Source organism: Archocentrus centrarchus, chromosome 16, assembly GCF_007364275.1.
Source record: "Archocentrus centrarchus isolate MPI-CPG fArcCen1 chromosome 16, fArcCen1, whole genome shotgun sequence".
In the NCBI taxonomy this organism is placed as follows: domain Eukaryota; kingdom Metazoa; phylum Chordata; class Actinopteri; order Cichliformes; family Cichlidae; genus Archocentrus; species Archocentrus centrarchus.
Window position 1 is genome coordinate 3,926,957 of NC_044361.1, and position 119,196 is coordinate 4,046,152.

The 119,196-nt window shown below is 41.6% G+C and overlaps 2 protein-coding genes across 3 annotated transcripts; both read right to left on the reverse strand.

Moving 5' to 3' along the window:
- Positions 1–965: 965 nt before the first annotated feature.
- On the reverse strand, positions 966–66,145 carry agmo (alkylglycerol monooxygenase). Of its 2 annotated transcripts, none has more exons than XM_030750374.1 (13): positions 65,742–66,145; positions 59,002–59,132; positions 58,174–58,325; positions 34,769–34,864; positions 31,570–31,580; positions 30,016–30,082; positions 29,722–29,787; positions 28,095–28,174; positions 27,554–27,688; positions 24,483–24,599; positions 20,505–20,587; positions 19,651–19,756; positions 966–1,866 (listed from the first exon to the last, which is right to left on the reverse strand). In XM_030750374.1, the coding sequence occupies exons 1-13, from the start codon at positions 65,847–65,849 to the stop codon at positions 1,786–1,788; spliced, it is 1,233 nt and encodes a 410-aa protein (XP_030606234.1). In that variant the 5' UTR covers positions 65,850–66,145; the 3' UTR covers positions 966–1,785. The 2 variants fall into 2 exon arrangements, with proteins under 2 accessions (XP_030606234.1, XP_030606232.1); XM_030750372.1 differs by lacking the exon at positions 31,570–31,580 and adding an exon at positions 36,116–36,219 and having other exon boundaries at positions 970–1,866.
- A 2,933-nt stretch (positions 66,146–69,078) lies between these two features.
- meox2a (mesenchyme homeobox 2a) lies at positions 69,079–79,287 on the reverse strand. The gene is made up of 3 exons (XM_030749171.1): positions 78,231–79,287; positions 74,103–74,275; positions 69,079–69,999 (listed from the first exon to the last, which is right to left on the reverse strand). The coding sequence occupies exons 1-3, from the start codon at positions 78,781–78,783 to the stop codon at positions 69,781–69,783; spliced, it is 945 nt and encodes a 314-aa protein (XP_030605031.1). The 5' UTR covers positions 78,784–79,287; the 3' UTR covers positions 69,079–69,780.
- Positions 79,288–119,196: the final 39,909 nt, after the last annotated feature.

Here is a 119,196-nt window from a genome sequence, read left to right on the forward strand (position 1 = left end):
ATCTTGCACCCTGCTGTTATGTGCAGGTTATTTGGAGATCCTTGAAGAGCAGGACTGTCCGGCCTTCGGTCAGTGATTCTGGGTGCATCTCATGCATTAGCAGCTGGTTCATTTGTGCTGCCAGGTCCTCATGGAGTGCAGTTAGCTTCTTTAGCCAGTAGGTGTGACTCATCAGGGCCTGGTGCTGTCCATCTCTTCATATTTGAGACTCTTTCTTGGATGTCTGCCACTGTGATGGTTACTGGATCCTGTTCAGGGCCATTGAGCAGTGTTGACGTGTTGCATCCTTCTCTCATATGGTCTTCCAGTATTGCTCTCCAGTCTTGGTGGGGCTGTTCTCATCGTTCCCCTGCCACTGAGAGTACACCTTGGATGGTTCAGTGGAGAATATATGTAGAGTCACAGGGTGCTGGGTTTGGGGTGAAACCCTCCATGCATGGTGAGGCACTTTCTTGTCTTGATGATTTAAATTTAAAATTTATTTACTGTACACAAGGAAATTACCATTTACATTTTATTTGGGTATCATTGTGCAAGCTGAAACTGTTCTGATACAAAGTTACTATAAGACAGTAACATGTCCCATAGGGCGTAGTTGATATTCACATAAAATATATTTTAAAAAATAAACCCTCATACTAACCCCAGTAGGGGGGGGTTACTGGGGTTAGGTTAATTGGCTAATCTAAATTGCCCATAGGTGTGAATGAGCGCGTGAATGTGAGTGTGAAAGGTTGTCTGTCACTCTGTGTTGGCCCTGCAACAGGCTGGCGACCTGTTCAGGGTGTACCCTGCCTCTCGCCCTGTGACAGCTGGGATAGGCTCCAGCCCCCCCGCGACCCTTAACAGGATGTGCGGAAGCGAATGGATGGATGAAACCCTCATACTATTGTGTTTCATGTTAAAGTCCATGATGTATTTGTATTTTCAAGCTTTAGATTCACCACTTAAAAAAAAGAAATTCTCAATAAGGTCATTGCTTCATTTGATCTAAGGCTTGTTTACCTTTGCTCAACCTCAGCTTTTCATAAATGTCTTAATGTCATAAATGCTGAACACAGGGGTCTCTCGAGAACAAGATGCTCAACTGAAAAGAAACCAATGACGAGCGATGACAGCACCATCTGCTGTGGACTGTTTGTCACTCCCACACAAGATCTGGAGGTTGGGAAGAAGAATTCATATGACTAATCTGGTGTTTCAAAACCAAGTTGAATCTGACAAGCTGCACACCCGTTAGAGCTTTCAGTCATTAAAACAGTCTTAGATAAGACAAAAAAAATTACGATGCTTTATTTAAACGAGCAAAGGAAAATGGCTGTGCAGTGTTGTGCAAAACTGGAATTCAAAAACAAAATTAACAGTCATTAATGAGAATGCATACAAAATAAGGTGTATGTAGCATATTGCATAATGGCTTGTGTGAACTAACAGAAATTAAGCATGTGAGTAATTCAAACTTCAGTGAGTTAGTTACTGCAGCACCACTTTGAAATCTTTAAAGAAAAGGAGAGATGACTTCACTGAACAGAAAGAATTAATCACCTTTTTTAACAAAAAACATATGGTGAGCACTTTGTGTTGGCTTTACACAAGAAAAACCAATAAGATGAACATTGAAGCAGCTTATAAAAATTAAAAAGTGATCAAACAGAGCTCAGATATACATACAGTCATGCACAGTGTTTAAAATGATTTTAAACCATCACGATAACATGGAAATTATTTCAGCAATGATGATCCCAAAAGTTTTCCATCCATCACTTAGTGTCATCTCGAACTGAGTCAGTCAGCCTTCCTCTTGATGCCGAGCAGTTGAGACACACTGTGCAGAGCCCAGAACAGCAGAGAGAGGGAGACAAAGGCCTGGACAAGTCCGACAGAGAGGGTTAGAATCAGAAGGCTCATGTTGATCTACTTTATTCAAAATGACGGCTACGACAGTTTATAAAGACTCTGAATCTGTTAGACTGGACGACTTTTACTCATGTAGCTGGGATCAGCTCCAATCCCCCAACCTGACAGAGGATAAAAGGGGTATATCTAGTGCATGGCTGGAGTCGTATATAATACATATACATATATAAGTTATATATATTCCAGATAAATTACAGTTTCCATTCCAGCACAAACAATTTTAAGAGGGAGTGACAATATATAAAGAGAATATGCACACTTCCTTGGAAGGAGTTGCTAAAGCATAGATTATCTAGATTATGGATACTTAAAATTAAATGTTTTCTTCACTTGGATTATCAGTTGTAGATAAGACGAAAAGTATTTTTGATATATCTTTAAATCTCGCAGTTTCAGTCTCCTACACTTATTATTATATGCTCACTGAAAGTACTATAAGCTATGTATTTGGTAACGCATTTTAATTTACAAAAAAAGATGAAGTGCAGCCTGCAAAAATGCCATGCTGTCACAAGATTAAAAAAAACAAATAAAATAAATAAATAAAGCCACTTGTATTATAACATGAAGTTACTGAAAGAAAACAGTGAGACACCTCAGATGCAACCCGTCTCAGGATGATGCAGAAAGTAGGCTTAGAGGTTAAGAAGGAGGGCCTGATGCTCTCACAGTGGGGTCATGAAGGTCACAGCCATAGGGGACCCTTGCTATTCAGAGAGAAGGAGGAGGGGGGGGGCTTTGCCCGAAACAGCCCTCGCCTCCACCCCTCGCTGCGTTCTGGCCCATAAACTGCATCCTACATTGCAACTCAAGCCAAAACCAGACCTTTGTCCGTCATAGCCAAAAAAGGCTGATAGGAAAAAAAGGCTAAATTGTATCGTGGGCAGGGCAGCTGTTCTCCTCAGAGACACAGAGAGAGGGAGAGGACGAACACCACAGACCCCTCACTACCTGCTCTGAGAACAGCCTCCCCGCTTCCTGCTGAATGAACCACTGGATGAAACAAAGGCAAAGAAGAGACGTACTGAGTGCGGTCAAAGATTCAAACCATATTCACAAACTCCACACTACATTTAATTGGCAGCTATAGTAGTTAGCCACCAGTTACATACAAAACACATGTGCTGACACACTTTTATAGACTAAACACTTTATAGAATATGAAGTAGATAAAAATTACCTGTAGCTTCAATATCTATCAAACATTAAAAGCAAACTTATGCATCAGTAATATCTTTATAAAGCTAACTTTCAGTTGAATTATTTACTCTGCAGAATTTTTAATGCTTAGTCATTTTATGTAAGAATCAAAATCTATTCATTATTACATGACTCAGAATATCACTAAAATTCTTATACATAATAACCATGAAAATATAAAAGTATTTATGAAGTTAAATATTTATAACTGAGCAACAGTTATTTCATATCTCCATACTTCTACTGCTAATATACAAGGAGAACAAGGGACAGTATAACCTTCAATTAGCACAGCTGATATCTGCATTTTACTGCCAACATTATTAAATTAACCTCATTAAAAATGTGCTAATCTTTCCACCTTAATTATAATAGCTGTGTTTGTAAACTCAAATAAGGGCAGGAAAACGTGCATAATACTGCAATGAAAAGGGCCTTAACAAAGGCTTGTTTTATTTAATGTGATCTGAGCAGACCTCCTGAGATATACAAACATGGAGCAACAGGACTTGCGTGGTGCTGTGTGGTGAGGTTAACCAATCAGGACCAAAAACTTTCTGGTAGGTTGCAAGAAAAATATTTTCTGATAAGAGCAGTTCAGCAAAGAAAGTAAATTTGCTGAAATAAATCTGCGCTGTAAAAGAACTGCTAAAGTGTTGTGTTAAAAAAATAAACCAGCACTAAATGAGAATACTGGGAATTTTATCAGTTGGATTTGGTGTATTTTTGAGGGTAGTGTAGAAGCATCCAATGTTAACCTTCACTAATCTGCCTCTGCAAATTACTGGATAGAAGCATTTTAAACTCCCAGAAGGAAAAAACAGATGGAAGTTTACAAAACAGGCAAAGCTGCATCGTGTCCGTCTCAGATGGATTGAGATCGAGAGCAGAGCGCAGGACTGGCAGAACCTCGCAAATCACATCTCACTCAAACTAAAGACCGAAGCATGACAGAGGTTTCTATCAAAGCCGCATGTCGAGGGCACCCATTTCCCCCCCGTTCCCATCTCTCTTTATTCGAGCCACTATGCTACATTTTAATGGAGTCTGAAGGAAATCCATGTGGGACAGATTACATAGTAGAAGGAAGCAGGTTTGATCATCTACAAATAAGCACTACGGCCAGACAGCACTGGCTCCCAAAGTAGACGTCTCAGCAGATCGACTCACACTCACTTAGTTTTGGACAGAAGGCACTTAGTTAAGGGCAGTGATTCAAGGAGCCACTGACATGTGGGCAGGCTTTGTCTTGTTTCTCTGTTTACCTTAATGCCAGTCTGCTCACACACGTTACTGCTGTACACCAAGTGTCTTACACAAAAGCACCTCAGTTACTTCAAGTTGCCAGTTTATTAGAAACCAAAAAATACAGTCTAGTCTAATACACTGTGTATCACAGTAGCAACGTTCCAAACTGTTTTTATAAGGATGTATTTTACAGGCTGGTGGAGATCAACTGTCCTGTTACACACTGACATTTATTTTTGTTTACCTAATTTATATCAGTGATAACAGGATAAATAACAAATGCATCTCTTTAAAGTGTAACTGCTTTCCTTGAAGAACAGTATTCATCCAGTGATGCCACTTTATCAGGCTGTACACCCGCCGACGTGCCTGTAGTTATTCTGCCCGATTCAGGCTTATGATCTCTAAAAAATGCCTCAAGAAAATTTAGTCAAATTAAGCGGTCAGTTTGCTTGGACTCAGGGATGAAATATTTTCCTGATGATTAGAATTTGGGGGTCACACGTTAAAGGTCGCGGTGACCTCACAAAACCTTTTTTTTTTTTTTTGGCCACAGCTTAAAAATTCATTAGCTAAAATGAGGATGAAGTGAAGAAATGATGCAAAAAGTCAAATTTGGAGTCAGAGACAAGGACATAGACTACAACATTAAATATATTTCTATATTACAAGATTACATATCAATTCCTTAATATTTAAAGCTATATAAAGACTACATGACTACATCTACATTTAATTGCAATTAAACAACCTCTAATAAAACACCACCTTTATTTAACCAGGTAAAATCTCATTGAGATTAAAATCTCTTTAGCTAGCTAATTAACTGTGTGTTTAAAAAAAATGGAGTTTTATTCTAAGTAAACAATAATTAGTACCTTTTATACACACATTTTTAGTTCTTCAGTCATAGTGAAAGTCACTGATGATTCAAGATTAGCCATTCCCACACAATTATCTCTATCTGGCCCTGAGAACCTCCCTCATCCAACTCCACATAGAGCTGGGTCATTCTGGATGCTGCTGACAGATATTAAGCATGAAGGAGACATTAGCCACCCCAGGGTGCGCCTTAGTGTCCTCTAACAATAACAGTAACAACCTTCCAGCCTTCAGCGGGTTAACATGGCAGAGTCTTTCTGTTCTCCAATGCAGCTGCACTCGTGATTGAAATGAAAACAAGGCAGAATGGCTGCTGTCAGACATGTGATATATGACCTGTAATGGGATGTTTCCAGAGCTCCCGCTCCATATGGCTGAGCAGAGTCCACCAGAACCGGACTGAACTGCATCGGAAAATAATTCTGAGCTTTTTGTTTGAAACTGCCTGCGTGGGTGTAGCGTGCTGAATCGGGACTTTGCTGAACCGGTGAAAATAAACTATTAAAAAAATGTATTTTTGTTAATAGTCCAAACAGTGTGTGAATAAAGATTTAAGCAGAATGCAAACTTTAGCTTCACTGCATTTTCCTCAGTTTGTCCTTATAAGAATTTGGCTGTTTTTAAGATTATACAGCAGCTCTGTTCTGTTTGGCATTATTCATTAGTCGATAGATCCACAGATACAGGTGTCCTCAGACCTCCGTCCAGGTGTAAGTTGATGGGTTCGTGCGGTATTAAAAAATCATTAAAATGAGTTTCCAGCTGACATGAACGCCAACTAAGGTCAAAAAAACATCTTGGAAAAATCAAAGAAAATGTTGCCACATTCTTGACTTCACACACAAAACACTGAAGGAGAAATTAAGTTTTGGGCATTTTGGCAGGAAAGATTTGATAAATGGTGTAAATTAATGTACTGCAGTTTTTACTTTTAGATTTTACACACACACACACACACACACACACACACACACACACACACACACACACACACACACACACACACACACACACACACACACACACACACACACACATCTGTTGATGACTGACTACATGCTGTAGGACGATACAAAACATCAGTAACCTGATCTTTCGAATTACATGATTTCATGGAGTAAGAATAACTGGGTGGAGGTTTATAAAATATGATTAGTACAACTAATTAAAATGCCAAACAAGTGTGCCTTCATCATTTTTCCTGTTTTCCTTTTTAACTCCTTGTTTCAGATCCACTTACTTCCAGTCACGTGTTTTGCACCAGTGTTTACATCCATTTTGTCATCTTTGTGTTATCTTCTGATTTTTTTTTTTTTAAGCCAAACCTTTTCTAACTGTAACCTCCTGGATCTACATTGTGCATTTGAGCCTCGTGTTACAGTTAGCATCTGCCACTACAACTGAAATAATGGTTATATTCAAAGTAGTAACAAATCAGAAATAGTTACACAATTACACAGGCTATGCTGCATTATAATTACTTTTACTTTTAATACCATTACATTTTTTCTAATAATATTTGCATAAATTTTATATGGCTTTAATGTGAAACAGTATTTTATAATTGTAGTACTGCATTTACTATGTACGTACTTGCACTGGATGATAGCTGAAGTTTGAAAACTATCAAGCAAATATGAATTTATCAAAAGTAAAATAATGCAAGTTAACTAATCTCCATTTGGACACACACATCATATACGTCCCACACAAGTACACCTGCACATATACAGATAAAACATGTGTACTAAGACACACACACACACACACACACACACACACACACACACACACACACACACACACACACACACACACACACACACACACACACACACACACACACACAGAGGACTTCCTGTCTGTTCATTATGAGCAGATATACAGTCTCTGTGCTCAGGCTGTTTGAGCAGACTCAGGAAGGATACGCTGAGCAGTTTAACGTCCCACCAGAGGACGAGTGTAGTGCCTACTCTGTAGCGCTGCCATGAGAAATATCGCCATTACACTCCCACGCACACACATAATACAGCCAGACAAAACACATGTGAAACAGTAGTGGCTGCACAGTGAAAGTGTAGCAAAACACAAAGTGGCCCGATGATATGCTAGTTTAGAGTGATACAGTTGTTTAGAAGTTTTTCACATCTGGTAGTTACAGTCATCTACCATGTGTCTCTTCCGAAGGTCACGTGTAGGGTCAGCTACAATTCATCCAGACCACTATGCCTCATTGAAAACATACGAGAAAGCCCAGAGGACACCAGCTTTCATATCTCTTCAGAGCACTTCAGAGTCCAGCAGCTTGGCACCACTTCAGCCTCAATAAGAGAAGAAAAGTCATCACCTCAGTATTAAGCGCAGTTCCCTGGGTGGCCAGATTGGCTGGTTAATTGCTGAACAGCACATCAGCCAGTGGGAATATAGAAGGCAGGGTATTTGGCAAAATTCCAGAAAAGGGAATGAAAGCAGAAACACAAAGTGTACAGAGCAGACAAGAGGTTATGCTCTTGCAAAATGAAGCCCCTGTTTGTATTTTCATGGAGCCAAGAGAAGATGCCAGAGTCCACTGTGAATTAGCTCAATGCATTCTTCTGAAAAGAAGTACTGATGAATGAGTCTCCAAGGGCCTCTAAGACATGTATCTTTACCCAGACTCCTTTAATCCACCCACTGATATTTATAAAAATTAAAAACAGTCTCTGGTGTACATTCCTACTGTGGCGTTTGATGCCAAGTGCATCTCTGCTGGCTTGAGCCAAGCAACTGGTCTGACTGCTCTACAAAGACCTACTGCCCAGTTTCTTTAACTATAGCAATCTGAAACACAATCAGATCTTCACTATAAAGAACAGCAGCAAAGATAACACTAAAGAATTTGGCAGCAACATGAATGAGAAGGCAGACAATGCTACCACGAGGCAGTCAGTGACCATCTCTGTGCGGATAATTTGTTCTTTCATAAGCAAAATAAGTCTGTCATCAGAGAACGAGTATTCGAGTGTTTGCAAGTGAAGTAACAGTCTCAGAGACAGCTTCAAGGTCAGGTAAGACTTGAGCTTTACAGAGCAGGATCTGTCCAACAAAAACTAAGAAGGGTTTATATGTATGTAAGTGATCCTATTATGGCCACTGACGAGGCTTTGAGAAAACATTAGATGGATCGCTCAGGTCCTGTGTCAGGTCTTTCCTGGATTTGTTCCCCATTTCTTAAGGACACGTCTTTCTGAAACTGTCCATCTGCTGCAGATAGTGGGATTTCTGTTTTTTTTTTTAAAGGCCCTGCCACTTCTTTTGTCCTCCATTTGTCCCGTTTCCTCAGCATTTCCAAGGACCCATTGCACACCATGCTGAGATATGCCAAGTTTTAATCTAAATAAGTCTTCAGGAATCACCTTGTTAGTGCAAAAACTGTCAAACTGATACTCAGCTAAAGAAATGGCAACAGATTGTGCTTTTGCAACAGGCGGCTAATAACAAAGTGCCTTATGATGCAACTTGAAATTGGTTCTTTGCTAAGTTGTCTGTTATGTGTAGACAACACCGATTCACCTTTGTATGCTTGAATGATTAGATCAGAGTTCAGTGCCCCCCCCCCCCCCCCCCCCCCCCCCCAAAAAAAAACAAAAAACAAACAAACAAACTAAAAACTAACAAAAAATAAATAAATTCCTCTGAAAATGGTCAGGTACAAGGACCGGACTATTTGCAATTTGTATACTTGTATATTGTCTTATAGTTTTTATACTTATTTGTTTTTTTCTGTAAGCACGAAGTACCGCAGCAATTTCCTAATGCTGTGAACCTGTTCACCCATATGGCAATAAAAACCTTCTGATTCTGATTCTGATTCTGATTCTGAACTGAGTGAAAAACTTCAGAAAACCTGATGAACTATTGTTCAAGAGCACTTAAAAAATATACAATAAAGTTTGAAAGTGTGGCTCCTTGGAAGCAAAATACAAAGAAATGAGAAGGTGGAACAAGACTTTCGCACAGTACTGCAGGTAAAGTGACAGGTAAGCCGCGGGGTTGTGGTTACTATAAACCACTTATCAACAAGAAGCTGCACACAGTCAGCATGCCTGTGCACTGCAATGTGTCACATTTTGAGTTGCCAAAGCCAGGTCCCTATGTCAATTATCCGACTGTAAAAATGCAGGTGCATGCTTGAATGTGCAGACCCCAACATGGGAAACATGTGGTGGACCCTAAAATGTGGAGTGAGGATTTGGCCTAAGTGGTAGAGTCGGGCTCAAAGTTTGAAAGCTCCACATGAAGCTCCAGGAAGAAAATACTCTGCGTTGTCAAACAGATCACAGACCTCCTTATTATACCTTGTTAAATGCCAATGTAGAAAATGTTGATTGCGCCATAGTTCATGTAGTTTGTTTTGTGACAGGACGGCAGAAAATGTGCTTATTGTGGTTATTTCTCCGATAGCAGCCACTCAAATTTTTACAGCCTCAGATTTGAAGACTTTCCAAACTTGGAACCCCCCACTGCTCCCAAATCCTGGCAGGAGGAGACATTTTCCAGCTCACTTCAGGCAAAATGCTGTAGCTTGAACTACTGAGGAAAAAAAGCATCACGAAGAATCACATTTTACTACAATATCAGACGTGTGATTGTTAGCCAGTAAGCCAACGAGCGTAGCCACGACAGAGAGATTAATAAACTGAGCGCTGAGTGATGAAAGCTTGCACTGTGATAAAGATAGCTAAATTAATATGCTAAGCCTTCATTCAGCATTATTGATACATTTTACAATATAAAACTTTAATTTATATTTGAACTTTAAACCTTTATAATTTGTAATGTTTTGAATTTGTGAGCAGAAGTCGTTGGAAACTGGCGTTAAGTTTCTCTGAAATCTGCCTTTTTTAAAACAGGCAGAAACCACAAATACACATCAGAAGAGCTTTTGTCAGCTTCAGTGAGGCTCACACGCTAGCTCGGAAGCTACATCACAAGCTGAATCACCCATGAATTAAAGCACAAATAGGAATACAAATTTAAAAGAAAGCCACTGCAGGCCACAAAACCTGATACCACACAAGCCAAACTAAATACTGCTAGAACTCTCCCAAAGGCCCACTTTCTGTTAGATTTCCATAACTTTACCTGGCAAGTGGTTTGACAACATAAACCAAGTGGTTACTCTTTGACGGGCATGATCCCCTGCACATTGAGTGATAATATTTCACACTGCGTATGCTCGACCACCCCGCTGTTTACTCCGACGGAACAGTCCTACCCAGCATTTCTCTTTCAAATCCCTCCATTTTCTCCCTGGGAGGAGATTTCCTTTCCTTTTCCATTCCTGCAAGCTCTCAGATGATGTCATGCTCGCCGAGTTTCCACAGCCCCAAACAAGCCTGTTAACCTCAGCACTGCCTCCTGCCACCGCACATTCCTGCTTTTAAGAAAGAAAGAAAAAAAAAAAAAGGCCGCTAACCCCTCGCACCTGAGTTTTGTCCAGTGGAAACGACACACTCTGATAACGGTGACCTCTCACCGTCTGCTGCCTTATCTGCTCACTCATGGCTCGGACGGCGGGAAAGACAGGGTGTGATTTGTAATTTTTAAAGACAAGTATGGCGATTTGTTGAAGATAAAGCCAGTGTGGGCTGAGGTGCAGCCTTTGTGTTTGACATGAACTTAAAAATATTGTTGTGACCTTTTCATTTGGCTGTGGAGCGTTTTATCTGCCCGTTTAGTCTGACAGAAAAAGGCTTCGGGAGGTCGGAAAACGGCGTCAGCACGGAGATGAAAAGACTGAAAACCTAAATAGCATTTTTTATATGTATACGTTTTGGAATCAAAGTGATTACACAGATTTAGCTTTGCTTCAAGTGTCAAACCGCATGAGCTAATAAACCACTTAAATTCTTTTATTACAAGGAAACATTTCAGTCACTGTAAAAGAAAAACAAAGTAGACTATGATAAAAAAAAATCTGGTTATTTTTGTATAATTATAGCTGGATGCCTTTTTAAAATTTCATATCTATAAAAGAAGAAAAAGGTTCCCCCCTCCCCCTTCGTGTGAAATTTAACCCTGCAAGCTACAACAGTCTCAGTGTCTGAGATACTCTCTGTTAGCCAAAGACAGGTGAATTTTTATGAGCTCTCCTATTAAATTGTTGTTAGCTGCATAATTACTCTGGAGTGTCTGTGATCTGCTCGGTGGGACGACACAGCATAAAACCATGTGTTACATCACTCCACGAGAGCCCCCCGACTATGCACACAGAAATACAGTACACGCATATATGCAGGGTGTATTTAAAAAAAAAAAAGATATAATAATGAGGTGAAACAGAGGACAAAAAATTTGAGACTCATTTGAGTTCCATGCATGATCTTGTCTTATTTAGTTGATCCTGTTAAAAACAACCAATCATTTCATTCAACTTATTTTCAATTATTTATTTTCAGTTACATCTCTTTACATGCAACAGTTTGCTGTGTTTATGACGTGTATGTATGTATGTATGTATGTATGGATGTATGGATGGATGGATGGATGGATGGAGTTGGTGTGACCAAAAAACCCAGACTATTGTGCTGTGAGCGCACATACAACGGCACACAACATGGATAAGGTTGTTTGTGGCCAATGTCCTAAGTCAGACATCTCAAGAACTTTGTACTGACAGTCGCACCTCGAGGGACAAATTCACAAAAACAAAAATAAAGTCACAGTAACCCGTCTGTTATAATCAATAGGATATTTTCCTCTAACCAAATTTATGCATCACCTGGGTCTGCTCAGGATTTTGTACATCGTTTATTCAGGAGTTTTCTTAAATAACTGTCACAGATTTATTACTAAACCTAAATGACTAACAAAAGTGTATAGCCACAACACAACGAGCTTTATTATTTAGATGTTCTTGTGTAGCTGTTTTACAGTTACCTGTTATGCATGTAAATCTAATAATTTAACCAACATTGACATATAAATGATTAATTAAACTCAGCATGTTTTGCATAATTACTGCAACCTTAAATGTTGACTGTAATTTAAACTCCTTCTCTCGTGTGTGTGTGTGTGTACCAGATAGTCAAAGTGTGTTTATTAGCTGCAAAATATCCAGTAAGCACATACCTTGTTAATGTTTTATTTAAATTACATGAATAAAAGGAAATTAAAACTACCACGACACACACACACAAATACAAATAAAAGCGACGCGCACAGAGAGCTAAAACCGCCACCAGCCCGGGTTCACACACACTGTTACCAGCTTCGCCTCGTCTGAAGCGGCGAGGCCTTCATGTGAGCCGCGCAGACGTGGGTTTGGGCGGGCGAGTGGGCGGCTGGGAGCAAGAGGCAGCCCTGGTTTACAGGTCAAGCCTGCAGCTTTACAAGGGAAATCTCCAGAGCCACTATAAATACCACTGTGAGCTTTAAGGGTGCAGTATATCACATCACTGGTTTTGAAGGACCACAAACCAACCTAGTTTTTTTTTTTCTTGGTACTTCCCCCTCCCGTTCTCTCAACTGTACAGTGAGCCTGAGGACAATTAAATGTGAATTTCCCCCTTTACATTTCGAGTGACTGTTAATTGATTGGCTCGACTTCAAAACAAGCCCCCCCCCCCCCCCCCCCCCCCCCCCCCCCCCCCCCCCCCCCCGTAACAAAGAGCTTGCCGTTCCCCTCACGCGTCAGACCCATATATCACTGAAGTACCTTAAAGTCTGGGGGTGGTTCAACCATACTCCCCTTTGCTGTAGTTCTGAACAAAGGGCACAAACATGTCAGGAACCATTTCAAGTAAATTGTGAGGCTTTTCAATGAGCCCCACCTGCAAGCAAGACATTTATTCAGCTCAAACTGATGCACTGTGACTTGAAATGAGGCCTAATGATTTGCTTAAGGAAACGGCCGCATAAAACTTACAGCCCTGTCAAAGTGACACAGCCGTGCAGCATGTGCAGCATAAATCACCATGTTTCTTTGCTCTCGAGGCGATTGGTTATGCGCTTCATTTTAGAAGAATTATTATTCATTCAGTTTTATTTCATTTTATGGTGAGAAAGAGAAAAAGGCTGGAAAGCCTTGGGTTGTCATTTGAACACCTGAGCAGCACAGATGTGCAGTCAGAGGACATAAAAGCAGCGATTGCAGATCTCACGTGCAAATCTCATCAGCCAGCGCTAGTTAGCAGCAGACGACGTTAATTGGTTCCAGAAGTGTTGCTCTCATTCACACTAGCTGAGACGGCAAGCAGTGAGCGGAGGCAGAAAGAGGGAGGAGGGAAAAAAAAAAAAAGGCTGTTGGGGCAAGGGAGGGCAAGTAATGAGAGGTCAGCCGCCTTACAGTTGAGCTGCCAGAGCCAGAAAGGCACGCCAATTTTATGGTCAATTGGGCGACGCATCTGGACTCATAGATCACAGGGCTGCGAGGCTGGACTTAGCACCCAGCTCACACACATTTCACACACACAAAACAGACCACACAACACACACAATTACAGGCAAACAGGCTACACACACATAAACCAGAAAAACATGACACACATACGCACTTAATACCAGCACTTCATATTTTCTCCTGACAATGATTTCATTAAGTCCGGATTTCTGTGTGCTATACTGTAAACCATTGTCATCTTATTAAGACATATAAAATATATTTGTATGTTTCCAGAATTTGCTATACTGGAATATAGCTGGAATTAGGCTTTCAGTATATCACCAGACTGTGATGCTAAATAAAATGAGTTTCAACATGCACACAGCTAGAAAACAGGATTTATTACCACAAGAGAAAGCAATTAGTAAGTAGCCCTAGATACACATGCTTATGCAATGATTCACTGTATACCCACTCTTAATTCTACGCCCTAATAGCTGACTAATTAGGTGTTGTTGGTTGGACTTTGTGTTTAGACAGTTTCAATGTTGCATATAATGTATTTTGGACAAAAACTGGTTCTCGTTTTCATGCTAAACTATACTTTGATGGAGGGGATTACAGACGCGGCCAAGCACTGTATCAAGCCAAATGAGTAAAGGATTTCCACCACATGCAATTATGGTACTTTAAAAAATTATATGAAATAGTTTTTGGAAATTATTCAGAAGGTCATCACATTGATATCTTGTGACTATCAAAATTACTGCTGGAAGGTACAGTATAAGATCGACTGGGTGCAGGACAGTTAAAAATCCTAAATACAGTAAAAGGTCACGTGATATGACTGAAAGCTCCAGAACAGCTACTAACCTGAGGTTAGTTTGTTTTGTCAACTGCTGTTTCCATGATCTTTGAACCTTGACTGTTGAGCCAAAAGAAACATAGTAGTACAAACAGCTACAATTTCCTGATGAATGAGCAAAATCAGACGGCGGATGAACAACATGCCATGTGATGAAAACCTCACACACACCAAAAAAACCTTAAGATTTTTAGCCAAATTTTCTCTGCCAACAGTGCTGCACGTTTAGCCACAAGGCCATCACATTTAGCTGATCTGGGCATTTGATTAATAAATCATACCTTTTGTTTTAACTGGTGACCACTGATATCCGCAGCTGAGGGAAAAAAAAAACTTCACTGTTTCTAATTAATGTTAGAGTTCGCCAAACTACAAAATTAAACTTGCATGTAAACATTTCATCAAGGACTGACAAACACCCATGTAAGTCATAATTTTTAGTCAAGGAGTTAGTAGCTAAGAGAAGAAGCTGTTAAAAATCCAACAGTGTCATAATTATATCACCAAAAGTATTCACAATAATGATATGACAATATCAATGGAAGATTTTTTTTTTTAATTATTGCACTGCTTCATTGATTAATAAACTAAATAAGAGTAAACACCATTGCCATGAATGTATGATCACCATAGTAGAAAAAGCAAAACATCCAGAAAGACTGGCATTCGTTGATAATTAATTCTAATAAAAGAAACGGCTAAAGAAAAAGATTTTAATGTGTCTTTAAAATATGCAGTATGCAATTTCTAAAGTTAAAACAGAGCAGAAACTGCAGTGACTCGACAAACCAGCCACAAACTACAGACATCCACGAATCAGGATGCACAGTAGCTCAATTTAACACAGCAGCTAGCGTTGCCTCAAAGACTTGGAAAGCAGGGAGAAGCACAAAGCGGCCGATAACAAATTGCTAATTAAATATGTAAGTACTCAAAACGTCACCAGTCTTCAGAATTTAATTAATGCCAACATAAATGCACCTGTGCGAGTGACTCAGTCTAACACAGCCGGTTTGTTGAGGTTGCCACAGCGACAGAAAAGTGTTTACCATTAGCAATAGCCAGCCATAAAATGTGCAGATAAGCTGAAACTGTAATGCTGTGCTTATTGAGATGGAAGAGAGTGGGTCTAACCATGGCTATACCGGATAGTGGGCTGGATTGTTTCTGGTGTTAAATGCACAGTTTTCACATGATCTCAAGTTTGTATTTTTAACCACCACAGTTATTACTGGGGTTAATTACCTGATTGTATTTTTTGCTTATGCACCAAATGACAGTTCAGAGTACCCAGCCTTCATGGAGTCACTGGTTGGGGTGCTCAAGGGTTCTCTGTCTGGTGACTGTTATCCTACTGGGAGACTTCAACGCTCACATGGGCAATGACATTTAGACCTGGGAAGACCGGCCTGCCTGATCTGGACCAAAGTAGTGTTCTGTTATTGGACTTCTGTGAAAATCACTGTCTGTAACAAATAGCATGTTCACCCCTAGTGACACAGAAAGCTCACCTGACACCCCCGCACTCACTACCGCCGCCACCCCCCTGACAGAGCAGAATGCACCTACCCAGGAGGGCTGGATGCAGGGGTCAGGCCCCAGGGTTACGCAATGCGGGCCAGCACAGCTCATGGAGGCAGAAGATGAAGGGAGAAGGAGAAGTTCCCACACATCCAAGCCCCAAACCAAGCCATGCAAGCTAAGGAGGGGAGGGGGAGGCACGGTGCTTAGACAAGGGGCTGGAAAGAAATGCCTTATATATGCCTACCTATTTCAGGCAACTATCCCAAAACCCCACAAAGATGAGCTGGCAGGATCCACTAGTCTCCACCCATACCCTGGTTGCACTGACCCCCAAATCCAGCAGCAAGTTCCTTAAAGCACCAAATGTTGTAGGGCTGTCCTGCTTGACGTCCCTGCAACACTGCGTGGAGATGTGGGACGTGCTTCTGGATTAGCAGACTAGGGTGGTGGTTCCCATCTTTAAGAAGGAGCACACCCTCTGGTTCCCCAATGATAGGGGGATCACACTCCTTAGCTTACCTGGGAAGGTCTACACCAGGGTACTGGAAAGGAGAGTTTGTCTATTAGTCAAACCTTGGACGCAGGAGGAACAATGCAGGTTTTGTCGTGGTTACAGAACGCTGGAGCAGCTCTTTATCCTCTCAAAGATATTCAAGAGCGTATGGGAGTTTGCCCATCCAGTTTTGTGGACTTACAGAAGGCATTTGACCACATCACTCGAGGTATCCTGTGGGAGGTGCTGTGGGAGCATGGCCCATTGTTACAGGGCATTCAGACCCTATACACCTGCAGCAAGAGCTTGGTCCACATGGCCGGCAATAAGTTGGAATCATTCCTGGTGGGTGTTGGACTCTGCCAGGGCTGCCCCTTGTCACTGATTCTGCTCATAATTTTTATGGATAAAATTTCTAGGTGGAACCAAGTAGTGAAGGGCTTCCACTTTGGTTACCTCAGAATCTCATCTCTGCTTTTTACAGATGATGTGGTCCTGTTGGCTTTATCAGGCGGTGGCCGTAAGCTCACACTGGAGCGGCTCGTAGCAAAGTGTGACGTGGCAAGATTGAGAATTAGCACCTCCAAGTCTGAGGCCATGGTCCTCGGGTAGCGTGCCTACTCTGGGTCAGGGATGAGTTGTTGTCCCAAGTGGAGGAGTTTAAGTATCCTGGGGTCTTGTTCACAAGGGGAGAGGGGAGCGGGAGATTGACAGAAAGATTTGGGGCATGGATGCAGTGGATGCACCTATGGTCACAAGCTTTGGATCGTGCCCAAAAGAACTAGATTGTGGATGCGAGGGGCACAAATGAGCTTTCTCTGAAGGGTGGCTGACCTCTCAATAGAGATAAGGTGAGGAGTTCAGTCATTTGTGCGGGGCTCAGTGACTGCTCCTCCACATTGAGCCAGTTGTGGTGGTTCGGGCATCCGATAAGGATGCCACTTGTGTGCCTCCTGGTTGAGGCATTTTAGCCATGTCCTACCAGGAGGAGGCCCCGGGGTAGACTCAGGGTACACTGGCGAATGTATATCTCTTGACTGGCCTGGGAATGCCTCAGTGTTCCCCTGGATAAACTGGCTGGGTAAGGGGAGGTCATGCCTTCTCTGTCTAGGCTGCTAACCCCACAACCCAGACCCAGATAAGCAGAAGAAAATAGATGGATGGGCAACTATTAACTGTAGTGGTACCTTATGAGATAGTGGCTCCATAGCATAGCGGTTTACAACTTTGCCTAGCAGGCAAAAGATCACTGGTTCAGTCCTGGGAGGAGACCAATCCCTTGGAGGCTGCGTCAGGAAGGGCATCCGGCATAACATCTGCCAAATCAAACATGAGGAGCTTCCTGCTGTGGTGGCCCCTAGTGAATAAGGGAGCAACTGAGAGTAGATCGGTCATGGAAACCCATGCCATGAAGCCCCTGGTGTACAGTTTTTGTGCTGATGTTAATTCCAGAGGAGGTTTGAAACTCTGCAGTCACTGAGTCAGCAAAGCGTTGGAGACTTTTACGCAGTATCCGACAAAATGTTTGTTCATAGTGTATACCATGGCTATCCTAGACAAGATAATGATAACAAAAAAGAAACAACTGTGCCAGAAATGTTAAATGAACAGTTCAACGCATCTATGTATGTTAAGATCTGTCTACTGTATTCCAAATCATTTGCCCTAGTCTTATTAACGGGTTGCACACATTGTACTCCCTTTTTTTTTCCCCATGGTGTCCAGCAAAAAAAAAACAAACAAAAAAAAAAAACACTCTTCTGCTTGCTTTTACAATGTCATCATCATGTTTTCTGTCTGTAGTATTGCAATTCATGTAAGTCCACATCTTTGACTTTGCATCAGCAGCTGTTTATGAACACATGCAGAAACTGAATTGGTTGTCTGAACTATACAGCTGTCAACACTTAAAGGCAAACTGCAGAAATCCATCAGTTTTACCAGTTTTTCAGAAGTGGAAAAGAAACATCATTTAAGAAGACATTTGTGTCGCCATGGGAACTACCCAGAATCCTCTTCAGCTGGGCAAAAAGAAAAATTTGGAAACACCAAAAGAGACAGCTTGGCTCCTTATTCCTGCTCTATTCCAGTGACTTAAAGCAACATTTGCTGCTATTAAGATAACTCACCAAAATCTTCAAAACTACCAGCAGGTGAGCTTTACTGCAGGCAATGGAGGAACTAAGTTTACCACAAAGTGTGTGTAAAAGATGGACATAATCACAATCACAATCCTTTGGTTTGTGTTCTTCAGTTCTGAAGCCTTGAGTTTAGTATTTTGGCCATTGCTAATTTGGCACTTTTAAACAGTACATGACCATGTCTGGATAGGAGGACTGAGTTGATCAGGAGGAGATTGGAGGTTTGAAGTCACACCAGGTGTTTAGGCTGCACGATTTTTTTTTTTTTTTAAATGACATGAGCACCATTCCTGTGTGTTGCTTCCTGCCCTCCTCATCTGCTCTGTGCATCTTTATGTGACTTTGGTAAAACAAACAGACAAACAAACAAACAAAAAATTACAAAATAAAATTTTAAAAAAGTACAACAGGTGCTGTTTTTAGCAAAGGTTCTAAAATGGACTGCAATGGGTTTAGCTGAACTACAACAAGTAGGGGTTACAGCATCATTGAGTATAACCATACATACACAAAACAAGTGAGCACTGCATGCCCACAGAAAGTTGTGCTTGACAATGTAACAAGGCTATAAATCTTACCTTGATTTATTTTCTATTTTGCTTTAAACTGTACAATAGTTTATATAATGCATATGGTGCAGTATTGGAAGATACTTTAAACTAGAAATAGAGATCACATAATCCTCAAAACAGAGTTCACTGGAGTATTTAATCAAGCAAGACTTTTCTCTACTTTTTAAAATATTTTTTAAACAATCAGCACAGCTGATAGCCAGCCCCCCGCGACCCTGAAAAGGGTAAACGGAAGAGAATGGTTGGATGGAATCAGCAGTATCAGAGCCTTCTGATACCTCTGATTACAGGTTTAAGGTATTTTTGCTTTTCAGGCGGGGGGGGGGGGGGGGGGGGGGGGGGGGGGGCAATTACAGTTCTTTTATATCCATGTACCTGAAAGTGGCAAGAATAAGTAGAACCAAAAAAAACAATCTCTCCACCTATGCTACAGTTGTACTTACCTCTGTAGGCACAGCCAGCGAAGGCACAAGGGGCTTCACACAGTTGTACCTCTGTAATGTCACCATGACGGCACAGCGAAACAGCTCCAGGACAGCTGAAGTTGGCCTGAACATAAGCAACAACCAATCAAGGTGGAATAATTGCATTTTAATGTGAACTAACTTCAATTTCCTGTGCTGATCAAATAGAGTTGATGAGGACAGTCATGGTCTATTTGGAGTACTGTGGTACTTGGGTCAAGTGAGTTTAATCTTACATTCACTCACAACTGAATGTGTGTATAGTTAGAATGTGTCTTTGTATTTTTTCAGTTGCCTTTAGTGAATTTCACAAGCTTAATATGCTGAGTTTTATTTGGGAACAATGAGGGGAAATAAAAAAAAAGATCCAACAAGCTAATGCAATGATCTTGGTTTAGTTACTGAGAAGACGGGTGCATATTTCCTTACTAAATAGCCCCACTGGAATATTAATATTGGCTGAACTAATCTTCAGACCTTCGACTCTGGGCTGGCAAAAGGTTTCTCTTCTCAGAGAGTCTGATTACTTTTAGAACCCAAAAGAGGTTGGACTAGGGAAAAAAAAAACTATAAACAGATAAAAACAACCAACCTGGTATTTCTACTTTAAAGTTTAATAGTCTACATAATACATTTTGTGACCCTTCAAATTCAGTCTTTGGGTGGCTGCCTCCTTAAGCTTGAGAACCAGTTCTAAAGCCAGACCAGTCCGCTCTCTTGCTTTTTCTCTAACCTTTATCTCCCAAGACAGTTTTTTCACTGTCGCCTCTAATTTTTAAATCCTCTAAATGCTTCTGTGAAAATGAATCCATAACCAAATGTCTGTACTGTACCTCTGGTCGATGAGGAAGCCTAGAGATGTGAGAGTGAGCAGAACATAGCCAGTCATACCCAGAATAGTTAACTGGGACAGCATCTAGGATTGAGATACATTTGCATACCATGAGAAATGCGGTCAGGAAAAAATACATTAGAATCAAACCCTTAAATCAATATCATGGCCGGTCAAGTTACGATCACAAGAGACCTTACTGGGAGAGCAGTCATAAACCGCAGAGCTGTAATGCCAACCAAAACATGTCTGACCTTCAGAATAAGTGTACTGGCACACACGATATGCTGCCTCTTACTTTACACTGACATGCCTAGTTTACATAGACGCTCTAATCATCCCAGATGGGTCTTGACAGAGGACTTCACCACAGTTGAAGAGACTGTAGTTTGAATCCCCTAAATGGAGCCAAAACAACCAACCTCGGAGCAGATATCCAATGCAGATTCTCATTGACCTTTCCAAGCTATTTGGAACATACACACAAACGGACTTGCATAAACACATAGAACGTGATGTACGGTCTAATCTGTGTTCTCTAACCTTTGGCCTTGGCTAAAGGCAGCAGTTGGAAAGCTACTGTCTCCTGAGGATGCTGTGGGCTGTCAGCTTAGGTTTATATTTCTCTGACACTCAATGCAGAGCCTTACAGCCAAATCTCACTTACTGCTCCCATACTGTGGATACCCAGAAGACCATCTCTAGCCAGCATTAAAAAAAAAAACAACCCATCAACAGGATGCAATAAAACTGTATTTCAATATGTTTATCCAAGCCGTAATCTGTATGTCCCCATAAGCACAATATTATCAGCAGCTTCTTACAGGAACACAGAGGAATGATAAAATTATACTTTCCATGAATTAAACAGGGGAATAATTTGAGTTTGGTTCATCTATGAAAGACTGAATGAAAGTCACTCCAGACTGTCAAAGTTTATTAAGGCATATTAATCACTGCAATGGAGTTCAAGGGCTATGGATACAGTTATTTTTGGTAAGAGGTGTAATGAGAGGAGAATTATTGTGGTATCTGAGGTTATGTGAACTTATCTGCATTTAATAACCCAAGGGGCTCAGCAGACCAGACGTGTTTGGTCACACAATCTTTTTGTTTGTTTGGTTGACTTTCTATCATGCAGGGGGCATGCAGCTGAGTCACTACACTCGAGAGGAATTCCTCCATAAATCCCTCAGTGTCATCCAGTCACATTTCATTTCCAGGACTTTTTAAAGCAATCCTTTTGTCGTGGTGATTTTTAACGTGATCAAGTAGAAACCTACAGCAAGAGGTCAGAAATTAACAGCTGGTGGCAGGGCTGCACTGTAAGCAATGGATGTGATTGTGTTATGTTGTCCCTTGAGACAAGGCAAATTAACTAATTACCCAGGCCATTATTTTAGCTGTGCGTGACGAAGGCTGGTGGAACAGAAAACATACCAGTGCCTCAGTTGTGAAATGTTATTTCAGTCAATTTAACAGGTAATAATTATTCAGATAAACATGTGATGATGTTATTCTGAACTATATTAGAGGAGAGTTTATCTAACCAACCCTTAAATGGGATGATAAAATAGCAGATGCCTGTTAGCAATGTAACAGCTCTACAGACTATATTGTTCAAAAATAACCATACACCTGAATAAACACCTCTAAAATAGTTTCAGCAATAAATTAATTAAATAAAAATTATCATTTCAGATTTTATAGATAGAACTGATCGCAGGTTTACTGTAGTAGATTCATAGACTGTATATAAACGATGGAAACAGCTACTGGGTCTGAAAAGTGACGTGAATGCAAAGTGCTGTAAACCTGTATTCTTTCTAATGGCCAGCAGGGGGTGATTCCTCTTGTAGCAAAAAGAGTTGTGTGGAAGTCTATCACTTCTTGGGACAACCTGTTTTTTTCTGATGTTTTCAATAAGACACAAATCTGACAATTGGCTCTATTAACACAACATGATGTAAATTATGGTAATGCTAGTAGAGTCAAAAGGAAAGAAACTAGGGTATGCCTTACTGTGTGATTCATTGGCCCTCATTGGCTCTCTTACAGTCAAAAAACACTGAGTTTAAGGCTTCGCAATAGTACTTCACATGGGACATGGTCTATGATTAGACTATATCAATTTTAGTTAAATCTATCCAATAAACTAGCAACAGTGCACTTATATACAGTAAATGGACTAAAGTACTGGGCCATGTACACATTACACCGACAAGAGCTGCTTAGCTATGGAAACCGATGCCATGAAGCTCCTGGTGCACGGCCTTTCTGCTGATGTTAATGCCAAAGGAGGTCTGGAACTCTGCAGTTATTAAATCAGCAGAGCGTTGGCGACTATTACAGGCTAGCAACCCCGCTCTGTAACTTTAGATGGTCTGCTGTTTCAAGGCTTACATTGCCAGGTGCTTGAATTTATACACCTGTAGCAATGGGATTGAAAACACCTTAATTCAAAGATTAAGAGGCGTGGCTCAATACTTTTGTCTATATAATGAATATTAATGTACTTATGGTAATTAGCATAGATTTCAAAAGCATGAATTAATGAATGAAAAACCTAGTTAATTTATTTTTTTAACACATGGACTCTTAGAAAAGAGATTATTTCACTCTTAGTCTGCGTATAGAAGTGATGAGGACAAACTAGCATTTTTTTAATGAAAAAAACCCCAAACCACCAGAAAGTGAGCAGTCAAAATGTTACTTACTGTGTCCAACATAATTTGTTATCATAGCATGTAACATATTTGGGCTTTTGTTGCTCTTTATTGCTTTCAGTTCAAATTCACTGCAAAGTACCAATGTCCAAATGTTGCACACAAAAACAGACACTTTAAGTGTGTGTGGGTTTGTGGGGGTGGGGATCTGATGGTCAATTTCCCTCACTGCCTTTAATAATAACTGTTTAAAATACCTACCTGTAAAGCATATACACTGGCTTGATGATGATGTAACTGAAGAGTAGCGTCACCTGTTTAAAATAGCCATGTTTTCATGGCTTCGAATTAATGCAAAGCCCATAAAATGTCCGGCAGCGTGTCTTCAATTGTCAAGCTAAATAAGCAGCTAGCGAACATGTGAGTATAAATACATAACAGTGACATGATTTATTGTTGGGCCAAGGACCTCACTTTGTTATTTTCTCTCCAAGTCCTGATTGCTGCATCCTGAAGGCTATTTGGTTTGGGAAATGGTTGACTCGACAATTAAGGCGTTTGTGTTCACTGCTGGACCACCAGCTGGTGTTTCACTTGCCAAGAGGGAGGGGATCCCTCGACAATGCAAAGGAGGTGTGTGTGTGTGTATGTGTGTGTGTGTGTGTGAGAGAGGTGACCACAACTGACAGAGCCCCACAGAGGTAGCGATCAGGAAAAAAAAGAAGACAGGGCATTTTATTTAGAGTTTGAAGAGGCTGGGTGTGACAGCACTTTCTGGCTAACCAAAACTGTGCCTGGGGGGAAAAGCTTTCCAAAGATAACTGCTGGGGAGGTTTTTCCTTTTTTTTTTTCCTGAAGAAGGAGGAAGGGGGTCTTTTGGCTTGTCGAGTGGAAAATAATAGACAAGGTTGCTCTAAAGGGGAATGCCGATCCGTCATTCTGTCATGATGTTAGACACAGCTAGTCTTTTTCTGCTGGCTAAGTAGAGGACTCTGCTCCACTATGGAGCAGCCACAACAAACTGCATAATTGGATGAATCAGTGTTGGCAAACAAACACGTAAAACTCGAGACAGTCTCAAATTAAGAACTCTGGACCACCTTGCCATACTTTGAGGGATTACGGTAGCCTAAACATATCAGTGCTTAGTCCAAACTATCCCTATATAACTATATAACTGACAAATTCAACCGAAAAAAAAGGAATCAAAAAATTTGTCTCTCCTTCAGAAGTACTATTAAGGCAGCGTGTGACCCTCGCAATTCAATTTAAGGAAAATCATTTACAGTTTGTCTAATATAACAAATACATACCATCTTGTTTTCGAACAAATCATGGTAAGTCCTCAGCACCAGCAGGAAATGCATGACCACATAAACTTGTAAGGCCAGCGACCAACTGGGATCATGAGGCACTTCCTTTCCGGTAACCTGCACATGGAAAAACAAACGTGTTTAATTCCCCGAACCCTGATATTTCTGAACAGATCCTCACACCAGCCAGCATGCCTTTAATACTAACTTTAACAGTTTCATGTCACACTGTGCTTTTTGATATTTAGTTCCCCAAATCCCTATAAATAACCTTTCCAAAAACATAATATTAAGTATTCTATTTCTGGCTTCAATGATAACTGAAGCCATAATCCAGTGAGATGAAGTACCCACTATCAACACTGTTTCAAATCTTCATCTGAAAATAATATCTTCACTAAGGTGGATTTTGTTAGTCATATTTTGTTGATTTCATATTTTTTTGTGTTCATACTAGCAACACTTGTTAAATATTCTCAGCCATCTGTGCTTCCTCACATACTCTGTGGTATTCACATAAAGGATATCACAATAACAGATCTCTGCTTCACAATTATTCTGACATTATCACAATGTTCTAAATAGAAATCAGCAAATATTTTTCGCTAAGCTACTTTAGCCTTCTCTTATGTTAACATTTATCGTGTTTTCTTTATTGGCAAATTAATTAGACTCTTAAATGTACATAGAGAGCTTCTAAGCATAACTGTGCAAAAGCATACAAAAAAATAACACAATTATGTGTGCATTATTGGCACTATCAGTTTATTTTATGTTTCAATATTAAAGTTTGTCAGTACAAGGGTATCGTGATTCCCCTTAATTACATGGAACCTAACTGGTGGAAAATGTGTCCTGTACCAGCAACTATACCAAAGTTTTTAGTATCATCATGTTCTGATTTCATTTAATTTCATCAGACATTATGCATACAGACACTCTACACTGTACACATGCAAAGATACATTCATCTCCAAACCAGCAATGCACCCCTGCTGAGAATCACTGCTCTAAACGACTGCATGCAGGTGCATTTATGCTCCCTAACATTTCTGTTCAGCTCGCCTTAGTGAAACTTTCTTTGAACAGGAACAAACATTGTTGGACTCAGACACTTAGCGCTCTCGTATGATGTGAGAATATAATCAAATTGTTTATTAGAGTGGTATAACGTTAGCTTATGACCAGCTGTTGTTTAGCCGACTCGTTGTCAGCTGTCTGGAGGCGGGAGGGTCGCACGTCTGATCTGCTGACAATAAGTAACTGTGACAATATTAGAAATAAATCAACATGTTTGTGCATGTTTTTGTGTGGTAAAGCCCTGACTTCAATTCAAGCCACATACATAAAATGTGATTAAGCAGAACAGCGATGTCCATCTCGGCCACTGCATTCAAGATGGCGGGGCAACATGGTGGCTTCCACCTGCTTCTATGTGTTTTTAATGGATTAATTCTATGTTTATGAGAAGATGTAATTACACACTAATAAATGTATATTTATAATTACAACTTTTTTTCTATTACATAAAAACAACAGCACTTTTAACAGCTGCACCTTGTATTAGTTTTCTTTAAAAAAAAAAATCAAGCCCATAGTTCTCAGTGTGCAAAGAGAAAAACACTTTAAGGGTACTGTGTCTGATGTACAACAGAACATAAGCTGAAACAAAACAATAAGCTGAAAGATTCCATCATCTCACATTATGTTAACAGACGGGACTGCAGAGAAAAGCTTGCAACAACCAAACTTTCTTCTCTAAATGCGCGTCACCGTTTGACATCATGTTCAGTGCGTGCATGCATCATTTCCAGCAAATCATCTGAATCACGCATTACAAAAGCATACTCTACCAGGAACAATACAAACAAAGAGTGAAGAATGCAAAAGCACTCAGTGGCTAACTCTGAGAGTACGCCAGGTTTATGACATGCTGAGGAGGGTGGGGGTTATACTGAAAAGACAAAAAGCAGCATTAATGCAGGAGGTGAATAAAGGATATGATAAACAGTGATGGAAAAGGCTAAACTTCAATGCAAATCACTGAAGATCTTGTGTAGCCAATGTGCTTTTCTTCAAAAGGACCTTTTCTCACTTTAGTTTCCTACAGTACAAGTGGAATTTCAGAACTGGTGAAAATTAGCTTGTTGTTTTCCATTTACATAGTTATCTGGGATTTATTGGGTGCAGTGGTTTCCCCTAAACACTGAGGAATATCTGAGTCCTTCTGTAAGAATTCCCTGAGTCATTTGACCTGTTTTTGTCTGCCCTTCTGTCCAAGACAATAAGTAATTAGCTCAGTGCGCTTTATGGGAATGAAATACAGAAATAAGTGGCCAATCATCGATGCCTGTTTTTCATTCAGGGGGTTTCCCAGGATTTTGAGGGACCAAACCATCATAAGTGGGTTCCCCCCCATAATCCCATCCCCTACCCTGTAGGTATTCGGGTCTGCTGCTCTGCTTATTCTCAAAGAGCTCAAACACGCTGAACCCTTTTTCCTCTTTCACTCCCCTCTTTTTTTTTCCTTCTTCTTTTTTCTTTCCTTCACCAGCAGATATCAAGAAGTGGCCGCCTACATAAAGCCTTTCAAGATATTTCAGTTCCAGCTCTGACCATGTTTAGAATTACCCTGCTAGATTTAAAGAGCCAATTTAATCGTGAAGGCAAAGGAGACATTTTTTTTTCTTTTTTTCTGAAGCACGAGGGAACTAAATATGTGACACCATCAGCGTTATTTCAAAGCTAACCACCGGGGCATTCAGCTGGAGCCTGTATTTCTTTCTGCATACACACACACACAGACATGCACGCACACGCACATTTACGCTCAACTGCAAGTGGTTTTATTCACGCAGACTGTGTTTAAAGACAGTGAAACTCAACTTATTGTGTCGCCTCTACAAAGGCTTTGCAGCTTTTATTTGATGTGGCAGTTTCTTGTAAAACTGGTAGAATATATGAGTCCTTCAATAAGGAATGCTCTGAGTCATTTAGGCCTGTGTTTTGTGTGTGTCAAAATGACGGGTAATGAAGCATGAGGGCACTTTGTCCTTAGAAGTGATACAAACCTTTGGATTGTCGACGTGGTCGCCCAACCGACGTTTTCCAGGCTTCCAACTTGGACCATTGAGGAACGTTAACAATTTGTTGCTGATAGTTTTGTAGGCCTGGGATTTTTCCCATAAATACAAGTAGTAGTGCAACTAAAAGAAAAAAAAATTCAACACAAATTAGATACCAACATACACTGAAACACTACATTTACCTGATGAATGCTAACAAAGGAATAAGTGCAATAATCCTAGAATGAATGTTTCTGTTTTCATTGGGCAGGGCATTGCTCATGCAGCGCTCTGCCAATAGTGATGGCAGCAAAAATAATCATAACATCCACCTGGCATTACATTTTATTGGCCTCTTTCACCTCAGCTGGGCAGTTTGTTTAGAGTAGAGTAATAATGTTATGGTTACAAAATGGCCACTCGGCCAGCGAGGGAAACATGAGCTCACACCTCATCTGCTGAAGGTGTTTATACCCAGATGGAGGTGAGCTGCTTGACCAATGGCCAACTTGTGGTAGCCACATCATCGATGAAAGATAAGACTAACCTGCACATAGAGGATTTCAAATCTTTTGATAGGGAAAACCAGGCCGTACACCACTTTTTCTGTTTCTAGAGCAAAGGTACCTGAGGAGGATATCGACAGTTATGTGCAAAACAAAAATAATATGAATCTCAAAACTTGGAAGAATACAGCAAGGTCGACACTGACAACCATTAAACAGTTCAACATGTTTACACTAAGAAAACTTGTGATTAATTCCATGTTTATCTTTCTGGTGACCAAATATTTATTTCAAATATTTTTTTCATCTTTAAGCTATTTGTCTCTCCAACCATCTGCTAAATGCTCTACAAAGTTCACCAGCTTTCTGATGCTCAGTTGATCGAACCAACACAATAAAACTGGAAAATAAAATGAAATGAAGTAAAAGAAGCTAAAATTCTCAGAGGGTTTGTAACTAACATGAAACAATGATGACTTCAGCCTCGCGAAAATGTAAAAATGAAAATGCTGCACAGGGAAATATTGCTGTGGGTCAGATGACCTTTGCATATACATTTGACTAACTTTTACTGGAACAAATACTATGAAGACAGCACCGTAGCTGAAATTCAAAACCTATTCAACCTCTTAGAACCATCAGCAACTACACAAAGAATAGTGGGTTTCTTTTAGAAGCTCAAGATTTAAACAGATAACGTACACAGACATATGAGTTCACACTGTTACAGTTTACTTCCTTCTTGTCACCACTGTAGTAATGGGTGATACCTGAATTTTTCAAGGCCAAGCATCACACACACGTCTGTACATTCTCAGTCATTCAGGTCATGGTATTCTCAAGCATTTGCGCTGAAGGTCACTGGGCTTTTTTAGGTTCATTAAGACATTTCACCCCTCACCTGAGAGGTTTCTTCAGTTCTAAAAACTAAAGGGGAGTCCTAGGTATTAAACCCCTCGAGGGTTATCACCCTTAGAAGAAGAGACATTCCCTTGAGGATGCTAAATGTTCACATTTTAGACCGAGAAGACACACACTTGTCCACTGTTATTACCAGACAGAAGTACATGACACCGAGTATCACCACAACACAGTCATGACATCCTTTTCCAGGTATTTCAACCCCCACTCACACCTTGACCCATAAGACCTTAAGAACTTCTGTCTTGGGAGGACATGGCAATGTCTCGCAGCGAATCCACACCTTGGCACCATAATGACCCATGCCTTGAATCACATCCTGGCTCATGTGGCCCTTAAGTACTCACATGATGACAGGGTGGGTCACCCATTCTCAAGACCACCTCCCAGGGAACAACCCCATTAGGGGACTTTCCATCAGTTTTTAGAACTGAAGAAGACCCTCAGGTGAGAGGTGAAATGTCTTCATGAACCAAAAAAGTCCAGTTGCCTTCAACTAAAGTATTTAAGCCTATCAAAGATAGACAGAAAAAGGTTACTACATCATTTCATGTCTGTGTGGTGTGAACTGATCCTACTGTACTGAATAGTGATACAGTTGATGCAACTCAGTACTGATCCAACTGTCACATCCACCAATGCAATCACAGACTAAAAGTCACAGTCATAAAGAAGGTATCCAAAAGAAAATTAGGAATCAAGAAGGAAAAAACAGTCAGAAGATTATTTTAAAGGACTTTTTCTTACCAAATAATCTGTCCCAAATGATCAGAATTCCACCATAGTTCTTGTCAATGCAATAAAGGTTCCTCCCTGTTGAGTTTGCATTCGTGAGGTTACTGCAGAAATTATTTACATCTTCAAAACCAATTTCTATTATCTCAGTGATATTTTTTCCTACATTAGATTGTATATAAAACTCTTTGGAAATAACTCTGATCCACAATACGACTCTGACGTGTGCAATAATCCATCGTTCAGTCCTTATTAAAATGTTTTCTATAAACACCATAAGGGTAGATAAAATTAAAGTTATCTTACCATGATGAACTCTGTGGTGTTTTGGGGTATTGAAGATCCACTCGAGAGGTCCAAGGTCTCTGATCAGCTGAAAGAAAGACAGAAAATTAACTTTAAAGTAATAACTGCTTACATTAACCATATACAAATTAAAATACACAAATGAAGCTTCTTTATTTGGTGTAACTGTTGAAATGTGTAAATGGCGATTAATATGCAAAGATGTTTTTTCTTGTTTATCCACCAGTACATAAGACATAAAAAAAATTTAAGGCAATAACCCTAACCCTAACTTGTTATGATTCTCCATCTCTCAGAGAAACCAGAATGCCATATTTTCTTCTCGTTGTTACCAGTAGCACAACTCCCTGTTTGTCCCGACACCAGATTAATGACTGTACTTCACAACAAATTTTTTGGAACAACTGGCAAACCACAAAACCAAGCTCAGCCAGCAATCTTAGCAGATCAGATGTCGTCAGTGCAGGCCAACATCAGCTGATATCTAAGCTCTTTCAGCCGGCATGCCTTAGTTTTAAGCTTTACTGTCATACGCACAAGAAAGAAAACAGTTTAAAGTATGCAGTTGGTGCCAACTGTACAAGCTGCTGTGCAAACCCACTTACATCCCAGCTCTTCCATTTGATGCCACTTCAGACGTATGTCAGTGTCATGTCTGCTGTTTATTAACGCCTGTGTGTGCATATCAAGGGGCAGATAGCTCCCAAAACAGAGACATAGCACCAAATATATATTACTGTATATGAAATAATCCTGTTTGGACTGAAGTGGCATTTGATTAACCGTTGGCATCTGATATAACTGGTTTGATGGGGAAAACATACCAGTGCCTCAGTTGTGAAATGTTATTTCAGTCAATTTAACAGGTAATAATTATTCAGATAAACATGTGATGATGTTATTCTGAACTATATTAGAGGAGAGTTTATCTAACCAACCCTTAAATGGGATGATAAAATAGCAGATGCCTGTTAGCAATGTAACAGCTCTACAGACTATATTGTTCAAAAATAACCATACACCTGAATAAACACCTCTAAAATAGTTTCAGCAATAAATTAATTAAATAAAAATTATCATTTCAGATTTTATAGATAGAACTGATCGCAGCTACTGGGTCTGAAAAGTGACGTGAATGCAAAGTGCCGTAAACCTGTATTCTTTCTAATGGCCAGCAGGGGGTGATTCCTCTTGTAGCAAAAGGAGTTGTGTGGAAGTCTATCACTCCTTGGGACAACCTGTTTTTTTCTGATGTTTTCAATAAGACACAAATCTGACAATTGGCTCTATTAACACAACATGATGTAAATTATGGTAATGCTAGTAGAGTCAAAAGGAAAGAAACTAGGGTATGCCTTACTGTGTGATTCATTGGCCCTCATTGGCTCTCTTACAGTCAAAAAACACTGAGTTTAAGGCTTCGCAATATGGTAAATATGGAAATAACTCTGATCCACAATACGACTCTGACGTGTGCAATAATCCATTGTTCAGTCCTTATTAAAATGTTTTCTATAAACACCATAAGGGTAGATAAAATTAAAGTTATCTTACCATGATGAACTCTGTGGTGTTTTGGGGTATTGAACAAGAAAGCACAAGAAAGAAAACAGTTTAAAGTATGCAGTTGGTGCCAACTGTACAAGCTGCTGTGCAAACCCACTTACATGTACATCCCAGCTCTTCCATTTGATGCCACTTCAGACGTATGTCAGTGTCATGTCTGCTGTTTATTAACGCCTGTGTGTGCATATCAAGGGGCAGATAGCTCCCAAAACAGAGACATATAGCACCAAATATATATTGCTGTATATGAAATAATCCTGTTTGGACTGAAGTGGCATTTGATTAACCGTTGGCATCTGATATAACTGGTTTGATGGGGCAGTAAAATAGTCATATGGCTACCAAAGAGTAAACTGTCAATGATCACGATCATTTTTGGTGAAAATCTGGATGCCTTAAAAATATTTTATGCATGGATGCACAATGAAAATAATTTGGATAATCTTTATATCTAAATTAGTGCCAAAAAAGCAAAATATTTTAGTAATTTACTGGTTGACGTCTTACTCTAGCCCTTAAGATCACTTTCAAGAATTCATAACACCCACAATTGCCATTTGTTGCCCTCATTAACAAGCTAAAGAGAGTTAATTTCTTCAATAAAGAACACCGTTTACATTATGGTGCTGTTAGCACAACTACAGTGGTGGGAAAGAGACTTGGTGGAGAGAGCAGAACACTGCTGAAAATGGTTAAAGTCATTTGCACACACCCACACAGCCACTATCCACATGTGGTCTACTCTGACACCCTTAAGGTTCAATGCATCATGAATACATTTTGTGCAAATTATTCATTTTTTGTTGGAAGGTACCAAACTGATTCATCAGTGAGTCATTATAGATTAGGTCACACAGAGCATTTCAGACAGTTCATGTTTCTCTTTTGGTTGTAACTCGGATATTTTGATGGATCACATCAATATGACAGGCAGAAATGTGCACGGTTGGACAGAATTTCTTAGTGATTCATTATTTCCAAGTAATGGCCGTGTCTGGCAGCCGAGCGTGAGAGTTTTATCTTGAATGAAAGGGGTCTCCACCACTTCGCTCCAGCTCTGAAGCTGCAGTGAATAGTGAGCCAGTAAATTACTTGACATCAAAAAAAAAAGGCCTATAAAGAAGGCATAAATTACATCCCTCAGAAAATTGTGACTATTATGACTGTTCTCACTAATAGTGCACTAAAAGATGGAGGGCGTTCCAAATCCATTCATTCCCTCTAACGATCGTGGGGATTGTAAAAGTGATAGTCTCAGTCACTTTAAAGGCAGACAGAATGGTCATGCTTCTGTTTGGAATATTTCATAAAATCTCATTATTTTTTTTATTGAATACAGGTTTCATTGCAATGCAGTCTACAAAAGAGTCACTTAACAGACAGATCATCATTGGCCCAGAGAGACAGACAACTTTAAAGACTTAATAAAAACAAAAAGTCTGTAAACAATGAACACATTAATTCAAGTAATATAACTGCGTAGTGCTACATAGTGACTGAAAATATTTGATAATTGTATTATACAAGTAGAATTAATACCTTGTTGACTAAACAATCAAGTTTCGGCCATGTTTATGTCACTGAATAATAGTCAAAGTGTTGCCCCAGACATGTTGTCAGAAAATGAATGAAAAAACAAATACAGCAATAAAATTAATCAAAGTATAAGGAATTGAAATCTGTGGAAGAATTCCTCAGCAGCAAGGTGAGTGGTAATTCTAAACATGTAATTTCTATGTCCAGGTAACTGCTGAAAATAAAATTTAGATAATGCTTCAAAACAACTGCCCAACATGCCTGAAGGTGTTTCAAGTTGGTTCAATTCAATTTTATTTATACAGCATCAAAAAAGACCATACAACGGTACAGAGGAAAACCCCAACAATCAGAGGACCCCCACCCCCAAAAATAGTTAGGGCTATGATCAAGCTTATAGTTAGGGCTGGATCAGGTGACCCTGAACCACCCCTAACTATAAGCTTGATCATAAAGGAAAGTTTTAAGCCTAATCTTAAAAATAGAGAGGGTGTCTGTCTCCTGAATCCAAGCTGGAAGCTGGTTCCACAGAAGAGGGGCCTGAAAGCTGAAGGCTCTGCCTCCCATTCTACTCTTAAGTATCCTAGGAACCACAAGTAAGCCAGCAGTCTGAGAGTGAAGTGCTCTATTGGGGTGATATGGTACTATGAGGTCTTTGAGATAAGATGGTGCCTGATTATTCAAGACCTTGTAGGTGAGGAGAAGTATTTTAAATTCTATTCTAGATTTAACAGGGAGCCAATGAAGAGAAGCCAATATGGGAGAAATCTGCTCTCTCTTTCTAGTCCCTGTCAGTACTCTAGCTGCAGCATTTTGGATCAGCTGAAGGCTTTTCAGGGAGCTTTTAGGACAGCCTGATAATAATGAATTACAATAGTCCAGCCTAGAAGTAATAAATGCATGAATTAGCTTTTCAGCATCAGTCTGAGAAAGGATGTTTCTAATTTTAGAAATACTGCGCAAATGCAAAAACAAGCAGTCCTACATATTTGTTTATTGTGTGCACTGAAGGACATATCCTGGTCAAAAATGACTCCAAGATTACTCACAGTGTTACTGGAGGTCAAAGTAATGCAGAGTAAATATCTGGTTTGACACCATGTTTCTAAGATTTGTGGGGCCGAGTACAAGAATTTCAGTTTTATCTGAATTTAGAAGCAGGAAATTAGAGGTCATCCAGGCCTTAATGTCTTTAAGACTTTCCTGCAGTTTAACTAATTGATGTTTGTCATCTGGCTTCATGGATAGATAAAGCTGAGTATCATCTGCATAACAATAAAAATTGATGCAATGCTTTCTATTAATACTGCCTAAAGGAAGCATGTATACGCAATACATCTATGGTCACTAATAATGTGCATGCAGTTTAATAAAAAAAAAATTAAAACATGATAGGTGTCTCATTAAGATAATGATAGCTGCTATTATAGGAAAATGTATGTCACTGCAAACTTTTAAACAGTAAAATTATCCTCTTTATAATGAACTGACACCAAATCTTTCATGAATACACACATCTAGTTAAAAAGTAAGAAAGGATATGGACAACTACTCTGTTAGGATTAAAATTAGGACCTTGTTTCAGCATTTTTCCACAGGAAAAAAAAAGACATACACTGCTGATTATTTAATCCACGTGTTTAGTATTTACCTCGGTGTGGATCCAGAATTGGTAGAGCAGGTTTAATTGTATGTGAACAGCAAATATGGATGGAGGTACAGCCAGAGCCATCGGCAAATAGAAAATCTGAAGAAAGAAAGAACGAACATAATAGTTGTTTAAGAATTCTCCTGCAACATCTCCATAGTACAACTTCACAGGGTCCTAATAAGGTTGACCCGTAAGCCTGTTTTTTATTAAAAGGTGCCCAGTAATGCTTTTATTGTAGGGTTTATTTTTTTCTTATTGAAATATTGTGTTACTTACCAGCCACAGCTCCCCAGGTAACAATCTCCTGTAAATCTATGTAAATCTATATTTTGACATTCCAAATCAGTTCTTTTTAAAACCCTTTGTGCAGTCAGAGATTTGAGACTTGAACCTTTCAAACATATGAAACACTGTTTTTTAAATTGGTATTTCTGTTCCATCCATTGTTATGTTTTTAACAATAGGTTACAAATACAGTATAAATTCTTAGTTAGAAAAAGCTACAGTAAAACAGATGACTTCTGTGGCTTTTAACAAACGTTACTCAGACAGAGGTTAACGGTGTATTTGGTGGAGACTTATTTCCAGCAGAGTTGGTGGTCGAAACTATTTACAGCAGTAGGATGATGCTTGAGTGATTGTGTCAAAATAAACTAGTGTGTGTGATCATGGTAATGAAGAAACATGTCACCTAGTACAAAAGCGTGACTCACTGATTTGTTTTTAATAGTTTTTGAACAACAAGGCAGCTCTATGGCGCAGAGAGCTAAAATGCCTCAAGCCTTGGATATGCAAACAATACTTGTTAGTGGGTTTCACTAAGTCATTATTCAGGGTTTACCACAAATTTAGACCGTATTTGTATTTGTGGAGTTAGCAGGGATCAGCCTTCAGCTGATCCCTTCCTTAAAGAAATTAATATCACTGTATCTACTTGTCACAATAAAATCAGCTGTCTCTTCATTGAACTCATCCCACCAACCTAAAACTACTTCTAGTGACAGCTGGTAGTCCCAGTTCTACTTTGCAGCCTTGGTAAGCTCTTCAGGTTTGTATCTGGCACAGGTTCTGTTAGAGTGACTCTCCAGCTCAGAGCAAATTTCTAGAGCACAACAAGGACTAAAAGCTGCAATCCACTACAGTGGACTCAGAGATTTTCTGACTGTGGAATAAGGGACTCTTTGGGGGTAGCTAGCTTGTTAGCTGTGGCTCACTTTTCAAATTACAACTATTACTATTACCTATCTACACATGCATTCATGTAGTCTGACAAATAAACATATATCTGTGTTTAAAACAGTGTCATTTTAATAGGACATATCCTTTAAAGGCTGAATATTACCTTACCCATGAGGTAAACTGCTGGCTGACAGATTGTCTAAGGGCAGTGGTAAGGTTGTAGTACTCTGAACTGTGATGGACCTGGTGAGCAGCCCAAAGGACAGCAACCTCTGAAGAACAAACAATCACACAAAAATACACGACTGTTAAAAATTGAACGGCAACCATGCACCCTCCTACATATGATTCATGCACAAGCCTCAAAGCCTCTCAGTACAACAAATAATTTATCCCAATCAATCAAACCCTGCTCCTTCTCCAAATAAGCAACTATGCACTTTCATCCCCAGAAGGAGTCATCATAACCTGGCCAGCTGTGATGAAAACCTGAGGCCTGAGCCTAGCTGGCCATGGGTGGGGGTGGGGGGGTAGGCTATTATGACTACGGGGGTATTTGGCTGCAGCTGGTTAGCGTCCAGTTTGATGTCCCAGTGCTCCAGTTTACATTCCTCTGCTGTGTTGTGATACTTGCTACATTAATATCTGTGTTACACTTCATTTTAACATCCAAAGGGAACATGCTTGTTAAGTTTCACTGGATCTCCAGGCCGTTTCCGGACCACCCCGTCTGGTCTGTGCTTTTTGGCACCTCCTGGCCACTTTGGCTTCTGCTGCTGTACAAGGAGAACGGTAACCTTCAAATACTCCAGAACCACACGGCCCTATATGGGGACTATGTATAGTAATGTATTCCTTATAATAAAAGCCCCAGCTATTAAATGGGGTTTAAGTTTCATATGGCAGCCTTGATGTGTAATGCGATTTGTCAAACGATTACATTCGAGTTAAATTAGGCATTGGGATGTGTGAATGTGGTCATGTTGGCGTGGTTGAAGAGAAAATGTCAAGCTTAGAATCATGTCTGACATTGCGCACACACACACACACGAGATTATTCTTAGCGCAATGATGACACTTTATATTGATTTTTAAACATTCATCTCATTTGTTTTCCATCTGGGTTTGCCAACTCTGGAATTACCAGGACTTCTATACTGATCACTCAAATGTGGTTGATGTTCATGTAAGAGACACAAAGACACATCCATGCACTTTTGTGACTACCGTATCGCTGAAGGGGAGGTTAAGCCTGTTCTGGGTGACATATATGGCCAAATTAGAGTAGCAATTAATGTAAGCATGCCTCTAGAGTGTGGCAGGAATGCAAACTTCACACAGAATAGGATATTCAAACCAGGAACCTTGCTGTCAGGCAACAGTGTCAGCCACTTCACGACCGCCCCTCACGGGCTGTTCTTTTCATGCCTCTGTTGAAGACGCAGAAATCAATCACAATCCAGGCTGGAAAAAGTATGAGAACTTCTGTGTTAATAACTTCTCCAAATTAATTTAAGAATACTGAAAAACAGATTGCAACATTACCTACCAATACATAAAGGGGTAATTGGTCTGATTACTGACAAAGTTATTTATTGTTATTTATTGATTGGCTGGAGCTTATCCCAGCTGTCATAGGGTGAAAGGCAGGGTGCACCCTGTATAGGTCGCCAGCCTGTCGCAAGACTAAAACAGAGAGACAGACAACCATTCACATGCACATTCACACCTATGGGCAATTTAGAATCACCAATTAACCTAACCCCACTAACTGCATATCTTTGGACTGTGGGAGTACCCGGAGAAAACCCACACGGACATGCAAACTCCACACAGAAAGGCCACAGCCAAGGTGGATTCAAACCCAGACCTACTGAAGGAGCCATTAATTCAAAATTGTATCACCAGACAAACAGACAGCTGAGGTGCTGAGACATGACCTGAAAAGAGAAGTTCAATCGAGACTTGTAGAAATTCTGACAGAATGACATAAAATTATCTCCTAATAACTTTTAAGTCTCACAAGCAGCTACAGGAAATGTGTGATGGAGGAAGTTCAATGAGTTACCAAATTATTGTATTAAATTACTCTGTGACACAAAATGTACAACTGTATGTGTGTAATTAGGTTAAGCAAATTCTGCCCCGACTATGAATTTTACTCAAAGATCAGACCACACGGAGTTCACAACTGTAACTGTATATCCCCGCCATAACGGATCTGCCCACTGTGCAATAATTACTGCCTTCTATTTAAAGATAATCATTTAAAAATTACATCTTTAACTCTTCCTTTCTCTCCGCTTCACAAACTTGTGAATTGTATCGAGGCAGACAGTCGTAAAACAATAATGGGTCGAGGGCCCGCTGCACCTGAACAAACACTGCTGAAAACTGAAGGTGAGCGCTGTGAGAGTAGAGGAGCACTACTACTACTACTACTACTACTACTACTACTACTAGAGGTGGAATTCCTCAAGAGTTTCAGAAACCCTGAGTGAAAGCTACCACTCCTGAGCAATACTCCACACCTCTCTTATTTAACAAGGTTATTGCTGGACTTCAGCAGGTGTGAGAGAATAAATGTCATGGGGAATATTTTTGGAAGTGTCACACGTAGTGTTAAACAGCATATTTTGGATTGAGTCGAAAAGGAAGCAAAAGGGTTGGATTTTATTTCAAACTTTATTAGACCTCTCAGTGCCGCTGACAAATCTGCCGACGAGGCAGAGGAGAGAAGTGTGGGAGGAGAGGAAGAGGGGAGGAGAGTGAGTGAACTACAACAGTCAAGCACAAAAATTATGACATTTCTTCCGTTCTGAACCACAGGGTATTCAAAGATGAACTGTCCTGCTAAGAGACATATTCAGAGGATAATCCAGTCTTTGTTCAATTCCAGCAGCCTGAAGCTTTCACTTTTTTTCTTCTAACTGGAGTCATGCTTGGCGGGGTTCAGGACTAAGGGCGGCTAAGATTGATGTTTGTTGTCATTGATAGGAAGTTGGAACAGCTAGGCTTCACTGCAAGCCCATGTCCTCATCTCTGGACTCGGCGGGACACTGCATAGTTTGGCAGGGTCTATTCAGGAGGGAAGTCCTGTTAATGGTGAGAACCAGTGCCACAGAGCCCACGTTCCCAGCAAGAGCACAGAAATGCTAAGGACAGCCCTTCCATCTGGTCTCCAATGAGCCTTAACTCAGGATTTCTCAGGAATAGCAAGGATGAGCGCATGCTAATCAGCTGATAGACATTTATGACACTTCATACCACACCACAGGAAAATACATGTTTGTGATTGGTTGTCAGCTCTCCAGTAAACTCAGGGAAGCCTAAAAAAATGCCACAGCCTTGCTCAACCATTTACTCCATTCCATATCAATGTAAGTGCAGGCATTAAAACCAGTTGCATGTTGACTCTTCATTCATTTCAATTTTATTTATTGTCAGTTCACAACATTTGTGACCTTTGGGCACTTTATACTATAAGGATAAAAACTTCAACATCCAGACAATCCCCTATGTGCAAGCACTCGGCATTGGTGGAGAGGAAGAAATATTTTTTCCAACAAGAGACTTTCAGCAGAACCTGTTTCAGGGAGAAGCCACCAACTGCCATGGCATTTGGATGTGAGAATAAGATTACTGAAAAAGGGAGCATGAAAACACAAAGAAAGTTATGATTGTGACACGCAATACTGGCATAAAATCACACAAGTGAAACAAGGTAGTAGTTGAGTGCTCAGTGGACCATTGGAAGCCCTCAGCAGATTGAGCCTACAGCAGCACAACTGGTTCAGGGTCACCTGATCTGCCCCCAACTATAAGCTTTATCAAAGATTTTAAGCCCAGTCATAAAAGTCAAAAAGGGTGTATGTCTCTCGAACCCAAACTAAGAGATATTTAAAAGGAGCAGTTGTCAGAAAAGCTAAAGAATGTAAAGGTAAAGCAAAACTTGCAATAATTGGGGTAAAAAAAAAAAAGCACTTCTCTTGCAGCTCCCCTCTCTTTTAAGCCGCTCCAACCACCCAAGTATGGCCACATGTACATGGTTCATATGTGCTAAAAAACAGTGCTGAGTGCTGAACATTTATGCTCCAACACTTCCAGGTTGAATGGCCATCTAATGAACACATTGCAACACTATATTTCTTCCTGGACTTTTCCCCTCTCGTTACTGATCTGGGTGAAATTATTTTTTGTCCAGTGTCATCAAAAACATGTTGTCTAGCACAGCTTTAAGCTTTCACCACTGGTGAAAGAAGTTTTGGATGCATACGTTAAGAGTTTTGAGATGCCTGTCTAGTTCATTTGTCGTATTCATAAATGGGAAAACTAATTTGAGCACAAATCTTGACTTGGACTCAAAAATGGTAGTGGCACCACACTATGCCTGCTAAAAGACTGACGATAACACTTACACTGCAGTCCTTAAAAAAAGATGTGTCCCGCTCCGCCAGAGAGTCTGGAGCCGAGGGGTCTCATTCCACCAGAAATACCAGAGGGTCCTGCTCAGTCCGAGCCGCCAGGAACCAAGCCGCTATTTCTCACCAAGTCGCCCAAGGGTCCCCGTCGCCGCCCATGTCGCCCGAGGGTCCCCATCATTGCCCATGTCACCCGAGGGTACCTGAGGGTCTTCACCACTGGCCATGTGGCTGTCCTGCAGAGCATCTCTGTTGCCCCCGCTGAGATCGCAGCCAGCCTCCTGCTCTGCTCTGGCTGGTATTCTCAGAGTTGGTTCCTGGACTGCTTTGTCTATGGACTGTTGCCCAGCCTTTCTGTCCTCTGTTGGTTTCATGTGCCTTGTTTTTTGTTTCTTCTTGTGCTTTGGGTTTAGTTTTGTTTCCTGTCTTTCCTGCCCAGCTGTTTCCCATTGGCTCATTATCTAGTGTGTATTTATTGTCAGTGTTTTTGTCAGTTCCTTGTTGTGTTGTTGTCTTTGTAATGGTGGAGTGTTTGTGTGTCCGTGTCTCATCTCGTCTCAGATTACGTACCTTGCCTTGCACCCAAGAGGATTGTGTACTTTTGTTTTTGACCCTACAATAAACACCCTTTAAGTTGACGCTTGCCTATGGAGTCCTATTCTGCCTGTCACACCGCCTGCTTTGTCACTTAAACGGTAAGCTATATTTAGCATGGTTTCCATTTTGGCATATTAAAGACTAACAAGCATTACAGTAAATATGACTGAGGATGACAGGAAAGTCCCTAACTTGGAAAGTATTAGAGAAGCTGAAATTTTCACCTGCTCAAGTCAGGGTCTCAAAATCATGAAGATTGATCCAGTGTGTGATGAAGCAAATGTTAATTGCAATCGCTCATTATTTTATTGGGCAAAAATGTCAACTGTGATGACCCTCCTGTCAATTTGTCCTTCTAGGTCACATGACCTTTGGTTGAAATAAATGAAGCCCAGCCAGCATCAGGGGCTGATTATGGCCTAGAGCAGGGATCCTTAAGAATACATACTAACTGCTTGTCATGGTCCTGGGCCGTCTGCCCAGCGTTTTGTGTTTAGTTCTGTCTTCCCTGAGTTTTGTTATTTTTCAGTTGTTTTGATACGTCCCTGTCTCCCCTGCTCCATGGTCTTGTCATGAGGTCTTAACCCTGACCTCCTGTGTTTTCATGTTGAGTTTATTCCTAGTGTTGTGACTAGTCTGTGTCTCTGCCCCGTGTCTGTGTGCCAGTCCCCCGTATGTAGTCTGCGTGCACCTTGGTTAGTCACTTCCTGTATTATTTTGACAGTCGTGTGTTCCCTGTGCTTTGTGTTTAGTTTTGCTTCCCGTTGTTAGTTTAATTTGCTTCACCTGTTGCTCCCTGCTGTTTCCTCTTGCCCTGATCAGCCCTTCTGTGTATTTAAGTCCTGCGTTTTCTCTGCCTGTTGTCGCGTCATTTATGTTTCTGCTTCAGTGTTCCCTCGCTGTGTGTCTCCCTGCTCCTCCTCGGGTTTTGGTTTAGCTTCTTCCCAGTATAGGTTTGTTTTGTATTCTGTTATTTCCCAATAAATCACTTTTTTTTTGTTTTTTTGTAAATAAACCAGTTAAAGCGTAATATACCTGTGTGGACGCTATCTTCTGATGCAAGCTAGAGCCACTTGTAATGAAATGGGGGCTCGTCCAGGATAGTCTGTTAGCACTAAGTTGCAAGGAGGGAGATGAACACCTGCTTATAGTTGCTTGGCCTAGGGCCCATATTGGCAAATTAGGTAAGAAGCCATGCTTTGTGAAATTTTTTGAGAGACAGACAAATGTTTATTGGTGAGGCCACACGGTTGTGAATTGATTTAGCCTGTTGCTGGTATCAAATCGTTGTTTTTTGGATTACCTTTCTAGGCAGGAATAAACAACACAGTCCATTCAGGTGCAGGTTCTGGCTGGTTTGTTGTAGTTTTTATTGTTAAGCAGAGCATGATTAAGACCTTGTATCTTGGGTATACTTCTATCTATGTAGGCAACAGCCCACCTTAAACAAAAAGCCCACTTACCCTTGTTACCCAACCCATAATGGGGGTGGGAATGTGAGGGGTGGGGAGTCTTTTATAGACATTTGTAAAAACCATCCGCATGTCTATGTAATAAGTCAATAGTTTTGTGACATGTGATTTAAAACCAAAACTCAGTCTCTCTCTCTCCAATTCTGACCCTTTTAATTAATGCAAAACTTCTCAGTCATACGATACAGAATTTTCCATCAGTAAACCAACCAATATAGCAAATCCCCAGTTTAACATGTTTGTTGTATCAATTACATCATTCAGTTCTTATCTGGACTTTTTCTTACAGTCTGGTTAAAGGAAAAAAAATGACTATCAATAAGCAAATGGACCACCACGTGACATATTGGTCCAAAATCTCTTATAGGGGTTCCAATTCAGGTCACAGTGGATCACTTGACCCAAAACATGGCAGCGAAATACTCAAACAGTATAAAAGAACCACCGATCCCACTAAGTGTTCAGGTTTTTCCTTATCATTTATCATTTGAACAGTTTATTCTGTAACATTTTACACATAATGCAACAATCAACCCTGTGCAATGAAAACCAACTATCTCAGTATTACAGGATCAATAAAAGAGATCTTGCAGCAGTGTGATGTAATATTTAATTTTTTTGTTGAATATATAATAATGGCATGTAATCAAGCTCTATAAGTCATAATCAGTCATGTAATGTGACTGAGCTAGACTTTGACATGGCCTGTTTACATCTAGCTAAACCATGTCAGGAGCTGTGTTTATGTAACCAGAGTCACATAAACCAAGAGCCAAAGTCCAATTGAGATCCATAAATTTAGCTCTAGTAGAGGCCAGCACCAAGCGCCAATGAGTACCAATCTGTACTTTGAATAATGCTGCTATAAGAAGAAAATGACTAAATAAAAGAAAAATAATCACCATAGGAGTAGATCTAACCACTCAAACTTTATAAATATGGTTTTACAGTTACATCAATCAGATGCCTAAATCATCACCCTCAGAGACAAACACTTGGCATTAATAAGCAACATCCTTCATGTGCAGCCCTGTGAGTGGTGGGCTGGCCTGTCAATCACAGGAGTAATGGGCTGTGAACAGCTCTCCAGTGTTTGGATTGGAGGGCTCTTGGATAGGGTGCCAACCCAAACAGCAACTTGGGACTCAGTGGAATGGTCAGCCAACTCTCTTCCATCTCTGCCATACTTCATGCTGTCCACACAGCTCAGTCACACACTCTAAAGTAAACACCCTAACCCTGGTCAGGCCCACTTACAGCTCTCACAAACAGGGTGTAAAAACTATGCAAAGAAAGTGACAGGAGAAGTAAAATTGATTTTCTGTTTAATTTTGTTATATCAACATTGTGCTTTAATTGATCATATTTCCACTTCCATTATTTCAGTGTACCGAAATTCAAAACATCATTTGTTTGCTCTCCATTTTATTGCTTTCTGTTGCAGACCCAATAACAGAAACTATCTCTTCAATTCCCAAAGGTTTACTGAATAAAAAAGGTTTAAAAAAGGTGACGAAACACAGTGGTGAGCATGCACCTGTCCCAATGTTACAATGTGTTGGTGGCATCAAATTAAAACAGCGTACATAAAAATAAATAATTAATTAAATAAATAACATTTCTCAGTTTCAACATTTGATAAGTTGCTTTTGTAATTTTTTTAATTTACCGGGTTCAAATGTATTTGCTTACATTGTACACAGCTGGCAGGACTGAAAATGTATAAAACATAAAAATCTGCCGTTGAACCCAATGGGAAATTCTGAGCATAATTTACATTATGCTCAGAATTTACATTAAGTTTAAAATATCTAAGTTTAAAAATAAACTTGAATTACTGTCTTGCATGTGCATGCTTTCACCAAACAGACAAATATGTAAGGCAGACTTTGAAGGATTTTACTAAATGGACCCTAAAGATTAGTCAGAAATTCAATAATCAACCTTTTGTGAAATATAATCACAGTCTCCTCCTCCGTTCCTAACTTATGGTTGAACTTTTGGCACAAGTGTGCCTCAAGAGAGATTTCATTCACATGCCTCCTGCCTTTGGTTCCATATTTGCACTTAAAGTGTTTCATAAAAAGTCTAAATAATCCAGAGAATAAAATCAAAATATTGATTGAAATTTACTGTTAAAGTCCTAAAGTAAGACCTCTAGAAGAGGTGATACAGTAATCCTGAAAAAATATGAGAAACAAACATAATTTCACATTACATAAACATCACTATTTGTAGTACCAGAATCTAAACTCTTGATATGTTGATTAAAAATAAATGCATTTAAAAGCATAACAAAACAAAGTGTATTTGCTCTAAATGGTATTCTTTTTAAAAGTCAAAAAGTTAACTAGGGAGAATATCTAGTCAAAAACAGAATTTTCCTAATCCACCCTCATATTAATTTTTCACAGTCACACTTCATCCCTCCAGTCAATGGAAGCTTTTCCTCAGCTTTGTCTGCAGCTGAAATCACCTCTTCTGTCACAACTGTTGACAGAGGGAAGTCTATCCGTGTAGCAAGCAGAGCACACGAGGGCAGCAGACAGCCTGACTCTGGCCTCTGCTGAGCTCAGCGACCCTCTCAATGATCATAACACACTCTTCTTTTCCACACTTTGGTTAAAGCTGTACATACAGGCCCTGTGGATATTATCTCTTTGTGATGTCTAGGTTCAATCAGACCAGTTTCTCTTGCTCTTATTGGACAATTTTTCCCCTCTCTTTCAACACACACAGAGCAGACAGAGTATGAGCACAGAGACCTATAGATCACTGTTGATGTTATCTTTACCTCCCATGAGGCCTTTCACTTGCTCTGTTCTGCTGCCGTGAGTGAGACCCCCACATCCTGACCAAACCATACCGACAGAACCAGCAAACCAAGGGGGGTGGGAGCCCAGATTCTTTTGCTGGCCCTGCAACCTGCACCGGGCCAGGAACTTGCCGTCAGAGTAAAGATTTATGAAGACCTGGCTGCCCGAGGGACATTTCAAGCCCCCCACCCTCTCAACCCTGCCCCACAGCCAGGAGGCAAGAGTTTCTCTAAACAATAACATCCACGTTGGCCAGCTCTCCTTTGGGACGGGGGACAGTGGAGGAGTGCTGAGCACATCTGTTTGTCTTAACAACTGCTGCTGTCTGCAGGGCTGAACGAGAGTGGGCGTGTGGACACACCAGCAGAACGTTACAGAGGATGAAGTATGGTGCTAGCAAAGCAAAAATACTTTAAAGGGTTCCTTGCTCCAGAGACCACATAATGTGTTAAATACATAAACTGCATACTTTTTTGGCCTGGAGGCCTTTGGATTACTTTAATTCATATATACTGTTATATAAACTGTTCTTATAAACAGTGGGGGAAATAATTATTTTGTTAGATGTTAGATTCAACTCATTGTCATTGTGCGCACAAGGCACACAACAAAATGATCGTTCCAGATCACTCATCCAGAGACGAGCATCTGCGGTCATGCAGCCAGAGACCGGCGCTACCATTAGGCAATGTGGTTTAAGTGTCTTGCCCAAGGACACAACGCAGTGCAGGGACAGGGGCTCGAACCTGCAACCTTCCGGCTGCAAGGCGAGCGCCTACCCACTGCACCACTCCCACATTCCACATTTGATCCCCTGCTGAATTTGTAAATTTGCTCACTTAAAAAGAAATGAACAGTCTCTATTTTTTACAGTAGTTTTGTTTTAATGGAGAGAGACAGAATATCACCCAAAACTCCAGAAAAAAAACACATTAAATAAAAGTTAAAAATTGATTTGCATATCATGGAGTGAAATAAGTATTTGATCCCCAATCAAAACATAGCATAACAAGTACTTGGTGGCACAATCCTTGTTGGCAAGCACAGCCGTAAGACGTTTCTTGTAGTTGTCAGGTTTGCACACATCTCAGGCACACTCCTTTTTTCAAAAACTCTCTAAATCCTTTTCTTGGCAACTCAAAGCTTCAGCTCCCTCCACAGATTTTCTCTAAGATTGAGGTCTGGAGACTGGCTAGCTACTGCTTCTTCTTTAGCCACTCTTTGTTGGCTTGGTGGTATGTTTTGGTTCATTGTCATGTTGGAAAACCCATCGACGACCCATCCAACCTATGTTTACAGTACATCCACTGGCCACTCAACGTGGTCATGTTGTTCTGTAGCCTTAGCAGAAAAACAGCTCCAAAGCATGTTTCTACCTCTTTGGCCCATACTCAGCATTTCCCCTCCTCTAAACACGGTGGGGCGAGTTGATGCCAAAGAGCTTAATTTTGGTATCATTTGACCACAGCACTTTCTCCCCAAACTTCTCTGAATCGTTTAGATGTTCACTGGCAAACTTAACGTCCACCTGTACACGTTTTCGTGAGCAGGGGGACCTTGCCTTGCTGAAAGATTTCAATCTATTACAGAGTAGTGTGTCACCAATGGTGTTCTAGGTGACTGTGGTCCCAACTGCCTTCATATCATTAACAAACTCCTCCCATGTAGTTTTGGGCTGGTCCACCACCTTTCTCATGATCATCCTAACCCCAAGAGGCAAGATCTTGCATGAAGCTCCAAATGATTGATGGTCATTTTAAATTTCTTCCGTTTCTGAATAATCACAACAACAGTCCGATTCAATTCAATTTTATTTATATAGTGCCAAATGGCAACAACAGTAGCCTCAAAGTGCATTATATATTGCAAGGTAAAGACCCAAAAATAACACAGAGGAAGCCCCAGCAATCAAACAACCACCTATGAGCAAGCACTTGGTAACAGTGGGCTGGAAAAAGTCCTTTTTAACAGGAAGAAACCTCCAGCAGAACCAGGCTCAGGGAGGGGCAGCCATCTGCCATGACTGGTTAGGGTGAGAGGAGGGAGACAGGACATTAGGCACACTGTGGAAGAGAGCCAGCCTTCTCACTGAGCTTCTTACTAATGGTCTTGTAGCCCATTCCAGCCTTGTGCAGGCCTACAATCTTGTATCTGACATCCTCTGACTCTTTGGTCCTGACCATGGCGGTGGAGAGGTTGGAATGGAAGAAACTGATTCTGTGGACAGGTGAGCTTTAAGTTGAGATCAGGAGGATCTGTGGGAGCCACAATTCTGTCTGGGTTGTAGGGGATCAAATACTTATTATATGTATCATACAAATCAATTTATACTTACGTTCCTACCAGCGATGGCCTGACCCAGCTTTTTCTGGTTCTGATCCGATACCTTGGCTGTAGGTATCTGCCGATCCGATACCAGTGATACATTAATAATCTGCATCCCTCACTGTGAGGAAGAGACTGGGAGCAATTATTTTATGTGTGAGGAAACATCAAGCTCAACTTATATAGCTTTCCTGAATTTGTAAAATAAAATCTACTGAATTTTTGGTATTTATTAGTAACATAATAGATGAAATCAGGCCCTGCATGACTACAGTGAAAAATAAACATATTGATGTTTTTCATCTAATTTATTTGCATTTTTCTCATTTTGGATCAAAATGAGCATCATTAGGCTGCAAACTGCTGTCATTTACAGTCATAGTTTATCCTACACACACACACACACACACACACACACACACACACACACACACACACACACACACACACACACACACACACACACACACACACACACACACACACACCTGACAGAAGACAGCTGAAGTGAAGTAATATTTAATTGCATGTGTAACAAAGGCCTGGCCCTTGATTATTCTCACACTTTAGTCAAGCCTACTGAGGAGTGTAGCTCTGCTGCTACCTGGGCCTTTCGTTGCATTTATCTGCACTCAGACCTCCCATGCTCGAGGCTATGGACTGGCAGACCACAGGGAGTTGGACTTCATACTCAAAAATCATCACTTACTCAGAGCCTAGCTCCTGCCCAGACGACACTGTGTCCCAGTGTCCCAGACACTTAAAAAACACAAAAACACGTTTGGTTTTTCAGGTGAATTATATTTAGAGTCAAGGAAATGGATGATGCATTAGTTCAGGCAGAAGTTCAGGCAGAAGTCAAGCTCAGCTGCAATTTGAGCAGATAAGCTTAACTTCATTCCCCAATACCATCAACTGATACCTCAGCATTTGGAAAATGTCACATTAGGAGGCGTTATTTAAGCTGCACACCTCTCCCCAGCTCCTCCTTTGATGCTGCATCAGACAAACAATCTCATGTCTCTCATTGACCAGCTCAACAACAGCATTGTCTTGGTCTTGCTGCTGCTCAGTGATTGACCATGTATGTAAGGTCAGGGAGGGCCCACATCAGAAACATACTGCCAAATAAAAATAGGTAACTGCAGATGCAAACTTCTTGACTATAGTGGTCCTTAATGAACTGAAGGTAATGAGTAACAGGGTTAAATAAAGACGACCTCAACACTGATGAAACAAAATACGTTTTGCCTTTTTTTAAAAACTACAAACAAGAAATGAAGGAATTACTCAAGTATTCATCTACTTGTCATCAAAGGTTGTAGATAAATAACCTTGCCTCCTCTTCACAAAGTGTAGTTCCAACAATAAAGCAATCACTAAAGATGAATGTAAATAAGTGCACTGCTTCATAAGGATCGCAGCATATACAGCAGAATTTTGAGTGCTACTTTTACCATTAAATTTCTAGTCCAGTTTTTCCTCATGAAATGATCCAAGACTACTTCCATCTAGAAATACACCACAAAAGAATCCAGTTAAAAATGTCACCATAAAGTGTTTACCAATTCCAGCGTTGTGCCTTTCAAATCAGATTAAACTGCCCCTTTCTCAAAATACATCACTTTGTGGAAGTAATGATACCATTTCCCAAGACATTTAAGTGATGTTCTGATGTTTCTGAGCTCCAGAAGCAGCAGCAGCAGCAGTTAGTGTGGTGAGACAACTGCAGCGTAACTCCATTACCTCACATATAATCAAAGTACAGACAGCTGACTAGCTGATTAATGGCTTTACGCTGGCAGGCATGCTCGGATATAGATGCTGCCCAAGAGCAGAGCTGCTATTAGTGGCACTCGCGATATGAGGTTAGAATAAACAGAATCAACAGTGCTGTCAACAACATGGCCGCATCTGAATCAAGTTGGCCTGCTGCTCACCCAAAACCATCTGCTTTCAGGCTGGTTCAGAATAGCAACAGTTTCAAACATACATAGTATGTCTGCTGTTGAAAGAACTGTGGGGGGAAGGAACTGAAAGAAAAAAAAAGTGGGATAAATGGGAATTTGTTTTCTATTCTTGTCAGTCATCAGGTTATTGAATCAAAGTGTTTATGAAAAGGTGGCGTCTTTGGCTGCTAATGGATAAACTAGCGGGTAAATGTTTAGCATGGATCGTATTATTTCAGAGGCCAGAGGAGTTACACTTTCTGGAAATCTATCAGCAACTGAACACTTAAAGCCTTCTTTCTTGAAAAGAAGGATACGCATAAAATGAAATAAAAAGAGTAATTATGAAAACAGGACTCTGTAAAGCTACAGCACTGACTCTTAGACATCCAGGGGCCATGTGACCAAGCAAATAGTGATATCAGGAGTTGGTATAAACAGCCACTTTGAGTCTGTGTGCACAAAGGTCATCCAAATGTTTGGAATTCCAAACATTTAAATAATTTGCATCAAATTTAACCACAATGGGTGTTTGTCTACAGGCCGTAAATGCAGTGTAATAGAAGGTTTTTGCTGTGAATGAATTTTGTCCTAGACATCACAGTTGTTCAGTCTTCTTTAAATAGCGGTTATTCCCAAGAACAAGATGTCCAGAAAGAGCGACATCAAAATAATGATGTCCCCTCAGTAAAGATGGCATCAGCATAGATGACTGCTGGGCTTCAAAGTGTTATTGAATCATCCTTTCATGTGGAAGTCGTGAGGGGGAATCTATGAAAATATCCATAAAGCTGGTCAAAGAAAGCGATATTTCATGCTGAGGCTCGTATTTCCCAGTAGGGAGTTACTTCCTCTTGCACTTTTCTATTGTGTTCTTTTCCTTATTAGGCAATATTACAATTTATGGCTCATATGTTTGGACACAATAGAATTATAGTTGCAGTGTTCAGACAGTCATACGACAGCCTGACACTCATTAGAAGCTGGAAAACACAGCATCAGCCCACATCCATTTCATTTCTCAGCGCTTCATTATGGGGAACATGCCTCACTCACACTGGAAAGTTTTGGTTGAACCTTCCTCTGGAAGGAGCTGGAGGTCAGAAAATGGTTGACCAAGATGACCTCGCCTGACCAGAGTGAGGAGTGAGGACCGTGCCGGCCCTGTCCTGCGGTCGGGGACAGCCACTTCCCTTTGGTAACAAGGGAAAAAAAAGCTTATGTTCCTGAGCGAGCACTGCACCAGATGACTATCTGCGACCCCAAAATGTTCCATAATAACAACCCAAGGAGGCTGGAGAAAGAGGAAATGAAAGTAAGTGGAACATTTTTGAGACATAAACCTGATTCTGCAGTTCAAAAATAAAATAATTCCGACCGAATACGCCGCAGAGATATATCACAGTGTGGCGACATTCCTCTGCATCGTCTGACAATAAGAGGGCGATACAATAGTGTGAACACACACTTTTCGTGAAATCCCCTTTCAGGTATTAGTGAATGTTATTCAGCAGACAGTACTTCTAAAAAGAAGTCAGACACATAGAGTCGCCTCTGGAATAACAGTGATGTTACTTAACTTTGTTTTCTTGGATTATCAAAGCAAAAGTCTGGAGCTTTGTGGACATGATGGATGAATTCTGCAGTCAGAAAACTGATCCATGCCCCATTTTTCTTTTTTTTTAGATTAGGTACTGGTTTAGATTTATTCTGCCCAAACTGTTGACCTGAAACAGACCTGAATAACTGGCCTGCCAATCACGGCCTCACTCGTTTGCACATAGTTTGACTACATCACCGTGAGAGTCCAGATAACACGCAAGCTCAACGTCTATATAGCTGCCGAGTAGCTGAACTTGCTTCTAGAAACACGTGTATCCCACTGTATTTGTTGCTCAAAACAGCAGCCTTAGTTTTTCAGAATATATTCTTCCCTCTTCTCATTTAAATACAATGCAATGCAATATACGACAATGTAATGTTTTTGCCTCCATTAGCTCAATCTCATGTTGCAACTCTGGTTTTTCACTTGTCTCTTTAATTAAAGTTATTACACTTTTAAAAAAATTTATTTTCTTTCATGCATTTCCCAGTTCGAAACCAGGCTGGCTTTTAAAACAGATGCCACATGGATTCACGAGCTGCTCAGCTCACAGAAAAATATGGGTATCATGTCATCCTGCCAGGAAAGAATGTGCTGCAGTCCCAGTCCCTGTAAGACAAAGTAGATCTCATCTGTACCCTCACACATTTTCATTAATGGGTCACTGATCATTTAAAGATCAAGTGTGCAGATGATGCAAAGAAGAAACCTGGATCGTGTCTCTAAAGTTAATAAGGTAACATTTGGTTAATTTAGGAATAAATGGAGCTTATGAATTGAGTATTTTTGGGGGGGGTTTGGTGGTTGTATGCCTCACACTTTAAGTTGCATGGTAAAAATGACCACCAGTATCCAGAGCTGATGTTCTCAGTCACCTCAACAGCACAGAGGCCAGAAAGTTTAAAAACACAGCTTCTGTTTACTCAGATTCTAACATCAACACAAAGGCAGTGGACTTTCATACAAAACTATGTGGACTAGACAGCGGTCAGCATGATGTGCCTCTGACACAAATAAACATCAGTGCAGGCCACAGATACATGGCTCTCTTCCGATGTGCTGAGCGGCAGCTGAGCATCTGGCATGAACATCAGCCAATACATGTGGAGAGAGTCATTTTTGTAGAGCCACTACTCTACAAAAAAAAAAAAAAAAACATGTGTCACAGAATTTATCTGTGCTTTTTTTATAGTTATTCTGCAGGACCTTGCTACTTCTAAGACATGACTTTATGCAGCCTGCTGCTGTGACAGCTCTGGGTTAAGACCAGAGCCCTCTGGAGACCAAGGCCTCTCACATCTGCACAGCTCTAAAGCAGCAGGATGTAACTCAAAAATAATTGCTTCCTCGACAGTGTCCAAAAAAGCATAATGTGGATCCTATCTTCAAGACTCCTCCCTACTGGGATGGCAACTAAATCAACATTTTACAGCTAACTTTGGACTGCTTGCTATTACTTCACATACTCGGAGGAGACGGATCCCTTTGGGGTTGCCACAGCAGGAATGGGGTCCTGCTGTGGCAACCCCTTAAGAGTGAGGGAGCAGCCAAAAGTAACAGTCGGGTTTAACAGTCAGTGATCTACACCTCAAAATAAAACAAAAACAGCACCTGAAGCTTTCACATTACTTTATGATGTATAATGTACTTATAACTGCTTAAAATATATACATCATATGGTCAGTCAGTGGAGCAGAGCATTAAGCTGAATGCTTGTTTTGAAGGGTTTTAACTCTGGTTCACTAATCACTCACTGTTCAAATCCATAGTAAACACCATTAATACAAACATATAGGCATCACCCGAGTAGCAGCAAACTTGACCATGAGCATGCTTTTAATAAGCTCATTTGGTGCCATGAAGTCACTCCAGATGGGAAAGACTATTTAAAGTCAACACCCAAGAAACACTATGATAAAACAGCATAACAGCCTGTTCAACTGGTGTTTTCACAAAGATTATAGGACACAAGAAAGCATCTTGCAGAAATGAGCCATGGAACTGGGAGAATGATTGAACACCTTGCAGCCAGAGCCAGTTTATAACAAAACAGGGATTACATCCTGGACCTGTGGCGACACTTTGAATGGTCTAACTCACACATCTCCAGAATAACTCAGTTCTGTGTTTCAGCCAATGATGATGGTGTTATGTTTGGCTATGTGACAAGCAGAGTGGGACCCAAGGGCAGGATGCGAGAGATAGAGCTGAACTCAAAGTAGCTTCAATGCAGTCTTTAATAAAGTCCCCCCTTAAAAAAATACAAAATCCCAATTTTCCAAGGCTGAAATAAAGCCCAAAACACAAAATCTTGGCTCTTGAAAGGGAAAATCGAAACAAGGATACACACAGCTCACGAGAAACAGATGATGACACGACAAAGGAAAAACAGGAAAAACAAGAGGAAACAGCTGTGAAGGACAGGTGGACTGAATAAAAGGAGACAGGGGAAGCAAAACTGAACACAACACACAGGGAACAGGAAACTGTCAAAATAAAACAGGATGCGACCAAACATGACACAAACGCAGACATGACACAACACGGGAAATACAACTAAATATAGAACAAGGGACGATGACACAGAGGCAAAACAGTAAAACACAGAGATGCAAGAAAGACAAGAAGAACAAAAGGAAACAGGAAACTAAATATAAATAACTATAAGAACAAGACTCAGTAAACTAAAATGACTAATAATTCTGAACTGTAAACAAACTTAGAGACACAGCAGAAATGCAACAAGGAGTATTACCTTCCCACTGTCGCCAAGTGCTTGCTCATAGGGAGTCGGTTTAATTGTTGGGTTTTCTCTGTAATTATTGTAGAGTCTTTATATTACAATAAAAGCACCTTCAGGCAACTGCTGTGATTTGGTGCTATATAAATAAAATTTAACTGAATTGAATATGCGGAAGAAAATGGATGGATGGATGAATATGAGCCATGAGTTCATTGGGAGCAGGAAAGGTAGTAATGTGAGGCAAAATATTATCTTACTGCTCGCATGAGAAAAAATACATAGTAGAATTAGAACAAAAAATAAAATATTAGGAAGCTGCTTATACTGCCTCACTACAAGAAAATATATTTAGCAACCTGAGAAAACTAAAACTGGAATTAAATAAAATAACTGATAAAATGACACCATTTCTGGTGCAGAGGCTGCATTTGGAGAACACCGAACATGGCAATAAATCGAAGCTAAATAAAGAAAAAACTATATAAATTACCAAAATTAAATGACGAGCAGATCGTGACTCTGGATTCACTCTTTCAATGTCTGAATTCCATGAAGCTCTACAGCAGCTCTAAATAATAAAGCCCCAGGTCCAGCAGTTTTCTAAAGAACTTTGGCCTATACTAGCAGCCACTTTTTTCAGAATGCCGACTCATATTCAGAACGATCACACGCTATCTCCAACCATGAACTCTGCCAACATTAGCCTGCTTTTTAAACCAGGCAAAGACCCTACACTCCAATCCAGCTACCTCCCAATCTCACACATAAATCTTAAAGTAATTTGTAAAGTTCTTGTCAGAAAATGAGGGGAAAAAAATTATTCCCATTCATAATACAGTCTGATCAAACAGGTAGACAGTTAACAATAAACACAGCTGTAATAAATGTAATAGATTACTTTTCCATTAACAAGTTATAAACCAGTTATCTTTTTAGATGCAGAGAAAGAATTTGAATGGGTAAACTGGAAGTTTATACAAGCAGTTTTACACAAATTTGGATTTGGTTCATTCTTAATAGAGTGGATCAAAACACTATACGGCTCTCCAAATGCATGTTTTACAATAAATGATCTTAATTCCCAAAGCTTCAAGGCCACCAGGCCGGGCTGCCAGCTTTCCCCCTTGTGTTTTGCCATCTTCACTGAGCCACTAGCAGCATCAACATGGCAAAATGTAAATATTAAGGGAATTCAAACTGGAAATCCGGACCATAAGATAAGCTTATATGCTGATGATATTACTTTTCCTTGAGAGCTCACAAACCTCTCTTCTGAAGACGATCACACTTATAGATAAGTTCTCATCTATATCAGATTACTCCATCAGCTGAATTAAATCAAGAGTTCTGCCTCTGAATTATAATTTTCAGAACACCTCCAACACTCCACTACAGTCAGGCAACATTAGATATTTAGGCATATCTGCCAGGCTCTCAGACTTGAATCACACATTGGAATACTTTACCTGTATCACTCATTGGGAGAGCTGCCACAATTGAAATGATGATTCTGCCTAAAATCTGTTCTCGCCACAGACTATAAACCTGACAGAATGCCTAGCTTAGCATTGGGTGGTTTGGTGAGTGACGTCATTTCTTGAAGTGCCGCCATCTTGGTTTGCTCCCAGAGGCATTGTTGTTCTGAATGACAGAATATCCATGGGTTTCTGGAAGAGCACACGTAGGCTGCCATGACAGACTGCTACTTCCGCTGTTCGGTTTTATACTTCTGGTTACCCAAAGTTAGAGCCAGAGTTAATGACAAAATTCGGTTACTTTGTGCTGTAACAGGCGGCTTTATTAGTTGGAACATGAGCTCGGATTCAACTTGTGCTGTTGTCGGTTGTCACTACATCAGTCTGTACATTTTTTCAAATTATTTTATTCTGTAAATTTGTTCTTTTTCCCCCAAATTATACTACCCAGTTGCACATCCTATTACCGTATTTTTTCCTTATGTTTTAAGTTTTCCTTTAATGTACAGCCTCTTATTTTGTTATGTTATTTTATTTATAGTGTGACACTACAGCATACAGTCTACACAAAGCTTAAACAATGCCTGCCTTCATGTAAACACGTAGCAGTTAGCAAGATGACAGCTGCGTGTCTCCTCGATCGCAGCTTTCGGTGTTCAGTGATCTGAACACTCTGATATCCAGATCAGTGATTTACCTTCCACAGAATAGCTGCAGCATCACTACATGATTTCCCTAATCAGCGATACAGGAACAGCTGACTGTCTCCACCTCCACTTTCCCTTAGCATGACCCACGCTAAGTGCTTAGCTTGGCCGATGCGCTGGCTCGGCTCTACAGCTGCTTTAAGGAAAACAACGTTGCCTTGTTTGTTCAGCATTACTTTATTGCTTTTATTGCTTTGAAGGTAATCTGGTGCTCTTATAATTACGTGATTCCCCGCCATCAACACCTTTGGAAAAAACAAGGTAACTGATAATGTGGATGTAGCTGACTTCAGGCCATAATTTCATGTCATTTACACAAGTGACAGGTGAGGCACTGTTACCTCGCTGCTTTTTAAAACATCCTTGCAATGTCTCCACCTCCGATGTGGTACCATTTAGGCCAGGTAAAAGAAACTGCAGTGTCAAAATGTTTCAATGAACGGCAAGCGTGTAAGCCCGCAACCGTAAACAGCAGCGCAAACGGAAGTAAAATACCGGCTTCTGCTATGAATTATGGGTAGTGGCGCGAAGTCAGGAATACTGTGGATACTATGTTCTGATCTAGGGAAAAATCGAGAAATCAAAGCCAACCTCGCAAGATAAACGCTCCAATAAGTGCTACTGCAGTGCCAGAGTGCAAGGGATCTGGATCCAAGGACAGGCTTAAATGTCTGTTTTCATCGCTTTCCTCACCAGAGAAAGACAAGGACATGTGAGTTCACACATTATTTCAGTCGTTCCAATGCAGATAGAGCATTCAAAGTGTTGAAAAGCAAACAGGTGAGCTTGGACAATGTCACTGACCAAAGATGCAGTGATTGTAACATGCCTAACTGATGGGTTAGCAAACTGTACTCACTGACTCTGAATGAGACCAGCTTCTCTGCACAGTGAAAACATAAAGAGTGAGTGAGTGACCCACTTTCTGACTTGGCTGTGTCAAAGAGAGCTCTCTTTGAAAGAGATTAGTTATTCCCTGAGACGGATTGGTGAAAGTTTTGTGGGCTGGAGGAGGGTGTCTCCACACGAAGTGATGAATTATAATACATTCAGTGTTTTTAATTATATTTCCATTCAGGGGGCTATTTTTTCCTCTCTCTCTTTGATATGCTTTACATTATTCAACCAATGTCATTTACAGTCTTGGGTTTAAATTTGTTTGTTTTGTTTTGTTTTAGTTGCTATCAGAAATATCAGTTGTATTGTTTATATTATCCAAAACATATTGGTTTGCGAATGAGAGGACTGTGGGTAGAGATCCATTTGAATGCAACATCAAAATTAATGTTCCAATCTGAGATGCATTTCCTGAATCAGCACATCAAAGCAGTCAAAACTTGTAACAACGCTTGTTGTTGGGTGATACAAGTAGTTACAATGTATAATACATAATCAGTTATACATGTGTGTTTTGGAAGGTTTGACATTGTGTTTTTTCTTTATATTTCATGTGTCTGAAGTGAATTGTTAAAGAATGTGCTGCACAAATACAGCATCAGTCAAAAATTTGGACACACTGTGTGTGTCAATTAAAAAGAGCCAAATTTCGACCCACCTCAGTGTACTTTGAGAACTCAAAATTGACATTGCATCAAGGAAAAATGTTGCATGGCTTCATTTACTGTAAAGTTGCTGTAAAAAAAAGTCAGCTGATTATGAAGGGGTCAGGTTGGAGGCACTCATTGATTTTTCATGGAATGACCCTACTGTTGAACAGCTTGTTGACAGTCCATCAGGATCAAATTCATGACCACCTTTGGGTTTGGACACTGGATTCTTTCACTAATAACTCGTTTGGTCAATGGTTTGTATCCAGACACCGAGCTCTCAACAACTGCCTTTTCTTTGTACATTTGATATCCATAGTGAAATCACAAAATTGTGCATGCAAATTTAAATCAGGTATGTTGCTGCTTTTTATGGGCAGGTCTCAGAACCTTTTAGCTGCACCTCAGAGGTAAAAGAGTGATACTGTTTTCAGAACAAAACAAAAACAAAAAAAACCCTCAACCCCCAAAACATGATAATGCTCTTTTTTTTTTTTCTAATTAAAATCTGCACTTAATAGTTTTGAATTTCTTTCAACTGTGGACATGAGGGTGAGTGTGTTACTGGTACCATGAGCAAAGCGGTGGACCCAGTAGTAGCAGAAATCCACTCCCAGGAAGGTGAACCACCAGGTCCAGGCAGAGTCCCAGGGTAACTCCACCAGGCGGTAATGGTCCCATACATATATGTACGCACTCAGCTCACAGCCTCTCATCAGCAAGCTGTGGAGAGGAGAGGTTAAAGCTCAGTGTCAGGTCAAAATGCAAGTATACCATTCAGTTCATTTACGTTACTCAGTTCTAGTAATGATCTTCATTTCAATCCACTTTTTAAACAGAATACAAAATAATCAAAATTTCAAAGTTAGTTAAGAACACAAACTTTATATTTACATTGAAAAAGTCATGTAGAATAATTGCTAACATCCTTAAACCATCTTCAATAAGTTTCTATTAAGGACAACTGGACACTGGCGATAACAGCCATTGCTTAATTTCTGCACTCAAGCATATTGGTATTTTTATCTTCTAGCTGGGTAATGGTATCCAAGAAGCATTAAGAGATAGAGTAATAAATTCAATCAAATATACATGTTTTGAATTCTGCTTCGCATTTGCATTCCCTTAACCTAACATACTGCATGCTTTTATCATCTAATTTTCCTGCTTCCTGTTACCCTCATCACATTAACTCACCTTTAAACAGGATAATGGTCCTTTAATACTGCAACATGTTACGGCAAAAAAAAAAAAAAATTCCAAAAGGTCACATATTCTTCTTTCAAACCAAAAATGGCACATACAGTATAACACTGATACATAATGTTTAAGAACAAAAGCGGTTTGCTTTTCCTGCTATTGCACTCACTCTTACTATATGACCTGCCTAAACACTCACAGTGGGAGTCTGGAGACCATTCCAGCAGATAGGGAGGTGATTCCATCACCAATGGTGATCACGGGGGCTCCTGTCTTCACCAGGCCCAGCAGCAGCTCCAGAACCATCAGTCCCACAAAGAAAGGAGTAGCCTGCACAGACACGAAATCATGATTCAGCAGTGTTTCAAACTATGAAAACAGAACCATTTCCAGTCCTCTGTTGCCATTACCCGTTGTGCTCAGCATTTGTTTTGGCAGATGAGCTAAAAGCTTGCAGGACTTTCATGTCTTGTGATCCGTGATGTTTGTTTCCCTGTACAAGCCTGGAGCAACGGGTATAAAACCACAATGAATTGGCAGATTGGGGAACAAAAACATTTGTCTTAGGATGGCAGCAGTGGAGGCAGAAATTATCTCAGTGGATGAATTAAACATCAGTGCTAACCAACAGCATGCCTTCATTTCAGTAATGTCAAGCAGAACCCAAGCAAAATAGAATGAGGAGTAAGATCTTATTTTAAGAAAGTTAACTGTCTTCAGTCTCACTGATAATTTAAAGTCATACATGTTCAGAGAGTGCATTAAGCCAGTCAGCCTATGTAAGGACATGGAGACAGCAGGTAAACAAGCTACCAACAGATGTTATGTTTATTTCCAGCATCATAATTTCTTTTGGGGCCTCTACTAAATATGCTCTGCATAATTCACAGTTCAAAAAAATCCTTTCATCTTATACAAGCCTTTTTATCTAATGGTATCGTTACCATCCTTATCTAAAATGTGCTTCTCTCTCAAGTGTGCAGTCTCAGAAAGCTGTCTAGCTGACTGTTACTGTTACCTTCTTGCAAGAATAAAAGCACTTATACCGGAAGCCGATCATGTGCGCCCGGTCTGTGATAAATGAGGAATTTTTCCGACAGGTTCCTTTCCATGTGGAGGAGTAGCAGCTCTGCTTTGAACCCTTCCCAAATGGCCGAGCTCCTCACCCTGTCTCTAAGGGAGAGCCCAGGCACCCTTTTGAGGAAGCTAATTTCCACCACTTGTATCTGATCTGATCCTCACAGTTCACAGCCATAGGCAAAAATAGGAACGCAGATCGATCCGTAAATCGGAAGCTTTCCTTTCATGCTCAGCTATCTGTTCACCAATACAGAAAATTACAGCATCCACGTTACTACTGATGCCCCACGGTCTGTCGGTCTCCCTCTCCCCTCAGTCATGAACAAGACCCTATGATGCTTAAACTACTTGACTTGGGGCAGCAGCTTGTCCCTGACCTGGAGTGGGTACTCCACCCTTTTCTGGCTGAGAACCACGGCCTCAGACTTGAAGGGACTAACAGTCATCCTGCCACTTCACACTCAGCTGCAAACAGCAGGAGGTCACCACCTGATGAAGCCAGAAGAACCGATCGTCCACAAAAAGCAGAGAGGTGATCCTGAGGGCACCAAACCAGAAACCCTCTGCCACCTGACTATACCTAGAAATTCACCCTTTGAGTCTCGGAAAATAAATAAGTCAAATTTTCTTCCAGATGTGTGTTTGCATGATTTTGAAAAGAAGTAATGGACTGTGCAGTTAGAAAACACCAACACCAGATCCATAAACTTCAAAACTGAAAATGAACACCTGAGGCTGCATTTAAAAGAGCAACGAACAACAGCAGAAAGAGTTTCATGACAGGAAATTTCTTGTTAAATCAATAAAATCCCACTTTATTTAAAATGCATTCCTGTATTGTTAGCAGCAAACAAAGAAAAACTTGCAAACGTGAAAATAACTACTTTTGACAAAACAAATGGTGAGCAGTAAGCAAACAGTCAGTGACGTGCCTTTATTTGGAACAGTGCTGGAAACATGTAATAACCTCTTGATGGGTCTGTCAAACATGGAACAAATTAGTGAGGGACAGGGTTAGCAAACAGGTCACAACTATGACTTTAGCAGCGTGTGAGCCCTGCTGCTTAACTTTAGCTCGAATGTGCTCATTGGCCAAGTGACTGCAGTCATAAACGGGGACACATGGCCCCCGCAAGAGCGAGGAATGAAAGGCGTGACGGGACCACAGAGGAGCACATCTGCAGGTGGGAAGGGAGGAAGTGTGCGTATTCGTGTGTGGATGGAAGTGAGAATGAGTGTGCATGCATGTGCGTGCGTGTGTGTGCGCATATCCCCATGTGAATGATTCCACTTTAACATGCAGGTGTGTGATGCAAGTGTGTGTGAATGTGTGCGCACAAGCAGAGGCGAGAGCACCACCAGAGACCAGCGATCACACGCAACGCTCCAACATCTGGCAGACTGCAAAGCTGCAGCAAACAAATGGGCTTGCAGTGCAGGCAGACCTCCTCCAAACCCGCTGAGAGAGAGATTATCATTCTGGATGCTGGTGCAAACCCCCCCCCCTCCTGTCTTAGCAGATAGTTTTACCTCTGCACCCCTGAGTTCTTGACAGCTTGGGGCAAAAATATTCAGCAAGGCAAGCCGATTCTCATACTGTGCATAAAAGAAAAGAAAGATACTTGCACCTCATTTTGTCTTTCATTTCTGTCTGATCTCGCATGCAGTCACAATGTTTGTAATAATATTTTTAACTAAAAGTTACACTCGAAACACATAAATGGTCTTTTTTATACTTAAATATACTCGGAGATTGTGTGGACTGTTTGTCGTGGTGTTGTAATAATTGTATTTTACTTTCTTCTAAATTCAACCTTACACAGAAAATTACATTTGTGGACCAGATGTCTGCCCCCCCCCCAAATAGCCCTTTCATAAGGTCACAGATGAGTGATGTTTGCTGAAAACATGAAGCCTGACAAAACGCTTTTATCACTGCAGTCTGAGAAATTTTGCGTTTGCATTCAAATCACAGAACAGCTGAGAGAACTGGCGACAGCCCGTAAACCCACAATTTCAAACAACTCCAAAATTACAAGATTGTGTTTTGTTTTGTTGGTTTTTTTCCTGACTAATTTGGCCCGTTGGGATCACAGAACAACAGTTGTGAAGAATAATTAATGACACATCGCACACTGTAAACAGTGCTGAGTCACTAAACTGCTCAGTCACACCCATGCAAATTTTTAATCACCAGCAAGCCCTGCAGTAACAAATGCGCTTTATCACACTTGGTAGTGGATTTTAAGGACTCCTGCTGTGGGGGTAATTGTTCTCCTCCCCTGATGTGCCCATAAAAACTCATAACAAACATGTGTTGGTAAAATTGCACCAGACTGCACCAGACATTTGTCACAATAAAAAGGTAATTGAGATGCTGTAAAGTGACAGAAGGAGAGAAAAAACTTGTTATACAGTTTACGTTAGGCAGAAGTAATTATGTAGATTTATCAAGGCTGATTACTGCATTAATGCAGATGAACTTTTCCATCTATTTAGTGGTCATTTTAATTAGTGGCTTTAGTGTGTAGTGAGTAAAATGACCCATTTAATAACCTGCTGTCCTTCACGTCCCTTGAAAAGCTAAGTACACCTGATGATTCAGGAGGTGGGTTGTAGAGTCACCTTTAGCAGCAATAACCTGAAGTAATCATTTTCTGTATGACCTTTATCAGTCTGTCCTCTCATTGTGGAGGGATTTTGCCCCACGTTGCTTCAGTTCACTGAAGTTTATGCACAGCACTCTTAAGGTCCCACCTCAGCATTTCAATTAATTTTTAATCTTTTCTTTTTTCAGCCACTCTGTTGTAGATTTGCTGGTGTGCTCTGAACCACTGTTGCATGACCCAATTTCAGCCGAGCTTTAGCTGTTGGACAGATGGCTTCATATTTGCCTCTAGAATACTTTGACATACAGAGGAGTTCATGGTTGATTCAGTGACTGTAAGGTGCAAAGGTCCCATGGCTGCATAACAACCCTCGGGACCTGCCTCAGACCATGTGTGCGAGAAATGATGAAGTCCTGGCTGTCTCAGAAAATGTAAGCACATATATTTAAATTGGCTACTACACCATTATTATTATTATTATTATTATTATTTCTTTCGGGTGATTATTTAAAGTTTTCCAAAATACCATAAGCCAAAAAAAAAAAAAAAATACTTGAAATTTTTGAATTAAATCAAAATTAAACATAAATAATTTGTAAAAACAAAACAAAAACAAAAACAAAATGAAAAGGCAGACACTTTAACCTTTTAATTAACATATTCCAATAGGCATCATCTAATCTCATATTAAATTGAATGCCATCACTTACAGCCTAATTCCTTGGCACTATCCCAGGAATGCTGAGGAATCCGGATGTTTTTCATCTCGGGCACACGGATGAGCTGCTCCTCGTTTCCCTCTTTATCCTGCAGTCTGTTAGTTTTCTGCTAAAACATGTTGCCGTGTTCTTTTAGTGAGAAGATGTTTTCTCCTGGCAGCCCTTCCACACAAGCTGTACTTGTTCAATATTTTTCCCCAATTGTGCTGTCATGAACTTTAACATGCTAACTGGGGCCTGTAGAGTCTGAGTTTAGGGTGAATTTGCTGTGACGTCCACTCCTGGCGTTATATTAACACACATCTGATTGCTGGATTTTAAAATAAATAAATAAATGCATCACATTCTCCACACTGGAATAACATCAACACTGCACCATCAAGTCGATTTGTTACATTATATATTAAGCGGGGGTCGGTATAAAAGCATCAAATTTATTAGTTGTGAACAGAGGTGGCAAAAGTACCGACATTCTCTGTAGATGTACAGATATTTGAGTTAAAAAAATACTCTGGTAAAAGCTGAAGTACTGAGTCAACTTCTTCAAAGTGAAAAAGTACAGGCTCTGAAATGTACTGAAGTGTAGCTCTTTGGAGGACACTTCTTTCTATTTTTGTGCAAAGCTAACTGAATCTTGTGCTATATTAATATAATAATAAAATAATAATATTACATGAGAATACAAACGCTATTCCAATATAAATTCTAATTCTAATGAATGTACTCCGCTTAGAGGACGACTCTGCCGCCACACCTAAACAGAAAAATGAGTGCAGTCAGGGTTACGGTGGGATTCGGCAGGTGGGGGAACCCTAAGATCGGTTGTAGATTTTCTTTGTCAGGCTGTGATCAGCTGACCTGCTGCTGCTCTGAGGTTTACTGCTCTGTGTAAATGAACTTAATTCAACAAGATGTAACCCAGTATTTCACAGCTATCTTGGCTGATTTCCATCCCCTACACTGACAGTATACTGTTTATACTGTCTTTATACCAGACAGCATACAGTTGGTATAAAGGTGGAACTCAGTGACTGAATCTAAGCATCATCAGCTTAAAGTCAAAGTAATCTCTGGTACACTTTATGTAACCTCTCTTCTTCCTCTCCTGTCCTCTTTTTTACATCTTTCACCATCTCTGACTGAAGTTATCGCTCATTTTTTTCTCTCCCTGGAATATACAGCAGCTGGACCTTTAGCTAGCAGGCAAATGTGTGACACTGCAAATGGCACACAAACAGTTTGTGTGTTTACTGGTAGTCGTTTAGCTGTTAGAAATGTTGCATGTTGCATATACACTCATTACTGCAAAAAATAAAATTGTGTGCATGTGTGTGTATATATCTACTTTTCTTCGATTATTTAAAAAAATTTTTTTTCCTTTCTTCCTTTTGTTCCTCTTCCCCCCCTCCTTGTTGCCTGTCAGACCTGGCATAAATAACTAAATAGCCTATAGAAAACTTATAGAGCTGTTCTTGTAAAAGCAAATATGTTTGGTACATCAGTGCATTCGGATCATCATTCCGATCGCGAAAACTGCCAGACCTGACAGGCTTAAAAAAAAAAAAAAGAAATGTTGCATTTGAAATGAGCTGACACAACACGTTACTCTGTTTATTCTCACTCTTTTTCTGTACCTCCAATCACCTCTGCACATCTGCACTCGTTCCGACCCACTTTGACCCTGAGCCATGTAACAGTAGAATGGGAGGCAGAGCCTTCAGCGTTCAGGCCCCTCTTCTGTGGAATGAACTCCCAGTTTGGATTTGGGAGACAGACACTCTCTCTACTTTTAAGATTAGACTTAAAACTTTCCTTTTTGATAAATCTTCTAGTTAGAGCTGGATCAGGTGACTCTGAACGCTCCCTTAGTTACACTGCAATAGGCCTAGTCTGCTAGGGGCTTCCCATGATTGTGTTTCATGCACATCTTTTCACTCTGTGTTTATACACCACACTGGATTTAAACATTAGTTGTTATTAATCTCTGGCTCTCTTCCACAGTGTGTCTTTTGTCCTGTCTCCCTCCTCTCACACTGAACTGGCCTGAGCCTGATTCTGCTGGAGGTTTCTTCCTGTTGAAAGGGAGTTTTTCCTTCCCACTGTCACCAAGTGTGAAGTAGGGGTTGTCTTATTGTTGGGTTTTCTCTGTATTATTGTAGGATCTTTACAATATAAAGTGCTTTGAACTGAGTGTTGTTGTGATTTGCAGCTATATAAATAAAACTGAATTGGCTTGCATTAATCCCTGAGCACAGCGCTATAAATGATGCATAAATTATATGGTTTTGCCTCTTTCATGTCTTTGTATGCAATAAGTCCTGGTGATGGGGGATACACCAGTAAGATTGGCTTTTATGTTAATGTTTCCTCCATTTAGGCTCAAATGGTTTCATATTTAAAGGGGCAGTGATGTGAAATAACTCCCGTTAAATGCGTTAAACCTAAAGTAATGTGTCTGTTTCGAAAATGTACGGAATATAAAGTAGATATATTTGAGTTAAAGCTGCGAACGAGAACGAGGCTACACCCACCTGCTGCACATACTGAGGGACTTCCTCCACTTTCTGAAAAGACGATTCATTTGGTGTGAGCATGAAAAACATGGCCCTGGTCCCCCTCGACACCGAACCGTACTCCATGGCTTCAGCCTTTGACAGCACCTCACTCACTGCTGTAGCACAGGTGAGTTTCTGGTACCTGTGCAGGTGCGACGCGCCACTAAACAACTCCAAGACGTCCACTCACAGTTTAAATGCCTTGCCCCTTGAAAGTAAAGTAGGTCACTCGCGAACTGGAGAAGTAAACTTCTCACATGGAGGAAACCGAGTCCGTGTTGGTTTAAAGTAGCCACAGGGTCTTGTTACAGCGACCGTTTACCTTTAAATCCCCGTTTTTAAGACGCAAGTTTACCTTTGGTCTGAGAAATACAGGAGTAGTGTTTACGTCACTTTATCTCGCGAGATTTTGTTCACGCAGCTTGCTGCGTGCGTGTATTGGAGGGTGTGGAGTCAGCTGAAGTGAACTTTTCCAGCTGTTTAATCGTCACCCACTGTTACTCTTTGACTGTGTGCGCAAAGGTAAAAGTATATTTAAAATACTCGTTACGGTAATCAGACCACAAACTAAATATGAGGGAAAGAGTGTGTTTGTGTGGGACGCATTACTAATGTTGTGAGGTAGTCTGAAATTCCAACACAACTTAAAGATGAACACACACACACACAGAGTACAGGTTGAAGGCCTGGTATTGATCTTTATGATCAATACCAGGCCTTCAAAGACCCTAAAGAACAAATACACAAATCAATATGTAAATAGTCTGAGTATAAATGGAAGCTAAAGTTTTATTAGGGGGTGTAGAGCTGATAAAAATGCCGTGCACGCCCACATAAAGTAGGACACCTGATCACCCTAACTGTAGCCTAGATTTAAAAATGGATAGTGGGGAGGGGGGTTAGATGAGGGGATTTTAATGAGATGCCCATTTTTTTATTTTTATTATTTAACCATGTAGGCTGTTTGAAATTTTCATGTTTGCTTACATAGTCAAATGTAGTTCAGCAGCTTGGGAAAGGTAAAGAAAGGCCACTGATCCCACTCATCTATTCAATATGAGGCCACAGGCATACAATATTTTTTTTTTTATATATAAGACACCTGTTTGAATTTAATTAGGGGTCTTAATGCATAGATATGGGTGTGGCCACTCTGAGTGGCAACTGGGAGTCTTTAAGCCCCACCCACCCAGAAAGTTTTGTTTGTTGTGTAAGATGGTTGAATGCTAACTAATAACCATATAATGTATTTACTAAAAATCAGCAGTATCCTGTGCTGTCATTGGTAGTCAGTCACTTCAATTGCTCAGCTCAGAGTTAAGAAAAGATTGACTCAGGCTCTGCTCACTTGGCACTTCCTGCAGTTACTTTGCCCCCCCTGAAGTCATCGAATATCATTGACTCCCTAAGGTCTGCTGTCCTCGCATGTAGGTGAAAAAAGGTTTTAAAATCTTATTTTGTTTAAGCACCATATGTCAGATTTGACGTTTCATTTTACACATGCATTTTTATCTCCTGATGAGCATGAAATTAAAGTTAATTTACATAATGCTCAAGATGGCTACAAAGTAATGAGACTTGCTTCTTGAAGGATTATGTTCTGCTGAAATAAAAGAAACTCTTTCATGGTCTCTGGTAAGTATATATTATTTTACGCTTGTACTTTGGCCGTCTAAAAATGAGCATCCCATCTTATATCATGATGTATCATGTAAGTGCTTTGCTAACCAAGCTAGCCAGAGTTAGCATTAGCTGATAATAAGACTCATTGCTGGTTAAAATATCAGTTACAGTACCTTCTTATTTCCTTGGATTTGAACACCCACCCAGCTGTTAACTGTCCTATATTATCAAGAAAGAATGTAAATATATTTTTAAAAATGTATACTAATAAGTATAATTGTGTATAGTCCATATTTACTGTAGTGCGGTTTTACGGTCACATGATCACTAACCACATCATTTTGTGACGATGCAGGGTCAGCTGAATAAGGCTCCGGTCACACAGGGCCAGAGACCAGTCCGTGACCCTCAGTAGCCACAGGAGAGAATGAATATTCCCTGACCGGTTAGTGAAAACCTCCTTGTGATTTCTTTGGTTGCATACAGGTTGCCTCAGTTGCATGGAGCAAGCTGACGTGTCTGCAGACACTTGCGAAATACTCACAGGTCGTGGAACTCTGAAAAATTGTGGCACAAACTGGAAACAGATGATTTGCCTTCAAAATAAAAGCGGCATCTTTTGAGATGTTTCAGCTGCAGCGCCGAGACACAACTTTCACTCTGTTCTCTGTTTCTGGTTTGCTTTGCAGTTTTTCAGGGTTTACTATCATTTGGCTAAAAGTGTTGGCATTCAAGTTTGCATCCTACATGCAAACTATGGGCGACTGCAGCAATCTGCTAGTAACCAAAGTAGCACCCTGTTAGGGACCAATTTAGTAACTGGCAGCGACATGCCAACTGGTTGGGGACTGCAATTTTCCCCTTAAAAACCAGTTGTTGTATCACCTCTAATAAGTAAGAGAACTCTTGAGCCATGTGCGCATTTCATCATGTAAGAAACCTCAATAAAGTTATAATAAACAAGACTATCTGACCCTGGCATATAGAGGCAGACTGAAGCTAGACACTTTCTGTCTTCATTCAATAATAAAAATGTAAACTTTGAAGGCTTTAAGATAATTTTACTTAATTGCTTTTGTTTTAAACGCGACAGCCAAGCTCCAGAAGTCAGACGAAAGCTGGCTGCTGCAGGTGAGGTGGCAGGAACATATCTGAAGGTGAGTGTGCTGCGACGTCTTTATTAGTTACATTGATGGTCTGTTACAACCAGGATGATATTTTCTACATGTCAAAATTTAAGTCCCAGCAGAAAAGGTGAGTGTTTCATATTTTTAAATAATAATGCACTGAATTGAAGTGGCAGTGAAAAAAAAGAGAAAAAAAATCCCTCTCATGCTGTGGTTTAGGGAGGGAGGGGCTAATATAATGCAGTGTGAGGTGCCTCTAACAAATTAGAATGCACAATCACAACGTGCTGAAAGACGAGATAAGAACACAAAATTATTTTCAACTGGATTTTGTAACAGAATCCGATCCTTTGCGGGTTCTCTCGGAGTCTTGGCAGGAATCCTGACCCCCCCCCCCCCAAGGCAAAGGTGATTTTAGCTTGCCCCCACATCACCAGCTTTCTACACACGCTGCAGTGTTTAATTTATTTCAGCTTCACTTTGTGGAGCGCACATTCATCCACTTGGATTCATAAGTGTGGATGGCTGCACAGATGGGAAAAAGTTGTACATAAGAAATTCCATTTACCACTGGTTACGTTTTATTCAATTTGCAACAGACCCTGAAAAGGGGTTTCAGATTTGTTTGCAAAACATCATCTCCAGGCAGGAAAGTGTCAGCTTATGAACCATCAGTGTTTATTACTGCATGAGCTGAATAGTCTAGGTATAGAATCATTGTTAAGGTAAAACAATACTGATATTTATTTACAAATCATTTATATTAGCTAGGCAAATTTCATTTCCTGGCACTTGATTTGACCAATAACTCAATTACATTGTAATTTACAGTTTTTACAGTAGAAACCGATTGAGGAGCAGACTGCATGTTTAACAGTGCAAATCAAAGCCTTAGCCTGCTTTTCTCAAGGCAAACAACATGGAATGTTTAAATGAATAAGATTTCCAAATTTGTTGTACTGTTCAGAAGAATTGTATAACCAAGGATCTCACATTTCCATATTTAAAATGTTCTCTTTTTTTGGCATTTATCGAGGACTTTTTTAAACCAATGGCACCGTCTCTCTTTATGTGCTCAGTTCTTCAAATTTACATTTTGCCTGCATGAAAACTCCATCTCTACTATATGTCGTTCCTCTGTACATTTGTACACTTTTTTAGCATCGTTGCATAACGATGATGGTGAATCAGCAAACAGCAGTCCTTCTAAGGACGGTCCTGAGGCAGAGGCTGGGGGGGGGGCACGGGGGTTGCACATGTGCACATCATAAGTGGGCATGCTCAGAGCTCTGGTCGCTGTCATGACTGTCTTCATTGGCTAAGGAGTCCGTCGAATGGTGGAGCGCTGCAATGCCAGAGAACTCTGACGGCAGCAACGTCCCCTTTTTCACATTCACCAGTTCTTTCTCTCGAGCCGCTGCCCCCTGCTGGCCGCCCTTCACTCTTTTCCACTTCATCCTCCTGTTCTGGAACCACACCTTCACCTACAGGGTGACAGAAAATGTCAATTTCAGTGCACTTAAAGACAGATTACACAGCCACAAAAAGAATCAGGACGTAATTAGGAAGCCTTAATGCTTGACAGCAACTTTCTCTTAAAGTTTGGCAGCTATTTCTACACCAGCAATTATGTTTGGATGTTCGGTTACATTTGGCACTCGGCGTCTACCTGTTTTTCCCTGACTCAACAGCCCCGACCGTATTTACGTCTCTCAGACTGATGATTAAGCTGTTGCTTAAAACAGTTTACATGTCAAATAGAAGCAGCAGCTCCCTCAGTGTCGACACATGCGCTTGAAGGGAGGTTGGGGTGGTGGTGGGGGAATGAGATAGGAGGCCGAACTTGCCCCTGTCACGCAGGGTGGAACGGGTTTATTTTTGGGGAGTGTCGTTCCCAGGGGGGCCGAGCAGTCACATGGCCAGGAAGTTAGTTGACAGCACAAACGTTTGTCTTAAACGTCAGGGGAGTGTCACCTCAGATTCTTCACAGGCTTTGGGGCTAAAAGCAGAAGAGCATTCATTTATGGCTCTAATTTCTCATTAACTATTCACCCGCAGGGCACCTGAACTGCTTAACATTACACTTAAAGTGACACTCAGTTTATATAATATACCAAAGACCCTGACCTCTGCGTTAGGCAGGTCAACCTACAGGCTTGAAACAGCTCATTCAAGCATCTGTGTAGAACTGACGGGCCTTTCTAGAAACACACTATTGATAATGTAATAAATGCACAAAATAAGACGCAATTTCACTTTCAAGTCAAATCTAGTTTAAATCATATAGTTAAAACAGCAAAGTTTGATTAAATGTTTTTACAACATTTAACGACTATAATTAGACTACTTCACCCTGAAGTATCATCATTTCATACAGTTTAATATTTTGCCTGCTTTTAAAGTCTGGTTTAAACTCAGTTATGTAAGGGATTAGGGGCTGGAGCTCTACAGCTGCCATCTTTGAATCTGTTCCTGCTTTCACAAGACATAAAACATCCATCAGATTTCCCCGAACAGTACACGCAGCATAAATCAAGAACAGATTGCATTGCCAATATTTACCTCACTATCTCTCGCTGTATATTTTCCCAGACAAAACCGAGGTCGCACACAACATGTGCTGCGTGAGCTGACAAAATTTCACGCAGATTTCATGCTTTTTTTTAATTTATTTTTTTATTTTTAAAGCCACAGAAAGATTAATTGCAGCAGTCTCAGAGAAGGCTGAAGTGGAATTACGGTGGCAGACGCTGCGTTTGGTGGCCCCGTGGAGTTCAAAGGAGCTGCGCCTCTTTTTGCACTTTTGTAATGTGAAGCCAAAGTCGTGCATGAATTACATTAAGGTGCGTTTCTCGCTCATGTCGCAATTTTCATTGGCTTTCAGGCTAAGAATCACATTACTCTGAAACTCCTTCAGTCACCATATTCAAAGATTCCAGTGTTTATATAATATTTGATCAATCTGATAAATTGGCTTTTACTTAAAAATTTAAGCAATTTGTTGCCTCAAAAATATTAGGTAACATCAACATAAGATGGTTGACATATTAACATATGTCAGCATATTCCCTCTTGAATCATATGAACTTAATATACATGCACCAGCCACTTTATTAGGTACACCTGTTCAGCTGTCTGTTAAGACCAGTATCTAATCAGCCAATCATATGGCAGCAACTCAGTGCATTTAGGCATGTAGGCATGGTCCAGACGATGTGCTGAAGTCAAAACTGAGCAGCAGAAGAAAGGTGACTTAAGTGACTCTGAATGTGGTACGGTTGTTGGTGCCAGATGGGCTGTACTGAGTACTTCAGAAACTGCTGATCTACTGGGATTTTCCCACACAACCATCGCTAGGGTTTGCAGAGAATGGTCCAAAAAAGAGGAGCCATCCAGTGAGCGGCGGTCTTCTGGACAAAAATGTTTTGTTGATGCCAGAGGTCAGAGGAGAGTGGCCAGACTTCTTCGAGCTGATAGAAAGGCAGCGATAACTCAAATAACCATTTGTTAGAGCGTATGCAGGAGAGCGTCTCTGAATGCACCACGAGTCAGCTAAGAATAAGAAACTCAGGCTACAGTTCACACGGGCTCAACAAAATTGCACAGCAATTGGAAAGACATTGTTCTGATGAGTCTTGATTTCTGCTGCAATGTTTGGATGATAGGGTCAGAATTTGGTGTTTAACAGCATGAGAGTATCCTGCCTTGTATCAGCAGCTCAGGCTGCTGCTGCTGCTGCTGCTGGTGGTGTAACAGTGTGTGGGATAATTTTCTTGGCACACTTTGAGCCCCTTTGTACCAAGTGAGTATTGTTTAAGCGCTGCAGCCTATCTGAGTGTTGTTGCTGCCTATGTGCATCCCTTTATAGCCGCAGCGTACCCATCTTCAGGAGAACGCAGCATCACAAAGCTCAGATCACCTCAAACTGGTTTCTAGAGCATGACAGTGAGTTCAATGCACTCAAACGGCCTCCACAGTCACCACATCCCAATCCAATAGAGCACCTTTGGGATGTGGCGGAACAGGAGATTGACATTGTGGATGTGCCGCTGACAAACCCTGCAGCTACTGTGTGACGCTATCGGGTCAAAACGGACCAAAATCTCTGTCAACTGTTTCCAGCATCTTGTTAAATTCATGTCATGAAGAATTAATGCAGTTCTGAAGACAAAGGGGGTCCAACCCAGTACTAAAGGTGTAGCCTACAAACAGTGAGTGTAGTTTCCCAAACATTTACATAATGTGTTAGAGACAAATATCTCAGTTTTTGGTGCTTTCCTGTGCCACACACACCCAGCATCACTGATCACTGTTCATAGATAAATCTTTATACTGTCCTTAGTTATACAAACTCTGGAAACCACATCCACAAGAATCAAAGTCTAAACACAACATGACTGACATAACGATCACAACTCTACTAAATTTAGGATATGATGTGATCCTTTTGCACTTGCCACTGCAGAAGTGTTCCATACGCAGAAAAATCAAGTAGAAATTATTAAACAACATATCCTAAGTATGCACACCCGTACTTCTTAGTGTACTCGCAAACAGCACAGAAAACTCAAAAACTGAAAACTAGGTTAAATGAAGTAAAACACCATTTAATTTAAATGAGGGCATTGCTTGTATTTATAGCGCTCACTAACAGACCGTTGGTGCGAGACTAGCCTGTTTGCAGTGTTGACCTATCATCCACTGATGGCTTACAACACAAACACACACACACACAAATTGAGGCTCTAAACTGCCGAGCGTCTGAAATCCTGGATCAGGAACGGGAAAACTTTTTTCCCAAACACTTGCAGAGTGAAACACGGGGAAACATGCTCCTGTTCCACAACTGTTTCAATGTGTTTCTGGCAAATTAAATTATACATAAAATAAATTAATGATTTTCAATTAAATTTATTTATTTATTGCCTTTGTGATATTTTTATTTAAATATATGGTTTAAAATGTTTGCAGTTCATTGTGTCTTTAGTTGCATTCTGCATGGTGTTTGTAAATCTTTTAAACATGTATATTGTGGGGCGTTTTGCATCTAAGGGCAGCTCCCAAAACGTGTGCTTTTTACATTTAATCTACACTTTATTCCACTGTGAAATTTCACTGGCATGGAGTCAACTAAGTGTGAGTTACAGCTTCCAAACGGGTGTCATAGAACAACAGGCAGTACACTTTTTCCTTCCCTGCATTTGTCTTCGGTTATTTATTTCATGTGCCTGCATTTTACAGCAATCGGCCCACGCTCAGAGACCAATTTGTATTTGCAAGGGTAGTGGGAGAAAGGAAGTGACTTGCTAGACAGCACTTCCTTAAACCCGTCTCCCTGTCTTGACTGTGGACGGCCTGAAAGAATAGACAGGAACATCTGGAATATGATAGTCCCTACATACAGCCACATCTGGAGCACAATAGCCCTCACACTGAAGCTACAAAAACACAGTAGCAAGCTGAAAAGCCTCCTCATCATCCCGAGGCCGCCTTTGTTTTCACAACATGGCATTAATGTGCTAATGGGGGGGTGTTCCAATAATGTCTACACCCAGGGGAAAACAAGCAGTGGTGGGTAAGAACATACTTGTCTTTCAGTGAGGTCGAGGTTGACAGCGATCTCGTAGCGCCTTAGTCTGGTTAGGTAGTTGTGGTGGGCGAACTCTGCCTCCAGCTCTCGGATTTGCTCCTTGGTGAACGCCGTCCTCTCCTTCCTGGGCTTGCTGCTCACATCTGACTTGTAATTCCCATCCTGGGACTCTGAAACCAAACACCACACAGGTTTGTGTTGCACGCAGAGCAGATTTATATGCAACAAAAATAAAAATAAGGCAAATGTTATGTGGCAGGTGCGAATCAGCAGGGGGAGAAAAGGGGCAAGGTAAGAGAAACAGTGAGAGCTGTCAGTCACACTTTATTGTTCAGTCATTGTTTATGAATACTTTAAGTGGCTGGAAGGACTCGTGGGCGGCAACACATGTGTGTGTCTGCATGACGGCAGCTGTGCTGCTACAATAGGCTGGCTCTTTTACTGTCAACATGGATGTAATTTGGCTTGAAGAAGTTTGCTTTAAGCTTTCATTTTCGTATCAGGAAAGAAAAAGTGAAGTCCTGCTATTTTCACATACTTCCTGATTTTCAGCTTTGTGTTTTATGATTGGCAAAATATGCTGTAATCATAAGATTAGATTTTAGATATCTAAAAGCTAAGAAGCTGCAAATGAAAGTCTTCACAAATGCAGATATCAGTAATACAAATATTTGTAAAGTGGGAACTTGGAACATATTATGCACTTCCTTTAAAAAAAAAATATAAATTCCTAGCTTGTGACATCTCCACTTTAATTCATCGTGCCAGAAAAATACTTTTTGTTTTGGTATTTCCCTAAACTTTCCGAAGAAAACACATACGGCTCATTTGCCTTCCAAAACTTTCCTATTGTGAGCAGTCTTTGTGGTTTCTCTGTTGGCCACGCTTCACTTGCACATTGCACTTGAAGGCAGCAGCGATTGCATGCTAATTCATCTGCGGTCCTGTTCTGTCGTGTGTGTTAATCCAGCAGGTCTGCGTCAGGCCAAACTGTAAATAGTCCTGCAGCTCAGAGCCAGACTCACAAACAGTGCGAAGTGTGAAGCCACGTAAGAGAGGAAACTTCAACTTTAACTAAGAGTTCTCCCATCAGGGACCCCTGCTGGTTCTGTTTTTCTGCCATGAAGAGAATCTTCCTTCTAATTAAGCGTATATTTTCTCGAGCAAAATAACTCCCTCGAGTCTGAAGAGAAGATGAGAGGTAAACTGAAACTGCTCTACAAAAGTTATATTTGTATGGCACTCACAGTTTTAGAGCCAAGGACAAACAAAACATATATAAAACTGCAAAAAATTCCCTCATGAGTTTTATGAAATGAAACCAATCATTGCTTGACCCGCAACTTGTGTCCAGCTCCCCCCTTGACCTTGCCTTTCCCTCTCTGTAATTTCAGTCCCTGCGCTGCAGTGTGAGTCTTATTGAAACAGGCCTTTCAGATGTGTTCATCGGCTCTCTCTGGTAAACACGTAAAGCACATTGTGTAAAGAGAAATAAAAGCATAACAGTGCCAGCTGCTTCAGACCAATAGGCCTGGAGTTAAAACAAGCGGCGGGCTTTTATGACCCAGCCACTACACCACAGCAATTAGGTTCTCCCTGTAACTTTCATCTCTCCACAAAAAAGGAGGAATAATATGAGAAAAATACATGCACCCAGACAGGGCACGCCGCTGAGGGTTCCCAAATGAACTTAACGCATTGTTCTTAAAAATAATCTAAGATTGGATGGATAACATGATCAGATTATTTTTCTTATGCTGAAAGCATCTGCATTGGTTGTTTCCCTTCACTGAAAAGTTATTATTTTAAATTGTCTTTGTGCGCACAAACATGAAGCCAAACACACCAACACAGCCGCAAAGTTTTTCTTGAGCTACTTTAAAAGAAATTTCGAATGCCAGCGAGAGGCCTGCGGCGCTTCACTCCTCCTTTTTACAACTCCGCCTCAACAAAATAAGACTTGAAGCACCTTTTATTGTTCCCCACAGAAAGTCTAGTAACTTTTTTAAAGAATGGCCACTCCCTTGACAGTACTGTGCAAATAAGACCGAGACTCGGCAGAGACACACGGACTCATCTCATTAGCCCAGACTGCGTGCTTCCTTGAGAAAACAGTCACAAGTGGGAATTACACACAGAAAGCCGAGATGCTTCATATTTGAGCAAAAGGGGGGGATTTCTAGCATGGAAATGAGCTCTCGAGTTTTGTTATTATTTCTGTATCTAAATTCAGGTTTCGCTCGAGTTTCTCATCCAGATGGTGAAACCTAATCAGAGCTCTATCTCATGCAACAGGCAGCGCTCTGATATTTAGACAGCTGACTGAGTCAGCAGCCTAGTTAGCCCCGATAATCAGCGTGATTGGTGTTAGCGTTGGGAGAATGTGCCGCACATGTAATGAGTGTGCAGCGACTTTTGTTGCAGAGGAAGTGTATTTAGAGACAGAGGCTCAGTTTTCCAGTGATTTGACAAAAGAGGAAAGGTGGAGGGGTGAATTAATGGGTTAAAGGTACTTTTTCAACATTTTGCATGCAGACAACTTGAAATTTTGTGCAAATGAAGTGGTGTAACTAAAAATCAAGCTTCAAAATCTTATGTTGTGAGACTCTTTAACTGTCCTGTATGGAGTTTCTATTAAATCAGGGAGTAATCTCAATTTCAAACTTAATTAGTTCCAGTGGTGTGTTGTTGTGTGTTAGTTAAAGTTAGTCAAAGTTAGTCCTATTGCATTTTACAAACTTTTGGCATATAAACTGGCAACACTCAACCAGTCCGAGGGGAAAATACCACCCTCCAACTACACTGTGGAAATGTGGGAATATCACTGGTCAAGTGCAGATGATGGTCTGCGATTACAGAGAGCGTATAAGAAGGGTGCAGGATTAGCAGTGACAGGCTGCAATCCTCAAATGGACAGAAACTGGCGAGCTCACTTTCTGTGAGAAACTCTCACTGATATCACTTTGCTAGTCGCCTCTTGCGACCCGACCCCGGCCCGGCCATTTGTCATCCTGTGATTAATTATTGTGGTGCCTGCAGGTCGAAGAGAAGTTTTGCAGGTCGTTATTATCCATTTAAGTATAGTCGTTAAACAGGTGTTTATCAATGATATGTGAGAAGTGTGTTTTTTTTATAAATAAATAATATGTGGTTTTGAATTTTTACAATTTTTTCATATCAATGACTGCCAACTTAAGAGCAATAAAAGTATTACAGATACACAATTTAAGGATGATTTTTGGGAGAGTCACAAATGTAATATTTAACAACAAAGTGTCCCTAAAGCTCACAGCCTGCAGGACCTTTACTGTTCAGAACACCCAACTGCCTATAGATATAGAAAGGTAAAAGTTGTAATAGAGAGGCAATACAATTTATATGAAAAAACACTTATGAAATATTAATATAACTCATGATTGACTGAATTAGATACATTGTTTTTGCAAGCGCTCCATCTAAACTTGGCCCTAATTTTGTGAAAAGTGACCCCCCAAATATTTTCCAGCCTTTCAGTAAATCTGTGATTTATGTGAACTTTAGTATTTAGTAAATGAAAAGCTCTGCGTGTGCCACGAAGCACCCGTGCAGTCTTTCACAGTCCTTGACAATAATTCTTTACTGTGCGCCTCATTCTCAGCTCTCTAAAGCGCGTCGCAACAAACCAGATGTGATTTTTAAATAAAACATGGCAGCAGTCAGATGTGCCCACACTGCGGCCTTTGCTCCACGCTTCAGTCCGCCTGCCGCCTCCCGCCTAGCTGCGTGTCAGCCGGCACCTACAAACTGCTTTCCAGACGTTTTTGTGTTTTTGTATCAGAGCTGCAGAATTCCCAACAGCCGCGCTGTTGAATGATTTAGAGTGATGTGTACAGATGTTTCTGTTATTCTTGAGCTCTGTGTGGAATTTCTTAAATGCTGATATTTATGTTAAAATGTTTATCCAAGAAAAATAATGAACAAAGACATTTTAGAAACGCCTCCAAAGTATTTCATATGCAGCCTTTGGTTGTGCAATGTGTCAGGTTTTTTTTTAAAAAAAATAATATTTGTGGACACATGAGAAATGAAATCTCTGCCTTTAAAATTGCTTCAGTTTTCTGCTGAGAAAATTCCAGCTTTTCTTACCTGAACTGTCACTTTTCCTCTTGCCGTTTCTCTTCTCGGCCTCAGCAGGTGACAAAGTCTGTCTGCCAAAGTCTGCAGGCACACAAGAGGCCCCTGTAGGGGTGCTGCCACTGCCCAGACTGGGGGTGCTGGCGCACATACTGGGCCCACCAGGGTGGCCCAGGTCCGAAGGTGTGGGCCCATTGTCGTGGGATGAGTGGGAGTGTGGGTGGCAAAGGCTGTGGCGCGTACCGCTGCCAGGTGACGGCATCTGCGGGATATGCCAAGATGTATGGTGCTGAGGTGGGTGGTGATGCTGCTGGGTAGGCAGGTGGCCGCGGTGAGGGTGGTGGTGGTGCTGCCCGGGAAACAGGCTGTCGTCACCTGGGTAGCTGGAGATGATACAGGGCGAGGGCGAGGAGGTAGAGGAGGAGGACGATGAAGAGGCCAGGTCAGGGTAGGAGACGTGGTCCGAGCGTCCGTGAAGCGCCAGAGGAGACTGGGTGAAGGCGGGATGCAGGGCCTGCGCCGGGGCGTGGGGACTCCGCAGGCAGCCGAAAAGTGTGTGATCCATCGTGTGCAAACACACGCACGGCCCTCCGGGAAAGGTGAGAAGGGCAAGTGAAAGAGGCAATGTTACTAAATGAACCAAAACCAGAAAGATCACAAGCACATATCCAAGATGTTTCCCTTTTTCCCTTGACTATCCCAAAACTTTTCCCTTCAGTTAGAAAAAATAGTCAGAGCAGCAAGTAAAATGTGTTTTGAAATGGGTGTCCTGTGGTAATCCAGAGCATGCGGCCAGTTGCCAGGCTGTACAGGATAAACAGTTAGCCCAGGACAAGCTGCAGCTGAGCCTCTCAGATGTCAGGAGGAACACGGGACTGGAGCTCGAGGCTGGGAGCAGAAGGAGGTTCCTAGGAACTGCAGAACGAGGGGAGCCAGCGCAGGGGATGTTATAAATAGGGTGTAACGTGAGAGGGAGGCTGGGTCATAGACTGCATACGCGCTACTGACCACATACATATGATCACCCTCCAAAAAGCACAGCATAATAAATCTGTACTATTAAAATGGCTGAGCCTCAGGAAAGAAGGCAATTTATTTTGGACTTGGATCTGACCTCCGGTGGCCATCTTTTTTTTTTTTTTTTTAATTCAAGAAAACAGCCTTAATGGCTCGTGGGTGGGGCCGGGGGAGAGAGGGAGGTCGCATGAGGGGAAGTGGGAGAGTGTGAAGAGACAGCGAGGGAGAGGTGTCAGGGGTTAACTCAGCATGTCACCCTATCATTGTCAAATGTTGTTACCCCTGTAACAGGCGAGGATGCTCGTTGCCTCCATTGATGGTCACCTGAAGTCATCATTATCATGATCACGTGATGTTAAGATCTCCGGCCTGTCGCAGTGACGCTGACTCGCGACTTATTGAAAACAAATACGAAAAGCTTTGTTCCAAAATTACAATTTAAGCGTTTTTTTCCGAAGTTCTGTGCTAGACTCAGAATAACCACGGGTCATTTTTAATGTAGTGTAACCAATCATTTTGTGAATGTGACTTTTTTGGAAATGGTGTTTATCTCATTTTGAAATGAAACACATCATTAAACCAATATGGATACATTTTGACTTTTGATACGAGGTCACGGGGGTCACAGATCTGCTTCCTGAAATAACAAACTTTATTCCACTCTTTTTAATCAACAGTAATTGTCGAGACAAATATGGAAATACTATTTTATACTATTTCAGATGCCAACACACACACGCACACACACACACACATACACACACACATATATACATATTAGTATATGTAGAGTATTAGTGTGCAGAGTTGAGAATGAACAGAAGGAAAGTTTTTCATAATATTTTCTTACATTTTTGGCCCTGACATAAAGGCCATAAAGGAAAAGTTATTCTCTGGGAAAAGTGAAGTAGGGGGGAAAAGCAGCTGGGAAACAGCTGTGAATGTGTCACTGGTTTCTCTTATTTTCTCTAATTATTCATATCCGGAGCTCAAATAAGACAAAATAAAATTTACTTATTTTCTACCATCAAGCTTATTTAAGACAGAAAGTCTAGGAAATAAAAAACAAATGAGACATAATAATGATTTGTAGCTGTACAGTATTGATCTAATGGGGGAATTATAAAAATCTGGTCCTATGCTGCTAAAATTTCTCAGCTATTTAATTTCTAAATGTAACAATTAGTATGATATATATGGTTTATATAGCATATTAAATTGTAATTTATGTGGTCTACATTTTAATAAATTGCAGGTGAATGATCGTGACCATAGTATCAATTAAAAGAATATACAGTATGAATTAAATTGATATAATGCATAAAACAAAATTAAAACTCGAAGCTGCTTTAAGGCTCTCGTGGCTCGGCCCGTTTTAAAAGGGGGGGACGGTCACAGTGACTCCACACTCTGGGGATCCAGTCAGGCTGTTCCACGGGGGCTCTGTGGGCCGCCTGAGAAAGGAAATTAATTCCACTTTAAGGGAAAATTACTTTAACAGATAGGACAGTGGAGGCAGGCTGTAACTTTGCCGCTGTCGCTCCCCCATCCCCCCCCAGTCCCTCCAAAGCCTCCGAAGGCAGCAGAGGCAGCGCAGCAGAGGAAAGGCACCTTAGGTGAGTGAGTGTCAAACTCTTCTACTGTTTATCTTACAAATTAAGGCTATTAGCAGGTTAGCCCAGGCTATATATTTGCTCAGGGCCCTGAGCAGGTATTAATACACACGTGTTTCCAATCCTGTTGCTGGTCTCGCTGCACCGATGGCCCGCGTTGTGGGTCTTTTCAGTCAGTCTTTGGCCCTTGTGAGCTTTATGAGACAAAATCTTCTAGTGTGTGAATAAGTGTGAGTGCGTTGGTGTGTAAAGCAGGGATACACACACATATGGAGACATCTTTCATTGTTAAAAGATGAAGTATCAAAGAGTCATACTGTCCACATATATTTAATTTAATCTTTTACACATTTTATACCTTTAATTTGCTTCTTTTTTTCTTTTTTTTTAATATTTTACTGTGCCCTTAAATGTAATCCCTAACACTGGTGACACATGGAGCCTTTCAGAGCTGGTAACCCTAAAATAAATGCCAGTAGTTCAGATTCAGTGAAGATATTTAATGTTGCATGCAGATGCTCTTCTAGTCTGACTCAACTCTTATTTTGGACATAAAAATGACCCCATGTGATGATATTTTGAATACTGGCACAAACTACAGTGTTATAAATCTGAAGCTACCTGTGCCGGCCTCCAATAGCATGCATGCATTTGTCTGACTTTTTATGTGATGACATGTGACATGACGTTTTAAGGCGAGTGTGTGTGCAACATATATAAAGTTCAAAAGAAGAGGCCACCGAGAGGTTGTGTTTGTGAGGATCTTAAATCTCGGGGGGGTCAGAGCAGCGTGTTTTCTCCACCGTAGACAGAAACCGAAGGTAAAAGACCTGCTGCTCAACCTGTGGCTGTCAGTCAGCCTCACAGGCAGGACGGGTTACAGCAACCACAGCTCAGTGCCACCGTCACCAAAACAAACACGCAGCCACCGCTTTACTGCGTTTCTCACACTAATTTAAAGTTAACGCCGTCTTTTGCTGCTACGTTACCAAACTTTCTCTTATTGCTGGAATTTTTTTTAACACTCAGCCAAACCGTGAAAGTTGTGGCTTCAACCAGAAGATAAAACAATGAAAAAGTGTTCCTGCATCTCTTTAATGTGGTATTAAAAGCTTTTAAAACTTTTTTTATGTAGACAAAAAAACAAAAACAAGACAGAGCAAATATTCCAAGAAAATAATGAAAGGAAGCTGTGTGGGTGGGATTTAAAAGCCCCTGAAGGCCGGGAAGAAATGCAAAAGGCTAATGCAGAAGTATTATGAAGGTGAGCAAACAAGCAGGAATATAATCAAAAGCAAACAGAGTCAACAACATAAATCCAAGAGAAACAATAAAGGAATAATGTGTTGAAAGTACATATAAAATAAAGAAATGAAAACACGAGAAAAAGATAACACTGTATTTCAATCCCTCCATTTAGGATATAAATAAGCCTTATATGGCACATGCATGTGAACAAATACATTAATATATATTTGTTAAGCTGTAACTCTTAATATTGCGCTCACATGTATAAACACATAATGAAAGGCAATTTAGCAAAACATGCATGCAGTAATGTAAAATATCTATTTTATAAGTGCTGTCTTTATGTCCACATGCAGCAACTTTGTAGTGTGTTACAAAACATTATATATTTATATCCTGCATTACTGATATCTAATAATAGCAATTTAAAAAAAAATTATATCTGCACTGGCACACGAGCTTATAAAACTTTATGATAAACTAAATCCTTTTAGTTATTCTTGTTGCCGCTCGCCTTCCTGAATTTAACAGGCCCGGATGTGTAATACGCGTCTCTCCAGAAACACTTTGATGCCGGCTCTCTCGGCTTCACAGTCTAATATGAGCGTTTAAAAAGGCCCAGTGTGTGTGTAATCATTATTAAACATTTTCCTCTTGTTTTTAGTCTCCAGCTAATATGGAAACATTTCAGAGTGTATAACACTCAGCGAGCCTCTAAAGCATGCAGCCAAGTACAGAAGGATTACAGCTGATGTGTAAATCTCATGTATATGAGAAGACATGATAACCGAAGTGTCTTCGTATGTAAATGGAAACCTGCAGAATTTAAAGCAGAAGTTTCTCCTGATGGAAGCTGAAAACAGTGATTCCACACGAGCCATTTTCATGTTTGCTCATCAACAGAAAAACACTTTTAAACGAGCAGCAGGAAGCAAAGTTTTCCCAGTTTGTGGCTCATTAATTTAAACATTTCTTCCAGGGCTGAGATTCTTAATAAGGAGACAAATCTGAAATCAGCCTCACTGATAAATACCGTCTCATACTGAGCCGATGCTGCGAGGACAGTGACCGTGTTGAGATGAACGTGTGCGGGCGGTGTGGAAACTGTCGTCGCTGCTCATTTCCTCTCAGACTTCAGCCGCAGATTTACAGCAGTTGTCAGGAATATTGTCCGTATGGAGGATCGCGGGATGTCAGTGATATATGATGAAGAGAGACAGTAAAAGTTGTCTCCGTTTACAGCTCAATTTCATAAAGAGAACAGCAGCCCTCTCGGCGAGTGACAGGAAGGCAGCATGAAGGCAAAATTGTGACAGCTTTGAAATCTGTGGCTTTTATCTGTGGCTTATATCTGAGGCTTATATCTGAGGCTTATATCTGAGGCTTGCGATGGGCAAAATGCATTTGTGTTTTTAGTGTAAAGCAATTTGCATGAGATTCAACACATTTCAGAGTTCAACCTCTGAGAGGGAAGTTTTTCTTCTTAAAAGTGGACCTTTGATTTCCTTTAGTTTAAGAGTTGCTTTTTTACCTTTTTTAATATTTTTTGAAATATTACTGCTGCAGTGAACCCCCCCCCCTTCCTCCCACACGTTTTTCCCAACATTTCTAATTTGTTTTATTTTCAAGTAAATGAAAAAAATTACAAAATTGACCTTATGAATTCAAAACACACGCTAAAAACAGGCTCACCCCCCCAAAAAAAGGTGCCATTTCCGAGATAACACAGCTCTGATGATTATGCCTTTGTAAAAATGAGTCTGTTATGCTCCTCTAATGGCGTCATCTTTCTCAGCTGCTGCTCTTAGCTGGCCATTTTCTGTGTCTGTAATGGCCGTGGACAGCCGGGGTGAGATCATCATCTATAATGGGGGGTTGGTTGGAAGTGCCTGGTGTGATGGTTCCCCTTTGCCTCCAGCTTGAAGGAATTGGAGCCTGAGTAGACGTGTGTGATGCTGTGCAGGGCCCCCGCACCCAGTCAGACCACACCTCAAACAGCCCGGGGTCGCCACACTAAAACCTCCATTTAGATCTGGACCCGGTACAACCGCCAAAACCAAAAGCGGCACCGGCTTCAGCCAGCCACAGCGCTAAGCTCGTTTCCTCCCAGACTAAATTTGTAAACGCCCTCCTTCGTTTCGCCCCCTTCACACTCCTCACCATCTTCAAGCGAGAGGGAATGGGTGCCAGGTGGGGAACAACTCCAGACTTCTCAATTTGTGAACTGGGCCATTAGTGATTTTTATTTGTTCGATTTGATCGCCTGCCCACCTACCACCCAACCAAAACCACCCTGCACACTAAACTTCCTGCTCCACGCTGTAGCACATAATGCTGCAGGCCCGGTCCAGTCGCCGTGGAAGAGCTCTGGACATATTGCATCACTCCAGCGTCCCTCTGATGGTCCAGCTTCAACATGCTGTTTCAATAAGGCAAATCATTCAGAAGAGTGAAGTCAACCTTTTATGATTTAACGGCTTCCTTCTCTCTTCGGGTTCCTGAGGGTTTCTGGATGATTCCCAGAGAATTTGTTCCACTGACTTACCATACAGGGGGGGGGGCTTGTTTTCTGACTAATGCGAGTCAACATGTTAGGGCCGGTGAATCTCATTAACACCTAATTCAGTGCCATCAGTCTGATTTCTGCTCAACATCATCATTAGTTTAACACTGTCTCTTAGAAATGAGGCTCATGCAGGATTAATTTGCAGCAGCTTTGGAAAAATATTATATAATGCGGAAATGTTGTTCAATGAGTTGCAAAAATGTTGGTGCTGAACTTGTTTATGGGTGATGGATTCCATTTGTTTTCGTTCAAAATACCCTGCAGTGAAATATCCTTCATTTTTCAGCTTTTGTACTTGTGCTCAGATTAGAAGAAGGGTAGTCCCGTCGGTGCATCTTTTCCAACTTGAATCGAATCTTTATCACCAAACCAAAAACGGATGGGTGTGATCAGTGTCGATGTGGATCCGGCTGTTTGCACTCTGTGTGTTTACCGCCTCGAAGTGAGCCCCTCCCTCTGACCCCTCAATGCAGTGACTCACTCACTCAAAATAAAGCATCTTTTCCAAACATAATTCAGCATTTCTCACCCTTTTGTCTATGAGAAAACCATTTAAAATACTTATGCAAGAAATTAATATGGATATGCTGGCCAAATATCCTCATCAGCTGATATTGGCCTTGTTGATCGATTGGTGATTAAGACATTTCCTGATTTCAGTGTTTGTCTGCTGTCTCACATCAATGTTGTGCTGTGAAATGTTTGTGTTTTTATTTGCTTTTAGAATAAAGACTTTTTTTCTCTCAAGAAAATATCGGCAGCTATTGTCCAAACGTGTATTTCAAACAGTATTATTATGCCAGGATTTCATTCCTAATATTAATATCTGCAAACAGAAATCTGCATATGAAAATGTTAAGTCATCACATGAATTGGTTCCCAGACTGGTTATGGCTCTACTTCAGCCAGGTGCCATAAAGGATCAGCTGGCTTAAATTATATTTTAAGGCTGATGATAAAAAAGTGTGGTGTGTGCACCAAATTACTGCATACAATTTTTTTTTTCAAAAAGTGACATTGCATTTGAGTTTATAAAAAAAAAAAGTCATATTTTCATCTTTATTCAAAGCAAAAAATATTTACAACTGTGTAGGTAAGGCCTACATCAGATGTCCATTTTGTCTATATTTCAGGTGTTCTCACAGTTCTGTCCTGAGTAAATCTCTTCTGAAGCTGTGGCTGTGATTGGCTGATGTCTCACTCTCCTGTTAGCTTTGTTGCACCTGTTAAGGTGGAACAAATAACACCCAGATCATTCTCATTAATAAACTCTCTTCACATTATTTTTCTTTCTTCACTTTTCACTTTTCAATGTGAGCAGATGTGAAATCAATCAAAATAACTGAAAACAGCTGTTTGGGTCTGCAGATGAAGTTAGTTATTTCATGCAGCCTGACGGTGGTGCCCCCTGTTCTGGTTTTGGTGGATATTTGTCAAGGTCAGCCAGTTATATGGAAATAGTGCAACTTTAAAAAGAGAGCTGAAGTTCCTCAGCTCACAAACAATACAAAAAAAAAAGTATAACACAATTCCTTTCAACACAGCTTTCATATTTATCATGATTAAAGTTAACATGTATCTTTGTAACATATGTCTGACATATTGTTGCTTGCATGTCTTCTGCTTTTTATCTTTTTTCGTCTTTTAGCTGATTAATTAGATTTTGGTTAGTGTGTTTGTTGCAAAGGTACTTTGTGATGGATGTCTGTGGGATTAAATGTCATTTTGCTGTGTTTTTACAGCCGTGCACTCTATCGGTGGTCTGAGTGGCGAGAGCTTTGCGTGTCTTTGCGTTATGATCAAAACAAATTTGTTGGTTTAAGCTTTTGATCACGAGCATCTGCGACACTTTCAAGTGGTTTCAGTCTGGAAACAGAAAAACGCTCGTCTAGAGTAACAAACACAACTAAAATAGAATCAGCCTTAAAATCCTAACTGAATCACATTCTTAACATAGTTCAGTCACTTATTATGCAGTGATAAGCAGCTGTATTATAGTCACTTTATATCCAGCTGTGTGATCTGGTGGTGTTTTACAGAGACTGCGCTCAGTTGCCATACAGATCCGTACTTATTCCAACCAAATTTCTCCATGCTGCGACCTGAGGACCTGCAGCCTTCGTGGTCCCAATGTCACAGGAAGTGCAGCAGGAGAACAGTGACCTCCACTGGTGGGATATGAAAGTGGTCTGTGATTGCATACATGTGCAAGTGTGATTTTCATGTTCAAACATGGGAATGCAAAGATTGTGATTTGTCAGAAACAGAACAGGCAGCACACTCTCAGTTTCCTGTGTTTGTGTAAACATGTGTTGATTGTACTGAGCATTTCAATGTGAACCTAGAAGCAGTTTTTGATAAAGTAACCACTCACACAGTTATAGTGCAGGGCTGGTTGGGTTTTTTCTCCCTGTTTCTCTCTCTCGCCTCTCCTCTGCTCTCAGGTGGAGTTTGAGTCCCGTCTTGTGCTCCGTCTGCAGGCAGGACGAACGTGAAGACACCCCGAAAATCAAAGTGAAAAATTATGTAGCAGGCTAGTCCATTTTGCAGAAATTTCATTGCAGCAACTCAAAATGGTACTCAGTATGGCCCACAGTCTCTTTTGCATGCCTGAAAACGTTGGGGCATGCTCCTAATGTGATGACGGATGGTGTCCTGGGGGATCTCCTCCCACATCTGGACCAGGGCATCACTGAGCTCCTGAACAGCCTGAGGTGCAACGTGGCTGCATCAGATGGACTGAACCATAATGTGTTCTATTTGATTTGATCAGGTGAGCGTGGGGGCCAGTCAATTGTATCAATTCCTTCATCTTCCAGGAACTGCCTGCATACTCTCGTCACATCAACCCAGCATTGTTGTGCACCAGGAGGAACCCAGGCCCCACTGCACCAGCATAGGGTCTGACAGTGGGTCCAGACTCTCCCCTTGTTGATCCGAATTCCTACAAAATAAACCTTTTAAAAACACTGTGGTCTGGGTCCTGCTTCAGAGTCCTTTGAAAAAGTTGCCTATATTGGTTGTCCTGTCTCTCCCCCCTCAGCCCCAACCGGTCATGGCAGATGACTCTTGCTGTTAAAAGGGAGTTTTTCCTTCCCACTGTGGCCAAATGCTTGCTCATAGGGGTTTTTTGATTGTTGGACTTTCTCTGTAATGGTTGTAGGGTCTTTACCTTACAATATAAAGTATCTTAATGTGACTGTTTGTTGTGATTTGGCAGTATATAAATAAAATAAAATATAATTGTGAAAAATATGATCCAATCACCTGGGACCGGTCTTTTAAGCTTGCATAGAAAGGGGGCTGTTGGGTAGTGAGTCCTGGTATGTTTTGGTGTTCTCTCTAAAGAAGCATGCAGAGTGCACCACATTTAGATTTCTGGCCTTTAAAAGCAGTGGAAAATATTTAAATCATTTACTTCAGTGCAAACACACCACCACTCATCTCGGATTCAATCTATAATCAATGAATTTTAATGTATCGACAGTAAAATGCTTCCACGCAGGCACAGTAGTCCCTGTTAGTGTTACTGTTATTTTATTATTAATATTGGTTCACAGTAAACTGCAATGAGACATTCCCAATACAATAACTAACTAAATGTAAGAAATGTGGGTCTCACTTTATAAGGTGGCCCAACTAAGGGAGTAATTCTCCTGGAACTAAATGGAACTTCAATGTTTGTTTTTTTATCTGAAATTACAATGTAATTATATTTACCTGCAAATACATATTGGTAGATACACTAGAATAAGGGGATAACAATTCAAGTTTTTATAGGCAAGAAAAAATAATTATTCTGTAAGTAATGTGAGGTAGTGATAAAGCAGGTATTTTACAGGAAAGAAGAGACGCATTAGCTTAAATGTATAGTTAAACATACATCATGCACACAAAATAATGTATAATTACAGACTGGGAGGTTAAGACAATCCATAATATGACCCACACTACTAAAAGCAGTATTTTCACTGTAAGTTGGGGAAATATTGTATATTTTTACACTGAAATACATGGAAGTAACTGCTTAAAAAATTACTTAGAGTATAATTATTTCTTCTTCTCTGTAAAATACCTGTCTCTCTGTGTTAGCCCTGCGACAGGCTGGCGACCTGTCCAGGATATACCCCGCCTCTATGTCTGTGGTAGCTCCACCCCCTCTGTGACCCTGAAAAAAAGATGGATGGATGGAATTGTTACCACCATAGTGTGTCTACTGGTGAGTATTTGTAGGTAAATGTAATTACATCATAATTTCAGATAAAACACAATAAAAATTTAAATGTTATTATCAGTGAAAAAAAGCTGAACTATCTGACTTTATGTGATGATAATACTGTTAAAGCTAGCAATAACAGCTTTCTACCGTACTGTTAGTGTAGGATAAATATTCCTGGTGTTGTGACAAAGTCTAGCCATATACGCGCGCGTGTGTGTGTGTGTGTGTGTGTGTGTGTGTGTGTGTGTGTGTGTGTGTGTGTGTGTGTGTGTGTGTGTGTGTAGGGTACATAGATAGTTAGCTTGAATTCTTTGGGAGTGTTTTCAAATCTTTTTAAGGATATTTGTTCATGCTTACATATGTTTTTTTATGTGGCAGTATTTTTTTGTGAGTAATTTGATGTCAGTGATAATTCATAAACATACCTAAATAGAAGTCCTGCACACTTTCTTCTTTAATGCTGAAATATTTCAGTCTGTCCTTCTTTCATCAGGTATATAAATACCCACTGCTGTAGACTAACATCCTCAGTGCCTGTTAAAAACACCATGACAGGACAGAACACGGTAATTAAGTACATATTTCAGCAATAAGGAAAGCTCGCTGTATCTGTCACAGTAACATCAGTGGGAATAACTGTAAGCCCGATCCTAAGCCTGTAGTTTAAAAGTAAACCTGAGTTTATTATAAATTTGACTGTGAAGAGCTATAAAATGTTGGTCCGTGCTCTGATTGAGCTGAAATTCCTCACTCCGCTCAGTTTATATCACAGATTGTTTTCTGCTGAAGGCATGTTTAAAAATTCACCACTGTTTGCTTGACATTTATCTGCCTGCAAATAAATAGCGTGTCTCCCCAGCAGCTCTCAAGTCAAGGGTTATTGCTGCTTGGTGTCAGTCTGATTTAGCTCTTGCCCAATAGAAACCCGGTGACCTCTGCATATTTTGCACTCAGAGGGGTCACTGGCTGAGCCTCCCGGGAGCCGTTCTGCTCTCTGTCTCCTCTCACGCTGGGAAGTGGAGTTCCCAAGCATTTCCCCTGACTGTGGTCCAGAACAATTCCAAGTCGTCGCCCAGTCAAGAGACTGAAGCAACAGCCTTTTAGCTGTGTGGACATGACGCATGGCCGGGACAATAGGAGGATACAGAGGCATGCTGTAAGGGTGCAAATACCGGCAGGGTTAAATAGGTTGTCATACAGCGTAGCATCGATTTCCTGAATTTTATGTGGTGACACCTTAAGCCAGCTGAGGTCCTCTTCATGTTTTACCCTATTAAAAATGATGACCCATAAAAGAAACCCTGATAATATATAAAATGTGTTGCCCGTGGATCGTTTCCATGGGGAGTCACGCTATAAACTGACCAGAGCGGAGCCTTTCTGTTGCCTGCGTGTCGTGACATCTGTTGAAATCATAGCCCCGTATTCAACAGGACCCTGTCCTCGTCCTGTTTGCGGTTGCTGTGGCAACAGGGCAGTGTGCAGGAGGCAGAGCAGGGTTTGGTCCAAGCTCGCTGGGACTGAAGAGGAGGCGGCGGTTTGGACGGGATGGGCTGCATTCAGTTCCAGGGCTTTCCAGAACCTCCCAGGGGCTTCATTAAAACAAAAGGAGGAGGCGGAGGAGGAGGAGGAGGGACTTCCTGTTGGAATGTAAGAGCCCGAGCATTACAGCATAGGAACTGCAATTTTTAACGCGCACAGAAGGTCTGCACACAACATTAATATCTCTAAAGATATTAATGTGCACAAACCTGCTGCAATACCTAAGTGTAGCAACCTTTAACCTCTACTGATGAAGACCACAACATTATTAATCACACCTATTTCATCTAAATTTACATTCATACATACAGTATATTTGCATCACAGCATTTAATGTATATCCATAAGGCCCATAAAACAGACAAATTCAAGCCTGTTCTTCCTCGTTTAGTGTGATCTCCTGGCACCTCGTCAACTTTAAAGATATGGCTGTAATATATATATATATATATATATATATATATATATATATATATATATATATATATATATATATAATTTTTTTTTGGTTACTATTTAAACTTGCCTTAGAGCTGCTACATCATCGCCTCTGTTAAAACTTAAAAGAGACCATTCTTTATGTGTCGTGTCACAAACCACAATCAGATAATCATTTCTTTACCATCTTTGTGAGTTTTTGGAAGAATTCAGTCACCAGCTTAAAGACAGCACACTGAGCAGCAGATAATTACTTCAGTGTAGTATTTTAAAAACAAGAATAATCACTGGCTTAATTAGATGTTAACATTACGCAGTCTTTGTTTGCACTTTGTTTGCACGAAAGATAAACGGTCTGATTCAGTGGCATCTGAGCCTAATAAATTCTGGTATTTGGTACAGGGAGTCTGATCCAAAATGAAACCAGCCACTGGAACGCGATCCTGTTTGGGCCAAAGTCTGGGAGAGTTTTGCTGGAGTGAAATGTGACAGTACACCAACTTTTCCACTAAACCTTTGGCAACACTTTCTAATCCTGGAGCATCAAATGCTGCTGACGTTGCAGAGATTCACCTACAAGATGTTAATTGGGGCTGCGCCAATAGTAGATGCTGAAAGACAGCGGTCCTCTTTGAAGGTGCAACGAGTCTGCATCAAGCCTTGATTTAACTCTGTTGCGGACACGGACACGGACACGGGCAGCTGGCTGAGTAATTGTCCCTGTTATACATTTATGAAAGGGGGCATGCGCAGTTGTTACAGGGGTGGATGTGGACTAAGTTGCGACTGTGATTCGTGCTCTGCACTTTGTTTCATTGTCTTTTGTCTTTGTCATCACTTGCAGATTATGTTTAGGCATCACAAAATACTCAGTTAGGTTTACAAAAAGGTTTGAGGTAAAGTGTGGCCCTTCACATTAAACCTGCAGGATGAAAAATTATACTTACCCATTATGTTTAAATGCAACGCCAAGGGGTCCTTTACATAAGCGTACATATGTGAGAGGTAGAGTGTGAGAGACGTAGCTCGCTGTTGCCTGAACTCAGTGCAATTCAGCTCTACACCTTTCAGATGCTGTGGCTTTGATACAGTGTCAGTATTTGATGCCGTGGGAATGAGAACAGGCCGGGTGTGGCCACCTTGGTCCAGTGATTTCCTGCAGTTGATGTTCTATTGCATTTGGTATCACAACAGAAGTGTAAGCTGTTATACACTGCCCCGCATAAATGCACAGAAGTGTAATCTGAGGGCGTTCGTGTTTAGATGTCCTACAGTATTGACCATGACAGGGTGATAATGAGTAGTTTGTGTGTGTGTGTGTGTGTGTGTGGGGGGGGGGGGGGGGGGGGGGGGGGGGGGGGGGGGGCTAGAAAGCATTTTATGCTTTGTTCCAAAACAGAATGAGCCAGAAAGTGAGAGGCAGAAACATCAACACAGAAAAGTAATCCTTGAGTCACCGGTGATGATAACGACATAAACTCCCTCCAGATATTCTGCAGGACATTTGTGACAGAAAATGTGACCTGCTGCTGAAAAATGTGGTTGACCTGAATTTAGGACTGAACAGCATAAAATAACTCCATACTAAGATAGAAAGAGGTGAAAGGAGGAGGAGGAGGGGAGGCAGAAAGAGAGGGAAGAAGAGAACAACACCTGGGGTTTGACAGTTGCGTTACTGCAGTTCATCATCTGGCAGGAAACAATGGGGATGTTGTCGGTCTGAAGCAACAGACTCACTCAGGAACCAGAGTGGGAAGCCTGCCACTTTGGATCCCAGAATGTTTTCCATAAAACTGATTTACATCTCTATTTTTAAAGCTGCAATGTCGAGAAAGTGCAACAAGAAAAATAAAAAGGTTCCCGAGTCACTGAAATGAAAAGCAGTGAGTGGAAATGTCCCAGCCACCGTGACCTGATAATGTTCCTGTGAACCACTGTAAAGACACTGTGGCCTAAAAAAAAATCATGTCAGTGTGACAGTGTTGGACCTTTGAATAAAGAGTGCTCTTGGACAAAAACTCACTATTACTGTGATCTCGGATGTTCTGTGAAATGAATAAATAAACTCTGAATAAACAAACTCTGTAGTTTAAAATTCATTATGTGTGTTTGCAGCATGCTTCACAGCTATTTGCCAAGTATACAAACAGCTGCAAACAATGAATTCCCTTTGAGGTAACTGTTTATTTTTTCTTGTCCATCACCAGATAACGCTCTCAGCAATTTGTCCAAAATTCCACCACAATCTACAAACACCAAATAATTACAGTGCAAGTACAGAGAGGAGGTACCGATTACATGCTGGTGTACATGACACAGTTAAAGCTCAGCCAGACTGGGTCATACAACAGAACAATGACACCAGCAAATCTACAGCAGGATGGCTAAAATAAATAAATAAAATCAAAGTCCAGACTTCAACCTTAATTAAGGTGGCTGTGGACCTTAAGAGAGCTGTGCTAATAATGAATAGATGGAAATCTCAATGAACTGAAGCAACACTGTAGAAAAGAAAAATTCCTCCATGATGAAGTGAGAGACCGATAAAGTCAAACAGAGTTACTTTATATTATTGCTCCTTATCAGTTTTATTACTTTTCAATCATTTAACAGCATTGGCTCCAACAATCATGTTTTACTCTACAGTTTAATTGCTCTGATTCAAATTATTTATCACATACATTTTGACTTGAGATGGCTGGCTGATAACTACTTATAGATTACAACCCTTAAAACATAATCAGTTTGCTATCCCATCTTGAGCGCGGGCCCACACGTTATAATATAATTATTGTAGGGTCTCTACCTTACAATATAAAGCACCCTGAGGCGACTGCTTGTTGTAATTCGGTGCTGTATAAATAAAATGTAATTGAAATTGAATTGAATTGATAAATCACTCTTCCCTACTTCATATCAACTGATGGCTCCAATCAAACCCTCTGCATCAAACTGGTGAATCTCACACAATGCACATTATTTAAGCTGCCAACCGGCCATTTCTGCTCATTTGAAAGCCACTTTGCACTTCTACCCCAGCTCCTCATGTTCATGGAATTTTTTTTTTTTTTTTGACTATAGCAATCCAAAATTAAACTCGATTTTTATTTGTTACAGCCCACATGTTGGCCTTTGCCCTTAGATTTTTCATAGTTTACTTTGCATAACCCTGGCAGTGTTAATTGAGAAAAAAACATTACAGATTATTAACAGTGTAGCTACAACATAATTACTTTCAAAGAGTTGTAAAACCTTTTTTTGAATTGCTGAATAAAGCATTTTATTTATAAGTTTGCCGCACTTGTGTGGTTAAATTCAGGCAACAAAAATCACTATAAATTATAAAGTTTACATCTCCATTCCTACCGATTACTTACCAAGTCAGTTATAGATATATATCAATGGGGAATGTCACCAAAAAGAGGTCCAACAATACAACAACAACAACAACAAAGAAACACAAAAAGTCAGATAGTTAGACAAACGTCAAAGTTAACCAAACATATCTGAAAATAAAAAACAAAGGCAGACAGTTAAATTATTACCCAAACTGTCCAATGTAAACATCCATCCGTGTTTACAGACCAACTTCCTGCTTCACAATCATGTATTATAATAAGGAATGACCAAACTGACAAGTGCAGTTGCTTTTGTTCTGCGTCCAAATGTGGTTAAATGTGCTTTAGATATTCTGTCTGAACTTGGATTTGTTACAACATACCTGATTGTGTTTCTTTTCCTGCCAAATTATGTTTCCAAAACTATGAAAACACAAAATAGGACCCAGTTTATATTAAACCAAAACTATTATTACAGACAGTCTATTAGGAAAATTGCTAAAATTGGCACCCCTGAACCAGAGCGTGAAAGTTAAATGAACATTAGAAGTATCAGTAAGTGCAGCTGTTTGTGTGATCACAGGCTCCATTTTCTCTCCTAATGAAGTGTGTTACACAACCAGTCCATGTTTATCTTCCACCTGATTGATCCTTTATAAAGCGCTGATTACATCCGACTAATTAGAGAACACAGAGTGGGAGGCAGATCACACACATTCACGCTCAAACTTGCAGGAACACACACAAAGTTTAAAGACACAAAAGGACAAGTGCGTGTACAAACACACACTGGTGCACAAATTTATGAATTTACAAATCATGAAAAGTGCACGAGCACTCATATATTGCGTGGATATATTTGCACTGATTCCCTGCCTCAATCTCACACCCACACACAAACACTAAGATTCACATTCCTTGATTCCAGTTCTCCTCGGATGTGTTTACATGCCACCATCACTTCGTGGTCTGGCGTGAGGCATCGAAAGTGATCAGAAGTCGGACCAACAAAAAGCCGGGCCAAGCCGGAGAGTAAATAAGTAATAAATCTATCCCACATCAGCAGAACGTTTCACTGTAAACACGCTCTTAAAAGCGAGCATGTTGCGGCATCCCGTGCTGATGGGAAGATGGCTGACATTCCTGCTGCTCTCCACAAGAAAGAGCAGGGATAGAAAAAGAGCTGTGAGTTTACGGGGGTTTGGGCCAGTTTCTCCAGAGCATCTGGCTGCTTTAATCACAACAAAGCACAATCAGTCAACGTCAGAAAGATTGAGAGGAGGAGTGATGAGGTGGGGTTGGTCCGGGACTTGCAACGTGTGAGAAAGAAGGAGAGAGGAAGAGGGGCTGTTGTGCCAGAAACTGTGTTGCACCAAAAATGTTTTCCCCACGGGATCCCCACGATTATATTGTAATGAGGGAAATTAATGTTCAGTCCACTGTAAACTGAAAGCTTCCTCACAGAACCGATGGATATGTGTGGTTTATAATAATATCAGAAAGGAGCATGTTTGTGATTTGGTCTGAGGAATCAATTCATCATTTTAATCACAGTTTATGAAATGTATTCAAAATATTTTTTACTGTTTGAAAAGGAGCATGTTCTTTTTTTTTTTTTTCCCCCATGGTGGTAAAAATCAAAGCTCAGGGGAAACATGAGGGTAAACAAAATTTTACACAATGATTTTTCCCGTTTTTAATGGAAAACCACATCTTATAATTCAGCTGAATTAAACATATTCTGTTTATACTGAAACAGCATTTTTAGTTTTTACCACTTTGGTGCAGAAAAAGAAGCTAAAAGTTATTTTATATGCAGTGACTTGAACTTTCTGTGCTTGTGTCACATTAGTGAACGGCTGCCTTTTAACACAACCACCAAACAAAAAGCACAATTAGCTTTAATTTGGAGCCGCCTGATGAATGTAAGTCTATTATTCACTTTTCTTTTAACTCTCTTTTGGTCTCTACCAGCTCTTGGGAAAAAGCTCTGACTCTTTGAACTGATGAACACTTATTAGCTTTTCCCCTTTTCAAGTCTTTCTCATCGACCTGTAACATGTCGGCTCCATGATGATGGATCTTTGATCATTCATGTGATGCATTCTCTTAATCTACATTGTTAAAGCATTTGCACTGGATCAGATAACCTGAGGTATCAGTTCATCAGATAGCCTGTCCAGTCATCAAGGGTAGCCAGTACTAGAGCTAACCTGCGTTCCAGCTAATGTGAGACAGCTTATCTTTGTAGCTTTCAGTACAGAGGTCGTCATGTGCACATTGCTAAAGAGTTGTCCGCCATATCGTGCATGATACAACTGCCGGTCACGAGGGGAAACGTGTATTCTGCAACTGGCTGGAAAGTTCCTGAAGGTTGCTGTAGTTCGGTGAAATCTATCACAAAGTGGGTGCTGCACCAAACACCTCCTTGTGATTGCTTTGGTTGCTAGCAGATTGCTGTAGTTGCCTGCAATTTGCAGGGAAGATGCAGACTTGTCTGCAAACACTCGCCAACGACTAGCAAAGCAGTAAAAATTCAAACTGTCATCGTCCTGCATCAGGTGCCCAGCTTTTTAAAAATTTGTTTTGGACTTTCAAGCCTTGTTTTTGTATTCTATTGATTCTTGGTTTATTTAATGTTATATTTGATTCAGGTGGTCCCAGTGTATTTAGGCCTGTTCTCAGTTCCTAGATGAATTTGTTAAGCTGAAATGGTTTAGTTGTGTAGATGCTGCTGCAGGATACAATAAAAAAAAATGATGAATTCATTTAAGAAGTGGTTAAAAAGAAATACAAATCAAAATGAAGTAAAAAAGAAAATGAGTTTATAACATTAGGATGTGAAACTATTTATTTTATCAAGTTGGATCAACTACAGGACACACGAGTCCAAGGTGAAGCCCTAACTGTAACGTCTTTAATCGAAAGTTGAGGTCACGAAAGGGTCAAAAACAAACCAGGGTCAAAGGAGCAGACAAAAGCCTAAATCCAGAAAGGAAATAACTACAAACACAAGGAAACATAAAAACACTCCACAGAAACTGGAAACACAAAGATTATTAACTCAGGGAAAAGACACGAGGTGTCATGTCCTGGGCCGTTGGCCCAGCGTTTTGTGTTAGTTTATTTCCTAGTGTTGTGATATGTCTGCGTCTCTGTCCTGAGTCTGTGCCTGTTCCCCGTGTTTAGTCAGTATGTTCCTTGGTTTGTCACTTCCTGTTTATTTTGACAGTCTGGTTTTCCTGTGCTTTGTGTTCAGCTTTGCTTCCCCTGTGTAATTAGTTTCATTTGCCTCACCTGTTGTTCCCTGCTGTTTCCTCTTGCCCTGATTACCCAGTGTGTACTTAAGCCCTCAGTTTTGTTTTGTTCTCTGTTGCGTCGTTGATGTTTTGTGCCCGCATGTTCCTGTGTTCCCTGTGCCTGCCCTTCGTCTCCCTGTGCCTCCCTTCCAAGGTTTTTGTATTTGTGTTTCCCCGTTGAAATAAATCCCCTTTTTAGTTATGTTTGCTTCTGGAGTCCTTCATGTGAGTCCTTCCTCGTCCGTTTCCTCCCCGGCCATGACAGAACGACGCAACCATTACAAAACCCCCTCCGGCTCCAATTTTTTCGACGGCACTCGTCTAGCGCTGGGGGGCCCGGCGTCTTTGAACAGTCCCCGTCATCGTCACTCACCTGCCTCCCCTTTCGCTGATCCCTCCCTTCCTCGGCAGCCGCGGAGGAGAGGGAGTTCCCGGCAGCAACGGCGGAAGGCACCCCGAGACCCGAGCGGTATAACGCCGCGGACCGCTTCACCACTTCACACCCAATCCTCCGTTTCCGTGAGTAACACTGGCTTCAACGCTACTATGCCTGCGGACAATTATTCCCGTCACCCCCCTGCCTTTCCCCTCCCTGAGGTGGCAAAGCAGACCATTATCTGTTGGGTGGATTCACTGGTTATGGACCTTCTGGCTGACCCATGTGAGCAGGAACAGCAACAGCTCACGGCCCAGCTGCAAGGGCTAGTCGATGATTACCCTTGGTTATTTGGCTCTCTGCATGGGTTAGTGCAGGATTTCTTAACCTCCACCCTTCACCTACAGCAGTCCCCAGTGTCAGCTCATTCTCAGTCCCCAGTGTCAGCGCATTCTCAGTGCCCGGTGTCAGCTGTGTCTCAGTCTCCCCAGTCAGCTGTGCCTCAGGCTGCTTCCACGCAGTCAGCTCCTCTCCCTAGCTCACAGTCAGTCTCCTCGCAGTCAGTCTCCTCGCAGTCAGTCTCCTCGCAGTCAGTCTCCTCGCAGTCAGTCTCCTCGCAGTCAGCTCTAACGCCCTTAGCTCCTGCTCTCTCTAGCTCGCAGTCTGCTCTTTCTGTCTCCCGGCCTGCTTCCACGCGGCCAGTTTTGACGTACTCAGGCCCCTCTAGCCTTCAGTCGGTTTCCCTAATGTCTGTTCACCCTAGCACTCTGTCAGTTCCTCCAGTGTCAGTTCCTCCAGTGTCAGCTCCTCCTCAGTCGCAGTGTTCACAGTCAGCTGTAGCTCCAGCTCCTCCTCAGTCGCAGTGTTCCCAGTCAGCTGTAGCTCCAGCTCCTCCTCAGTCGCAGTGTTCCCAGTCAGCTGTAGCTCCAGCTCCTCCTCAGTCGCAGTGTTCCCAGTCAGCTGTAGCTCCAGCTCCTCCTCAGTCGCAGTGTTCCCAGTCAGCTGTAGCTCCAGCTCCTCCTCAGTCGCAGTGTTCCCAGTCAGCTGTAGCTCCAGCTCCTCCTCAGTCGCAGTCTCAGACCCCTCAGTTAGCTCCAGCTCCCTCTGCTCACCCTGCTCCCGCTCCCTTGGCTCCAGCTCCCCCTGCACCCGTACCTGTTCCGCGGGTGGGGGCAGCCACGGACGGGCTGACCTCTGCACCCGTACCTGTTCCGCGGGTGGGGGCAGCCACGGACGGGCTGACCTCTGCACCCGTTCCTGTTCCGCGGGTGGGGGCAGCCAGGTCCAAGCCTTCGCATCGTTCTTCTGTGTTAGCTGCAGCAGCAGGGTCTCAGTCAGCTCTAGCTCCAGTCGCTCTCTCTCGCCTTCAGTCAGCTCTAGCTCCAGTCGCTCTCTCTCGCCTTCAGTCAGCTCTAGCTCCAGTCGCTCTCCCTCGGTTCCCCGTGTCAGCTGTTTTAGTGCCCTCTCAGTCAGCTCCCTCTCAGGCCCCAGTGTCAGCTAGCTCTCACCTCTCTGTTTCCACGCAGCCAGATCTCCCTAGCCCTCAGGCTGCTCCCACGCAGCCAGCAGCGCTGTCTCGCACTCAGTCTGCTCCAGCCCCTGTAGCTCTCCCTCGCACTCAGTCTGCTCCAGCCCCTGTAGCTCTCCCTCGCACTCAGTCTGCTCCAGCCCCGGTAGCTCTCCCTCGCACTCAGTCTGCTCCAGCCCCTGTCGCTCCCCCTCGCACTCAGTCTGCTCCAGCCCCTGTCGCTCTCCCTAGCACTCAGTCAGCCCCAGCCCCTGTCGCTCCCTGTCCACTCCACTCTCAGTCAGTTCCAGTAGCTCTTCCTCGGTCCCCAGTGTCAGCTAGTTCCTAGCCTGCTTCCACGCAGCCAGTCGTCTCCCGGCCTGCTTCCACGCAGCCAGTCGTCTCCCGGCCTGCTTCCACGCAGCCAGTCGTCTCCCGGCCTGCTTCCACGCAGCCAGTCGTCTCCCGGCCTGCTTCCACGCAGCCAGTCGTCTCCCGGCCTGCTTCCACGCAGTCCCCTGCACCTCGGCTAGTCCCCGAGCAGCCCCTGCTGCTCAATAAAGTAGCAGTGTGCCCTGTTCCGCGGTCCCAGCCTACGCATCCGGTGCCTCACTATGTAGGCCCCGTTCAGCCCATGGGCCCCGCTCAGTCCGAGCCGGTGGGGGTCTCCGCTCAGTCCGAGCGCCCCGCGCCAGAGGGCCCCGCTCAGTCCGAGCCGAGGGGGGGCCCCGCTCAGTCCGAGCCGATGGGGGGCCCCGCTCAGTCCGAGCCGATGGGGGTCTCCGCTCAGTCCGAGCCAGGGGGTCCCGCTCAGTCCGAGCCGATGGGGGTCTCCGCTCAGTCCGAGCGCTCCGCGCCAGAGGGTCCCGCTCAGTCCGAGCCGATGGGGGTCTCCGCTCAGTCCGAGCGCTCCGCGCCAGAGGGTCCCGCTCAGTCCGAGCCGATGGGGGTCTCCGCTCAGTCCGAGCGCTCCGCGCCAGAGGGTCCCGCTCAGTCCGAGCGCTCCGCGCCAGAGGGTCCCGCTCAGTCCGAGCGCTCCGCGCCAGAGGGTCCCGCTCAGTCCGAGCCGATGGGGGTCTCCGCTCAGTCCGAGCGCTCCGCGCCAGAGGGTCCCGCTCAGTCCGAGCCGATGGGGGTCTCCGCTCAGTCCGAGCCAGGGGGCCCCGCTCAGTCCGAGCACTCCGAGCCAGGGGGTCCCGCTCAGTCCGAGCGCTCCACGTCACCCGAGGGTTCCCCACCAGAGCCCGGGGTCGCCCTTCTCCGCCGCCGCATGCCCCGCGGTCGGCCTCCAGTGTCTGCTCCCCGTCGCCGCCGCCGCTGGGAGCGTGGTCGGCCTCCAGTGACTCCTCCTCGTCGTCGCCGCCGCCGCTGGGAGCGCGGTCGGCCTCCAGTGACTCCTCCTCGTCGTCGCCGCCGCCGCTGGGAGCGCGGTCGGCCTCCAGTGACTCCCCCTCGTCGTCGCCGCCGCCGCTGGGAGCGCGGTCGGCCTCCAGTGACTCCCCCTCGTCGTCGCCGCCGCCGCTGGGAGCGCGGTCGGCCTCCAGTGATTCCTTCTCGTCCTCGTCGCCGCCGCCGCTGGGAGCGCGGTCGGCCTCCCTCGTTGGGATTTTGCTTTGTGGCCCCTTGGCCTCTGCGGCCTCCTGAACTGTGTGTTTTTTGTTTTTGGATTTCCCACTGACTCCCCTGAACTGTGGACTGTTTTTTCCCCTGCTGTTTTTTGTTTTGTCATAGCTCCTGGACTGTTCCTTGTTTCGACCCCCTGTTTTGGACTGTCTCCGGCCTTGTGCCGTCGCCTTTTGTTCTGGTCCTGTGTTTTTGTTTTCTTCCTGTACGGGTTTGATTTGTTTTGTTCACGCCCTGTGATTTCTGTTTTGCTCCCTGTCTTTGTTTTTGTTTCGGGCCCTCCCTCCTGGTCCCCCGCCTCCCGCCCTTGTCTGGTTTTGTTTTCTGGTTTTGGCCGTCGGGAGCCGGCCTTTGAGGGGGGGGTACTGTCATGTCCTGGGCCGTTGGCCCAGCGTTTTGTGTTAGTTTATTTCCTAGTGTTGTGATATGTCTGCGTCTCTGTCCTGAGTCTGTGCCTGTTCCCCGTGTTTAGTCAGTATGTTCCTTGGTTTGTCACTTCCTGTTTATTTTGACAGTCTGGTTTTCCTGTGCTTTGTGTTCAGCTTTGCTTCCCCTGTGTAATTAGTTTCATTTGCCTCACCTGTTGTTCCCTGCTGTTTCCTCTTGCCCTGATTACCCAGTGTGTACTTAAGCCCTCAGTTTTGTTTTGTTCTCTGTTGCGTCGTTGATGTTTTGTGCCCGCATGTTCCTGTGTTCCCTGTGCCTGCCCTTCGTCTCCCTGTGCCTCCCTTCCAAGGTTTTTGTATTTGTGTTTCCCCGTTGAAATAAATCCCCTTTTTAGTTATGTTTGCTTCTGGAGTCCTTCATGTGAGTCCTTCCTCGTCCGTTTCCTCCCCGGCCATGACACGAGGAATATGAGCAGGGAAACTGGCTCAACGCTCGACTGTTAAATAAAAAGAAAGTGAAATGACAAGAAGTACCAGAGGAGTTCACACAGGGAAACGATCATTTAGTCTCTGCAGTTTGAAAAAGGCGACTGGACTTCTTTAAGCTTCTTGAAGACGTTTCACTTCTGATCCGAAAGGCTTCTTCAGTTCTCTAACCGAAAGGTGGAGCGACCCAGGTATTTAAACCCTAGTGGGCGCAGTCCCCTGGAGGTGGTTGTGACTCACTATTGTTCATGTGCATAATCACATGCACCAAGGCGTGAAAGGAGGCGTGGCTCATTACAATCAGTGGTTTTGGGTGAAACCGATGTGGGACATCGCCCTGCTGAGGTCACCTGAAGAGAAACTCAAAGAAGTCCAGTCGCCTTTTTCAAGCTGCAGAGACGTCAGGTTGGATTCGTGACTACAGGTGAGACAAAATTGACACAGGTGATACTGATGAGGGCAGGGAAATCACAAAGGTAGGCAAACTCACAAAACAGGAAGAGGAAGTGAAAGGAATGCAAACCAGGGCCAAAAATTACAAAATAAAACAGGAAATGAAGGGAAACTCAAAACTATAACAAAGTTATTGTTAGCAAAAAAATAAGATAAAAGGTAATAACTGATTAGAAAAAAAAGTTTAAGCCTTTATTTTTATTTTGTATTTATTCATTATATTATTTATATAACTTTTTTGTCTGTAATTTGTTTAGTTGTTTTGGATTCGTGCCACTTTTAGCAGGAAAGCTAATAAAAACTCAGTTAACAATAAACGTGATAAATTCTGCTTCTTTGTTCTTTAAAGTGTCCTCAAAATTCAGCTTTGCTAAATTACAAAATGATGTTAAAAGATGAATAATGACTCATTTCTGTCGTTAAGATTTAAAACCAGTGTTCTTGGTTTTAATGTTTTAAACAATATTTCTTTTATGAAATTTTTCTGCAACTGTGTGAGAGACAAATTTTCTGGTTGCATTTTGCCTCTGTGCTGCAGGCAGATTCAAGGGTCACACATAAGCATAGCGATCATTTTACTGGTCAACATCAGGTCCATTTAATAGAGATGGAAAGAAGCTGGGATTTCTGGGGGAGTTGAAACTGATCCCTCTCCTGCTTGTAAAAGTTGCACACTTAACTGGACGCATGCGAGGAGGTGAAATTGATCGTAGCAGAGTGGGTGTGAAATATATGCACGGTCCTCGGCCACCTGGAGGTGCATGCACATGTAAGTGTGTGTGCGTGTGTGTGCGTGCGTGCGTGCATTAAAACGTGAGTGACATCTAAGACACCTTGCAGGCTAAACACACCACTGAGAGCTGGAGATGAAGCGAGGAGCAATAACCCCAATAACTTCTACAGCTCAAATTAGAGGTGCATTTTTAAAGAGGCCTCCCACACAGCTATCAGCACGTTCACCGCCGAAGACCCTAATTATCGGCCTCGTGAGCCCTGAGTTCACTCCAGACACTGAACCTCGTATGTCAATAGACAGGCGACCACGCCCCCACCCTTAAGAATGGGAACGCTATCATAAAAGGCCTTGATGACATAAAACAAAGCGATTGACTTTGACGTGGGAGGAGATTTTAGCTCATTTGGGGTTTTTCAAAAAAGGGAACCAGCTCTGAATTGATCCTATGCTTTACAGCCTGCTTCCCCCCTCTGCACTAGGTCGCTGGATTTATTTCTGCGTCTGCGGAGAAGGACATAAATCATTCTCGGACTCGCTTTCTTCTGCTCCCTCTTTCTATGCTGCCCCCCTTCTTTCTCTCTGAAGCGAGGGATGTGGCTGTCTGCAGCACAGAGTCCGGCTCTCTCCCCTCCGGAAGAATTAGGCCCGCAGACATTACCACATTGTATTTTGCGGTGCATAGTTTTTCAAAAGGGGGAACCAGTCCTGGCTCCACCACAGTCCCAGTCCTGCGGGCCCCATGGGCCTCTTTCCCTCACTCTCTAATTAGATTAGCCGGGTCCCCAATCTGGCAACCCAGGGCTCCAATCTGGCAATCCGGCTACCTTTGCGGTGGAGCAATATCTGCTCTTAAGAGGAGGAAATGACCTAAATGTTGGTCAGTATGGTATTCTGTTACACCCAATGGTGTGCTGACAAAACAACTTGGGTAATGAAGACGTTAGAGGGCAAGGGAGAGAGAAGGGAAAAGAAAAAGGATTTACAGCACAGCTCTATGAAAAGTGCTGGGCCAACCAAGGGCTTGTGGTTGGGACAGCCATTTTGGGAGGAGAGCTGGCAGCTGAGGGAGCCATCACAGGTCGGGTGAGTTCCAAAATAGCCAATTAGGTGCTTCGAGGCTGTTGCATATCAATAAATATCACCAGAGCATGTCGCTACTTGGAGGTGAACAGTTAATTCGCAAATGAAAAGCAAAACTGGATCTTTTAGACAGGACAAATGCTGAAGTCACTGAAATATTACCTTTCTGTCTGTCTTTGCTGTCTGCTCTTGCGCAAGTGCTTCAGCATCTTCAAGTGCCTGACCAGAAGGCCATAAAATATCGCAGCAGCATCGGAAAGGAAGTCGTCAAGCCAACTGATGAAGCCAAAATTAAAGCCAAGGGTATGAACAATTTAGGAGCCTGAAAGTCTTACAGGACACTGTATTTCTGTCAGTACGAACGCTTAACTCACTGCCAGAAGAGATGATTAAGAAATGTAAAGAAAACACAAAGTGAGTCTGTGCATAAAAACGGGGGAAAAAACAGTTAAAACTGAACGAGGACGGTCAAACGGCACAGAGCTTCCCGCAGCGAAACACATGTGCGGACAAGACTAATCCAGCGGTGCACTAAATTCCACAGGCAGCCATCTAGATGGGACGTGACAGTATAAAACAGAAGAGAACGTCTGGAGATTTCACTGACAGGAAGTGAGTGCTGTGAATGATTTGGCCTCATAAATCATTTTTTTTGGGGGGGGGTGCAGGGAGCTTCCAAAACCAGGAGTCTTTTTCATGCACAACTGATTAGTTGATCCCTCAAAGGGTGCTGCTCAGAACAGCGTTGTGTGTGCATCGCAGCTCCCACGCTAGAACACAAATCAAGCTGTTATGGCAGGTCGCGATGACTAACTTGCTGTTGTTGTGTTTGAGGTTTTCGTTGTGGAGAAAATTGTTCGAATCCTTCACCGTGGCCCAGAGGGAGCCGAGGGAGTCCTGAGTCAGAGAGACATGTTCATGGGAAAGATCAAGAGGGAATTTGTCTCTACGGTGTATTTAGTCTGTGAATGCATGTGTGTGTGCGTATGTGTGTGGGAGTGCAGCTGAGTTTGAAATTATGGTCGCAGTAATTCAGATAAATTTGAAAACAAATCATCTGTTCTTTGTTTCGGACAGCCATTCACAACAAGCTCGTGTTTTCAGCTCCTTCTTAAAAATAAGTTCTCTGAAATAGCTGGTTTCATATTGCAGTGATTTTTGTTTTGTTTTAAGAAGCTATGAAACTATATTTAGACACAAAAACACAACAGGTAGAAGTGTGTAATTTACTGCATAGTGTTCACTTACAAGGCAAGGGAAAAAATCAAGATCCAGTTTTACAGGCTGAAGTCAATCAGGAAAAGGTGAAAAAAGAAAACTCTGTAAAAAATTAGCTCAAAGATCCTCAGAAAGGATGATGAGAGTAAATGTGGTGCCCTATAAAGCGAATATGATTCTGAGCACCGGAAAGACAGAAGTCTGAATGGTTTCAGCGTGAAGCTGCAGAAACGAGAACGAGACAATGATCTTGCGGAGTGAGCGGCTGCACCTTCACCAACCTGCTTTCACACTGCGGGTAACCTCTTGGTTTAACGGTTTCTTCCTAAAATATTCAGAACCTGAGCAATAATTTATGTCAGTCTTCCTTTCAGATAAGTGCACATAACGGTTTGGATAGGCTTAGCAACCAAAAATACCTGGATAGGTTTCATGGCCTTTCATTAAGTTTACAAAAATAAGCACCTGACAGTTTGAAACAGGAAAAATAAAAAGCAACTTCCTCCTTTGCTCCAGATACAATTACTACGGTCACTGCAGGTCATTTAGGCTTTCCTATAGGACCAGATCTTGACATAAGCTATCTTGGGGCACTTTATATTGGAAGACCTTACAATACTGAAGAGGGAAACCCTCCGATTCTCTAAAAGCAGCACTTGTCGAAAGTAGGTTGGGGATACTCTCTATCCCTGATACAACCAGGCTCGAGGATTGCGGCTATCTGCTTCATCTAGTGAGGGGAGAGTGGAGAGAGAAAATACAAGCACTGCAGCACAATAAACAAATACTGGGCACACTGATTGGGCCAACCACAGACCAGAAACATGCTGTTTCTGACGCGAAGAGCTCAGAAAGCGAGAACCAAGAAAAACAAAACAACAGAAGGGAGAGAAGACACAAAGTTAATGATATACAGTAATGTGCACGGGCAGCAAAAAACAGGAGAACAGGGGAAAGGTGCATCATGGGAGGTCCCCTGGAAACTAGGGTTAGGAAGAAAGATTTAATCCTGCTCTTATAAGAGACCTCAAGATAAGTAAACACCTCTATAGGGGCAGCGACTCTTTCCCAGCCCAGAGTGGGCACTCCACCCTTTTCCCGCTGAGAACCATGGTCTCAGACTCGGAGGTGCTAACTCTCCTCACATCTGCTTCACACTCGGCTGCAGTGGAGGCTGGAGGTCAGGGCTCAATAAAGCCAACAGAACCGCATTCATCTGCGAAATGCAGAGATGGTCCTCCTGAGACCAGTGAACCCAACACCCTCCACCTCTTGGCTACATCTAGAAGTTCTGTCCGTTAAAGTCATAAACAAAATGGGTAAATAAATTTATTTGAAAACTACTGTGAAAAAATAGCTCGATATATGCACATAAGCTGAGATTTTCCTGTAGAACGTGGGTTTCTCATGATGCCACTGATGATAAGAACTAGATGGAGGACTAGATAAGCGTCCGCTGGAGCTGAGGGATTCAAATGTGCCTTTACATGAGAGAAAACAAAAAATCATAAGACTTCTAGCAGCTTGTTGGACTTTGGAAGGACGCAGGGCTCCATCAGCTGTTGGGGTGAAAATTTGGTTGCAAAATGATACAAAAACAATCCAGTGACTATGTTTGCATGAATAGCATGCAGTGAACCTGCATCCTGTCTGAACACACCATAAGAACAAAGTGCTCTTGCGGGATAGTTTGGTACTTCGAGGTATTTAAGATTTGACAGAGCTTCACGAGTTAGCGGTTCAGTGATTGTGAGGAATCTGGAGCCAACAAAGGGGAAGCTAACATGGTCGAACTGCGGTTTCTTTTTCTAGTTCCTGTTAGTATTCTTACTGCAGCATTTTGGATCAAGGCTTCACCTTTTCAGTCCCTCTTGAGCCTTAATTTTTAAAAAGTAAACGCCTGTGCTTGTTGGATTCAAACTGCCTTCCACTAATTAAAATGGTAATCTGACATTTATTAATACGGACGTGTAGATTATTACAGTACGTGTTCACATGTCTGTTTGTGTGTGTTGTGTGCGCAAGCTGTAATGGATGGACGTCCTGTCACGCCCACTGGAGGTGGGCTTGATTGAACGGCGTCGGAGGAGTTGAGGAGCAGAGAAAACAACCCAGGAGATGGATGCAGAAAGGAGCCACCGAGCCCTGCTGGTATTTCATCATCTGAATCATGAACAGAGCTGCAACATGGCTGTCAGCGTGATGGAGATCCTATCGGGGGTGGGGGTGGGAGGTAGGGGGGTTGCATCACAAAAGCCAAATCCACAGCTGCTTCCAACTAACTCGGCTCTCCTTCAGTTTCAGATCCATTCACTGAAGTTTACTGGCATCAAAAGTAAAAAGAAATCACGTAACTCAGGATGAAGCATCTTTTTGCGCTAACTTTAATTCAGCAAGTGTTTCAGTAGCTGAACTCAGATCTGTTCTTTCAGTCGTCACCATCGTTCCTCTTTTTCTTATGATTGTGATTTTCTTTGTTCTTTCCTTTGCATTTCCTTCTTTCCTTCCTTGCATTTATTTTTTCTTCCTTCTTTCCTCCTCTCCCTTTCCTTCATTCTTTCCTGTCCTTCACCCCTTCTTACTCCCTCATGCATATTTTCCATTTTAATGTTGTATTGTTTTTTTCTTTTTTGTTTTTCTGCTCTTTCCCTTTTTGTTTCTTCATTCCCACTTTTCTCACATTTTAAAAAAAAATCTTACTTGTTTCTCTCTTTTGTGTCTCTCTTTCCTTCTTCCTTTCCTCCATTTTCTTTTGTTTCCTAAGTTTTCAGGCTTTATTATTCCACCCTGGCTCTTTAGATCATTCCTCCCTTCTTTCCATTTTCCTTGTTCTTTGTTTCAAATGCATTTCTTTCTTTTCATTTTTTAGAAATCTCCTTTTTCATCTTTCTTTCATTTCAGTTTTGTTTGTTTTTATTCTTAATTTTATGCCGCACACTTTACTTTCTTTTCTGCCTCAATCTTGCTTTTTCTTCATGTCTTTCCATCTTTTCATTTCTTTGTGATTTTTTCCCCTCAGTCTCCCTCTTTACGGTTCATTAAACCTTGCTTCCGTTGCCTTTAGTTTCTTTCTCATTACTCTGCTTGCTTATTATTATTATTTTCACTACCCAAGCATTTGCTGTTTGATTACTGTTTCCCTTTCCATCCTTCCACTGCTCACATCACTTGCTTTAATCCCCAATCCTCTAAATAAATAATTTTCACATTCTTTCAGCCGTCACATTTCACCTGTTCACGATTTTGGACATCCTTGTTTATAACAGCAGAATCAGAAGAAACCTCACAAAGACGCACACAGAAGATGCGTCATTCCTTCCCCTGATGGAGCACCCATTAACCCACAGCACCCTCTGCCTCCAAACACAAATAATCAGCGCTGATGTGCGATCGCGGCCCCCCACTGCCATAATTGTACGTAATTGTTGGACCTAATTTGGACCAATTCACCCTATTGCTAAACTCTCTCTTACATCTAATCCCCCCTCCTGGCACTGGTAACATACACAATGTTTGGATGTCAGACCTGCTGACTGATAGAGTCTGCAAAAGGCACAAGTAAACAATGGATAAGGCCAGAAAGCTTCTTTGCTCGGCCCAGTTAGAAATTAAATGATCTATAGAAGAAATTTTGAAGATTAATATAACAGCTAACAACTATTTGTAAATATAATATGGAGTAATGACATCCTGCGTGAAGTCGCACTCCCTCTGCGTGCACTGTAATCTGAGCCTCTCTGTTCTGTGTTTTGGTAGCTGGTCTGGCTGCACATGCATGTTAGTGTATGTGAATAACCCTCATGTTTATTAAGAGACTGAAGTGCGACCTCCTGCTGGGCCAAAAGCAGCTGCAACTAAACTAAACCCATTTATTTTGACTCATTTTATTTCATCTAAGTGTGAGAGTCTCTTCTGCTGTTGTGCTGTTCTCCTCTGCTCTCTGTTTTTGTGGCTGTGGCACATGGCGAGCAGAGGAGAGACAGCTCATTGCATTACTGTACATGCAATAAGAGCTTCATGTTAATGGACTAAACATCTGTAAGCCAGGCTACTCACCGTGCTGGTGGGTTTGCTTAGCAAATCACAGCCTTTGAAAGTATTGTATTGTATTAATGGTTGGAGATGGATTTTAAGCAAGTTTGTGTGCGCAACCTTTCGAATAGTAAATGAAAAGAACAAGGAGGCGTGGTTCCTTTGTTCTGATGTGCTGCTGGAATTAAGTCTGAACGTGGCACAAAGCAGCAGGCAGCCATCTTTGCCTTTCATGTTTGAACCAATACTGGTATCGGTACCTGGAATTCAGTATTGGTACTCAAGGGTGCTTTTTTTTTTTTTTTTTTTGGTACTTTACTCATTTTGAAACAATAAATTCAAAAATTTCTTACAAAATAAGTCCATTCTTCTCAGTTGAAATATTTTTTATAACACTTTCTGCTGTATGACAACATCTGTGATGATAGTGATAGCACGTGGTCTGGCTCTCTTTCCTCTAACCCAGATGTGGTCTGGTACCAAATTCTGGCACCAATTGATTTGGAGTGAAACTGTACAGTTGAACAAACATTGTTCAGCTGGTACCCTTAAAAGTACCCAATCTATTGGCCACTGACTTATTTATGAAGTACAGCATCTAACTAAAGAGCCATATGTTCCCTTCAGGAGTTGGTAGAGACCAAAACTGGAGCCAAAGAAAGAGACTGTTGAGTTTAACCCATTAGTCATTCACCAACATCATCAACACAAACACCAGGTGAACTCTAAATAGATGTAAACATGGCTTTGTGGGAGTTGATAAGTCAGATTTTTGTATTTTCCATCTTTTCAAGGCATTTTTTTTCTGCCCTCTAGTGGTTAAATGTCACTTTAAATGCAGCTTTAAGCATAGTCTTCAGTATTTCCTTTTTAAAGACTTTAGAGAAAATGTCTTTCAGTTTATTATAAAATAAATATAGCCAAGTTGCTTTGCAGTTTAGAATTTTACATTCAAAACACTTGTTAAAAAAAAAAACAGGGCTAATATCCATTTTTCTCGTTGCTTTCTTTGCCTTTTTTCTTCACCTACTGTGAAAGAAAGAACACCAAAAGAAAAGTACATTTACAAAAGACTTTAAGTACACTTTATTCCTTATAAATGTACACAAGGAGTGTTTTTCCACTGGACCGTTACACACTCAAGTGCAGGCTCTGAGTGAATGTTCCAGTAATAATCCTGTTGGACATGACTCAGAACTACTTGTGAATCCAATTTTGACTTTTCTTTCTCTCTCTCTTTCTCTGCATTAGACTCTGCTGCATTACCTCTGTGGCAAAGAAAAACCATGATTTGTGCGTACTAAGTTAAACCCTCCCTCCATCTGCAGCAAGCTGTGGCAGAACATCACAATGCTGCCGCTCAGCACCAGGTGCAGTGGCTCACCACAGCGCTGCTATGCACCCACGGACCTGTCCACATTTGCGCACCCTGGGTAGCTACTTGAGGCTGCATCGGGCAGAGCATCAGATGAAGCCTGACACCAACTGACTGAATCTCCATTTCCACCAGGTTGTTTCAGACGTAGCTGTCAGCGAGATCCCACGTCCTGCAGAGTCTCGTTTTTAAGGCGAGCCTCAGCTGTGCGTGGAGCAGTGACAGCTCGGAGGGGGAGAAATGTGGAATTCATCTAGCCCTCAGGAACAGGGATGGAGAAATATGTAGGAGTGGGTACGGGGGCTGGAGAAGACAGCACAATAAAAGAAATACAATAGAGTGAAACCTGCCAATTTCTACTGTTGTATGGTAACTGAACACCAACACGCAAGACTGAATGGAAGTTATTCCCCTGCAGTGCAAATCCCTGTCACCACTGTTTAAGGTTGCATCATTTGCATTCCAGGACAAACATGATTAAGATGAATGGAAATGTTGCTGCCTTTGAGTGCTGCACATTAAAACACATTAAAGATGGAAAAAGAAAAATTGGCTGTTTTTTTTTTTTTTTATAGAGAGTATCAAATCCAGAGATTTATCTCCAATTTACTCACTGACGTCTTGAAACTAAACTACAGGAAAAAAAACTGATTGAAGAAATGAACTTAAAAATACACTAATATTATGTACTCCTGTAAACCTCTACACTTCACGGACATTTCAAGTTATTTTTTACTGCCACTATTTTAACAACTTACAATCTTACATATACAGCTCAGTGCAGGGGCTCAAAATATATCAAATGATGTGTTGAACCAAAGCCACAGCAAAATAAACTCATAGAGCCGGTTTAATCATATAGAGGAGAAAAATATAAACACCTCTGATAATGATCGTAACATAACCAATGTTTAAGATTTTTAACAGTAATATATGAGAGTTATGATATCAGCTGAACTGCAGGTATGTTAAACACAAGAAATTCTGAATTTTCTGCTATACAGCATTAGACTTATTTGATCAACATACGCCTGGATGAACAAAAACACATGATTTACACACACCTACACCCTACCTGAAAATCTCATTTGCATACCGTGCTTTCAAACAAACAAAAACTCACACCAGGATGCCAAGGAGCACTTGAAAGCAGCTCTGATGGTGCCTGTACCTTAATGCAACATAGACACATGGCAATGATATCACTGAATTCCCCCCTTTCTTTCCCAAGATGACTCTATGATGTCTGCAAGCCTCCCCCAGACCACCAGAATCACAGTTTAACCTCCCAGTTCTTCATAAACTCTCTCCATGATGTTTACACTGCAGCGTCTCAACAGTGTGATTGTTTCAACATCCATCTGTGACTGTAGTTTGATGACTCTTTAGGGGGAGCATAATCTGAGTATTATAGCACCTTTTACTGCAGCAACTGCAGCTCGAACGTGCTACAACAAAGCGGCATGCAGTTGTTTGCATTTGGTGGTTTGACTGGGGAGCATTTGCTTTAAATCCACCATGAAATTGAAAAGTAATCTCCACCAGATGGCACTATTGTCCACAGATGTTCCTCTCTGGGTTCAGGTGCTCTAATGTAAAGTGACTTCGTGTGCCGCTAACATTCATGTTGCATGAACTAATGTGAAGAAATCAAAGCGCTGCAGCAGCTGCTTCATGGTTTTCACTACAGCAAAAACAAACACACGTTGAATCCAGCAAATCAGTTTGTTTTACAGTCCAGGGTACCAGACTTTGTGGGTTTGCAGTGACTTAACAAGGTCCAGTTCTCAAACACCTTCCCTCCTGGACTCATGCCTGCATTATTTTACTTGGCATCCCATCTCGTGGAGCTTCCTGACCTGTCCAAACTCCTCATATTCTTGGTCTGCTCTTCTGACCTCCTCACTCTGTTTGTTTTCTAGTATCCAGGAAGAAGAGCCTTTTTTGTGTGTGTGGTTTCTCTCTCTCTCTGCCCTGTGCTCGGCTTTGCAGGAATAGAGCTGTCACTTTTACTGTGATCCAGATTTGGGAATCCTTCGCCTGGGATGACCTGAGACACCTGCAACCTAAATTTACAGACACCCTATTTACTGTCAAATACTTATAGACGGTAAAGGAAAAAATCTGGTTGTTCAGACGAGTACAAGGCAATAATCAGAGCTGTGGTTGGCTCAGCTGGCTGACCTACAGACAGTCAAACTGTGGGATCTGGATTTGGTCTTCCTCTCTGCAGCACCAGCAGCGGCGCTATCTAAACAGCACCAGCCAAGGTTTGTGCCTCTGGTTAGCATTAAGTTAACTCGACTCAGACAGAGCACATTACAGCAGCTAAAACAACCAGAGCTCACCCGGTCTGGCAGCTCTGCAGCAGTGGTTAGTCACAGGCTGAGGAAATTACAGAAGTTTTGTGTCGCAAAGGAAATTTAAAATGGATGACGACAAACTCTATGAAAATATGACAATCTTGGTTCAAAGGTGTGTTTTAGGGCCCTCCAGTAAAGATTTGACAGCTGAGCGATGAGATGACAGCTTTTCTATCCACTTAGAAAACCATCTTTACAAGTTTCAGTTCAAATATGAATATGAAAGTACCTACTGTATCATAGACTAGTCACAACTGAGACTCACGTCATAAAGTAGACACCAAATTATTGCTGCCTTTTTTACCGTGTTGTTTTCCTGCCTTATCCCTTGTCTGCATCTTGTATTTGTTCTAGTAATTATTCATCTTTATGTAACTACAGTGACCGTAGTGAGAAATGTTTTTCATTGGCCTGTTCCTCAGCCCCTCTTTGCAGAATTATTGAATGGACAGTTATGTTTTATACAGTTCATTTAACTGAGAGGGACAGCGGTCATCAAATAACACCCTGAATCAGCCTACAGGGCTTTTAACTTCTACTCATGTTAAAAAGATACACTTCAACGGCATTCGGTGACATGTTCTGTACAGCAAACATTCACCAAGTAAACATCTATCCATCCATCTTCTTCCACTTATACAATTCAGGGTCGTGGAGGTTGCTGAAGCCTATCCCAGCTGCCACGGGGTGAGAGGTGAGGTACACCGGGGACAGGTCGCCTGTCTGTGCAGGGCTAACACAGAGAGGCAGACGACCATTAACACCTACGGGCAATTTGGAATCACCAGTCAACCCCACTAACTGCATGTCTTTGGACTGTGGGTGTAAAAACAACTTTAAAATCCTCTTTCGGTATGACAACAATACCAAAACATCCAGCATTTCTCATCCAATGTGTCCCCCTAGTGATGGAGCAATGTCTGAACACCCACACTGAAATAGTCCTAAAGCTTAATCACTCTGTCCACCAGGTGTCAGCACACTCAAACAAATCCATCGGCTGCTCTGTCCTCCCATCCAGCCCTGACTTCTCTCTCCTGTAGTTTCAGAGCCACTCAAGCTGATTTTTCAGTCAGTCTCACCCACCTTCCTCTTTTCATGCGTTTCACCACAGCTGAATCATTTGGCCTTCCTCCAAAGTTTCAGTTTTGCAGTTTGTTCTATGAGTCTGTTTCAAAAGAACAAAGTTTTTGTAGGGACCAAACTGGAACTGGGCCAAAGTGTCTCCTGTGGAGGTTTATGGCAAGTGGTGGCTAAATAAGAAGGAGACTCAACTGTCATTCCTTGAAGTCGATGTAAATATTTTGCGACAACACGAGGAGACGCTAACCTCAGATCAAAGCATCACTGCATGAAATGCATGTTTTACATCTGCTGTAACCAAAACTAAAGAACTTCATAAAATGTAACAGATTTTCACAATTAGTGAAACATAGTAACATGGTAATAATCACCTTGTAAAGTATAAATATATAAATAAAATACTAGTGGATAGCCTCTTTCAGAGGGAGTGTAGCCCAGGCTATTTGTTATAACTACAATTTACAGTCAAATAAACACGTCACATGCAAACAATTCAAAAGCTACAGTTTTGAAAAGAGGACAGCTATAAGAACGCACTCATTGTGTGTGTGCGTGTGTGTGTGTGTGTGTGTGTGTGTGTGAGTGAGATCATGCCTGTGGAAAACATGAAGATTGTGGGCTGCAGATCTCTCAATAAGCAAAACAAAACAAACAAAAAATCCAAACAAGTGATCATTCGTCACAGGAAACAATATGTTTTAACTTATTAAAGTCAGAACCAGGTTTAGATTATTGTAACAAAGTGGCATTTGACTATGATGGTTAAACTTTGGGGTAAATGGCCTGCCAATACTTTGTTTGTGTATGTCTGACTCACAGCACCAGCACATGGCTCAACAACCTTTAGTCAAAATATGAAAACTGCTCATCCACATGAGCACAAAGTCATTGCTGCACCTCTCCAGGCTCTCCAGCAAACCTGCCAAGTCTGAAATGTAGAGAGAAAGATTCGATTTCTTCAATTATCAGAACTGTGTCACTACTCTGTTCAGACTATCAGCACTTAGAGAAATTTCTGCTGTGCTTCCGTCCATCTGATGAACAGATTATTTCGTTATTCTGGTCTCAGATTTTGTCTGCATGCAGTTTTCTGGTTTTCAGTGAAAAAAGGCTGCCTGCTCCTCCTGGTGGATATTAAGTTGATTGATGAGTGCAAGCTGGAATGAACCAACAAAGTAGAGTTAGAAGATTTAAAACTAGAACAACGATCCATTAAAATGCTAAAACTCCCCAGAGAGGCCAACTGCAAAGAAATTGTGTAATAATTCTCTGTGGATTAATATTTAAGAAGAGAGGAGATTGTTGCCTCAGTTTACACATATAAATTTTTAAAGAAAGGTTTAAAAGCAAGTTAATGCAACCATCAAGGGGTTCATTCTGTCACAGTGTTCGTACATATAATAATACTGAGCAGGCCCAGATCTCAGCACACTAATATTTATGGGATCTCTGCATGTTTGAAAGCATTTTCCACCACCAAAACACCAAAAAGTGCAGAGACGACTTTGGGTTTTGGTACTATTTGCTTTCAGCTCCAATCTCCACTGAATTCCCTGAAATATAAGTATATGTTTTGCAGAGTTCATTACAGGGATCTGAATGCGAAGACGGGGCTTCTCTTGCCTCGGGCGACTCTCTATCAACAGCTGGAATTCCACCGAGCTGCAGAGGAAGGAGAAATGCAGGAAACTGGAGATGCCCTGGAAGTGTGAGAAGCGTATGCAAAGTGTGGAGGCCTTTGTGGCGATCTTAGGAATGTTCCGGCATCAGCGCTCTTTAAAGCTCTTTGATGTCCAAGGTTGTTTTTCCTTCTCACCGTTCCTGTGACAGAAAATGAGCCTGAGGATGACTCACGTGTACATGAACTTCCGCTGTGCTTCAACACACACCCGTGAAAACTTTGACTCATCTGTTAAATAACATATCGGCATCTTGCTCTCCTTTATCGCCAAAGATTTAAAGTTTTCATATATCATACTTCCTACTCTCCTTCATTACTGCATACTGTAATACAACTATATCTTTCAAACTGTAGTTATTGTGTTTATTATTTCCATCTGGTCGATCTACTGCTGGTCACAGCAGAGAAAGCACAGCTTGAATTAAAAATGGCCGAGTTCCATTTAGTGTCCCAGTGAGCCGTGACAGTGGTTACAGCTCTCATTAACACTCCTGGCAAATCTCCAGTCCTGACCTTACACCCTTTCGTTGTGTTTGTGTGCAGTCGCTGGGCGTCCCAACACATTAGGTGCTTTTCCAAGCCGACTAGCCTTAAGTGGAAGTTGGTGTAAAGCCCCCCCCAACAAGGAGTCTGCACCGATGCAACTATAATCCAAGAGGGTGCAGCACCTGTCTTATGACTGATATGGAGAAAACTCCACGCACCTCGAAAAATTAGTTCTGTATGATTGTTTCAGGACGGTCAAAGTAAATGCAGATAAGAAATGTGGAAGTGATTCTCAACTGCTGTAAATGCCTAAATTAAATTTGAAGAATAGCAATAAGAATATGCAGACCTGGACAATAATTGTTGGTACTCTTCTGTTAAAGAAAGAAAAGCCCACAATGAAATAAGCTGAAACTGACAAAACTGGAGCTTTTTGGTCTCTATGTTCACAGACAGAAAAATGAAGGATACAAAGAAAAGAACACTGTACCTACTGTGAAACATGGAGGAGACTCGCTTATGTTCTGGGGCTGCTTTGCTGCATCTGGCACAGGGTGTCCATTACACCCTGCACGGATTCAAATCTGTGCAGAGTACAATGAAATCTCAAGACTATCCAGGCATTCTGGAGCAAAATGTGCTGCCCAGTGTCAAAAAGCTTTGTCTCAGTCGCAGGTCATGGGTCAGCTAAAAACACCCAGGAGTGGCTAAGGACAAAACATTGGACTATGAACTGTCTGGAGAAGGAACCCTTCAAACCTGAAACAGCTGGAGCAGTTTGCTCACGAGGAGTGGGCCAAAATACCTGTCGACAGGTGCAGAAGTCTCATTGAGAGTTAGAGATTTCACCTGATTGTAGCGATTCCCTCAAAAGGTTGTGAAACAAAACTAAGTTAAGAGCACCATCATTTTTGTTCAGACCAATTCTGTTGAACCACAATTCAAAAGCAAGGTCTGATTTTCATTAGTAGATTTTCAGTAAATTTGTATTTGTTATTACTTTTGTTGGTTTCAAGATATTTCAGTGATCTTTGTGGGTTTTTCTTTTTCAGTGGAAGGATACCAACAATTTTATCCATGTCGGTATATGGCAGATGCCGATTACAACTTCCTGCTTCAATCAGAGAAAGGTGAGGGAAACCAAAAGCTTGCTGCTGTATTTCTACTCTAACTTTTAACTAAGACACCCTTCAGCAGCAGCAGCGACTCCATCAAGAAGTGGAAGTAGGTGGCCTGGCGTGATTCATCTTTTTTCTTCCTTCCTTTCTTTCATTCAACAGTGTGTGCATTGTTTAACTGTGGAAGGGAAAGGCAGTAGGAAGCACTGCAGAAGACATCCTGCTGGGAATTTTGGGATTGTGGCTTTCATGTGTCTGTGGCTTCACATACCAACTACATGAACATTGTTTTTGACTGTGCACCATCCTCATGGGGAGTTGGCCTCTGTCTGCATGCTAACACACCCTGTGAGGTAGGCCTGAAGGTGGTTTTAATGGTGCGGCCGCTCACTGCTCTTGCTGGCTAATCTTAGGTGTGATTTTAAATTGATTTAAACAAGAACCAAAGATGGAATGAAAACAGAGCAAAGTCAGGGAACATTGTAAGGTGTGAAACTGCAGCACAAACTGATGAAAGTATGCAAATGCATTTGTAGTGAGGTTGACTGTGGAAATCAGCTCCAGCTGTGAAGACAGGTGATCTGCAAGGGAAGGAAACCAGAGGCAGACTTCACATTGGAAATGGGAAAAGAGGAAGTCTGTGTGAAGTGAGAGATCGTACAGTGACCGTGACGAGATGAGGTAAGAAACACCGTAAGCTAGTATACCTGTAGTATGTTAGTATAACTTTAGTATAGTACTGGTACTATGCAAGTGTTATTATATTTTCATTTCCAAGGAGCCAGACGTGTGGTCTTCAGAAATAGTTCTCCAGGTTTTTTAAAGGTCCTTCAAAGTTTTAGTGCCTGACCATTTTCAGATGAATTTTATTTTTGTTAAGCCACTTAACTCTGAGCTATGAATCACTCAAGCAGGCACCTGACTCAAGGGATAAAGCAGTGTTGTGTCTACAGATAACAGACAAATAAGCAAAGAACTGATTTTATTTATTTTTATCTTTAGGTGCTTTGTTACTAGCAGCCTGACATTAAACATTACTAACACAGTTTGACAGATGCAAATTAGTATTTTTTGCACCAACAAGGTGAAAAGCTATTAGTTGAAAACGTGGCCTACATTGGCATGGTGCGCAATCATGGATTGGCCTCCCCAGATCCTGGACCTCAACATTATTGAAGCAGTGTGGGATCACACACACTGACACACTGACAGAGAACAGAACAAAAGGAAGCCAAAATCCAGAGAAGAGCTTTAAATGTCCTTCAGGAAGCCTGGAGAACTGTTCCTGAGGACTACTTAAAGAAATGACAAAAAGCCTGTCTGAGAGTTCAGGCTCTTATAAAGGTGAAGAATAAAGGTGGTCACACTGTAAGATGAGGCTGGCATCAAAATGTAGGTTTGGGGGGGCTTTCATATGTTATAACTTAGTAATATGACTCTTGAAAGGTTTTTTTTTGAAAACTACCAATGCTGGTCTCATGATACTGGTGCTCAAAACTATAGAAAAACTTGTGCCGCCCATTAAGATTTTGGCTTTAGACTGTGAAAACAGAGTCGAGCTGGTATAAAAATGTTCAGAGAGCTAAACTGCATGTGGATAGGTGCTCGTGCTAATGATACCTGCTCTGGTCTTTACTGTGGCCTCGCTGCTGCTCTCTGTACAGACACACAGAAGGGCAGGAAAGTTGTCCAGAC

Excerpts from the sequence above, each read along its gene's own strand:
- agmo (XM_030750372.1), bottom strand. The coding sequence starts at position 65,849 with ATGGAGTACGGTTCGGTGTCGAGGGGGACCAGGGCCATGTTTTTCATG. Across the intron at positions 58,326-59,001 it reads ATGGTCTCCAGACTCCCACT|CTTGCTGATGAGAGGCTGTG; the intron begins GTGAGTGTTTAG and ends TCCTCTCCACAG. Across the intron at positions 30,083-34,768 it reads AATTCTGGATCCACACCGAG|CTGATCAGAGACCTTGGACC; the intron begins GTAAATACTAAA and ends TCTTTCTTTCAG.
- meox2a (XM_030749171.1), bottom strand. The coding sequence starts at position 78,783 with ATGGATCACACACTTTTCGGCTGCCTGCGGAGTCCCCACGCCCCGGCG. Across the intron at positions 74,276-78,230 it reads GAGGAAAAGTGACAGTTCAG|AGTCCCAGGATGGGAATTAC; the intron begins GTAAGAAAAGCT and ends GTTTGGTTTCAG. Across the intron at positions 70,000-74,102 it reads TCGACCTCACTGAAAGACAA|GTGAAGGTGTGGTTCCAGAA; the intron begins GTATGTTCTTAC and ends GTCACCCTGTAG.